At 32.3% G+C, this 106,272-nt stretch overlaps 12 protein-coding genes and 1 long non-coding RNA gene across 20 annotated transcripts in view; 9 read left to right on the plus strand and 4 right to left on the minus strand.

Annotated features, from left to right (window-relative positions):
* BHLH093 (beta HLH protein 93) overlaps positions 1 to 248 on the plus strand; it is a 2,042-nt gene extending 1,794 nt beyond the window's left edge. The window contains exon 4 of the mRNA XM_012224132.4: positions 1 to 248. This exon is cut by the window's left edge and continues 132 nt beyond it. The gene's annotated coding sequence lies outside the window, so the exon portion shown is untranslated.
* Positions 249 to 1,639: 1,391 nt separating this feature from the next.
* LOC105639929 (Homeodomain-like superfamily protein) lies at positions 1,640 to 4,481 on the minus strand. Its single transcript, XM_012224131.4, has 2 exons — positions 3,573 to 4,481; positions 1,640 to 2,575 (listed from the first exon to the last, which is right to left on the minus strand). Exons 1-2 carry the CDS (start codon positions 4,407 to 4,409, stop codon positions 1,832 to 1,834), a joined length of 1,581 nt encoding a protein of 526 aa, XP_012079521.3. The 5' UTR covers positions 4,410 to 4,481; the 3' UTR covers positions 1,640 to 1,831.
* Positions 4,482 to 11,511: 7,030 nt separating this feature from the next.
* Positions 11,512 to 12,181, minus strand: LOC105639927 (hydroxyproline-rich glycoprotein family protein). Its single transcript, XM_012224130.4, has 2 exons — positions 11,838 to 12,181; positions 11,512 to 11,743 (listed from the first exon to the last, which is right to left on the minus strand). The coding sequence occupies exons 1-2, from the start codon at positions 12,069 to 12,071 to the stop codon at positions 11,576 to 11,578; spliced, it is 402 nt and encodes a 133-aa protein (XP_012079520.1). The 5' UTR covers positions 12,072 to 12,181; the 3' UTR covers positions 11,512 to 11,575.
* A 10,001-nt stretch (positions 12,182 to 22,182) lies between these two features.
* Positions 22,183 to 27,165, plus strand: IAA9 (indole-3-acetic acid inducible 9). The gene is made up of 6 exons (XM_012224129.4): positions 22,183 to 22,370; positions 23,268 to 23,976; positions 24,072 to 24,298; positions 24,442 to 24,583; positions 26,188 to 26,249; positions 26,856 to 27,165. The coding sequence occupies exons 2-6, from the start codon at positions 23,303 to 23,305 to the stop codon at positions 26,891 to 26,893; spliced, it is 1,143 nt and encodes a 380-aa protein (XP_012079519.1). The 5' UTR covers positions 22,183 to 22,370; positions 23,268 to 23,302; the 3' UTR covers positions 26,894 to 27,165.
* A 1,303-nt stretch (positions 27,166 to 28,468) lies between these two features.
* Positions 28,469 to 31,537, plus strand: LOC110010126 (uncharacterized). Its single transcript, XR_002285085.3, has 2 exons — positions 28,469 to 28,770; positions 30,622 to 31,537. It is a non-coding gene; the product is annotated as an uncharacterized LOC110010126 (long non-coding RNA).
* Positions 31,538 to 41,310: 9,773 nt separating this feature from the next.
* On the plus strand, positions 41,311 to 44,422 carry EDA40 (Zinc finger (C3HC4-type RING finger) family protein). Its single transcript, XM_089719514.1, has 2 exons — positions 41,311 to 42,087; positions 42,182 to 44,422. Exons 1-2 carry the CDS (start codon positions 41,665 to 41,667, stop codon positions 43,928 to 43,930), a joined length of 2,172 nt encoding a protein of 723 aa, XP_089575640.1. The 5' UTR covers positions 41,311 to 41,664; the 3' UTR covers positions 43,931 to 44,422.
* A 3,131-nt stretch (positions 44,423 to 47,553) lies between these two features.
* LOC149497877 (LisH/CRA/RING-U-box domains-containing protein) lies at positions 47,554 to 52,178 on the minus strand. The gene is made up of 2 exons (XM_089719049.1): positions 51,845 to 52,178; positions 47,554 to 48,991 (listed from the first exon to the last, which is right to left on the minus strand). The coding sequence occupies exon 2, from the start codon at positions 48,931 to 48,933 to the stop codon at positions 47,776 to 47,778; it is 1,158 nt and encodes a 385-aa protein (XP_089575175.1). The 5' UTR covers positions 48,934 to 48,991; positions 51,845 to 52,178; the 3' UTR covers positions 47,554 to 47,775.
* Positions 52,179 to 52,325: 147 nt separating this feature from the next.
* On the plus strand, positions 52,326 to 55,176 carry LOC149497878 (thiamine-phosphate synthase). Of its 3 annotated transcripts, XM_089719050.1 has the most exons (5): positions 52,326 to 52,491; positions 52,567 to 52,633; positions 53,570 to 53,739; positions 53,819 to 54,014; positions 54,699 to 55,111. In XM_089719050.1, exons 4-5 carry the CDS (start codon positions 53,847 to 53,849, stop codon positions 54,894 to 54,896), a joined length of 366 nt encoding a protein of 121 aa, XP_089575176.1. In that variant the 5' UTR covers positions 52,326 to 52,491; positions 52,567 to 52,633; positions 53,570 to 53,739; positions 53,819 to 53,846; the 3' UTR covers positions 54,897 to 55,111. The 3 variants fall into 3 exon arrangements, 2 of the variants coding, with proteins under 2 accessions (XP_089575176.1, XP_089575177.1); XR_016320038.1 differs by lacking the exons at positions 52,326 to 52,491; positions 52,567 to 52,633 and having other exon boundaries at positions 53,175 to 53,739; positions 54,699 to 55,002; positions 55,085 to 55,176; XM_089719051.1 differs by lacking the exons at positions 52,326 to 52,491; positions 52,567 to 52,633 and adding an exon at positions 53,175 to 53,432.
* Positions 55,177 to 70,074: 14,898 nt separating this feature from the next.
* On the plus strand, positions 70,075 to 75,435 carry PCK2 (phosphoenolpyruvate carboxykinase 2). The gene is made up of 13 exons (XM_012224120.4): positions 70,075 to 70,220; positions 70,489 to 70,770; positions 71,640 to 71,824; positions 71,902 to 72,055; positions 72,181 to 72,265; positions 73,028 to 73,128; positions 73,369 to 73,667; positions 73,832 to 74,005; positions 74,151 to 74,216; positions 74,312 to 74,490; positions 74,572 to 74,741; positions 74,848 to 75,016; positions 75,124 to 75,435. The coding sequence occupies exons 2-13, from the start codon at positions 70,496 to 70,498 to the stop codon at positions 75,265 to 75,267; spliced, it is 2,001 nt and encodes a 666-aa protein (XP_012079510.1). The 5' UTR covers positions 70,075 to 70,220; positions 70,489 to 70,495; the 3' UTR covers positions 75,268 to 75,435.
* A 133-nt stretch (positions 75,436 to 75,568) lies between these two features.
* On the minus strand, positions 75,569 to 77,645 carry LOC105639921 (FAD-binding protein). Of its 4 annotated transcripts, none has more exons than XM_089718656.1 (7): positions 77,387 to 77,645; positions 77,244 to 77,311; positions 76,999 to 77,139; positions 76,828 to 76,869; positions 76,308 to 76,444; positions 76,087 to 76,185; positions 75,569 to 75,993 (listed from the first exon to the last, which is right to left on the minus strand). In XM_089718656.1, the coding sequence occupies exons 1-7, from the start codon at positions 77,440 to 77,442 to the stop codon at positions 75,865 to 75,867; spliced, it is 672 nt and encodes a 223-aa protein (XP_089574782.1). In that variant the 5' UTR covers positions 77,443 to 77,645; the 3' UTR covers positions 75,569 to 75,864. The 4 variants fall into 4 exon arrangements, with proteins under 4 accessions (XP_089574782.1, XP_089574784.1, XP_089574781.1 ...); XM_089718658.1 differs by having other exon boundaries at positions 75,569 to 76,013; XM_089718655.1 differs by having other exon boundaries at positions 76,087 to 76,188.
* A 175-nt stretch (positions 77,646 to 77,820) lies between these two features.
* On the plus strand, positions 77,821 to 84,630 carry LOC105639919 (uncharacterized). Its single transcript, XM_020681636.3, has 10 exons — positions 77,821 to 78,041; positions 78,538 to 78,617; positions 78,713 to 78,954; positions 79,679 to 79,793; positions 81,981 to 82,055; positions 82,206 to 82,329; positions 82,423 to 82,868; positions 82,958 to 83,088; positions 83,789 to 83,884; positions 84,284 to 84,630. Exons 2-10 carry the CDS (start codon positions 78,597 to 78,599, stop codon positions 84,393 to 84,395), a joined length of 1,362 nt encoding a protein of 453 aa, XP_020537295.1. The 5' UTR covers positions 77,821 to 78,041; positions 78,538 to 78,596; the 3' UTR covers positions 84,396 to 84,630.
* Positions 84,631 to 85,721: 1,091 nt separating this feature from the next.
* LOC105639918 (UDP-Glycosyltransferase superfamily protein) lies at positions 85,722 to 96,112 on the plus strand. 2 transcript variants are annotated; one of them, XM_089719218.1, is made up of 20 exons: positions 85,722 to 85,884; positions 85,960 to 86,010; positions 86,120 to 86,153; positions 86,277 to 86,325; positions 86,457 to 86,585; positions 87,021 to 87,225; positions 87,631 to 87,765; positions 89,129 to 89,233; positions 89,400 to 89,498; positions 90,016 to 90,145; positions 90,924 to 90,974; positions 91,060 to 91,170; positions 92,423 to 92,532; positions 92,772 to 92,940; positions 94,133 to 94,219; positions 94,451 to 94,519; positions 94,866 to 94,979; positions 95,437 to 95,498; positions 95,597 to 95,693; positions 95,780 to 96,112. In XM_089719218.1, exons 1-20 carry the CDS (start codon positions 85,781 to 85,783, stop codon positions 95,897 to 95,899), a joined length of 2,031 nt encoding a protein of 676 aa, XP_089575344.1. In that variant the 5' UTR covers positions 85,722 to 85,780; the 3' UTR covers positions 95,900 to 96,112. The 2 variants fall into 2 exon arrangements, with proteins under 2 accessions (XP_089575344.1, XP_089575345.1); XM_089719219.1 differs by having other exon boundaries at positions 85,746 to 85,884; positions 86,125 to 86,153.
* Positions 96,113 to 97,587: 1,475 nt separating this feature from the next.
* On the plus strand, positions 97,588 to 104,753 carry LOC149497879 (putative sphingolipid transporter spinster homolog 2). Of its 2 annotated transcripts, none has more exons than XM_089719706.1 (16): positions 97,588 to 97,860; positions 98,008 to 98,139; positions 98,309 to 98,410; positions 99,191 to 99,295; positions 99,393 to 99,468; positions 99,581 to 99,655; positions 99,825 to 99,927; positions 100,034 to 100,099; positions 100,321 to 100,369; positions 101,160 to 101,257; positions 101,429 to 101,505; positions 101,636 to 101,749; positions 102,359 to 102,478; positions 102,833 to 102,961; positions 103,412 to 103,490; positions 104,503 to 104,753. In XM_089719706.1, the coding sequence occupies exons 1-16, from the start codon at positions 97,802 to 97,804 to the stop codon at positions 104,616 to 104,618; spliced, it is 1,500 nt and encodes a 499-aa protein (XP_089575832.1). In that variant the 5' UTR covers positions 97,588 to 97,801; the 3' UTR covers positions 104,619 to 104,753. The 2 variants fall into 2 exon arrangements, with proteins under 2 accessions (XP_089575832.1, XP_089575833.1); XM_089719707.1 differs by having other exon boundaries at positions 100,321 to 100,351.
* Positions 104,754 to 106,272: the final 1,519 nt, after the last annotated feature.

Genomic DNA, 106,272 nt, shown 5'->3' on the forward strand with positions numbered 1-106,272 from the left:
AGAGAGATGGAGCTCTTTTTTTTCCAAGTCTGTCCCTGAAGAAATTTAATTTGCTAGTGACAAGTTGTAATAAATGTTTGTTTAATAAGTATATGTCTATCTATAGATTTATTCTCACTACTTAGTTATTAATTATAGAAGGATTAATCATGTATGGACCATTGTATTCCTTCTCTAACTGAAACCATTAAATGTATGATTTGGAAATAGTTAAGAATATATGTCTTAGCTCTTTGGCAGAGTAGGAATGTTTTTGGAATAAATGTACAGAATTTAGAGATAATTAATCACACTTAATTATTATTATTTTTAAATAAAATTAAAGAATAATAATAGTTGGATATGTGGATGTCTTATTGCTGCATTAGCCATAACCACACCAATAATTGAAATTAAAAATTGTGTAGGATAGTGACCTTTTTTTCCAAAATCTTCAAGAATATGTCTTTTACATCACCAAACATATCAGAATGAAAGGGAAATTGATTGTAAAGACAAAAGACTGAAGCAAATAATAATGTGAAGCACACAGTTGAAATAGTTGAAAGCCAAAATTTTTATTATTATTGTTGAAAACAAATAAGTTTTATGGAATTCATTTTTGTGTTTATCATTATTTGGCATTAAGATTTTATAATCTTCTTTTGTAAACACTTCTAATTCTATAATTCTCACCATTTTTCAAGCATGAACTGATAGGATTTGCAAATGAATTTTCCTTTTCAGTAAATTACGTAATGATTGTACCAGTTAGGCAAATATGGCATAAATCAACTGAGCCGGCTCACAAACTATTAAAATTTGACTCAAGAAAAGTTCAAAAAAGTTTAGCTTAAATCAAGCTTGAGCTTAATGATGTTTAGCTCGAAAGTTCATTGAGCCTCATCGAGATTTTATATATATAATATTTATTTTAGGCTTACTCGAATCTTGAGCTCAAAATTTTTTGAGTTAAACTCGAGGCTAAAATTTTCAAACTCATCGAGTTCCGAAGCAAGCTAAATTCTATTAAGCGGAGCTTGGAGTCTGACAGGTTTGAGTTCGCTTAACTTATTTACACCCCTAATATCAACCATATGTTAGTTGGATTAATAAGCAATCTCAATTTACATAAATGTAAGAATATAAGTTCAACGCGATCTCAATCTACATAAGGACAAGAATATAAATTTGATTTTCGAAAAGTGCAGTTGCTTAGAGGGTAAAAAAATCTTACCGCTCTTTCAATGGAATGAGGGATTAACACCTCATGGTTCCTCCCAATAGAAAAATTATGTAATGCTAATATTGGATACTTGGATAGTACTTGCCCTCTCCTTGCTAATCCCTTTGGCTTCCTCATGCAAATTAATGAAATTCTAAAGTAACATATCTAGCAAACGCAAAAAAGTAGTTTTCAATTTAAATCCCAATGGAATTCATTTCATCTATTCATATCAAAAAAAAAAAAAAAAAAAAAAAAAAATGAAGAAGAATAAAGAAAGAAACAATTCGTTGTTGACTTCATTTGATCCTGAAAATTGTGAATGGTCAAGCTTTGTAAGTAAATCTCTGGTCTTCATATTAGCCTATAAACAGATGTGGAAAGAACGCAATTTAGTTGAGTTGCTCAAAGGAATTGGAAATTTGAGGAGATTACTTTGAAACAAACTAGGCAAAGTCTTATTGATCTTCACTAACCACTACAAAACATTCCAAATCAGTAAATCAAACGAAGATTATTTCTAAGACAGGAGAATTAATGAATTAGCGGTTATCCAGAACAGCTAAAATTAGTAATGCTAGATCATGCTCAATTTAGTTACAACTGATCACTTCTTAACACAGTTCGTTAGAATACATCACATTCATCATCACTATCAACTTCATCATCAGAATCAGAAGAGTTATTGTTGGCAACGGTTTGCAGATGTTTGAGTTTATCAATAGCATCTCTTGCATCAGAAACCAAGGCATTCTTTGCAGCTCGAACCATATCTATTTTTTGTATATTGCTCTGCCTCATATTCTCTTTTCCCGCTCGTACGCATGCTGCCTTTCTCTTGGCTTCCCTGGAATGTAACTGGTCAATATATTTCTCATGCAAAGCCCTGTTCTTCACCTGCTTTAACACAGGTGGACTGACAATATCAGGTCCGCATGAGCTCCGAAATCTAGAAAAGGGTTTTTCCTGGCCAGAATTAGACCTTTCATGGCACTTCCGAAGAAATCCTTGTTTTTCCTGCAAATGGTTTGGGGTCGAAATGACATCATTCAGATGAGAAATTTGTCTAGATGGATTCATATTGGGCTCAAGGATAGAGAATATGTCTGCTTCGTAGTTCTGGTCCATGCGATTATGCTTTTGCAGCAATTGTCTTACAGCTTTGTGTGCTAGATGACTCTTCTGTTTATTACAACCTAACCTCTTACCCTTACTGTCAGAAGAGCCAAGCAATTTGCCCGTAGAGAGGGAAAAACATCCAAGGGGCGATGAATTCAATCTCTTTGCCCTTGATCGAGGCAATGGTTGAGGTGGAGTTATATGATCAGAGTTCACTTTATCAAAGCAATCCTGTGCAGACTTTCCAGGCACCTGCAATTGAGTTTGTTTACAAGGGTGTAAAATAAACTTATGACTGATGTTATTTCAAGATAAGATTGTAGGTAGAAACCGTTTCTGTATATAAAAGGACAAACTAATGCTTTCAAATTTAAAATTAATACAAGATTATATCTTGGTATCAAGTAGTATAATGAGTCAGTCTGTTTATGAACGAAGCTGCTGATATTTCCAACACTGGAAAACATAATGTTCATTCCTCCCAGCATATTTCTTAATTTTTTTTTTAAAAAAAATGTATATCTGATTTCAGTTAGCACAACCTTTTATGGTTTATAATTCATCAGTGGGGTTGGAATTTGAAATAAGAGCTTGAGAATGTTTGTAAGAGCGTTCACTAGCAATTGACATGGTTCATGCAGATGAGACGGTAATAGCACTTGCTAAAAACAATAAATAAACTATGTAAGTAACCCCAGAGAACTAAAGAAAGAAATTTATAGTCTACACTCGTCTATTACTTGCCATTAAGCTTAGCTGATTAATCATATTGGCATTTGAAATAACAGAAAGCCATCTGGCAACTAATAGGCAATTTTCCCCAGTTTAAAAGGCACGCTCAGAATTCTTATTATGAATGTTACTAATTTGAGTCTATTGTAGTGCTATACTGCAAACTAGAAGATACATCTCAAAGCTACAAGTACCTATGCAACCAAACTACAAACGAAGTTCAACTCTTAGCCCTCTCCAATGCTTTAAAGTTTAACATAAAACATTATGCCGTTCATCAATTTCCATAATAAATGCCATCATTTTTCTACCATTGTGTTATGCATGAGTTTGTAGCTTTTTATTACGTTGAATCAAAATTTACTAGGATACATTAAAAGAACAATACTACAGGACCTCACAGTACCAGCATTTCAATTTAACTTCACATAAAGAACCAAAACACCACAGGGAAAAAAAAAACATTTGCAACAGGACGTATACAGAAATTAAAGGAACCAAAGAGTAGCAGAACTACCAGTTTAGAAACCTTCTTCCAGAAATTTGGAGTGGGTTTGGCTACAAAATAAGCTCTCTGCAATGCCATTTCTTGCTCTTTTGTCCATCCTTTAACACTTCCATCAACGCGTTCCTCTTCTCTCTTCCTCTTCCCAGTAACCCTAGTAGCTTTACTTATTTCAAAACCATTTCTCCGTTCAGGCGCTTTAAGTCCTATAACCAGTTCAATATTCACACAACCAAGATTAGTTTCACTTCTCTGTAAAACATCACCACATAAGCGTAGACCCACTTTTCCATTTACTGTATTGAAAGCACCCCTCTTTTTATCTGCAGATTTATTTAAAAGACAACTGACAGGTTTCTTCTTCAATTCTTCAGGGTCACTCTTGTCAATAATTGCAGAATTAGTGTTTCCAAGCAAAGAAAGCCTCGAAGATCGCCTAAGACTCGAAACTATCTCCACCTTATCTGCAGATTTATTAAACAGACGTCCGATAGGTTTCTTCTTGGACTCTTCACGATCGGTCTTCTTGATAGTTGCAGAAATAGTGTTTCCAAGCAAAGAAAGCCTCGAAGATCGCCTAAGACTTGAAACCGAGTCCACCTTATTGCTCAACCTTGGTGTTCTTCTCGACCCCTGAGCGGGAGTTCCACTAATTATGGATTTCCTATCGGATTTTATGCAATTAGTTTTGAGCTTTGGGTTTTCAGTATTCGGATTTGGGGTCTTTCGATTGAGAAGTCTCTGGGAACGACGGAGAGGAGTGGTTAGCTCGTACAATGCCGTAGTGGAGGTGGAGGTGGAGGTGGAGTTGGAGGTAGAGGGTCTTTTGGAATTCCTCCGTTTTCGCATTTTGACGAACACTTGGTGGATGTTGCTTTGTTCCTCTCACAATCAAAGTATTAGGAGGGAAATTGGCTGTTCAAATTTTGGGGAAAGTGATTTGGGCTTTAAGATGATGAATAGTAACAAAAGAAAATTTTGAACTTCTGCGATACAAGTTTTGGGCTACAGCCCAGTTCTAGTACTTTTATTACAAACATAAGGTATATCATCTCCATCTTAATGCAATTAATTTGATTAATTTTTATTTCTTTTTTATTATTACGAGCATTCCTACAACCTTTGATTATTATAATATTCTTGTCTAAGAACTCGTCGTTACCCTTCGCATAAGTGCTTTAAATTTTTCAATTTTTTTGGTACATTATGCATTTTTAAAATCACCAATAGCTTGAAATCAACTTCTCCATCTAGAATTTAAATTTTAAATAGAAATCAAATTAATTATAAAATATTAAAATATTTCATTTCTCTTTTGTCTATTATGGGAGAAATTTTTTTTTTTTTATGATGATAAGACTTACTGTTTTTAACTAGTAGAAAAAAAAAATGATATATTGAAATTAAGATATTTTATTTGAATAAAATGAAATGAGTATGAGACAAGTTTTGCTTGCAAAAACCAAATAAAGGATTTGTTGAAAAGACTGAAGAGAAAGAAATAAGGAATTTGTCTGTAAGTTAGTTCCAATAAAAGAGCAAAACGTTACAAAGACTGATTTGAGCATTAAAAAACCTTTCACGATCGCATCATTTACCTTTTTTTTTTTTTTTTTTTTTTTTTTAACTTTATAGTATATGGTTTTAATTATGTAAACTTCACACTTCTTATCCACCTTCAATTCATTCATTATTGATTTTTTTGACTCTTCACAAATATTAAAAAAAATTATTAAATTATTTTTTATTAACTTTTTATAATGAAAAAACGACAAAGTTTGATGTATATATCCAGACAATAAAAAAATTAAAATAATAAATTAACTTTTTTATATATATTTGGTCACCTATACATAATAGCTATTTATATATATATATATATATATATCAAGCCATTAATAATAATCTTCTATGACTGCATTCTCTCAAATATATTTTTTATCAACCTTTTGATCGAAGAAGTTACACACCAATAAAACTCAATTTATAGACTTGAAATCCAAAAATTATATGTTATCTCAATCTTTTTTTGTACTTCCCTCGTGAAATATAATTTAATATGTTTTTCTTTCTAAATTGAAAATTTTAATATTATTTTTTTAATTTTATTATTTAAAAAAAGATATAAAATAATTTTTTTTTTGTTTGTCAAAAAATCAGCCAATTCTATTAGCAAATGATTGTAAAATTCTACATTTCTTTAAAAAAAAATCTATACCTAATCAATATGAATATTTTTAGTACTGGATATTATTATTAATTGAATTATATTAAAAAAAAATTTCCTCTTAGTATATAAATTTTATAATTATTTTTAATAAATCATAATGTAACGTAAGATAATGTAATTAAATATATTTTTACATTTAATTTAATTTGATTTGAGGTTTCCAGTATAAGCACACCCTTTGCTAATTATAGGTAAAAACCTACACCAAATACTCCCTCCGATCTCCATATGTCTACTCATCGATCACTAAAATTATGTTCTTTTAACTATGATTACTTAATGGAGTTTGTCAAATACTAAAAAAACAATATCTTAAACTTATGAATTGTGGTTCAAACGACAACACAGGCTATGTATATGGATTTGAGCTCATCTCCACTAAACGCACCAATAGAAAATGGCAAAAAGTTTTAACTATAATCAAGTCCTAAATTGGGTTAGACAATCTTTGATAATAGGGTTCAGATGCCGGTGTTTTACGAAAAAAACAATATGTTAAGGAATTCAACAAAATATTAATAATTAAAATAAATATAAATATAGGAAATCCATTTTCAGATTCCAATCCCATATTTGGAACTCCACAATCCCAACTTGCAACATTATGGGATTTTGATACCCAAACAATAATAAAAAAAGCATTGCATGCTTTACATTCTAGTTCTTTTCTTTCCCTAAATGAATACACCACCAAAATATATATATATATATATATATCACTAACTAATATCTCCAATCAGTTAAAATTACAAGATAAATATATTTATTCTTCACTGTATTTATCATGGGATTTGAGTTGTAAAATCATATTATGAATAAAATTATTATATCTTTTTATTTTTTTAAAATAAAAATAACTTAATGAAAATAAGATAAAATAGTGTTGATTTGAATTGATGGAATGTAAAATTTATGAATTTCGTAAAATTCATGAAATGAAATGAATTTAACAAACCCACAGAAAGTAAGCATTCTATGTTCAAATCTATCAATTCAAATTACCTCTAAAATTATGATGGAATTTATTAATTATACGAATTGTAATCTACTTTCTCTCTATTAGATAAAATGTGTTGATAAATTCATGAAATATTTAAATTTCATCGCTCAGATTCTATCAATCCAAATAACTATTAATATAATAAAAATAACTATTAGTTACATCACATAAACAATTAATATTATTATTAATAACATGAACTTCTATCTACCTAATTTAATTATCACTTGTCCAATCCATTACCACATAAATAAATTACAATATCCATACAATACTTGGAAGGCAGCTTGGCAAATTTTAGCTAATCCACAGAATGCCAAAAGTAATAGAAAATACAATATATATAGAAAAGAAGAACATGAGCAAAAAGGATAGAGAGGGGGAAATAGAAATGGACACAACATATATATATATATATATATATATATATACCTAACTTTTTACTAGGATTTCCACTATAACTACTCATCATTGAACTACCCTTATTTGCATAACCCCACCTTATCACATCAGCTTACCCTGTTATAATATAAGCAAACACCTAATCTTTTTATATGTGACTTTTCAAGATGCAGTTTGTCATGTAATTTCTCATTCCTTGCATAATTAAAGGGTACTTGATTCCAAATTAATCTATTGGAGTGTCAATGAAAGCAGATTCCTTAATAATGGCAATTGATTTATTATTAATCTTATTAATTCATAATCAGATTTAATATATTCCAGAACCCATTAGTAATTTGGCTTTTTTTTAAAATGTTCCAAAGATTGATTATTGTTGTTGTGACAATACACACAAAACACCAAACAATCTATATATGTATAATTATTACTATAGGAATTTATTTTATTATTTGCAATTAGATTTCATTATTATAGAAATTTCTATTAATTTATTGATAATTTTGTTAAACGATGAGATCATTTTTTTAATATGAAAAAATATGCATTTACTGTACAAATTATTAATCAACAATTTAATAATTGAATGTTTATTTTGTAATTTAAATAAAATAAGTCTACAATGTATTTTAATTAACTTGGGTATCTTATAGGAAAAGAAACAAAAGAAGTTGTTGAATATGAGGACAAAATTAACATATGATTAAGACAATTTTTTTTTTTTTGTTTTTTCCGTTGTTAAATTAATTTAAATAAGATTAGTCTATAAAATAATGTTTTTTTTTTCTTAAAAAAAAAAAAAAGTTGCAAGTTAAATCAGCATCCATGCACCGTTGGGATAAGACCACTAAGAAGCCACTAACTATTGTCCTTTAAAAGGTCTGCCCCATGTGATCTTTGATTCTTTGTTCATCATAGTGGGTCCCATTAGAAGGATTGCTTATCATCCGTACGTTTTGGAGATCCCTACTTTTCACTTCAAATTACATGGACAAACAGTTTGGCCCATCTTATGAAATTACACATTTTAGGATTTCACTTTTCTAAATACGATCTGACGTAAGATTTTAAAATTATATTCAAATAAATTAAATGCATCTTCTTTTATGTATATATACGAAAGACTGTATCTTCTCCTTAATTTGAATAAGGTTACTATATGTTTTCTATTTGGATCTAATTTGATAAAATTAACCGTTTTAACAGTGATTAGTTGTTGTAATAAATATCAATTATTTTATTAGCGTGTCATTAAATATTAAAAAATTAAAGTTTCACAACGCAATATCTTAATATTTTCACAGATTATGGAACATCTCATCTAACTAGTGATTTAATATAAGAGTAAATATTTTAAATAAATATTAAGATCAAATTTTACTAAAATTAACCTCCTCCTTTAATGTTTAAAATTCTATAGATTTAGGCATTGTTCAGTAACAATTTACCAAGTCAAAACTCAACTCTATTAATCGTACTGTTTGCTAACATAACTTTTATAATAGTTTTTAGAGGTCGATAGCTAGACCTTTTTACGAAACTTAAATACGTCAATATTTAGTGTTTCACAGAGATTAATTAAATTTTATTGACGATCGTATCCATCGTTTTTTCCTCCAAATTCAATTAATTAGTATTCTTTTTATTATTTTAAAGTAAACAACTAATAAATAACTATCAATTAAAAATTAAACAACTAATAAAATAATTATTACTTATTAAAACAATTAATATTTTCGAATTTAATGAGGTGTTCCTATAACGATTCACCCTACCTCAAAATATCTAAACGAGAAAAAAGCAAGCAGCAAAAATATCTAGGAGGCTTGCTTATCTCAGAAACATAAATCACAATAATCTTTTATCCAATTATTAATATTAGATAGAGAAGTTAATTAAGCAAGCAGGAGATGAAGAGAATTCCAAATTGGGAATGAAAGCGCAAAAGAAAACCAAGGCAGTGTTTTGTCTGTATAGAAGGAGAGCCATTGAGCTATAATTACCCACTTGTCTACTTGCTAAAGTATATATACAGTCGATAGTCAAATCAAATCACAATTTATTGAAAGAAAAAAAATTTTAAAAAAGTGAAAGCTAAATTATGAAAAAATAGATTGGAAAGTGATGCTTTACTGGCACCAACATGTTTTTTATTTTTTATTTTTAATTTTTAATTTTTGCTGTTGTTTATTAATGAAAAATCAAGATAAAATAACCGGTTGGTTTAATTTTCAATAGGTTAATTTTTGAATGAGATTTAAAATTTCTAAATAATCACGGAAAGAGTACAAACATGTACTGGGGAAGGTGGGGAAGAGAAAGCACAATTGAAATAGTGAAATTAGGACATGATGAACAAAGCCATTGTCGTTTGTCATTATCGTTTTCACTTTGTCTTTACGCATATTGTGGGGTTTTTGAAAAATGAAAAAAAAAAAAATAATAATATTTGCATATGCAGAATAGAATGCAGTCTTCTTTTGAAATCATTTCTTTATGGTACCACTTCTTCTTGACCTGGCCTGAAATAGATTGGAGATGTACAGTCATTTACAGGTGGAAGCTGTACTGCAAAGGATACAATTGGATAAATTTATAGTTCGCGGAAAATATATTTTAATTCCTGAATTTTGGTAAAAATATTTTGACATTTTAAATTTGAAAGTTTTTTTTTTAAATACAGAGAATTTCACTTTTTTAATAATTTTATATCATGTCATGTTAATAATAATAATTTTTAAAATTTTTGTCTTTGACATATGAATTTTAATTTGATATATAATTAATATAATTCTTTAAATAATAATTAAGCCTTTATATTAAATAATAATTTGATATATAATTCTTTAAATAATAATAATAATAATAGTCCAATTTTTTTGTCTCCATCTAACTATTAAACCTTTAGATTAAATTTTCTGTTAGATGTCTTTGAAGTGTCAATTTTAACCCTAATCTATTTCAAATTTTCGTTTCCATGCCACTCATAAATTCAATCTTTTTCTTTTATCACAGAATTTATCTTCCTATTTTTTGTTCTTTTGTAAACTAGAATTCAATAATAATTGTTAAGATATTACAACTCCAACAGACTAAACTGTGCTAACGAAACAAGTTCACAACATCTTGCATAGTAGTTAATATTGCAACTACCTATGACATCAGAACTCACTACATCACCTCATTCAACTTGCCAACTTCCTAACCACTCTCTCTGCACTTATAAATACAACGAAGTATGACCATAGTTTCTGTTATTTATGGTCATAAACCTAAGTCATGTATGTTTGTCTATAAAACAAAATTGGCTATCTCATGGAATTCTTTGTTTTGATTTTGAAATAGAAACAGCATTGAATATCCAAAAAACCGAACTACATCGGTTTGGCTTTTCGATTTTAACCAAAATTGCTGTTATTGTAGTTGTTATATTCAGAGGTAAGGGAATGGATTTGAAGCCACAGTAATCTCATAATTTTGAAAATCATCCAATATTTGGGAATCAAAATGAGCTAATAAACTTGGAGTGATTGTTTGAAATTGGTGGAGTTAAAATGATTTTCTCTGAGCATTTACCAATTTCAAAATGAGAATAGAACTATCAACTGTAAAGACTGTGCTTGAGCTATTCTACCACTATTAGCAAATGGCAGACCTCATAATTAAAGTGACCAAACTAATAGAACGTCAAAAACTGGGTTGTTGCCCCTTGTTTGTGCTAATTTGTAAGACTAAAACCACCCTGAAGACCTAAAAATGATCATCATGCACATTCTCAAATGTCTGAAAAAGAAGTTTAAAAGCCACTTACCAAATCCTTGACTTTTAAGTTACATTCAGAAACATGGAAAACTGTACCTTGATTTTGGACACTTACCTAATTTTATTTTCCTCTTACATATCAGGAACAGAACAATCTCATTTTTGCTGGCAATTGTACAGTAGAATTTGGATAAATTACGAATCTGGAAATCCACTGGCAGTTGACTGCCCTAAATGGTTAAAGTAAGACAGTAAAAGTAATAAAATTTCACAGTACAATTACCCAAACATATGAAAGTAAAACAGAGGATCTTCAGATTTCATTTCTGCAACTCTGTGTCTGCACAAAAATCACTTTCCAAGTCTCCAAATTCCAAACAAAATTCATATAAATTTAATCTTCTCGAAACGAGAAAATAATTACAGATGGGAGTAAAAATAATTGACCTACACTAATGGGGGTAAGCGTAACAATCAGCTAAACCTAATCGATATATTTTTTTTTTTTTGCGATTTTTTTTTTCTCAAATGGTGAAAATAAGCTAAAAGATTGTAAATTTTGAAGAAAACTGAATTAATTCCCCTTTATATACATCAAATGGTAAGATCTTTTTTCCATTGCTAATACAGAGGCACCGGAAATCGCAGCGGTTTCGGCAGCTTTTGCTCTTTCACCACCACTTTCTCCGCTCGCGGCGGCTCACATGGGCATGGTAATGCTATAAATTTCGGAATCTGATCTCCAGGCATTAGCACCGGCAAGCTCTGGCTTTGATTTTGCTTGAAATCCTTTAAAAATTAAAAGAAAATGGAAGATTAATGCATTTGTTAAATAATAATAATGGCATATTAGTAAATCAATTAAAAAGAAAGAGGAATTTACTGTGTTGTCAGGCTTAGGTTTAGAAAGTGGAGCCTCGATGTCAACCTCAGGATCAGGTTGATCGGAGAAAGATCGACGGAGTGATCTGAGCTTCTCCCAATGGTAACAGCAAGAGAAAATACCGCTCAAGGTGAAGATGATGATCAAGAGTAAGGCAGTACCGAGAGGGAAACCAAGAGACGGACGTGATGCGTCCACGTGGGAAGGTGAAAAATCTGGACTCTCCATTGGCATACACTAGTAGCTTGGCTCCTCTTCTCATGTGGAGAAGAAAGGAATGAAGTGAAGGGAAAGTAAACAAATAAAGAAAAAGAAATAAAGAAGTGTTAAATTCATGAGTAGAAGAGAAAGAAAGGAGAGTAATTTATAAACTGTGAAGATGAGTACGTGTAAAGGTACAGCCCAATGTCCGCGCCAAGGTACGGAAGAAATGTGGGTCCACGAACCAGTCTACTTGATGGTTGATGAGTATGAATGAAAGCTCTACTTCGGCTTTGCTTTGCTTTGCTTTGCTTTACTTTACTTGGATGTGGAATTTTTTTTTTTATTTTCATTTATTTTATATTTAAAAAATATTTCGGTCCTAAAAATTTTTAAAAATATTTTATACTTTGAAAAATTCGTTAAAATGAGGTTTTACCTCTGAACTCTACTTTGTAGTTGGATAATAGTATGTGTTGGTTAGATTTTGATTAAGAAAGTGAAGCTAGGGTTGGGGATTGTTTGGCTAGGGTTTGCTTAAATAAAAAGTAAAAGCAACACATTTGATTTGTAAATGTGAAAGCAAAATGGGGGGTTTAGAAATTTTGGGGGCCATATAAGATGGGAGCTGCAGTGCTTTGCACTTTCCTTGTTGTTGGTTCTCATAGAAAAACTTGACAATCCATTCGTTTTGTATGCTACGCTGTTGTGATTCAAATACGGTATTCGGGTGTTTGCCTGCTCATTGTCCTTCAAAATTTAGCTGTACAAGGCCCTACTCAAGACATGGATTTATTGGTATGTTTCTCATTTCAATTAATTGTATTTAATTATCAAAAACTCCAATTATTCATTATTATTGAAAATATTAAATATATTAATTTATCTTCCATGTTCAAGCAAATTATTATGGCACTGTTGGACAATAAAAGTTTTTCATACAGTTTTGATTAGACTAAATATATAATTTAAGCCCTGATATTTAACAAAAAGACATTAATGCACTCTAAAGTTTTTTTTCAATAATAATCTCACACCTTGTCATGCTAGAAGCAATAAATTTTTAAGGTTTTCTATTTTTATATATAAAATATTGATTTGATATATAGTTAGTATAACTTTTGAAACAACAATTTTTACATTTTTTAATTATCTAATAAGTATTTAATTAATTTAATTTTATAAATTGAGGTATTCAATATGTCGAGTGTTTAATATGAGCAATTTTTAGATTAAAGTGCTTAATAAGTCAAAGTGAAAGCTGAGAGTGTCACAAGAATTTTTGTAAAGAGGACAAATCTGAATTTATGTACTCCGTTGTTTTAATCAAGGTTAAAATGTTATTCTATTATTTATAGTATTTGACAACATAACATTTATAGAGTATTTAAAATTTGAAGAAACGGATAATAAAACATTATTAAAAAACTAAAATAATAAATTTTGTCCAATAACCTTTTATTCAAATATAAAATCCATAGTATAGCCTATATAGATGTATGAATAAAATACATACAAAATGAGGAAAAATCGATTATGCACTCACAAATATTAGTTTTCTTTTTTAAAAAAAAATTATTATTTTCATTGATTTTACGATGGAGATATAAATTCAGTCTAAATAAAAAAATTTTCAATCATAGTTTTCTTTACAGGTGTCTTTTTATATTCTTAAGGCAACTGAAAAGGACTCATCGTAGACTTTTCGTTTGGTGAGTGTAAGTGTTCATTATCAAAGGCCTATATAACATGTATATTTCAACTTAGTCAGTGTTGGTATACGCTCCACTTCAACGGAGACTCTAGAGATGATGGAATTTTGTACAGCTTTTTCTGGTAACTGAGTTGGTGACCAAACAAAAGAATCCCATAGTTGTGGAGAACAAAGTAACACAAAATTGTACCTAAACCACAATGCAATATATATTCATTTCAGGTTAATTCACTTGCCAATATATTTACTCTCTTTTTTGGTATAAAACTATTTTTGTTAGTTATCTCCTGTATAATGTTGTGGGCTATACAATAAGATTAATCTTCTCTTTTGAATAATATTTACTAAATTTAAGACTTTTCACTTTTTATATTTTTTACGAGAGTTAAAAGACCAATCACATCATTTAACTCGTTAGTTAGTTGTCTTTTACCATTTCAAAACTAATTTTTTTTATGAAAAGATTATTAATCCCTATATAATCCAACTATAAATTAGTGATACTCCAACAAGAGTTTTTATAGGGAGTGGAGCACATAATCACAAAAGAGATGTAAGAGAATCTTAATTAATAATAAACCGTATCAGAGGTTTATACTTTTTAATTCTTTGTAAACAGGAAAGGGCATTGCGAGAAGGAAGATTCTGATGGATATTTTTGGCCTTTTGAGGCCCTAAAGGACAATGCACTACCAAAAACAAGAGGAATAGAAGACAACAGAAGTTTCATAAGTCACCTCATCATAACTCAACATGTGTTGCGCTGTTTCTTTATTCTGTGTCTGTGACTGTAAAATGAAGAAACCATTGCCGCTAAAATGAAGGTGAGCTGCAGGGCCAGCAAGATTAAAATTGGATGCAACTGTAATCTAATGCGAACAAAAAAAATATACTTTAAGATGTATAAAAATTATATCATATGGAATGATTCTAGAATATTGAGTAAATAAAAATATTATATTATTTTAATTTATATTTTTTTTACAAATTCATTAAAACACAATAACATTTCTAAAAAAAGTTATTTATAACTAAATACAAAAATTCAACACTCGTACAATTACTTTCCAAATATATTTTGGTAATGAAAGCAATTTTCTACAAATATAAATTATTTTACAAATATAAAAATTCAAATTCATAAATCAACCAGAATTTTATCTATTCATTTCATTTATAAGAATTAGCATGAAAATGTTTTTTACAAATATAAGATAAATAGCATTGCTTATTACATAAAAGTCAACTAAATCGCAGAGACTGATAGCAACATTGTCACTGCGGTCGCTGTAGTAAAAGATTTGCCGTGTGGAACTCAATTTGTGAAACGGTGAGGAAAAAATTCACTTGTCTTTTGACTAAAAACTCTGTGTTCCTTAATTGTGTCAATCTATCATTGGATTTTTCTTCCTTAAATTAAACGTTGGACTACGTTCGTACTGTGATATGTCCTTTCTCTTTTCTCTCTCACTCGTGAATAACAAGTTAAACAAATTTTCCTTTATTTTCTTTTTATATAATATAATTTTAATAACAGCTGTCAAGATTTAAATTTACAACAAATCTATAATATTTAAGCATCATAATCAACGACTGTAGCTCTTCACTAAAGTTCAAATGTGGATGGATGTATCAACAAATAACAACCTACTCCCATCATTCCAAAATTACGATTCTAGTCTCTTTTTGATAGTCCTAAAATAATAGTTTCATCTACATTTTTAGAAAAGTTTTTTTATTTTTGGATTTTCCATAATATATTATATAACAATTTGTGTAAATAATTAATATTAATTGAATTTACTAAATAGTGAAAAAATTTTAAGATAATAATTTTAATATTTTAATATATTAAATATTCATCCTATTTTAAAGTTTTTAAGTTTTAAAAGTGAGCTTACTTGGACTTTGATCACTAATGCTAAAATGTTGGTACTGACCTATTAACTAGCTAGCTTACCACCTTATATGTTTTTGTAGATTTAATATTTAGTTAATATAAGATTCTTAACCCTCCTTGAACATTCCATTCATACTTGACACTTGACATTCTCTCTTTGAAATTGAATCGATTTTTTTTTTTAATACTTAAAATTGAATCACCTTGCTGTGACTAGACATCCAATTTAGAAATAACGGAACACCTGCTATGTATATGTTAAGTACATACCAAAATTTTTGCTATATACATATATTGAAAAAAAAAAATTTTTTTGGTACTTCTTAGAGAGTTCTACATAAGAGGAATAGTTGTATAATATAATCAAATGCAAGTCATTATCATATCTTTATCCACAAAATGAGATTGCTTTGCTTATAAGGACTTGTTAGATGTCTATATTTCAAGTCCTGCTATAATTTGCAGCCTTCTTCGTAGCTTCATATAGACATTTACTATATAAAAATATATACTTGAGCTTATCTTATCTTATCTTTTCCTTTGTATGCTTGTTAAGGAAATTTAATTTCCTTGGGGACCATCAGCCTGTGCCTATAGAAGTAAAACAAATAAACTGGTAAAATTTATTTTTCAATTATTATTATCCAAAAAAAAGATTTTTTTTGTTTTAATTTCCTCCATTGTTAATTAATTAAGATTAACAAGCTAAAATTGGATATAAATATTAAAATTCATGGGTTTTTGTCAATCAGGTCTGGTTGGTATTCTCATTTATACGAGGAGTGAGAGGTCTCGAATTCAAGTCTTTTCAACTATAAGTATGTTCACCAATTTAGTGAATTTTATTTCGCTCGTGAAATGTATAAAAAAAATTATGGGTTTCTTTTACAGTAACCATTGATTTGACTAAAACCATTGGCGAATTGGCTAATTAGGTATACATTGCTGGTATTCAAAAACCACTACTAATGGAGTGGGAGACAGGATTAACGGAATACTGGAATCTAAAAATTATCAGAGCAAATAGAATTAGATATTTTGAAAGATATTCCATTCTGCTACTAAGTTAATCAAATCTATTCTATGAAATTAATAATTAATTAATAAACCAATTATATAAGAATTATTTCAACATATTATTTATGCCTACCACGGAATAAGAAGTGGAAGATAAAATAATGTAGTGACAAGAGTTTTGATGTTGAAATAATGTTTATCACCATTTAATTACATCCTCTAGTTAAATGTAAATACGTTACTAGAAATGTCTAGTCGAGACGGCTAAAGTTGATGTCCTTGAATCTTTTGGTTCCACGTTTAAATCTCAACAACTCATCGTTACTAGTATTTTAAGTTTTTTTAGGTTTAAAATAGATCATTTCATGAGTTGATTTGCGAATCTGTGTGACTAAGAGTAAAAAAATCATTTTGTATGAAATATATAAAACCTCAACAAAATACAATAAATACGCTGTGTTTGTATAACTCGTTTAATCAAATGTGTATGCATGTTATGTTCATATTCAAATATACAATCCATTTAATTAATATATTACATGTGTTGCCTTCATGTAATCCAATTACTTATATGTATTGTGTTCCGGTTCAAATATTTGATATGATTAATGAACATATCGTATTCATATTAATACTATTAACGTGTTAGATCAACTCAACACCAACACGACTCATCAATTCATTTTGATACCCCTATCAATATATTGATATAATTGATTTAAATCTATTTAGATCGTAATATTGTCTAAGATGCTAATATAAAAAGATTTATCTACATTCGGTGTTTAGTAAATCTATACACCAAACTAATTTCAAATAGTGCTTTGATTTAAATAAAGATATTTCTAATTATATATTAAAAAAAAAACATTTAACATTTAGAAAAAATTAATTGACTCTGTTTACGTGATCATCCACGTATTAGGTGTAGACAACATATTTTCTTCCAACGTACCTTCTTCCCTCGGATATGGTACATAATGGCAAAAAAAAAAAAAAAAGGGTATATCTGTTGAAGCCCAAATATCACGAGGTTTATAAGTTGGGTTTTAGCAGTTGGACTAATGAAAGGTGGGGGCCTCGGCCCCATAATTTATGCTTTGGATTTAAAATTTGTTGTTTTCTAATTCACAAATTAACGGCCCAAAAGATGTTTGTGCTAGCGCACGTTTCCCGCACGTAAGCTACAGACACAGCCCTCATTGCTGACTATAAATTGCCTATCCATGTCGGTGACGCGGCACTTGTCCTTATAACTGAATCTAGTTCCAAATACAAAGCGTGTCAGTTTCCTATTGGTTTAAAAGATTCTAATCTAGTGTGGATAGAGACGTATGACAAAAAAAACAAAAAAAAAGGAAAACGCCGGTTGGAGTCACCGGCCAAAGCGGAGGTCTCCCGGCACTGGGGCCATTATAGCGGCACAGGCCAGCAAAAAATCTGTTTTTGCAACTTTGCCGAATTTGAGTTATTAAATAATGAGATATTAACATTTTATTTCGCAGTAATGAAATTAATGCATTCATTTAAAAAAAATAGAGAGACTTTTTCTCTGGTTTGGAATAAATGATTTCCACGTTAATATTATGATATTCATTTATAAAATTAAATTTTAACGTTATAAAAAAATTAATATTTTAATTGTACAAATCCATATTTTGTGTATTTTATTTATGAAAATAAGTCTTTTTCAATTTTACCTTTATATATATTAAACATGTTAATTACTAAAACAATTTTTTAATTATCAATGCTTTACCTACACTTACGCATGAGTCTACAAAGACATCAAACAAATTACAAACGGTTTTTTTGATTTTTAATCATAAATTGGAAAAAAAAAAGAATAAGATTGTAAGATTTTATTTTTTATTGGCTTAACATGTGTGAATATCATACACCTAAGTGTAGGCAAGTTTTATCATTTTTAATTCTCAAAAAAAAGTCTTGTCCTTTTTAAAATCATCTTAGTCAAATTAATAATGTGAAATAAAGAGTAATTCAATCAAATTAATATTGTGAAATAAAGAAAAATTTAATCAAATTAACGAAAACTTTTTTGCTTAACTGATCGTCATCAATAATATTATCATATGTAGAAGCAGACACTATATTATACTTTTTCGGAGATAATGTTAATTTTTTTGTCTAATCATAAAAATTAATCCAAGATTTTTCTTGTTCCTATTTAATTCTCATGTATATGAATACGAATAAATCCTTCTTCGTAACCAATCCTTCATTTACGATCAACATTTTCTCGAGTCATTCTTGAACGAATTGTAATTAATTGTTGATTTAAACTTGTACTAGTTATTATCATATATCAATTAAAAATTTTATCAAACAGACTTATTCAACTATTGTAAATAAATTAATCATCAGTGGTATGAAACAACATTATTTTATTATCTCCGCTTATAAATATTATAATTTAATGTATATTTAATTTAACTGTTGGTGCTAATTGTTGGTTGATAGTTGCTGCCTGATAATTATTGGAAGATGAATATTGGTTATAGCAATTGTTATTAAGGAGTAAAATGACCATTAAAAATATAGTTTTTTTATATATTATAATATAATGTATTATACACATATATAACTTACTTTTTAAAGTGAATAATTATTTTTTTAAAAAAAATTTCAATGTGTTATACAAATAGAATGATATAAATTAAAATAGTCTATAATAATATATTAATCAATTATTTATCATTTAAATAATTATAAATAAAATGATCATATGTAAATATTAATATTTTAAAAAATAATTATAGTAGTAATTATTTTATTTATCATATTAATGATGTTTTTTATAATTTACCATATTTTCCCTTTCTCTTGTTTGCTTTCCATAATTTTAGTTTCTAAATAAACATCTTATCTATCTAACATTTTATTGAAGCAAACATGTTATTTGGATGAATAGTTAGTTAGTTTGATTTTTTATATATATATATATATATTTATTTATTCTCTTACGAAATTAGAAAGAGAATTTTAATCTATGCATACATATATGTATTGCTAAATCAAATGATATACAAGCAGCTAATTAGTTAGGTGTGGGTTACGTAGGATGATGTGGGGCCGAGAGGAGTGATGATGGGTTTCATAGGCATGGATGGACCATGCTCCAGCATGCAAACAACCCACCCTGCAATTAATGATGCTTTCCAGCATCCTTTAATGGATTTTGGCCCTCTTCTTTTCTCACTTGCAAAACTGCTACAGAGCTACTTATTCACCAATTGAGTTGTATCCTAATACTTTTAGGAAAAGAATTCTATTTTCAAATTTGTTTATTTAATCAAAAACGAGATTGGTAAAGTTGATTTGCTCGGAAAATAAAAACTTAAAAGTGGGAAATAATATAAAATTAAAAATATAAATACTATAAAAGCACTAAAAATAGTAGAAGGGTAATTATGGAAAAGGAAAGAAAGAGAGAGAGAGAATGAGAAAGATTGGGAAGTGGGCATCTGGGGGGATGTAGTTAAATGTCGCGGTCAGGAGCCGGCAAACGGACTTCAGATGCCGCTTTCTTGTCTCCCAATCACACACTTCTTCCCTGTCTCCCTCTTTCTTTCATTTAATGCTTGCCTCTCGCGTCATTCCATTTCTCACTCTTCTTTTCCATTTTTACCCTTCTCCTTCCTACTTTCGATTGCTTCCAAGAACACCATTTACAAAATAAATTATTTTCTCCTAATTCTCTACATTGCAACTTCAAATACACTCATGCTGTTTCCGTTCACAAATATAATAATATATTTTAGTATAACTTTTTTATAAGCTGTTTTAAAAATATCATTGAGTAATAAATAATATTTTTATATTAAATATAGTAATTATTTTTATAATTTTGTAAAGCATAAATTAGTCAAATTAATAAACATTTTACTATAATTTAAAATAATTGATTGTCTCTTTAATGACCGCATAACAACCTTAAATGATTTATATTTATGGATATATGAAATATTTATTTTAATATAATTAGGGAGTATAATTCTTTTAAATTGTAGTGTAAGAATTTCTTTTATCTTCCCAGCAAAGTGCATTAGTGTGCTTTTTAGTATCTTTAATTATATTAGTTGCTGTTATTGAATTTGAGATTATATCACGTGGGTAAGTCTTTTCTTGCTATAATAATTGATTTCAATTCTACAAAAAAAAAAAAAATAAATAAAGATGCTCCATTAATTGAAAAAACAAAGTAAGTTATGGATTTCCCATTATAAGCAAGCACAAGTCACATGTAAAGGAAAGATTTTAGGGTGGATTTAGTAACTTAGACAATAAAGCATTGGTTGGTATTATTTGTGATTTGGAAGTGGTTGAATAAAACTTGAATATGATAAATTTGGGTAGACAAAACCCTCATGTTTCTCCCAACTTGTATTCTTATTTCTGTAAGTTGTGCTGCCCTTTCTTTTTCTTCAATGTCCACCGCAACGAACTAAAACTCACGTTTAAGGAAAGTTAGCACAAATTACCATGCCACCACTTTATAAATATTGGATTTGTATCTTCTTTTTGGTGAATAATAATAATTATAATGTTTGTCCTCAACTTTACCAATTCAATACAGATTAGTACAAAATATTGCCGGTAATTGTGTTTGTCAGAATTAGGTGTTGTAGCTATTTAGGACTGAGATGTTTACAATTTTTGAAAAAGAAACAATTTATTAATTTAGGATTCAATTGATAGAATTTGATAAACGATTTGATAAACCATCGCTATTATAAAATTCAGTGAGTAGGAATGAACGAAGTGGAAGCGAGAATGTCGACTAAGTAATGCAAACATTGGTGATAATCCAATGTTCTGAAAATCTAAAGATTCCTTCGCAAGATTGATCCACGAATGGTGATCAATGCTAAGCTCTAACAATGTTTGCATTCCGCTCGAGTATTGCGAGATTTATAGAGAAGGTAAATCTCCTAGTGTGATAATTTTTATCACCAAAGTTTGGATTTGAAACCTCTAATTAACGGGGAGAAAAAGATCTCAATCGGTGTTGGTTTTTAATTGGAATAAAAAGATAGATTTAGTAACATATAAATATTTGCCTTCCAAATTTACCACTTCAGAGTACAACAAAAATTTTTTTTAAAAAAATTCTGTTAGTTTTAACTTTTAATTGAGCACAAGGACACAGTAGTCATTTAAGTGAAAGAAGGGTAAAAACGATATTGGACTTGCAAACCACGCTTGAGCCAAAAAGCAGGAATTTGAAACCAGAAGCCATCTTTTTACTCTTTCAAGTATTTTGTCTGAAGAAAAGGAAGAAAATAAAAAGAAAAAATAAAAGCCGAAAGGACACAAACGACAACGACGGGATAAAATATTCCTCTGTTTCTATAATATCAACGGCTCACATCTATCCATTCTAAACAAATGTCAGCCGCCCGATCTAGTCCCTAAGTACCCATTTCAGGGGAGACTTTTAAGTAAATAGAACAGACTTTTGGGGTTAATTTCCTTTTTGCCCTTTTGGCCTTTTGTTTTCTTTTAGCTTCGAGTTGCCCAGCCAAAGAGCTTTTGTTGCTTTGTGATTGATGGAAGGACCCTGAGCTCTCTCTACCTTTTCTCTGTTGTTCGTTGCCTGCTGCTCCTGCATTTTTAGTGAATATTTACAAAGTTTATCGATCTTCCTCTTCTCCTTTCTCTTGATTTCTTAGCTTTTCAGGTACGTTTTTTTTTAAATTTTTTTTGGACCAGCTTTATTTACATTTTTTTTTTTTATACTTTAATTTGTTTGTTTATTTTTCATTTTTTAAGTTGGTTTTGCTTTCCTGTGTTCTGAGATCTTGCTGGCGCTTTTATTCCTGGTAAATGTATGCTGTAAACAGTGTCTTCTTCTTCTTCTTCTTTTATTTATTTATTTTTTTGGGAATGTAGACTGTGGAGTGCTCTGCTTCTTCTTTTTTTTTTTTTTTTTTTTGCAGTTTTTTGATTTATTTAAATGAAGTTCGCTTGAGTTTGAGATTTTTATATTTTGATCTTTTTGTTCCCCCTTCCTTTGTTTCCTTCTGTTCGATATTTGGTGTTTGGTTTCCGGGAAATTAGAGAAGAAATTTCATGCATAAAAAGGAGAAAAAGAAAAGAAAAATCTAAAATCACTTTTGAAAGAGAAGAAAAAATACATATAACGCGGTTGACTTATATTTTTACAACTAAGGACAAACCCACGAGTATTTATTAGTAACATTTCTCAAGTCCATCCTCTCTCTTTCTATTAACGATTATCCCACCTAACCCGAATGTGAAGGGCAATTAATCGTGGCCCCCTTTAACGACTAACTCAAGTGCTGGGTTAAGCCCCGGTATTTGAACTGGAAAAGCTGCGGGGGATCATTTTTTGCTATGTCCAAAAAGTGGTAAAGAAACTACATGTTAATTGTCTTGTGATGATAATTCGTGATGATTTAGGTCATTTAATGGCGGGTGCTGTTTGTTATACTGACTTCTCTGGCAGAATATGATTGTTGATGAACTTCTTTTTGGGTTTTGCATTTTTGGTTTTATTGCATGCCTGGGGAATTAAGCAATAAGTTTAACTTTGGGTGTGATTTATTTTAAACAGTTAAAATTTAAAGAGATTGATTTGTGAAGTTTGTGATGTCTCCACCTCTGTTGGGTGTGGAGGAGGAAGGGGAGAACAATGTCTCTTTAGTGGCCTCTTCGCCTTCCATTGATTGTATCTCACAAAATGGCTGCGGTTTAACAGAGCGGAACTATTTGGGTTTATCAGATTGTTCTTCAGTTGACAGTTCTGCTGTCCCAAGTTTATCAAAGGAGACTAAGAACAATCTAAATTTAAAGGCTACTGAGTTGAGACTTGGCCTTCCTGGATCCCAATCTCCTGAAAGAGAAACAGATGTTTCGTTGCTAAGTACAGGGAAGCTTGATGAGAAGCCTCTGTTTCCTTTGCTTCCTTTGAAAGATGGAATCTGTTCATCATCACAGAAGCATGTTGTTTCAGGCAACAAAAGAGGATTTTCTGACACCATGGATGGATTCTCTGAGGTAAAGGGTTCTGTGTATTCAGAAAAAAACTGGTTATTTCACTCGGCTGGGACAGATACTGATTCTCTACAATCTTTGGGACAAGGGAAGTTCCCCGGTAATTCTGGGATAAGTGCAATCTTATCATCTAGGCCATCTGTGGCCCAATCAGCCATGATGAAAGAGGTTCCCAAGAAAGTGTTACAGGACCGATCTCGTGCTGCCAATGGAACCAACCTCAACCAGGCTGGTGTTTCTAACAATAGCAGCAGTGTCCCTGCTGCGAAGTAAGTGGAAAAATTAGAAAAAAGGATTGTTAAGCACTTGAAAGGAGGAAATATGAACTAAGTAGTGACGACTACGATTACATTTTCTGTTTCAGGGCACAGGTTGTTGGTTGGCCTCCAATTAAGTCATTTAGGAAGAACACATTAGCTACCTCTTCAAAGAACAATGATGAAGTTGATGGAAAACCAGGTCTTGGTGCTCTTTTTATCAAGGTCAGCATGGATGGTGCTCCTTATTTAAGGAAAGTGGATCTAAGAACTTACTCCACTTATCAAGAACTCTCTTGTGCTCTTGAGAAGATGTTCAGTTGTTTTACCATAGGTAAGCTATTGGTACATGTTCAGTTGTGTGGTAATATCATGGTGGATAATCTGATATATAGAATCTCATTGGTTTTAAGTTGTACGATAAGAAACAATCCATTTTGTTTTGGACATGGTTGCTACAGTTTTTCATTATTTCAGGTCAATGTGGATCTCATGGAGCTCCTGGGAAGGAAAAGCTGAGTGAGATTAAATTAAGGGATCTTCTGAATGGATCAGAGTATGTGCTAACATACGAGGATAAGGATGGCGATTGGATGCTTGTTGGGGATGTGCCATGGGAGTAAGTTTTGACTATATATGGTTCTTCCTTTACCATTTTCCTTATTAGTGAATTTTGAAGCATAGATATATTATAACCTAGACAAAATTATATCTACATTATGTATGACATTTGAAAGATTCAAATGCATATCGTGTGTGTGGTGTGTGTGCAGGGACTGGCTTTCCTTTGTGCCTAGCATTATAAGTTGAAATGATGATTTGAGCTAATTCTACTGTTGTTTTTCAGGTCAAAATGGACTTTTGAATTTAGGGATTTTAGTTTTCATAATATCTTATGTAGTTTTGATGCTAAACAACAATAGTTTGAAATTTCTTATGAAGAATATTTAATTGTACAAAAACTGAAGGCTCTGGTCAAAGAGGTGATTACTTGTAGTGTTGCTATACCTTTTCTAACTAATAATATATAGATTCTAAATTGCGTGTAAAGAACCCACCACAATAAGATATTGTTTCATAGAACAAATAAGGTGATTCAAATCATATTCAGGAAGGTGCAATGCAGTAATTTGGTGTTTCATTTTTAGCATATTTTCAGTTGAATATTTGCCTTTGTTGTGTTTTTCATGAATTTTCCCCTGAATCGTTGGGAAAAGAAAAATAAAAATAGATCACAATCATTATATCTGCTGGGTGCTGTAATTTATTCACCTGTTAGTTTGTTTCCCCATAGAAAATAAGATCAGTCATAAGATGATCAATATATGAGACAATTTATAATTTTGGTCAAGCTCTCTCTTGTCCCAGAAAAATGATTGTGCTTAAGTTTGTCTCTAACTTGCCAAATATCAGATACTTGTAATTATTCTTTTTCCAGAGTGCCAGAAAGCATGCACTTTTTGCATGAAGTCAACATATATGTGCAAAGACTGTACTTATTGTTTTCAGAGAAATACACCACTTTCTGCTATTATTTATTTATAAATGTTTAAACTTTCTGTTGGTTTGATCCATAGTTTTCAATGAGTAACTTAATGCACTGAAGCTCTTTATCAAAATCAAATAATCATGTAGGTTTTTTAATTTTTAACAGATTGTTGAGCTCATGGAATCTTTAGTTTTTTGCCCTTCTAGATCTGGTGTCACCTTTCCAGGCATTTATATATCAGGGGCTTTTTTTTTGGTGGATAGGTGGTGTTTTTATCATGAGTTGAGACATGTTTCTTTTAGCATTTTATTAATATTTCCAGGTTAACCAAGTCACTCCTTTCTCATGTACTGTCGTCAAGTAAATGAATTCCTGATACTGAATAAATTTGTTCACATACTTTATGCATGTATGAATAGTAGTGTGCAGCAGAATATGTTTACATATCTAATCACTTAGAGCTTACTCATCAAGCAAATTATTATGTGAATGTGCCTACACATTCAAGCTATTTTAAACTTGTCTTTCTTGAGAGTTCGATTTATTGCAGTTTTGTCAAAATAAAACTTCGTGGTTCCTTGTCACAGATGTGAATGTGATATTGGGGTTGCTTGATAGTTGTCACATGAAGTAATAGCCTGTCTTCCTGGGATCAATTGGATTTTAGTTTCAAAAGCTTGTAATGTGCTTGATAGACTTGTTCCAGCTCTCACTCTTTGTTTGATTTGCCACAGGATGTTTATTGATACATGCAAGAGGCTAAAGATCATGAAGAGCTCTGATGCGATTGGGTTAGGTGTGTTTTCCTTTTCCAATGAATTAAGTAAACAAATATGAAGTTTGATGGTGATTCTCCCAACTCCCAACACCCCCCCCCCCCCCCCCCCCCCAAAAAAAAAAAAAAAAAAAAGAGTTCTTTTACTGTTGGCTGGGAGAGAAATTTGAATGGTTATGCCATTGGAGTAATTTCAGGAGAGAGTAATTCCATAAGTTCATCTTTATTCTCTCCTGGTATGCTTGTCTATAAAGAGTAATTTGAATGGTGATGCCATAAGAGTTGCTCTTGCCCTCCACTTTGCCGTATGCATTATAGGTAAAAGGTCTTAACCCTGGTGGTCATGCAAAAAAATTAGGACAATGTAATGCAGTTAAGATATAAGAAAAGCTGCATTAGGATGCTCCAACTGATCAAAAAAGCATTATATTGCATGGGAAAACCACCAAACAAATTACTTGTTTACTTCCCACAAGTAACTTCTATAACAAGGATTTGCTACAGATTACATTTCTTTTTCATTTGATTATCGGTAGCATATTTGATTCTATTATTCTTCTTGTTATTGTTATTATTTGAAAGTTGATGTTATGACTGTTTTGAGCTTCATTTTGGTCTGGTCCACAGCTCCTAGAGCAATGGAGAAATCCAAGATAAAAGCCTAGAAAGGCACCCTGGCCATGCACCAAGAGGAATGAATGATTTTTGAAAGTTGGGAAGTGGTGAGGCAGGGTTGAAGAATTATTTGATGGGGGTGACTGATATGGTCTGGATGCAACTCCACATTTATGTTTTGATTGCATAAAAAAGTTTGTGTTAGTTTATGTTTGTTTAAATGCCTGATTGTTTTAAAACTCTTTAATTATGATATCAAGAAAAGTTGTGGACTTAAATATATTTTTAAAGTGTTGTGCATTTGATGACTGTTTGAGCAAAATCTTGACTCGAAATACTGTTCTTCGTTTGCATGTTCAGATACCGCTATTTTTGCTTCTTTGTGCTTTTAGATTTTATAGATTATAGAATCATGGAAACCAATTTGGGCCATGAGTCAAGTTGCTGGAGTGCCAACTTTCTTCTAACTCGTGCTTTTGATTATCTGAATACATACTTGCTTCTCATTTCTCATGGAGAAAAGAAATAGGTCAAGTGTGATTTAGGGGTTGATGCCTGATGAGTAAACTTTTCTTCTTCTAACGGAAGATTTAAACAGCCAAGCCTAGTTCAATATTAAGTTACACTTCAATGTGATCATGTTCCAAATTCAAACTTGACATTTTAAAAAGAACAAAAATATGCTGCACATCTACGAAAATTGATTTTTAATTATTTTATCAAGTGAGTTTCTCAAATTATGAATATTTCCTGTTGCAAGTGATGGGTATCGGGACCGCGGATACCAAATATTAGGAATCGTTTAATCTCGCTTGGTGCTTAGCTATAGTTAAAGTTTATCGCTTTTTTCTGTAAGTGCATTTAATGGGGATCGATCCGGAGAGTTTTTCTTATATGTCCAGCCTGTATTATCGTCTAATCTTGCTTGGCGCTTAGTTATAGTTAAAGTTTATCGCTTTTTTCTGTAAGTGCATTTAGTGGGGATCGATCCGAAGAGTTTTTTTTACATGTACGGTCTGTATTATCAATTGAGTTACAACACATGAATTTTTAATATCAGAAAATAATCAAAAAAAAAAAAAGAAAAAGCAGGAGGCTTTCATTCTAGTCAAATTACCTAAATATGTGAATAAAAAAGGTTGTGTTGAATGTGGATGTAGAAAATTTTCATTGGCGAGCTTTTTCCTTACGGGCAGCGAGAGCAGAAATATTAGTAGGTGTGAGAATTTACAGAAATATTTGACTTGTGTAAGAAAATTATTCGATTTGGTATGAGAATTTTGAAATTTTTTCAAAAAAAAAATTTATTTTAATACTTAATAAAAATATTAATTTTAATTGAATAATGAACCCCATAATTTCTAACGAAATTTCAAGTTAGTAAAAATGTAAAAAATATATAATTAATATATTGTACTATACCATTAAATATTAATGTTTAATGTTTAACGGAATAAATATTAGTTATTTTTTTAAAAAAAATGGAACAAATAACATGATTTGATGACAATGTTTTAAAAAAAAAAAGTTTAGAATTTGATGATATAGTATAAGATGTTAATATTTTTTTTTCTTTTCTTTTTTTCTTTTAATGTAGAATCCACTAGGTGAAATGGACCTCATTATTTAATTAAAATTCATATGAATTATTCACTAAAATAAAAATATTTCTGAGTTCTTTAATTTAAAAAAAAAATCCAAAAAATCTCAAATTCTCATTTCAAAGGAAAATCCAAAAAACCTCCTTTTATTCCTAATTTTGTGAATATTTTATTACACCTTCAGTCGGAAAGTTTAGAAAGCGAGACGACGTCGTAGCCGCCCATCGGATTTCTGCTGCTTCTTCGCTCCGTGCTCGCCTTTTTACTCCCCAGTCTCCACTTTCTCTAGCAGATTTTGTTTCTCAGATCCACTGAATCGCTAACAGGTAACTGGTAAACTGCATTTTCCTTCGTAGCTTCAATAATTTTCTCTTCCATACGCATAATTGATATGTCTTATTTGCTTAATGGATTTCGGTTACCTTGACTTAATACCCACTGATTTCATGTCTTTCAATTTAATTATGATTATAAGTTGAATTATTGTTTTACAATCTGTCTATTTTCCAATCAATGGTGTCATTATATAACATTTGTTCACTTCTTTGACATGATTAATTTGTTTGCCTTTTCAAGCTCTTTATCTCTTTCTGATGTCACAAAATCAGCCAAAGTTTAAAGAAGATGTGCCACTTGTTTTCTTTTTTCATTATTTAAACTTTTAGTTATTGTATCTGTTACAATGGTTTCTAGATTACCTACTGTATGTGTAATACCCACAAAACTTTGGCAGCATTATGAGCCATAATAATCAATGAAGCTTTTAAGCCTTTAACCCAATGAGATGGGTGAGTTACAAGGCAAGGTGGATTTGATTTGGAAGAAATCATAATGTTTTTGAATGTTATCACTGATTTTATTCTATGATAAGATGTATCCAATTGGATGATCTACACGATTGAAGGAGCTGCAGAAATTTTTTTTTTTTTTTTTTTTGGGGGGGGGGGGGGGGTTTAACTTTGTGGGATAAAGCATTTCTTGGTGGTGTGATTGATAGGATGTCATTATTTATTTATTTATTTTGGTTTGCCATGGGCTTACAATAACGATGACTTCCCACTACATATTATTTGAAATGATTAGCTTTTAGCGCTCTAGTCTTTTGGGGCCTTTGTAAAGTAAGAAAACTGTAATTGTTTTTGCTTTTTGGGATGATAGGATTTAGCAGATATTCCATATATGAATCCTTGTACTTAGATAAGTAGATTGCTAAATGTAGATGAACAGTTATACATTTGATTAAATTACATTGAATATAATATAGTATAGCAGATAGTTAGTTGAGACAGAGAAGAAATTATAGAGAATGTTTAGAAGGACGGAGCATAGATTAAAAGGTAGTGACATGATTCACTACCAATGAGCGGAGTAACTGTGTCAGGCTCATTTTGATGACTTCACTGCTGGTTTGGACCCTAACAAAGAAACCAAAATGCCAAGAAGTAGGGAAGAAATCCCTGTTTTTTCTTTCTGGATAGATGTTCAATAAGGAGGAGCTTGAAACCTGAGATTGTGAAAGAGAAGAGAAAAACGTCATTGAGAATATAACTATTGCTATTGCTCGATCTTATATATGTGGATCTATTAATTATAAAGGGTCTACGGGTTATCGACTTACCATTCCAGATAAGCAATGGCAAAAATGGGAATTGCTTCCTCGATTAACCTGTTGCAATATTTATTCATTGTATCATCAATTTTATCTATATGCTATACCCGTAGGGAGTTAATCTTGAATACTAACTTCTATCATTGGTTGATGGAGGTAAGAGTTTCATTCTTTAGCCGAATAATCTTTAAAGAAGAGGAAAAAGGATTGTTTATGATCTCTTCTTAGAGGTTGTCTAGAACGTAAAATATAGCAAAGAACCGGAATCAGATAGACTACTGTTGATTTTCTAGAGAATCAAATAGCAGCATTTGCAGAATATGTGACCCAAAATGCTTCCGAAGCATTCGGAGCTGGATTCCTAACTGGACCATGGCTTTTTAGAGCGTGAAGGACCCTTCAAATTACGAACTCAGTATCAAAATATTGTCATATAGATAGCTCCTTACAACAAACTTTCAGAATCATTATTGAACTTCCCATTTTTATTGTTTAATATGATTCAAGGAAATCTACATCTCTTTTTGTCAAACCTCAACAGTTTAACCTTCAATATCCCTATTGCCAGGGGCAGCATAGGCAGCAAGCTGTGTGTGACTACTCAAAAAGAGGAAATCGGACAGGAAAGGCAAACAAGTGTGAAACAAACTAAGTGGTAACAACTAGCAACTTTGATGTATTAGGCGCATATTACAATATATGATTGTCACTTTTGTTGTTAAACGTGTGCTCAGAATCTGGGATGTACAATAATACATTGTCACACCTCCATGGAATTGAGAATGCTTCTTGATCATTAGGTTGTATGGTCCACTTGATTAACTTAAAATTTTTCTTTTCCACTTTCCTGTCATTCTGTCCCACCAGAAAAAGGATGTTTGCTTACTTCAAGTTTCTATTTCCTACAATTTTGCTTCATTCTTCATCCGTGTCTTCCACAATTGTACCTTAACACATCAAGCCTTTGATAACCACTAGATACAATCTTCTATTGCTCTTTAGATGTATGGACAGTACACGTCTCTTTCAAGTTTTTAAGGAAACTTCATATATTTGCTTTTTCTTGTTTCTATGTTCTCTCTTTAGGGGATGGCCCTAATTTTTACTGGACATGTGTTGCAAAAATTAAATTTTGTTTAAGCGTTGCAATTACGAATTCAAGTAAGTTTCAGAGATACTGCAATTGCTTGAAACTTAAGCATGCCAGCGCCAAAGAAAAACTTTTCAAGAAATATAGCAACATATTGAGAGACCCATGATTGAATTAAAACTTCTAGCACCACCACAGGAATCATAATGAAGTTTAATTTCCAGAACCTAGCAGGTTCTATAGTCTTAGTTAAGTTTTAGATTTATTTTAGTATTACGAGCAGTGTTGGAGGGAGTTCAAAGTCAAATGTTTGTAATTTCAAGTACGCATGTCAATTTGTAAACTATAATCAGCCATTGTTTTAAAATTCAAGAATTGTTGCTATTCTATTAAACTGGTACGACACCCATATTGATATGTCTAAATATTTTACTAAATGTTGGTATTGCGAGTTTAGTTTCTTGATAATGCATTAACTGGTTAATTCAGTAAAATCTTTTCACAAATTTTTAGAACAAATAACTGCAAATGTTTGAGACTTTGAGTTTATTTTTACAGTATTGGAGGGGTTAAAAGTCAAATGTTTGTTATTTCAAGTAGGCATGTCGATTTGTTAAACTATAATCAGCCATTGTTTTATGTCAATTAGTTGCTTAACATTTTGGTGGTTTGAGATCCCTGATTTTAACAAAAAAAATTAAGGGAATGGGAAAAGTCTTGACTTGACTGACTATTTTCAGTCGATAATATTTCTGCGGGGATTTTATATACATTTAGGAAATGTTAACTAGATCATATTCATGTTAATCCTTTGATCAGATGAATTAAAGTGAGTAGATATTTGCAGTAAAGTAATAGATTTTCCATTCAAAATAATTATTTCCTTGCTCCATGTCCCATTTTATTTTTCCAGTTTATGCTAAGAATTGTCCATTTAACAGGATATGCAGTCCTTATTGGAAACTGCAAACATGCATTTAGAATCAAAATGTTGACATTTATTGGAAACTCTTCTTTTCAGGTGATGTAATCAGATTATTTGATTCATGCAAAATGCATTTAGAATCAGGATGTTGACTTTTATTGTATGGCTAGTACACTCTTTTCTTGCTGAATACGTTGTAGATTTCATTTCGAAAGTTGAATTTGAGAAAAGTTTTATCAAATGTGAATATCATGGTTTACCTTTATGATGTGTATTTGGCCATTAGTTGTTATACTATCCCAACACCGAATATTGCTATGCTATCTGAACAATTTCCTTTGCAATTCATTGCAAAATTCTTTTCGATGCGACAATTATCCTAATTTGATTATATTTCCTTTTGACTTTTAAGATATAGTTGTTATTTTTTTAGATGCCAATACTGTTGTCCCTGTGATATTTCCTGTAGACTTTTGCAATCCATTAGCAGTACAGCTAGACTTATTGCTTTCAATTGATGCTTAAATTAGTGGATGCTTAATCATGACTAACGACATTTATATATTTATAAAATCAAAATTTCATGTCATTCTTGTTCTGATTATGTTGATCATAATGTTTCTTTGATTTAAATCATGTAAAGTTGGATGTCATATGATGTTGCTGCTGTCTAAGGAAGCATATCCTCCATCCACGAGTATATTTAATACCTCTCCTCCCTTTTCCCTCCACTTTTAAACTTTCTGCTTGGTTCTTTACCTTTCAGAGTGGAGTAGCAATATTAATGAAAAATCACAATAATAATGGTGGGGAAGTTACAATGTGGAGTCTGTGGGGCCTTGTATGACACTTGCAATGAGCAAGAATCATCCTTTATTTCCCCACAATTGGAGTCATGTTTCAAATAACCATCTTTGTGGATCATTTCAGATTTACAGTATTAGAAAAAAGAGAAACTGTACTTGTTCCCAGAGCAGCACTTCGCTCTCTCGTTTTTGGTCATTCACCGGTGTTGTTGTGCCTGGTTAAATATTAATTCGAGCATATTTGAAATGCTACCGTTTCAGACATATTGTGGCTGTTACATAGGCTTAGTAGAATCCCTTAAAAATAACATCATGATTCAGAACTTTATTGTAGTTTTCTTTTACTAGCCTTGGGTTAAGAAAAGGCGTAGAGCTAGCATGTTTGTGTTCATATTTCCTGCTTTAAAAAGGTTGATGTTTTTTTATTCATATGAGGTTGATAACTTTGATTGAAGATATTAATATTATTTTCTTTGTGAAAGTTGAATTAGTATCAATATTAATTAATAGGAATTTGTGTTATTGGGAAAGTTGTAGTTAGTGAGTTTAGTTGCAATAATTAATTAATTGGTACAGAAAAAAGAAAAAAAAAAAAAAGAAAAAAACTTCAGTGGTTAGTGAATTCTTCTGTCACTACATATGCCACATAAATTTCTTCTTAGGAATATTCTTTGCTCTTTTAAAATTGAACAAGAATTTGATTTGTGAATTTTGTTACTAATTTAGATAAATATTGATTTTCTACTGAATTAGGGGACTGCATCTTCCTGTTAAAATGCATGTACATACACACAATTACTGATAAACACATGCGTGCAATAGATGTGATTGCTATGTGCAGCATTGTGCACTTGAAGTGGACTAGAAAATATTAAAACTCAACACATGTATTGTCTCTGTTGAACAATTAGAAAGAAATTATCATGTAGAAAATACATTCCTCCATGTCTTCATGCATTGAATTACTAGAGATCTATTATTGGACACTCAGAAAGGAAAAAGAACACACAGACTCAAGCACCAATGTAGGATGGCCTTCGCTTTCCTTTTTCTATTTAGAAATGTAGGCTCTTAAACGTATACCTTTCAAAATTGATAGCTGCCATAAAAGTCATTTTCTAGCATATGCTAAGCAACAACTCACACAAGTGCTTGATATGACATTTCAACATTGTATTATTGTGGCCTCAAACTTGTACTTGATTTTTCACTAGAAATTCAGTTCCTTTGTCTCATCTTATAGATGTGACTGTAAATTTTACTTTGTGAATTTTGGGATCCCCCCTTGATTGAGAAGTTGAATTCTGGTGCTGGGTAGAGAAAAAAAGGTCTGGATAAGCATTATCATATATCAACTTTTCATGAAAACTGTTTTTTCGGTGACTTGACGGCCTCTTCTTGTCTGTTTCATTGTTTCTTCTTCTTATGTGCTTGCTTTTGCTGGGGTAAGTGAGATGGTAGTAGGAAGTTGGTTGCTTTCCACGTATTGTATAAAACTAAATATGTTGAAGGGATAATTATATTTTTGGTGTTTGAACTTTTTTTCAATTTTTTTTTTACTCTATTGAATTTATTTTTTGTGCAACTTAAGAGCCGGATCATAATTTTTTAAAAATTAAGTGCATTTGGTTAGATTATGTTGCGAAACCTATTTACCCTTGTAAGCAATCCCATCGCTTGTTCTTTTTTTCCCAAAAATTTCATTGCTTCTCTTCTGAAAGGTTGGTGGAGATGAAGAGAAATTAAATAAGAAAGGGGGTAAAGACATGGAGGAAATGAGAAACTTTGTAAAATGGAGGGAGGTGATCCCTATGTCAAATTATGTGTCTTAAATGCTTACTGGCAAAGATCTAAAATTTCCCTGTTTGGATCAGTTTAGGGCTACATCTGTACCCTAAAATGTGGACAAATATAACTAAATCTTCAACAGTATTTGTACAAAATTTAATTTAGGGATTAGGGTACCCCTCAATTCCGTCAGTCATTGATTCTGAGCAGAAATTGCAATAAATAGCAATTGAGTTTAACATACGTGCCCTATAATGCCACATCTCATTCTGGTTATGATTCAACAACACTAGGACGTGAATGATCCTAGTTTAGTATTTGAACCGTATTGGCTTCAAATTCTTATAACCAAATTGTGCCACATGTTCTTCCACCTAAATCTCCACGTTTTTATTCTTTCTACCACCCCATTGTCCAGAGATTCTTATTATGATGTTGAAATCTGGTCATTGATTCTTCCAACTGCAAAAGGTCCTCTTCATGTCATTTTAGCATTTACTGCAAAAATTGCTTTCTGTTAGATAAACAAGTGTAGGGTTCTTGTGGATTGGAAGATGGTGGACGAAATACTTAGTACCTGATTTGGACGCCATTAATTCCTTTGATTCAAACAGATGTTTGTGCACTCCTTATAGGGTTTGGTTTGAACCGTTTGATTTTCATCACAATTTCGTCAATAATTACTGGAAATTATTTTTCCTCTGGTACATTGACACTAGACGGTATAACAACAATCAAGTCTTAGTCTCAAGCTAATTGATAAATACTAATGCAAAGCAAAGAATAAATGGGAAAAAAAATTTGAATTTTTTTTTTTTTATAAAAAAAAATGGAAGGGGACTTTTAAAATCATTTAATATATTAATAAATAATTTTAAAATATAAAATAGGCAACAACAACTAATTAGAGTTAGCTACATGAATCTTTTGCTAGATTTTTAACGATAACTTCTCCAAGTAGTCCATCTAATTAACGGACCACGCTCAAAACAACAAAACGAAGAAACATAACAATCTTAATAGTCCATCGAGTTATGACCAGACCTACAGAAAATAAATTGAAATGAAATGAAATTCAATTATTGCTTCTAGTAGGACCCAAAATCGTCGCTACAAATTAAACATGAATAATTGTCTACATACAGGATCTGCTGTAGCTACTAACATATCTATGCAAAAACAATATTATATAGATCAACTACCAGTTAGTCCGGTAAAATAAAACACAAAATTCTTTAAACAACATCTAAAGTTGAAACCCTAGCGTCGTAAACGGAGAAAACTGGTTTAATAAAAAAAACAATAATTCGTTCTTTGAACTAGCTCAAACAAAAGAATTTCACCTGCACTGTTCGTTTCCATCTATTTAACAAAAAGGGTATTTTAAAATTAATTTTTTACATATTAATGCATATATGTATACATAGTTAGTGGGGGATTGTTTTGTAGGCAGCTATGAGTTGATGGCATGTGCCCCAATAATGGCAACCACTGAACCACCAACCAAAGGCAAATCTCATCTTATCTAATTAATTTATTTATCTGTACAACTTATTACTCCTGCTTATCCATGTGACATTACCTAATTTTAATGGTAGTTTGGTCGAATCTCCATGGAACTTATGGCTAATCATGCACTAAATTTACAAAAAATTAAGATTAAAGAATTAAGAAACATAAACCCTAATTTATTTATGAACATTAGTAGTTATTGTTTCTGTTTTGAACATGTGAGGTTGAGGCCAAGCAATTTGGTCAGAACCATGATTGGTTTCTGTCGCTATAGGAAGATTCATAGTCTCATACTCTTTGCATTTGGGTTGGTCTTCTTTTAGGAATGTTTTGTTCTATACAAACAAATTAAAGCTTCATGGTATCTTTAGCCTTTGAAGAGTTGGCCAATTGTCAAAGAAGACGAATATGTTTGATAGCAATAAGGAAAACCCTACTTCTATTGTAAAAGAAGCTACCAAATCCTATAATTTAATACAAAAATTGTAATGGTTGGCTATCTTAATTATTAAAGTGAAGTTGCTTTTCACGTTACTAATTAGAGTTTAGTATTTGAAAAATAATTTTTAAATGCGTTCAAATTTGAAAGAACAAATTTAAACCTGATCAACGAGATGATTTGAATATTATTAAATAATTTGGTTTGAATTTATATATTATAGGATTAATCTCCAAGTGGCCTGTATCTCCGGGAAGTTTTGTGATTTGCATAAATATAGTACGAAGCAGAGAATCTGAAGACTATATATTATGTGATGTGCCTAAAGCAATCCAAAGGGACATCACATCATGGTGATTAAAGCCTTTAAAAGGCTTCACTTAGATCTAACCGCAGATTATAAGCCTATGAACTTTTCCCTATTGGAGCTTCAAAAATCAAATTCTGTGGATCCATCCATCATATGGTGTGTGTCCCAATGTCATGTGCAAAGTGATTTTCTTAATTTATATTTAGTTTGACCATTTTTCTCCAATACATGTTATCATAGGGTATTATTGATATAAATCTAAATATAAGCAGAAATTACAAATTATAAATATATAAAATCTTAAATTTAAAATGGGTAGAAATTGAATCTAGGATCTTTAAATTCTGGATACCAGAATTAACCGTTTTGGTTAAGTCTTCATAGCAATTTTTAATATGTTTTACAATTATTTAAAAAGACATTATTATCACCTCAAAATCAAATGTTTTTACAGAGGAGCAAAGGGTAGATTTGTCATTTCCGTGTAATTTATGATTTGTGATAATTTGGCCAAATTGATAGAAGGTAGAAGTCAAAATCATAGTTGGTTGGAATATGCTGAGAGTATTAAAATAACCTTTTAGATTTTGGTTGATTGGTCATTCCACAAACAAATTGCAACTTTCAATTCCCCTAAAGCCAAAAGGAAGATGGAGAAGGTCTTCATAGTCCTAGAAGAAAATGTATTATTTCTAATATTTAAATGGCCAAAAAAAAAAAAAAAAAAAAAATCCAATTTCAATTGTTGGCCATTTGAGTATGGTCAAAGGCAGGATTTCATGTGGATCTTTCAAATATAAATGTGCCCATTTTCAATTTTAATTCTCTACTTTGACTTCATTTATCTACCCCCCAACTTAGCCACTGAGCTGGAACCATGTCATCTTGTTCAAATCCAGTAATTATTTCAAGTCTAATGGATTGTGCTTGCCATATCCATTATGTTATTCTAAAGAAACAAACTTTATTATGATCATTGCTTTTAATTAGGTCATTTAATTGCAAACTTATTGCTCATTATGTTACCTAAAATTTCAACATTGCCTTTCTTACTCCATTACCAATCTTTCTTTTTTTTTAAAAAAAAAAAAAAAAAAAAAAAACGAAAATTATCTATATCATATGCCAAAAGATAGCGTCTCTAATATTATTTATCATTCCAATAGCATGTATTCAAATTATCTATTTATTCATTTATTAAAAAAATGAGAAAATTATGATTCTTGATCTTGAGTTTTGATTTCTACATAATCTATATGGATTTTTCATTCCTTAAACAAAAAAAGAACATTTTTAATTGGAAGAACGATGTTTTAGGTTCATATTAAGAATAAATTTGCTCAATTATTGAATAATTGCAAAATCATGTCACTTTCAGCATAATTTTATTTCTTTTAAAATGGTTCATAATATCAATATACTTTTTTAAATATTAAAATTGGCAAAATAAAATATGTATTACAATATTCTTAAATTAATAAAAAAAGCAATTGATTAAGCTCGACCGGTAGCCGGTAATGCTTGTTAATCAAAAGTGATCATAGAAACGTAGTCAACCGTGAGAAGCAACAAGCAGAGGCAGTTTAAAAAAAATAAAAATAGGAAATAAAAACTTATTTTAAATTAACAAAAATTATTAGCTGCTAATTGGACCTCATCAACTTTTAATAAGTCTAGGAATTGTTTTTACTGTAGCCAGTTTAATGACGGCCGTACACGTGAGTTTCGATAAAAAGAAGGGCAGTTGACTAACGGCGTCCAACTTATACGGTGTTCTCAGATCTCAAGAAGGCGAACAGTGCGGCGGAGCTACGGCGTTAGATGGTGGAGCACGTGAGTCGGTTTATTTTGACAGTGGAGCTGTCAAATTTGTCAACTCGACCGTCTTTGTACTGCTTTTTCGGGAAGGTACTACTTTCTCTAGTTTGCCCTGCAATGTTCCGAATTGTAGCATCAATGTCTTTCTCTTTTTTATTTTTTTATTTTTTTTCAAATGCTTGTAATTTTTTATACTATTATAAAAAAATAAAAAAATAATTAATTTGGCTTACCAAATTAAATGGTTTTCTTCCCCTCAAAAAGAAAAAGAAAATTAAATGGTTTCAATTTAATGTTTTTGCCGCCCATATTCTAAACTATAATCTGCCTTACCAATCCAATATATATATATATTCTCCCCCGTTCAAAAAAATAAAAATAAAAATATATAATTTATTAAGAAAGTATAGTTAATATAATCAAATCAAATTTTAATTATTACTTAATTTTTTAATATACTTCAAGAAGTTAATTGGATTGATTTTTGGCATTGAAATTTATACGTTATGCTCTGTGTAAATAAGTCAGAATTCATAGATTTTATATTTTATTCATGGCATAAATTCTACCATTTCGAAGAGAGAAATCTACGGTGGAATTTTCTTAATTTCATTGTTTTATTAATCATGTAATTTAAACTATTTTAACAAAACTAATATATAAAAATGTTTTAATATATTTAAAAAAAGAAGAGGATGGACTAATATACTGTGGCATTATATAGGGATATAATAGTAATTTTCTCATATTAAAACCTTGGCTCAGCTTCATATCTAATATTATTTTTTCTGGATATTTTTTTTAGTTTTTGAGTTTTTATTACAATCGGATTCATATCATATTCAATATTTTAAAATTATCCCTAGAGATTAATTAAATTGTGATTTTTAGATTTACAAAATTATAATGTAATATTTAATTAGATATCATTTGATTGGTCTCTTATAAAATATGTCGAAAATATGGTGAATATTATTTAAAGAGAAGAGTTAGCCTTGTTACGTAGTGCACAGCTCCACATATTCCCCTGCTTACGGTGTCTTCTATAACTCATTTTAAAAAATTAATGATTTAATAATTGAGGATTCATACCTGGTTTGTGGAAATTTAACAGAAACTCTGCTGTATTTGTTCTTTGATTATGTGTTGGCCACAATTTTGCCTAATCATGCTGATATTTTTTATCTTCAAGTTTTATGTGAGTCAGATATTTCATCATTTTGTTTGACGGTTTAAATTATTTAGCAAAATAGAAACTCGGTTGTTTGGAATGACAGTAAATCATCATCTGCAATCTTGTTAAATTCTGAGTTTTAATGGTTTTACTCTTAGTAGTTAGCTCAATCTCAGTAGAAGTCTCATGATATTAACGGGAGTGTAGGGAACTCAAGAAGTCTCATGCCAGAGGTGCTCTTTTGTGCTCATAATCCGCAGATCGTAGAGGTTTAAATGCAAGGACATTAAAAAGGGTGATCCTTGAAATTGATTCACGGTTCTCTATTTTCAAAATTTTCATCTAATTCAATCTGACTATTTGTTTTGTTTTAAGGTTAGCGAATAGAGTTGTTTACTTATTCGCAATAAATGCCTATTAAAGAATAAGATTTTATCCTTCTTTATTTTATTTAAAATGCTTTGTTGGATGATTTAAGATAATGAAATTTTATAAATTTCTTTTAAAAAAAATTTGTAGTGTAAAAAATTAAAAATTAAAACGATAATAGTTTATTTTTCATCATGGCCAATTTTTTTTTTTTATTTTGTCTTACCAAAATAGAACAAATAAAAGCAATCTGCACCGATGTATCTCAAACAATCCAATTTAAAATGACACTCTACACATGAAATCTCAGTAAACCAAAAATTATTCAAATGTTATGTTTGATAAAACTCATTCAATTCACCTCTGCTGTTAAATGAATCAATCCCATCTTCATATTTGAAGAGAGAGAGAGAGAGAGAGAGAGAGAGCTGACATTATATAATCATAGTAAATCAGATCATTTTCTGAGCTTTCTCATTCCCTAGGGATTGCTGTGCCCAATATAATGTCCCTATTCTGCATCTCCTTCTGGGTCAAAATTGCATACTCATTTTCTCACATTAACTAGCAATTAATACCCTTTTAACCATGTGAGACCAAATCTTCAAGATCTCTCTCATTTACTCCACAATAAAAAAACGGTGCAGAGCAGTGCAGTATTGGGGAGGTGAGAATAGGACATGAAATTTGTTTGTGAAAATAAGGTAAGTTGGCACACTGTGAACCAAAAGAGTGAATCACAACTGCCCTTGTTAAGGTCACCACACTATCCCTTTTATTAAAAAAAAGGAGGTCGGTGAAACATAACATGTTATTATTATTATTAAAAGAAAAAAAGAAAAACAGAGAAATCCCAAAGCCTATCCGTTGACTTGTTACTGTAGGTGAAAACAACCTACACTTGCCGGTTACCATGCAAATCCCAATACGAAACTTTGCTTTAAATATGCAAAATCCTTGTTTTTTTTTTTTATTTTTTTAAGTTTTAAAATTTTCTTGAAAAAAGCCTCACTCAATAATATATGTATTGGATTGGGTATAACATGTCCCATTCTCACATAAAGAGCAACACAGAGAGGGCTTTTAAAATTTTGGCAGCTACAGTGAGACCTTTTCATTTCAGTGATCTTTTGAGAGCTGTCGAAAGAGAAAAGATAGAAAGAAAAGAAACAACACAACAACACAGCAACCCATCAAATAGGAAAAAAAAAAAAAATCCTTCCTCTCTCTCTCCCCCCCTTCACTTCTTTTGTCTCTCCTTAATTACTCTCATTCCTTTCATGCTCAATCCATTTCTTCTCCTTCTTCTTCATTTCATCAGAATCATAGAACTAAAGAAACATACAGTCTTTTGATCTTTTGTTTTTTTCTATTTCAACAATGGTGACTGGCTGGCGAAGAGCTTTTTGCACATCTCTTCCTAAAGATAAAGATACTACAGTATTTACAGACAAGCAACATTGCAATACCACCAACGCCGCAGCATCCACCGTGAATACTGCTACCACCACCACCACCAGTCATAGCCCAAGAATAAGCTCCAGGTTTGGATTTTTCTCCAATCCATCAACACCCCGTTTACAATCTCAACCTATATCAAGCCCAAGTCTCCGGTGCAGAACCACCGCAGCCTCCGCCACAACACCAACATCATCAGTACCTAATAGCCCCAGACTTCAGTGCAAAACCGCAACAACTCCAAAAAAATCAATCAGCCCTAGATTATTTAATTTCTCTGATCCATCCTCCCCTAAGTCTCCTTCTAGCTTCTCGTTACTCAAAGCCAGCCTTCGTCTCTCCAAAGTAAGCAATTACTATGTATATATATTATCAAATTATATTACAAAATCAAATCAAAGTATATAAAATTTGATTTTCTTCTCCTTTAATATTGCAGAGTAGATGCGGAATCTGCTTGCAGGGCGTGAAGAGTGGGCAAGGAACAGCTATTTTTACAGCGGAATGCAGCCATGTGTTTCATTTCCCTTGTGTAGCTGCGCACGTGAAGAAGCAACAGCTGCTTATTTGCCCTGTATGCAACGCCACCTGGAAAGAGCTGCCTTTGCTCTCTCTTCACCATAAACCACCAGAAATCAAGAAAGAAGATGATAAAATCAAAGATTTTTCAAAAACCAAGAACTTGAGAGTCTACAATGATGATGAGCCGCTAATGTCTCCTTCTCCTGGTTCTCTCTTTAATCCTATACCAGAATTAGAAGAATACGACGTCGAAGAAGGCGAAGATGACAACTCAGCTCATGAGTTTCAAGGCTTTTTTGTTAACCCTGCTCCAGTAAAAGTTAACAGTAATCAGGTCATGGTTAATCGTAAAAATGTGGAGGTCAGTTTGTTGCCGGAATCTGCCATTGTGACGGTTGGGAGGAGTTACCAGACGCAAGTTGTGGTGCTTAAGGTGAGAGCGCCACCTTCTCCGGCAGTACGTCGACCATCTGTTGATTTAGTTACTGTCCTTGACGTTAGTGAGAGGATGTGCAGGGTGAAATCGCAAATGATGAAACGCGCGATGCGATTGGTTATATCTTCATTGAATTCCTCGGATCGTTTGTCGATTGTAGCGTTCTCGTCGAGCTCCAAGCGGCTGTTGCCGTTGAAAAGGATGACGGCTGAAGGAAGGAGATCGGCGCGTCGGATTGTTGATGCGCTTGGGACGACTGGTCAGGGTATGAGTGTAAACGACGCGCTGAAAAAGGCCGCGAAAGTGATTGAAGATCGCCGAGTCCAGAATCCCGTTGCCAGCATCATCATTCTATCCAACGGTCAGGATGACCGGTCCTACACTTACTCCGTTGCTCAGAAGCATTCATCTTCGATTGTGTCATCCACGCGCTTTTCTCAATTGGAAATCCCTGCACACTCCATTAGCTTCGGTGACATGAGCGCGTGTAAAAACGCGTCACCTGAAGATTCAATTGCCAAGTACGTGAATGGATTATTAAGCGTTGTGGTTCAAGATCTTAAACTCCAACTCGGATTTGTTTCCGGTTCAGCTCCAGCAGAAATAGCAGCGGTTTATTCGATAACCGGTCGGCCGAGTGTTTTTGCACCCGGTTCGATACGGCTCGGGGATTTCCACGTCGATGAAGAAAGAGAATTACTCGTGGAATTGAAAGTACCCGCTTCTTCCATTGGGTCCCACCATGTGTTATCTGTACGGTCGTCGTTTAAAGACTCATCGACGCAAGAGCCAATCTTATCTAAAGAACAAGCACTGTTAATACCTCGCCCTCAAGCCGTTCGATCATCAGTACCTAATGTCCAACGGCTGAGGGATCTCCACGTAACCGTAAGAGCTGTAGCCGAATCTCGGCGATTAAGGGATCATAACGATTTATCTGGAGCTCATCATTTGTTATCCTCAGCTCGAGCTTTGATAATGCAGTCGAGTGATGGCTCGGCTATTGAGCATCTGCGAAGCTTAGAGGCGGAGCTTGGCGAGCTTCACCGGCGAAGACAGTTGGTACAAAGCCAGAGGCAGAGGAGTAATCAACAAGCGGAGGAGAAGCCGGAGCCGCTTACTCCAACATCGGCTTGGCGAGCCGCTGAGAGATTGGCTAAAGTGGCGATTATGAGGAAGCATATGAACAGGGTTAGCGATTTGCACGGCTTTGAAAACGCCAGATTCTGATTAATAATTAATTATTAATATTTTTAAAAATTAGTGTATTTTGTAATACAAAGAAGTATATAAGTTTATAAAAATAAAATTCTTGTAAAAAAAAAGAAGAGAGAAATGATTGAGTGGACCCAGGCCCATAATAGGGACAAGCAGTACCAGACGCCCAGACCCTTTCTGCAGAGAAAAGAACATAGAGTAAGATGAAAGGCAACCAACCCCACAAAATATTTGATAATGGCAGTGAAGCACATCCTTCTTTGTCTCTATTACCCTAAATTTTATTTTGCATCCAAAAAAAAAAAAAAAAAAAAAAAAAAAATTCAAAGTACAAAATCAATTAGTATATGAGTTGAAGATGTGAATTAATATTAGGTTGAATAAAAATACTTGAAGAGGAATTGGAAGGTCTTTGTTTAGTTGATTAGATAAGGTTGTTGGTACTCTTTTGTAATATGTGGAAATTGTATGAATGCGAATATGAAATAGTGTTTTGAGTTTGTACTTTTTATAGGTCAATTTGGTGATTTTGGTAATAGAGGCCAAAGTTTGGTACGTATGGCTGTGTGTCAACATAATGCCAAATTCAACTAAGCCAATTGCATCGATTTATCATTTATTTTACATTTTACATAAAAAAAAAAAAAAAAAAACTTATGGCATTTTAAATTTTAGAAGACCCTAGATTACAAATTTTGGTAAGATGATTCATTTTTCTGCACTAACCGTACTAGTTTTTTTTAGTGTTTTAGGCTTTTGGACTGATTTCATTTTAAAAGTTTGAAATGTTTAATAAGAAAAATTTTACAAGCTGAAGTATTATTTGTTTTCTCTAAATATTATCATGTTGGAAATTTCTATAAATTGAATTCAATGAAAAAATAGAAGTATTATTCTGATTATATAAATGATTATAATTTTAAATTACGTTAGGGTCTAAATCAAATAATGATGGGCATACATTATTACTTTATGTATTAATTATAATTTAATTTTTCTTTTTCATGTCATCTCATTCTAAGTGACGGAAAAGAAAAATTAAATCAGAATATATACATAATCTAATCAACTATAGTACTATATACAAGGATAAATCACTAATCATATTGGTAAATGACTCTCTATCATATAATTATTGGTTGACATATTTTGCATATAAGCCAAGAAAACATTTGATTAATTAGGGTTTGGTGTTGAAATCGAAATGGTGCGATGTACACTTGAGAATGATTGATTTAGCCCTTCTCTTCTCTCATGTGTAGCGCACTTATGACAAAGATTTTCCCAATTAAATCCAAATCAATTGGTCATTACGCATATTTAATTATATACAAATGTGTGAGTTTAGGATTAATTATTATAATTTGGATCCATCGTGATAGGGATTAACCCACTAGCAAGAAAAAGGCAAAGAGAAGATTCATGCATATATGGGTAGAAATCTCATATGGGTTGTTCAAATTATAAGGTGGGTTGGTTCCCATAGTGCGTGGACATAATCATATTAGCCCTAAAATCCTAAAAAAGGATATCCACCAAAAAGAAACATTTATTAGTTTCTTTAAAAAAATCCATCCATCATAACTTGCATTTGCATAGCTGTCAGATAAGAGTAACAAATTATTACTACTTTAAATGCTTGTTTTCCCATATTTTTTTTATACAAAACAAATCACCTTCTCATTCTATTCTAAAAAAATAATAATCAAGTGATAAGATATTATTTAAATTTAACATATGATTTTTGTAAGTCCGGCGTAAAATATAAAATTTATGAAAAAAAAATATTTATAAAAATTTTAAAAGAAAGTATAGTGTGATTAAAGTAAAGTTGATTAATAGAATAAAAAAAATATTGTTTTTAATGGGAATTATTTTTCCAATGAATTTGCAACTGAAAGGGAGACAAAAAAGAAAAGATAAATAAAAAACCTTTGTAGTATAATATAGGTTAATTAAAAAGGTTAAAAAAGAAGAAAACGGGATCCAATGAAGTAACGTGAACAAATTATTAGTAGCTCGTAAATTCTACACACGGTTAACATAATGAACACAACAGTAAAAGTAAAACAAATTATGACCCCAATTGCTAATTAACCACATGGCTAGAACTAGGACCACCTTATCCTCAAATATAAAACTTTCCAAATTCATAGGACTCTTTTTATTTGGAGTGTAGTATATAATAATATACTTTACATAAAATACTTGTCTATACTGAGTGAGTTTATGACCCGAGTAAGATAAAAGAAAAAAGAAAAAAGAAAAGAAGAGGGTAGAAGAAAGAAGCCTTTTGAAGAGAAGCTTGAATATGCGTGAAGAAGATGGAAAAAGAAGAAAGAAAAGTTGACACTAACTTAAGCTTAAAAAGGAGTATTTGGTGAGGTCTTTAATTGTACTTTTTAAGGGAGTGAATTGATGATTTCCTTAAATTGCGCACACTTTGAAAAGCTTTATAGGGGTATTGATGAGTTGCAAGCAAGCACCTTTTATGTGCTCTTCTTTTTTTAAATGCTGCAAATTGCAAATAGACCAACACACACACACACCAATTGCCATTTGGTAATTATTCTAAGACCAAATTATACCAAATCCCAATAAAGTTGCAGTCTTTCACCTGCAATTTTATGCATGTTTTACCATCAAGTACGACCATGCATCTGCACACAGTCCTCCCCTCCTCAGGAGAATTCAGATTCATTAATTTCTGCCTACATGAATTATCTCATCAAGTCCTCTCTCTCTCTCCTCATGCGTGCTTTCTGCTTCCTCAAAAGTTGAAAACTGTATGTAATGAGTGTAATCTACTGTCACTCTTGAAAGTTTGGACATCATGGAAAATTTCTGCGAAGGATACTTTGGAAAGATTGATTAACCAGATACAAAATGCCAAAATGCTGTTGCTCACCTTTGAAATCAACTGGAAATAGACGTCTAAAAATTAAAAATAAAATTATTTCATGTTTATTTTTTTATGTTATTAAAAACTGTGAAAAAAAGTGTACATAGTTTTAATATAAAGTTTAAACAATTTAAAAATGAAATGATTGAAAAAAATAATTAAAAAACAGACATGAATCCATTCTCAATCCCCAGATTGACTCACACATAAGCTAAACTGAGAAAGAATAAGTCTCTTCAAATCCTTTTAATTTCTTTAGGCTGGCATGAGCTAGCATGGGCCACATGACTTGACAGGACTAAAGAGACCTAGGCCCAATAATCACTAATTGTAATAGGGCCCCAATCTTGCTAACGACTATCCCACACACTATCCCAAGACATTATGCAAGTTCCATTGTCCTGCCAGATTTACAGTAGTGCGAGATTATCAAGTCCCGTCCCACTGCCACGTACACTCAAAAAACTAACTTTCAATGTCTACATGGTGATTCTCCTCTACAAAATTAATTATTTTAATAATATTTAATAACTTTTCACGGCTGTTTTAATAACATTTAATAACTTTTAATAAAACATTAAAAGCTAAATGTTAATTTTTAAAAACTATTTCAAATGTTATATTTTCAAAAACTATAAAAATTAGCATTTAGCTATATTAACAAACATTATAAAAATTAGCCTTTAACATTTAACTGAAAGTTACTTAAAAAGCTGCTGTGAAAGACAACCTATGCTACAACCTGCTTTTCCATTAGCAACATAATGTGAAAGAATGTCTATTTACAACAAATGCATCAAGAAACAGTACACAACAGACCAGCTTTTGCCACTGCCACCTGTGCTCTTTTGGCTACACAACAAACCACCACCAGTTTCTACACATTTTCATAATACATTTAAAGGGAGAGAGAGAGAGAGTTTGGTACAACTCAACATACATGTGAGAGTACACATCAGAAGTGTAATTGCTTACACTGTGTTGCATCTATATCAGATGGACAGTAGGGGCACTTAAAGGTTTTGGAGCTGTTCTTTGACATCTTATTGATGGACTGCTTGCACAGCACATGGCCGCAGGACATCAACATTGGCGGGTTGTCGTCTGTCGATTGCTCCTTGGACACTGGGCATACAAAGATAGAGTGGAACTGAAATTCTCTATCCAGCTCTACAGGCACTGGCAACTGCTTCATTGTCTGCCACTCCTGTTTCTTCCCTGCCATTACGGTCATAAACTTTAACAGAGGCGGTAAACCTTGAAACCCAGCTGCTATTGTCACACTCAATGGACTTTCATAAGACTGCCCCAGAAGATTGCAGAATTGCCTGGCTAGCTCATCGGCCACTAGGTTCCAATTCGTGGGAGAAAGTAATTCGGCATATGGGGAGCGATCGAGCTTTCCAGCCCACAGTAGACAACCCATGAGTTTCTGGATTTCACCCAAATGGTTGGAAGCAAACAGAGCAAAGTGAGTTCTAGCATATGTAAGAGCTTCACTTCTGCTTCCGTTTTGCAGTATTTCCACAAACTGTAAGCGATGTAGTTTCAGCTGAAGGTCTGAACCACTTTCATTAAGCTTATCGGAGTGGGCAGCAACCCATTGTAATGCAGGCTCTAGGTTTCGTTGCTTCATAGCTTCTACTATCAAATACATTTCTAAGAACAAGGATCTCATAGCAACAGTAGATTCCTGTTCCTTGGCCTCACTTATGAAGCAGTCACCGATGTCAAACAGGCCAAGTCGGTAGAAATGGCCTGCAATTATCTGGTTGACAGTATGGGTATCAAATTCAATATTTCTGTAAGCCTTAGATATATCTGTGTTGAAGGATTTCTCAAGTTGCTTTGGGTACTTGCTCAAGGCTATATTGAGTTCCTTCTGTGTGCCTTCAAGCTGACTGAGAGGAGAAATTTCTCGCAGCTTTTTATTAAGTTCACCAAGAACAGATTTGTAGTCAAATTCAGCACCAGAGTGTTCAGACTGTATTGTTTCAACAGCCTTTTCAATTTCTTGCATGATCTGGTCAATCACTTCTTGAGCTTTAGAACTGGACAACTTTTGCTTCTTAGCAACTCGGTCAAACGCATCCTTAATGGGATTCAGATCCATTTTGCTTTTCTATTCACTCAATTAGTGGTTTGAGACGAGAAATCAATATGCAAAACACCTGCATGGAATTACATTAAGAAGAAAATTCCATTAACTTTTGCTTCTTTAGCAACACAATCAAATGCATCCTTAATGGAAAATCCTCCATCAGCACCATGTGAGAGATACAAGATCAACATCTGTAATTAGTAAATATCAATTAAGAGTTTTAACTCATGCAACAAGGTCAAAGTTTTGGTAGTCTTATGTTTGATGTAGCTGGTAACAAAAGTAATAAAGAAAAAAGAGACCACAAACAAGTGAAACAATCCCCAGCATGATATCAAGAAATGATTGATCACAACTGAAATCTGATATCATGAGCATAAACACCAAGAAGTGAGTTTGATCAAAACGTTTGATAATCCTTTCTTGATCAACATTTTAACTCATGCAACAAGGTCAATGTTTTGATCAATCATCCTTTCTTGAGCATAAATCACAACTCATGAAAAATCTGCATTTGATCAACGTTTTTAATAATTTGTCACAAAATAGTCCGAATCAACTAATTATCCTTTCTTGGAAACTGAATTTCAATGTTTGATTTGGAAAATCAAATGCAACTCTCTTGTTTTAATCTGATGTTTGTTATAATTGGTTGATGCACTTCGTTTTTATTATTTGATGCCTAAAATTATGATGCATTACTTCTCTTTTCTGAAAGGTTTTTGCTTTAAAAAATAATTAGTGAATAATTTTGATCTAAGTGTCTTGATGGCTAACTTCAATAATTTTAGATTGTTCTTGAGGTTTGCAAGTTCAATGAATACATAATTCATTGTGTTTAGTTCTGTATGTGACTTGTGCTTTTGAAATGCCAGCAATTTCAGATGATAAATTAGTTGGGCGGCTTTATGTTTTTGTATAAGCTGGCAATTGATTTCTACTTGGTGCTTGAACTGTGGAAATGATGTTTTGATCATTGTATATTAGTTTGAACTTTGTTTAGTGACCTTTTGAGTATATAGCATTGTTGGTTAATTTACTGGATTGAAGTACTGCAGTGATTGGTTTTGCAAGCAGAATTTTTTTTTTTTAAAAGAAAAATCATGGTTGAGAATGAACTTAGCAGTCAATTGTATGGAAGAATGCTTTCTGAAATTTTTTTAAGTTTGGTTGGGGTAAATGCATTGGATTTGCTCTTACAGAAAACTGCCTGTTCTTGAGGCACTCATTATGTTTCTGGGTGGTGAAGCAAGTGTTGGAAATTGGTTACTTTCACTATTTATCTGTATATTGGTGCATACTTCTTAGATGTTCTCTTTTTGAAAGGATCACAATTGGCTGATTTCTTAGAATCTGATCAATTTTTGAATTTCATTTTAGGCTTCTTTGCACTGAGGCTCAGATTTTTACCGAGCACATGTCTAAAATTATGGGGCTAGAGTTCTGCATATGCAATTTTGAGAAAGAATATCTAAAATATATGAAAGCTAGGTGAAAGCTTGAAAGGCCAATTAAAAGTTAATTTTGATAGCATTTTTAATATCAAAATTTATTATCAAAATAAGGAAATCAAATATGCTATGGTAGTGAGTTACTTTCTAGCTGTCATTTTTTTTGCTCCTTGATAAAGCTATAAAATTGTGGAAACAAGGGAGTTTATGGAGAAGAAAGAAAATAATGCAAGTGAATCCTAATGTATATATGCTTGTACCAACAATATGCTTTACAATAAATATATGCATGCAATAGCACATGGTCTTATTTAGGATTCCAGAAAGCATGGTACATGTAAAATTTTATTTGAGTTGAAGGATGATAAGAGAAATATATATTTAAATTGAAGGGACATGGTGGACTAATTATTCGAGTACCTGGAATAAAACAAATGAAAAAAATGAAACTTCTTCAAACATTTTCAAGTTTCTGCTGTCTGACTTTGTTTCACTATTATTACCTATTGAAAGTAATGTATACACTGTGGTTTTGTGCTTTCATGGTGGCTTAGTTGTGTTAGAATTTTCATTTTACTTGTTAATATGCAATTTTACAAGGGCACTGGAAGAAAATTCAATCATTTCTATGTTTCCTAGGAAATGCACTCGAGTACTTGGAGTAAACAAATGAAAAAATGAAGCTTCTTCAAATATTTTCAAGTTTCTGCTGTCTAACTTTGTTTCATTTTAATTTCCTATTGAAACTAATGTGTACAATGTAGTTTTATGCTTTCATGGTGGCCTAGTTGTGTTAGAATTTTCATTAATGTTTATTTCAATTAGACTGATTTTCATTTTACTTGTCAATATGCAATTTTACAAGGGCACTCGGAGTAAATTCAAATCATTTTTATGTTTCCTAGAAATGCACTCTCAAGACTTGGAATAAAACAAATAAAAAATGAAGCTTCTTCAAACAATTGCAAGTTTCTGCTGTCTAACTTTGTTTCATTATAATTACCTATTGAAACTAATGTATATACACTGTAGTTTGATGTTTTCATGGGGGCGTAGTTGTGTTAGAATTTTCATTAATATTCAGTTCAATTAGACTGATTTTCATTTGTCAATATGTAATTTTACAAGGGCACTGTAAGTAAACTCAAATTATTTTTATGTTTCCTAGGAAATGCATTTTCGCTTTTTGTTTTTTTGCCGTCTGTGATTTAGTTTCTGTAGATGTTTCCTAGGAAAACGAAGAATGATCATCTCAAACCCCGTAGGAAGATCGTCAATATTTTCTGAAGTTTTCCGGTATAGGTTACTAATGTTAAAACACGATCCCTAATTCTATTTAAAAGGAAAAACCAATACTTTTGATAAATCCAGATGCCAAAAAACGTAATCAACGATCATAAAGGGGATCAAATGAATTTTGAGAAATCCTAAAAGCAAAATTGACAAATCAAATAAGAAAGGACATAAATTACCTCGAAAATTTTCCAGAATCGATGAAATTGAGTGGAAACTGAGCGAAATCCGTAGCGAAACCCGACGCAGAGCTCGAAGCGAATCCAAACACGAAGAAAAAGCGAAGCAATCTCTCAGATCTAGAAGGCAAAATAAGACGGCGACCAAGGGAAGGTTTGTGGGTGTAGGTTTTCGGGGATAAAGAAGTGTAGACGGAAGGACCCAGAGACAAAGGGGACGCTCGCTAACTTACGCCGAGTTGTGTACTGCGCACCTCCAACTTCATTTTCGTTTTCGCGTTTTAAATTGTTTTAAAATTTCCATTTTCGCCTTTTTCGGTTTTTATCCCGAAAACCCCCTTCCCTTCTAGAGACGATTTTTTGCTATTTATACAGCTTGCGCAAAAGCTTTTAACCTTAACTTCTTTTTATTATTATTTGAAATTAAAACGGGCCCGTTAAAAGCCAAAAACGACATAGCAACAGAGAGCCGAATACAGCACTGTTTCCAAGTGCGTATATCAAATGTTTGATAAAATGCCTAGCTGAGATTCGTGTGTGCATTCCTCTATCAATTGCCTCATGTATGTCTTTCTCCATCACATTATCAAATGGAAAGCCAATTAAAGGGGACGATTTTTCCAGATTTTCAAAGAATTTTTAACGAGGTAATTATACTAACTGAAAATTGTTATAACCGAAAAACAGAAGTTTTTCCTTTACTGGCTAGTCTGCCATTTCAGGGTTGGAAAGCTTGAGGAACTCGGTTCTGTTGGAAGTAGATTACAGTTGGGTTTCAACAAAGGCTTGGTAAATGCTTCCTCGTACTATGTTTCATGTTTTATTTTTTTCAGTTCACTTTTGCCTCTTTTATCGACAAGGAATTCAACAACAGAAAGTAAACGAATGTGTCGTTCGCGGAAAAAACGACAATTGCTTTTGACTTTTTGGGAAAACGTTAATTAGACACATTTGTTCATTTTGCCACCAAATTGTTTGGTCAACGAGCGTGCCCATTACTGCCAAAGAGAAGTGCGTAAGGTATCATCTTTTATCTCTCCCCACCACCTCCATCTCATCTTTCTTTCACAGCCATGGCGGCGGGCACCCTTTGTTTATGAAAGTACAATCCTGGCCGTTAAGCCTTGTAAATGTCCCAATATTTCGTTGGTTGTATCAAGAAGGAACCGAACGACAGAAGGTAAAAGAATGTGTCGTTCGCTGAAAACGACAATTGATTTTAACTTTTTGGGAAAACGTTAATTAGACGCATTTGTTCGTTTTGCCACCAAAGTGTTTGGTCAACAACGAGCGTGCCATTACTGCCAAGGAGAAGTGCGTGAGGTATCATCTTTTATCTCTCCCCACCACCTCGATCTCATCTTCTCCTTTTCCCTTTTATCTTCTTCGTCTCCATGCACTGCACCTCTCTCTTTCGATCCCATCGTCTTCATTTCATCGGAAGCATGTAACCAAATCGAGCTTCGAGCCCACATTCGTTGAACTCAAAAATCATCGGTTTCATTATCATTGATCCGGAAATGAACTCAAAAGCCGTCGGTTTCATTACAATTTGGTGGGCGAAATAAACAATTTTGCCTAATTTAAGGTGGAATTTGTCAAAAAAAAAAAAAAAACTCATATGTTTGGGCTTTGATATTAGATTCAAGTTCAAGGGGGTAAAATGAGCCTTTTTTTTTTTCTAATTTTTTTATTTCCTTTTTATTTTATTCTATTTTATTTTAGGCTTTTCTCTCTCCACTTTAACCCACCGCCCCTTCCCCGTCCCCAACCATCGGCTGCACTCACACCAACGCAAGTTCACGTGAGCTTTAAAGTTATATTCCGTAACAGAATATAAATATTACCGACTGTCTGAGTCAGCTCCGGCGGCAATTCCCGTTTGCTTTGATAAGGTAATCTTGTCCCTTTTTTTCCTTGAATTTATCTATTTACAGCACCGTTGGTTTCAATTTCCTCGTGAAAATGTTACAGGAGCGAAAATCCAAGAGAAATAAAAAAAATGTTTAGGACAGCGATAAGGTATTTTTCGACAAAGCCAAAGCCAAAAATGAAACCAATAGAGCTCAAAACGCCACCAGAGCAGACGCAGACTATAACAAGGGCAATTTTTGACATTGTAAAGGAACATGGTCCTCTTACTGTTTCTGAAACTTGGGAAAGAGTCCAGGTATTCCGTATCTGTTTTTAATTTTATATGTTTCCTCTAATTTATTTATTTTTCATTAGTTTCATCTCTAAATTAGCCTCTGTTTGATACTGGATTAAGTTATCTCCCTTGGTTGTAGAAAGTTAGTATCTTTACTAAATTCATCCAATATAATTGCAGTGAAAAAGAGAAAATAATCAAAATGTGATTTCAAATTGATGAAATGGCATCCAAGAAAAGCAAATGATTATTAAATTTAAGTTTTATAAATTCTTTTACTGGTACTGTATAATGGGTAGGCTTAAATTGTTTCCAAGAGTTGGGAAGCTTTTCTCTGTATTTTCTAGAATCAGAAAATGAGTGCTGTTTGTTTTACTGTGTTTGTTAGAGCAAATGTAGAAACAGATTTCATTATTTAGCTTGTTGATGCTTGAATTGATTTTAAATTGCCAATGTTGGTCGTTTTGGATCTTTTGGTATTCAAGGTGCTATAAACTCTTCCACCAAACTTAGACTCTTCAACTAGTCTCTAAATAATAGAGAGACCAGCCAAATCAATATTCCCAATTGGTAATAAACGACAATCCCCAAGTATTGCATTGGTCTTTTCTTGTTTAAATTGGAAGTAATCAATAACTGTTTTTCAGTTTTAACAATTTATGCAATGGATTTGAACTTTATTGATTTCTGCTTAACATAATTCAGGAAGTTGGCTTGAGAGGATTGAAAGGTAAAACCCATATGAAAATAGTATTGAGATGGATGAGAGAGAGACAGAAGCTTAGGTTAATTTGCAATCACATAGGGCCTCACAAGCAATTTCTTTATACAACTTGGTTCACGAAATCTTCCATCAAGTCAGCAAAAGTAATGAATAAACAATCATCTCCAAAGTTGCCTTGACATTACACTGCATCGAGGAGCTTGTACAAAGTATTGTCTTCATTCTCTTCTTGGCAGTCAGTTAGCATTTATGCAGAACAACCTTCTGAATTGCTTATTAAATGAAGTGAGTTTTAGTTGCTTCTGTTTTGGTTGTTCTTTTGTTTGTTGGCTAATTTTTTGTATGATTAATTCTGAGAAAATTTCAGGTGGATAATATACTGCCTTTTGGAAAATATTGAAGAAATTTACTGTAGTAAAATAATAATATACGGTCACTGTTTATATTTTCATCAACAAATGTTTGCTGCAACTTTTCACTGCTTATTATACCAAGATTACCCCAAAACTTTGTTAAATTGAATGTGAAAAATGAGATTCTTAAACTAACTACATTGTGATAGAATCCATGAGATGATTTAATTTGTCTGGATTAAACCTTTGTTTGATAGCCTGATTTATATTCAACTTTGAAGTGCCCTTTGAGTTTGAAATGCTTTGTGGTTGGCAATTGGCACTGTGATTTCATATCCTTTTGTTTTCTTCCTTTTTTGTTGTGATTGCTTTCTAGTTCTTGTTATACGTTAATACATACACATGTAAGGTTTTTGCCTAATGCCTCTTATGCTAGCTGTTTAATCAATTGAATATGTCAGTTAAATTGTTGTTTCGAATTATATAATTTTTAGATTGCCAATTCATGTAATTAAAATAACAATTTTATTGCTCTTATATTCATCAAATATTTAAAATTTTGAAAATAATATGCTTGTCTTTTCAGAAAATTTATTATCCAGTTGAGGATTAATATTTTCTATATATAAATGAATTAGTAATTTATATTTCACATTTATGACTGAGCCGAACTAATATTCGGTATAAATCATGTTACTAAAAGAATTTAAGGGGATCATTCAAGATGGGCTGAGTTTCACTGGGCCCATCTCAATTAGTTACTGGGCTAGTAGGTCATGTTAAGTTGATTAATAAATGTAATGTTGCTTTATTTTTCTTTTTTATTTTTTCAATGCAAATAATTGAAATGCATGTATGAAACTAGAGGTAAAATTTTAATTTCCATCAAGAAAATTTAGATTTATTCCTTAAGAATAATATATATATATATACACTCTAATTTGATGTATAGTCTATCTGCCAAAAATGCAAGTTGCTAAAGCTACCAAGAATTTCCGATGGACCCGCCTGTTTACGTCTTCAAAGCAAAGAATCTAAATCAGGAAGGATAAGAAAATATTGTTCTTTTAATTGCATTAAGCCTAAAAGTTTACAATTCTGCAGAATAATTCCACTTGTAAGGTAGAATTAGGACATCTTCAATTTTTTTTTTTTTTTTTTTAATTTTCTAATTTTTTTTAGAATACTATGATTTTAGAAAATTTTTAATATTGCAAAACTTAAATATCAGCCAAGTATCCTAAAAGTTTAATATTATAAATACACAACTTTAAATATCAGCCGACTATCCCTAAAAAAGTAAAAAATTTAGAGATTCGAGTATAAAAGCATTTATGGATAAAATTAACCACCAATCCCAAAACTCTCATATTCAAAATAATAATAATAATAATAATAATAATAAGTAAATACTCTTAAAAAAAGTATATATAAAAAATTAAATATGATATGAAACAAGAGAAAATAAAGAGGAAAAATAAATACCAGTATAGTTTTTCATTATTTTCCACTGGTCTTTGAAGGTAAAGAAAATGGCATGAGAAATTTGCGTTGTAGATGATTAAATTCATGATTAAACATATAATTAATCCCGTAAATGCCCTGGCTATCCATTGGGATTGTGTAAGTGAAGTTGACACGTTTTCTCATAGTAAGTAGACAGGTAGTTGTAATTGATCCCTTTTTTTCCGCTCTGATTATTTTCTTTGTGGAGTTGAATTTTGGCAATCACATTTATACATAGAAAGTTTTGTTTATCCTGTCACTGCCACTAGTAGATATTTTAATGCCAGTTTGAATTAGTTGGAGGTAATAACTTATCACATCAAAGAAGAATTAAAAAATAATTATACTTAAAAAAATTGATAATTAAAATTTTTATTTCAAACGATTAATTATAGACAAATAAAAAACTATTCTGCAAATATTAAACGCTAGGAAATTGAACAGTTTTATTATAATAATTTGAATTATTTAATTTTATAAAATTCATTTGAAAATTTCATTTATTTTGATAAAATTTGATATAGTTCATTGAATTTGTATAGTTCAAATCTCTATTTATTTTTTATTATGAATATAAAATAAGCTATGTTACCCAATTCAAAGTGACAATTGAAAATGCAATAGCTAGATTATACACCTCTCTCCCAATCAATGATAGAAAAAGGGACATCTCAACCATAAATTACAAATACCTGGAAAATAAAAACAAGACTTTCATGCCTTTTTTCTTGTTTATGATTATTATGCTTTTAATGTTTAGAAGTCGCCCACGCTAACGACTGAAAATAATGGTAAAACTAAACTCAAAAGCATAAATGAGAAGACCGACTAATGCGTCTTAAATGTGTATATATTTCTATATTATTATATTTTAATAAAATTAAATATTAAATATAATTATCATCTATTTATTAGAATTATTAAAATTAAAATTTTTTTACTTTTCAATAAAATGAAGTATAAATGCCTGTTAAATGAAAAATATTCAATAATATTATGAAAATTTTATTTCAATACGATCAATCAAAAAAAAAATATATATATATATATATTTTTTTATAAGGAGGAGGGATAAAACCCAACAAGCAATTACACTATGTTTCTACCAAAATAATTTTAATTAATTAAAGATATTTTAGTACATTTAACTATTCTATTTTCATTCCCAAGTTTATATATATTATATATAGGTAGAGGTAATTGTGTTTTGCCATCCAAAAAATTTTATAAATTTTATTTTGCGTCCAAACTTTACCTTTGAATAGACAGACAAATTATAGATGATAGATTATTAATATTTCTTTCTTAATTAGTTGCAAAATATGCCTTTTCTTCTTACACAAATATTTTCATTTCAATGTAATAGTAAACGGTCAAAAACCTGTTCAAATAATTTTTTTTTTTTTTTGTTGAAATGTTTCTTTTAATTTATTTTATCAACATTTTGGGCTTTAATGCTTCAACTTAGCTAAAGATACAAATTAAAGATTCAAAATTAATATTCCTGTTGGAAATATTTTATTTAAATACTATTTTCGAACCAAGCATGAAAATAATATGCTAAAGCAAAACATAAAACAGAAATACCCACCTTTTCTCGTGTGTATGTCATCATATTTTATCTCAATCTATAATTTAAATGAAAATTGCAAAAAAGTTCATCCCATCCTATCCAAAAATAAGCTAAGTCTATCATCATCTTGTCCAGGGAGGATCATATCCAATCCAGTATTGTTTATTTCTACATTTCTCTCCTCTTGGTTTGGAACTCTCTTTAAAGAATTTATTTTTCCAAGAAACCAAACAGAGCAATTAGATAGACCAACCTTCCCCTAAAACAGACAAATTCTGGGTAATGCCTTTACCTGCACCAGAGCAGACCAGACCATGCCAATCAACGTCACAAAATTAAAATTTAATTAAGCTTGACCACACGTCCCTTCCCTGGTTAGGTACTCAGCTATTTCTCTTTTACAACGTCATTTCCCACTTTAATTAACTTTGAATCTTTGATTTACTCCACTCTTTCTCGTCAAGTTTTATGTTCTCACGTGGAGGATATGTTGTGTTTTGTGTAACTTGTAAGTTTTACCTTTGCTTTTGGTATATAATAAATTTATATGTCATTTGCTCAATTTATGTTTATTCAATATGGGAATTACCCATATATTTCAAAAGGACTTTATCTTTTTTAATCACTTAAATAATAGTTCAAAAGAAAATCCATCAATTCACTAATTTTCTGAGTTGATCCAACGAATCGGGATGAATTTAATAAATATATTTTAAACTCATTTTCTAAACACCGTCAAGTCTTTAGCTCCGTGACTGAAATTAAAATTCTAACAACTCAAAGATGTATTTTTATCTTAATATACTTACTTTCTACTTTAGCTTAATTTAAAAAAAAAAAAAAAAAAAAAAGTCTACGTTAATTTTGTTGTCCAATTCCTCTACCACTAATAATATCATGAATTGAAATGATGGTGCATATCTTGAAGAATTTGCCGCCATAACTTTTTTTTTTCTTTTTTTTTTTTTAATATTATTTTATTATTTTATCGTCAAAATCAATTATTTATTACTATAAAAATTTATATTTATTGTAAAAATTATTTTCTAGCGAAAAAATCTAATATTGTCCTTTTTAATTTTAATTTTATTATTTGAAAAATATAGATATCTTTTTAATTTGTTAAAGGATAAGAGAATTTAATTATATGAATTTATGTAGAATTAATTGTTTTGATAATTAAGTAAAATAAGTTGTTTTGACAGCGGTTACCATCTAAATAAAAAATTTTTGTGGCAACAACCTATGTCTGATATAATTAAACATTTATAATATTTAATATTATTATTAATGAATTAACAAGTAAAATGGATTGTGACATGAATACACGTGGCCATACTTTTTGTTTGAAAATTGAACACTAACAAATCCACGGAAATTTAATAGCTTTTTGAGAGAAAAATGTGGATTTTTTATTTCAATTAGTTGAAAATTATAATCAACTTCGACTTACTTAAACTCTATCAATTTACAAATATATACAAATACCGACACGATTCAGCTATAAATTTATTTTTTGGAGGAAAGATCGTCTTAATTAAATCAGTCTTACCTTTATTACTTTTCTGTTATATACCGGTATTTAAAGCTCCTTCAATGGACATAAAAAAAAATTGAATCAATTTAGAGAAGGTTTTTACGGATAATGAAAGGTCAGTGAACTGGGTAGCTCAGAACACTATTTGTAGGAGCAAAAAGCTTAGAGGATATGGTGTTCCAAATTTCAAACAAAAAATGAGAAAAGTTTTCGGTTAAAACCTATCTTGTTTGATGGAAGAATATGAATTGGAAGAGGAAAGTGTTCCCTATAATCTTAAACAATTTTGGTCTCCTCTTATTCTGCATAAAGTATCATTTTTTCTTTGGAGAGCCATGATTAACAGAATTTCTTGTAGAAGCAATCTGTTTAGCTGTAAGATACTATCAAATCCACAAGACTGTCTCCACAAGTCCTGTGAGTCTGCTATTGAATCTTCAAATTTGGTTCTTTTTCTTTGTTTCTTTGCAAGAAATGTATGGGCGGGTGTTTTAAGATGGTGGAGGTGCAAGTTGGATTTTGCCTAGTTCATTGATTGATTTGAGTTGGCAATGACAAAGTATTATTAAGCTTAAAGGATGTTCCGCAATTTGGAATTCTTTAGCGGTGTAACTTTGCCGTATTTACGGTTGGCTAGAAATGAAGTATTTTTTAATAGTAAAAGTAAGAGCCCGGAAGATGTTGTGGATGTGATCGAAGCTAGAAGTTTCGAGTTATTAAAAACTAAAAATCAGATTGGATTTTTTAACTTTAGCAATTGATATGTTTTCCAATCGAAGTGTGTGTAAAGCAGGTGCTATTGTTGGCAAGAAGGTGTCATGTTCTAGGTTAATCCAGTTGCAGGATTATTGAAGTTCAACACTGATGGTTCTTTTCTAGATAAACCAGGTTTAGCTGATGTTAGAGGTGTATTAACAGACAGCAATAGCTTGGTTAAATGTTTTTATTCCGTTTTGTTTGGATCCTAGATTCCAATGAAAGAGAACTCATATTTTCAGCTATAGAGATTTTTTTGGCTCGTGTGTTAAGAATTATCTTTTGATTACGGAATCTGATTCAAAAAATTCTGTATTAGATTTTTTAAAAGTTTAAGCGGATTTAGAAATATTCGAAGAAATTTAACAAGTTCGGTCATATTCCGTCTCAATTTAATTAGATTCAATTTGTCTATGTTTTTAGAAATAGCAACAATTATGTAGATAGTTCAGCGAATAAAGAGGTTGATGATGTCTGTCCTTTCATGGTTTGGATTTAACTTCGTTCTTCTCTTCCCAATTTCTCTTTGGTGGGGGTTTGTTGGATTGCTTTTATTTATTTATTTTTCTGTTCTAATTTTCTTCTCTTGCCTTAAGAGGGGTTTTCTAGAATTGTGTATGTTTTTGATTTGGATACTTCTTGTCAATTTGAGGTAGGTTATGGATGTATTAGGTGAGCCTGTTGGCTATGATATAATATTTAACTTATTATCATTTTTTTTTTTTGTTTTCATTATTACTAAATAATAATAAAATTAAGGTTGCTGATAAAAAAAATTTACAAAAAACTAAAAATGATTTTAATTATTTTGAGACAAAATGATTCTTATGTATCCCATACCATTTTTTAAGTGCCCATAAGACAGATATATATAATTTACAATGGATTTAAATGTTAAGGAGATGTAAAATATTTCACCAACTAAGAAAAATTAAAAATAAAATGTGTATGTGTATGGTTGAAAAAGAAAAATCAAATGTTGAATGATTGAATAGAAAATTACAGGAGAAAATGAAAATTGAAAATTTGAAACGGTCCAATCACATTCACTGCAAAGAATGTGATCTCATTCTCATGGTCCCATCCCATTGCAACTTTTTGTTCAGTGGGGTACCATCCCAATTCGCAAATTTGGTGTCGGTTCATAGTAAGGTAATTTTATTCTTACCTAGCAAGGTAATTTTCGTATTTATCATTATAAGTTACTGTTACCACTCACCACAAGTCATTATGAGTTTTTGTAAATTTATTTTCTTCAATTTAACTTTCATAAAAATTTATATATAATTTAATTTCAAAAAATCCAACTTCCTTTAATATTTAATGAGATATTAATTAATAAATTCACTTATTAATCAAGTTAATTCTTAAAGTTTAATAAATAATTGATTCATTAGTTTGGCGCCATTAATATAAAAGCCAATTATAAATATATTGTGATTATAAATATTTGTTAACCAATATATATATATATATATATATATATATATATATATATATATATATATATATATATATATATATATATATATTTGTTGAAGTAAAAAATCTTTTAAAAATGCAAGTCTTGTGACCAATTATTATATAGTTGATTTCAAATTTAAAAAAGATATATTTTGTACGCTAAGACATAATCTAATGGTAGGTGTACATACGATTTGATAATAAACTCAAATTCGAATATCTTTGCTAACACTAAAAAAAATTCTCCTAAGCAAACTTGGGTTCATAAGTATATTAAGCTTATCAAGCAAAGCAAATTTTTTTCTAAAGTAAATCTCAAATAGTTTATAAATAATTTGACTCATTTACTATTTTAATAGCATCCATTCTAAAGTCGATGTAGTAAAAGTAATATAATCTATAATTACTTTGGTATTTATTTATTTAATACATTTAATTTCTATAAATAATATGAGTTGAAGTCATTGTGATTTCAAAAAATAAAAATAAATAAAATTTTATTTATCTTGATATGTTCATTATTAATTTATGTTTACTCAAACCGAAAAAAATATTTAAAATTAAAAAAGAAATACTGGATATAGGAATTGGGTCGTGATTTATTTATTCGCTTTAAAGAAAAAGAAAAAGGAGTTACTTGGTTCCAAAATTTGACCAGTTAGTAATTGGTGGCGGTATATCTGGTCTTTCCAATCTTGCCACGGTAGTTTTGGTGGGGACGCTTAAACCTCGTATAGTTTCAGGACAGGGACGGATGACGTGGCGCTTCACTTGGCAGCTGCAATTGAATCGGAGATCGAACGATAAGCGGCTGACATGGACGTGATTGATGTGAAAGCTGCAGGGGATTCTACCGTTCTTACTGTAGAGATTCGGGTATTCTTGTCTTTCTAAGGAATATGTCCACCTCAGAATCTGATTCTCTTTCATTGAATCGACGGTTCCAATCAAAGAATCAAAAGCTCTTCTGTAGTCACCAATTATGCCTTGCCAATAGATTTGTCCAAATGCTACTTTTTATTTCTAAAAGAAAAAAAAAAAATTCTCTTAAATTGTAGTTGAACTAATACATGACTATCTTTATTTTTAAAAATTAATTGTGAGATCTTTAATTGTATAATTCTGCTAATATTTTAATCTTTTCATTCAAAAGGGAAAATATCGAAATGTCAATAAAACGATAAATTAATGACTTCGTAATTAGTTTAACTATAATTTAAGAATCGGTTTCTTAGTAAATTTAATAGTAAAAAGAGATTATATCGACAAAATGACTAAATTGTTAAGAAAAACATAGATTATATACTTTATAATTAATTTTTAGAAATATAAATTAACATGTGTTAATTTGACTATAACATAACAATTAATTTTAATTTTACATTTTCTATAATTAATTTTTTTTCAACTCAAACAATTAAATAAAAAATCTTGCTGAATTAAGATATAAATTTATATTTAGATAGCACAATTTATTCTTTATATGATTTCAGTCATTTTCCATAATATTTAGTAAGCCATAAATATTACACTAAAAATATGTTTTAATGCATATCATTAGAGCTTACCAAATATAACTTTTAGAAAAGAAAAATCACTCTTTTGCATTTGAAATTTATTTAAAACAAAGATGTAGAACAAGATAAAAAGAGTAAAAAGTCTGTTTCAGGCTTTCAGCTTACAAAATATAAAAGCAGTCACTCTTTTATATCTGCTTGTTTGCTAGATTTTTTGATGGACAACAAGTAAAGGAGAGAGCTGTACATATTTCAACCATTTTGTGCAATTAATTTTTCCGCTTAATGTTGTATTTAAAAATAAATAAAAAGGATGAGCGGTCTGTAATTTAACCACTACAGACAGCAAAGCGGTTTGGGTTGCGGCGATCCGAAGCCGAATATTAGGTCTCACGTCCTTCCATGCGTAAATATCACACAGAATTTCACTGGTTTTTACCTTTTACAGAAACACAAAGCTAAAATCGCGAGGATAGTCACAATGAAACCGGAACTGAAACGCTGATTTAAATTTGGTTAAAACACTGTTTTAGATTCCAGACTTTGCGTGTGGGGGCTACGTCAAAAATTGCCGTTCTCAAATTTTGCGCGTACGCGAGTTCTTTTACCAAGAGGTATCAATTTTCTGATCGAAATCAAACATTTGCTCGAATTAAAAAATAGAATCAATTAAACATCTGATTGCAAGCTTATGTTATAATAAAATCAATTTGCAAACTCAATTTTCAGTAAAAATGGTGTAATTTAGAGGGTAAATTGAGCACAAATTAAGTAGAATCTCAACTAAAATATACACTAATTCCTTTAAATTTGACCCAATTTTTTATTCGTCTATGATACTTTTTGGCTTAGTTCGTCAATAGTTTTTTTAAGTAACATTTAATATTTTGATTGAGGTCAAAATAATACTTCTATCATTTGTACTATTTGATGAAATAACATTTATACTAATGTTCTGAGTTTAAATGGGCAGATTATAAAACATTATTCTTTTTAATATTTGGCAAAACGTCAGTTAAACATTTAACGGCTAATAACTATTAAAATATTTTGTTCTATAATACTTGTCACATTTGAAATTTCACGTCTACAAAGAAAACTATCAAATTTGTCCAAGTTACAATAAATTATTGAGTAAATTGACTATATTGTCCTTAATTAATACTAATTCTCTAAGAAAAATATTCAATTTAAGTAATAATTATTAGTCATATATAAAGAGTAAATATGAAAAAAAAATTGTTGCTCCTTAAAAACCACAAATATGATAATTATTTTGGAATAAACTATTTTCTTAGATGTGAAAAAACTATTTCTCAAATGTGAAAAATATTATGGAACAAAGGTAGTAACTAATTTTGCTGAACATAACTGAAACACCCTGAATTTTTATTTTCAAAACTTTTAAATTTTTATTAAATCAAAAATCGCAAATTTTGGCCGCGTGGGTTGCAATTGTAACATAGTCCCAATTCGAGCCCAAATTTTCGAATTGGGCCTAAGCCCAAAACAATTCATTCGGGAATTTTCGATTTGAGGACAGTTAAAAAATTTTCGAGAATAACGTGAAACACCAGGATTAATCTATTATATATATATATATATATATGAATTAATTATTCTAAATTAAAAATCATTACTATTAATACTTGTATTATTAAGTAAGTGGAGGAAAGGTTGCAAAACATAATAAAAATAATTAAAATAAATCAAACCGGACCTGGAAATTTAATCGATTTATCGAAAACCACACGAATAATAGGAAAAACACGAAAACCGAACAAATGAGATCAGATCACTAATCGGACCGAACCGGTTCGAATCGAACCGGAATGGCCCAGCCCACTTTCCTTCCTTCCTTTTCTTTTTCCTTTCTTTTCTCTCCTTCTTTTTCCCTTCTTCTTCCTCGCGCGCGCGACAGTATCTCCTCTCCCTCTCCTTCGCGTTTCCGGCCACCGCTCAACAAGATGAAGGCGGCGATCGGTTCTTCTGGCGATGCTGGTCACGTTTCCAACTTCCCCTCGCTCCGATTGGACCTCCAGCGGCGCGAATCGAGACCATCTCCTCCGACAGTCATACTCTTCGATCTCCGGCGACTTCTCGCCATTTCCGACGGGCTCAAGGTGAACTGAAGGTCTCGATTGACTCCTCTCCTCCACGTGAACAATTCCCCTCCATTGGTACGTGATTTTGCTTGAGTTTTGATGAACCACCATGGATGGCGGCTTGAAGGTGGCTGTGGAGGTCGATCCGGCCAAACGAGCCACTGCCTCATCAAACCGATGGTAGATTTGGACTCCTCGCGAAAATTGGAGTCAGGTGGTGGTGACCTTGCAATTTTCTGGGCGGTTTAGCTTTTCCGGCCACCGTGCACGGCGGCCGGCCGGCGGCGGTCCGGTGACCGGCCGACGGCACTCCGGCGAGGCCCCGAGAGACAGAATCCTCTTCCCTTCGCGCTGATCATGGAATCGTCGCCCGATTCCCAATGGGTACGTTCTAAAACTCAGTTCTCAATTTTTATATATAAAGAATTAATTGAATTATTTAATAGACTAAATTGAATAACAAGAGATTAACTTATTGGATTAACTTGAAAATATATGAACATTTATAGTCTTTTGTAAATAAATTCTCAACCTTTTCTAGTATATTTCATGAATTTTGTGATTTAGTGGGTGATTTGGTGTTATTGAGGTAATTTTTATTTATAGGCTAAGAATTGGATAGATGGCAACAACTTGTGATTAGAGAAATTGTAGTTTTCGGTTTAATTAAGTTCATATATATGAATTTTTAATTACTGTTGAGGCAGCAGCTAGTTTAGTTATTTTGGTTAAATTTTGCTTAATGAGTAGCAAAGGCTATAGTGTATTGAGTTACAAATTCAATTCGTGCTAAGACTTGATTAGCTAGAGTATACCTATTTAGTTATGCTTAATAGATAATTTAAATAGGACGTTTCCTATAATCTTGCTTGGTGAGGATAGTGATTCACGGATTATTAAGTTGTTACATAAGATTCTAGTTAATGTTGGTCAAAGAAATATGAATCATAACTTGTATGATTATTGAAGGTATATATGATTGGATAGTTTAAAGAAGTAGAATGTGGAGATTAAACAAATAACCATTTTCATTTAATTGCGTATCTATTTACTTATTTGTTTAATCTTAGTAAAGCTATGAATATTTTTGTATTAGTAGTAAACTAATTTGTATCGATGTTGAAACCATGGATTAAGTAAAGCTAAGGTTTTGTATAGATGGTTAAATAATTATTTGTTACTTAGTTGGAGGAAGGGAGAATAAATTGATTGATTGCCCGACGGATGGGCTGTGTGCTTTAATTGATAAAGATATAATGATATTGTGATATGTGAGCAGGTAAATAGTCCTATTTTTAGGGGAGATGCTGCCGAAATTTCGATAGAACTTAGACTAGTTTTAAGTAATGACACAATTAATAAGTCTATTTAGATTAATTCTATAACTTAATAAATATTAAATAGAATGCTCTAACTATTTAATTATTTTCATTATTATTCATCGAATTATTCAATTATTTATTTATTTCCATTATTATAATTTATTTAATTGTTTGTTTATTCTTAATATTATTTATTTATTTATTATCTTTATTATTCATTTAATTATTTAAGTATTTAATTATTTTCATTGTTATTGTTTATTATTATCATTTATTTTATTGTTGTTATTTATTGTTAATGGTATTTATTTAATTATTTAATTGCATTTGAGAATGGATGTCTAATTGTGCATTGCATTACGGTGTTCAACTGATCAATATGTCTGCATTTGATTGCAATGTTTGATTAATTGTGTTGTGAAAATGCTATGCTTTGTTTGTGTGGAATTGGGATGAAGTGGACCACCATGGGTTTGTGAGGACGGTCTGTGATATGGATCCGGTTATGATATGATACTTGACCGTCGGCCGGGAAAATGGGAGATCGGCGCCCCCTTGTGCACCTGATGATATAGATTATATGGGAATTCACAGGATGGCTTCTTGTTGTTGCGCACCTGATAATCTAGATTTGATTGTAGCCCGCAGGGTGGCCTCCTGTTGTGAGCACTTGATGATCTAGATTGGATGGAGACCACCGGGTTGCCTCCTGTTGGTATGGAAAAGAAAAGAGAGAATGGAAAAACAATGAGAGGACTGGTAAGTGAGGATTAGACCAGTTGGCCGTATGGGGGATCGGCTCCCTGGTGCACATGTATGAGAGGGCGAGCCATGTGTGAGGACGGCTCGTTGGGGTTTCAGGTGGTGCCACTGACTAATTTCCACGTGATGTGATTATATGAAGATGTTTATGATTGTGAGTGCTAATGATATGTCATTTGTGTGACTGGCTGCGTGAGCATATAACTAGTCGGATGACTAGATTGATATGTTTACATATTTGTGTGACTGCGTGTGTTGTGCAATAATTATTACTCCTTAGAAAACTCACATGTCTTGTTTAAATTTTTCAGGAAGTAAGTTTCTCTTTAATTCGGTTAAGCTATGTTCCTTCGTCGCAGAGCTATAAAGAAAATTTTCCTAGACCAATAAATATTTTGCTATGTGTCTAGATGTATAAAAATCTATGTATATCTATTAGTTAGTGACTCCGCAGTTGTAAAATTTGTATATAATTAATCGTGTATTAACATAGACAATATATTTATGTAAGCTCATATTAAATGTGGTGTATTGTTAATTGGGCCCAAACTATGGAATGTTGTAGCTAATAAATTGGGCCGAGATTTAATAAAATCTTGAGATTTATTTCCTACAAACATGGGCTGAATGTTTAATATTATATTGAGATAATAAATTTTTTGGTGTTTCAGGCTTACTACGGGCCTCGGGGGCCTTAAGCTTACCTGGGCCCTAGTGCCGGTCCGGCCCATGGAATTGGGTCGTGACAATAACCTTTAAAAAGTTAAAAAGTAGTACTCATTTTATCCTAAAATACAAGTCATTTTAGGGTAATATAGTTTCCCCTAAAATATAAATCATTTTAAGTATTTTAAAGAGTAATAAATATTTTTTTAAAAATTTTTTTACCTTTATTTATATTGAATACGATATAATGATGTGAGATAGAAATAATGACATAAGATGAAGAATGATTTTATTATAATTTAGAGGAATTATTTTTTTCTTAATTCTCGTGCAAAAATATTAATTAACTGATTTTATATTTTAAGACGGAAAGAGTATTAATTATTTAATTATTTCAACTTTACTTTTATCTCTTTGTAAGCAGTATAATTATCCAATCTTTTAGTATTTTTACTGAATAATATTAATTATTTAAAAATTAATAAAAGATTAATTTAATCAATTACTTTTTTTTTAGAAAAATAAAACTAAAATTTCATGAATTGAAAATTGTATGCATATACGGGATACAAATCAATATGTTTTTATATTTTTATATATGAAGCCCAATAATAAACTACTTATACAAAGAATAAAAAAACACAATCTTGATTTGAAATATCTGATTGAGTTGACAGAGTATAATATTTGTGTCATAGGCGATCGCTTGCTCCACTTGGTGGCTTTTCGTCCTCACTGTTCGACTCTATGGTTTTTCTATAAGTCCGATCTAATTATCTTCAAATTTCTTTCTTCTATTGGAGATGAGATCTGTACTTCTTTCTGTATAACTATTCAAATAATAAAAGACGCTAGACAAAATCATCATAATAGTGATAACAATAATTCAGAACTAGATCTGAGGATAAAATTCTAATATATGGACAACAATAAATTCTAGTATATGAACGATAATAACTCAAATCTGTAAACAGATCTGAGAATTATTTTTAATGTTCAAAAGTATTAAATTTCTGAGAATAATTTATTTAGATATGGTTTATAAATCTACCTATAAATTAAATTAATAAAAAATTATTATTTTTCAAAACGAGATTATTTCTACTCCTTTAAACAATAAAGGGAAAATAATTTTAAAATGCACTGTTTTGATTGGTTTGCTCTATGGGTGGATATATTAGCATCTCTAATACTAATGTGGATTACTCTTATTTAATTGCCTTATTATCAGAAAAAAAGGAAAATGTTTTTTAAAATGCTCTCCAATAATGTCTATTTAATATATCAAACTGATGCGTCAACATCATAAATATATCTTATCTACAACATTATCTATTTCTAGAGAGTCTTTTAGATGATATGAGCATTTATTACTTTATATGATTGATTACATATTGAATTTTAGACGAAAAAGAAAAGAAAAAGAGAATAGGAGAAGATTTAAAATTAAGGCATTGGAAAAAAAATTTTTGAAATCCTACATCTGTAAAAAAATATTTAGTTATACCACCATTCACACGTTGCACATAAGGGAGAGTCCATGTTAGAATTGCAAGTTTCATCCCAGATTCACAGGGGAAGTAACAAAATTGGGAACGGAGACCAATCTAACGGGGCACAAGCTGCAAAGGCCGTGGGGACCACCAGATTTCGTTTTAGTCTTCGTCTTGACCCTACTGTTTCTCTGTTTTAAATGAAGTTATGGAATTCTACCCATGCAAGGGATAAATTCTAACCATGGTTACCTTGATCCCCGGTTTAACTCTAGTTAACTTCCCCACCTAAACCCTTTATAAGCGACTCATTAGGCACTCCATCTCATCACTCGTAATATCTGTCCTTGCTCTCTTAAACAAACTCTGCCCTTTCATGATCGTATTCTCCATTTTATCTCTTTAGCTTCTCTTTCACTTTCTCTTTTAGCCTCGCTTTTGCTCAGCTGGTTCGTTTTCTCTGTTTCCTTTTACCTTCCATTTACCAATCAAAATTGGGAAACTAGCGTCGTTTTACTCTAAATATACAAAAAAAAAGCTAAATAAACGTAAACGTGTAAAATCATTTTTTTAAAAATAAATTTTACTGAATCTTTTTTCGCTTTAAAAAACTAGCGTTTTTTACTCTTGTAGGTTGTAACGGCGGAAATCGCTAGATGAACGTGTGAAATTTTTTTTTTTAATAATTATATTTTTAAATATTCTTATTTGAAGCAGTGGAGAGATGGCGGCCAATGGTAACGGAGAGGTGGTGTTGAATGGGAAAGGTGCGGCGGCGCCTACGAGGTCAGGGCTGAGAAAAATCACGACGAGTGACAAACACGATGGGATATGTCAAGATATGAGCGCGCCTACCGTGAAGGCTCAGACAATCGACGAGCTTCACTCTCTTCAGAAGAAGAAATCTGCACCTACGACACCCATTAAAGGATTTCAAGGTGCGGCTTTCGCGGCTATATCTGAAGAAGAACGCCAAAAACAGCAGCTCCAGTCCATCAGGTATATTTTATACCCGCGACACATATTATAATAATAAAAATATCTTTTTATTTTTCTGAAAAAAAAAATGATACAAATATTTATTGTTTACTGCGAAAAAAATTACTACTACAAATAAGTAGTAAATACTAATTTATGATGAATTCTCCATTCGCTTGGTACGTAATCATATCTACACGGGGGTGTATGGTAAAATAAGGTGGAACACCGCTGACTGGAGGGATCTGGGGCCCAGGTAGAAGGTGGACCCGTTTTGATATATTGAACGACGAGTGCTGATCTGATGCGGTTTTTGTGGGGCCAAGGGAACGGCGGGTTTTGGCCCACTCAAGAACGACACGTTTGGATACTTGTGCTTGGTACCTACCGAGAACCCAACGAAATAGCTAATTAAAATTTCAAATTACCAAAATGCGCTTTGACGAAAGTGGCAAATCTTACATCATTCTACTTTTGCAGGATTTACGTAAAAATATGGAAGTGTGAAGGAGACGGTTTTTGATTGTGATTTTTTAAAACTGCTTTGTTTTGTTTTTTTTTTTTTTAATGCCTTTTAAATTTATTATTTTTTATAATATTATTTAACAGACTTCATTTATTTTTCTGTAGTGATTTATCAATTAGTTTACTTTGTAGTAAAAATAAATTTAGTTTAATGATATTTTCTTTATTTTATTTATTTAAGAGGCTCAGTATATTAAAATGATGAAAATTACTATTGTGGAAATGACTCCAACTTATACACTCAATAGTGAGAAGATCACCAAACCACATAATAATTTTTTTATTATTTTATATATTTCATAAAATAAAAAATAAAAAGTAAAAACAACGGGCTTTAAAGAGAGTGGTTTTTCTTTTTGGAACAGTGCATCTTTGGCATCCTTGACAAGGGAAACTGGACCAAAGGTGGTAAAAGGTGACCCAGCTAATAAGATCCAGCCCATTACAAAAGATCACCACCACCACCATCGCCACGTCACTGCACCCACCATAAGCGTCAGTGACAGTTCCCTGAAGTTTACTCATGTTCTCTACAACCTCTCTCCTGCAGGTAATTAATTATATCAATATTAAGTAAATCAGTAAATTCACTATTTTTGTACACGCTAAACTATGGATTTGGTTCAGAGCTTTATGAGCAAGCTGTAAAGTACGAGAAGGGGTCGTTTATAACATCCTCTGGTGCATTAGCCACCCTTTCTGGTGCTAAGACAGGCCGGGCTCCGAGAGATAAACGAGTTGTCAAGGATGATGACACAAGCGAAGAGCTTTGGTGGGGAAAGTGAGTGTTATCTTTTATTATAGTGAAGTTTAGTTTTATTTTTTCTATTTTTTTTTTTTGAAAATTAATTTTTTTTTTCTAAATTAGTTTGCTTTAATTAAAATTTTCTTTTTTAAATTTTATAGGGGCTCACCTAACATTGAAATGGACGAGCACACCTTCATGGTTAACAGGGAAAGAGCTGTTGATTACTTGAACTCTTTGGACAAGGTAATTTTGAACTTTTGTTTTTCCATTGCCTACTCTTTTGGGTTATTTTTTTTGAACTGAAGCTCAATTTGTTCTCTAAAGTTGACATCAATATGATATGTATAAAATTAATTTTTCATATAATTATCAGTTCAATACTAAAATAATTTTTATTGATAAAAATTATTTTAAAAGTTTAAAGATTAAGAAAAAACAATAATTTAAAATATAAAGAATAAATAATATTTGATTTAAAAAAATATGACTTACCATTTAATTATATTTTAATTAAATTAAGTAATTTTTTTTTTTTGCTAACAATTGAGTCTTTTTTTCAGCCATTGTAAAAAATTGTTTTTGAAGGGAATTCTACATAGTTATTAAATTTAAGGGGTAAATTAAATCTTATTATTATTTATTTTTTCCCCAAAAGATAATTTAGATGATAATGATGTGTGGGTATCGTTCTTTTCTTTTTCTTCTAGCTCTAGTTGTCCATACTGATGTTAATCCCTCGGGAGTAGCCACCTTGTCGTTTTATGAGTAATCTATGTTTTATATGTATATCCTTATTGGGTAGTTATCCAGCTTACAGAAGCTTGCCTTCATTATCAATAAGTGTTGTTTTGGTTTATTAAGCTGACGGTTGTGAAGCAATGGAGATTTGAATGCTTTAAAAATGAAAGTAATTAAAAAAGAATTCTTAATTTTTTTGAAAGTTAAAAAATTGTTATGCTTTTGGGTGACTGGTAATTAAAGTGGGTGTGAATTTTGAAATTTCAGGTGTTCGTAAATGATCAATTCTTGAACTGGGACCCTGAGAACAGAATCAAAGTTCGGATTGTTTCTGCTAGAGCTTACCATTCATTGTTCATGCACAACATGTAAGTAAAACCATTAGAATTACTCCTAACATTTAGCAGCAAATATTTATCTGTTTTGTCTCTTCCACAAAGCCCAAGCCTTCCAGATAAGTCTCCTTATCGTTTAAAGTAATAATGTTAAATTATGATAATAGTATGTTGGATACTAACTATCCCGCCCTATAATGGAGGAAAGTGGTAAGAAAATGTGTATGGTGTAAGAGCTAAGTATGTGCAATTGGATTACTGGGTGGGTGACAGGTGCATCCGACCCACTCCTGAAGAGCTGGAGGATTTTGGTACTCCGGACTTCACTATATACAATGCTGGCCAGTTCCCATGTAATCGTTACACACACTACATGACATCTTCTACTAGCATAGATTTGAATCTAGCTAGAAGGGAAATGGTCATCCTCGGCACACAGTACGCCGGGGAAATGAAGAAGGGTCTGTTCGGTGTTATGCATTATCTCATGCCTAAGCGTCGAATCCTCTCCTTACATTCTGGCTGCAATATGGGAAAAGATGGAGATGTTGCTCTCTTCTTTGGATTGTCAGGTATAGTATCACCATGTCATGGTCGCGATGTGGTGCTAAGCCTAGCCATACGATATGTGCCTTTTAACCCCTTTTTTCTATTAGATGTTTGAAATTATTTTTGTGATTGAATGATCATCCTTTCTGTTTTCTTCATTGTTGATGAGTTTCTTTCAAATTTATAGGTACTGGAAAGACAACTCTGTCTACTGATCCAAATAGGTATCTGATTGGAGATGATGAACATTGCTGGACTGAGACTGGAGTATCAAATATTGAAGGTGGGTGCTATGCTAAGTGCATTGATCTTTCTCAAGAAAAGGAGCCTGATATCTGGAATGCTATCAAGTTTGGAACTGGTACGAATCTAAATCATTAGTCTTTAGATTATACTATAAAAGTTACAGGGAACTGAAAATGATGAAGAGGCCCGATTTCTTGAATCATACTGGTTCGGCATGTTTTCAATGAATGAAAATTGAGTCAATTGATTGTGGTTGGCAGTGTTAGAAAATGTGGTGTTTGATGAGCACACTCGGGAGGTGGACTATGCTGACAGATCAGTTACAGGTAACTTGAACAGCTTCAGTATTTCAATTTGATCTTTGATAATTTATTTTGAAGTTAAGACTTTAAACTTGGGTGCGATTTTATTGCTGTTGCAGAGAATACTCGAGCATCCTATCCAATTGAATACATTCCAAATGCAAAAATACCCTGTGTTGGTCCACACCCCAAGAATGTTATCCTTTTGGCTTGTGACGCATTTGGCGTTCTCCCACCTGTGAGCAAGCTGAACCTGGCACAGACCATGTACCATTTCATAAGTGGTTACACTGCTCTGGTAATACTATAAATCTAATTGATTAATGGGAAGAAATGTAAAGTGCATTTTGACAACTAAATCATTGATGATCAAATGTAGGTGGCGGGCACAGAAGACGGTGTGAAAGAACCACGGGCGACATTCTCAGCTTGCTTCGGTGCAGCCTTTATAATGTTTCATCCTACCAAGTATGCAGCTATGCTAGCTGAGAAGATGCAGAAACATGGTGCAACAGGATGGCTTGTCAACACTGGTTGGTCAGGTGGAAGGTATGTCGATAAATACTTTATAGCAATAGAAAGATCACACAAAATCAGAATTGGATCCAACCATTTTCTTGAAAAAGCTAATTGAAATATGGTTGGTATGTTACAGCTATGGATCCGGTAGCCGAATCAAGTTAGCATACACAAGGAAAATTATTGATGCCATACATTCTGGCAGCCTCTTGAAAGCAAAATACAGAAAAACTGAAATATTTGGGCTTGAGATCCCCACTGAGGTTGAAGGAGTGCCTTCTGAAATACTGGATCCTGTGAACACAGTCAGTAGTCTATTTCTTAACATTCTTTTTGTTCATATTTCTATTTCTTGGATATAATTTGGCCTTTCTTTTATGCTATTGTAATCTGTTTGAGTTTTGAGTTGCAGTGGTCAGACAAGAAAGCTTACAAGGATACACTGCTGAAACTGGCTGGTCTCTTCAAGAATAACTTCGTAACATTCACAGATCACAAGATTGGAAAGGACAACAAGCTCACTGAGGAGATTCTGGCAGCTGGTCCAATTTTCTGAATCTCACTGAATGGAAAATGGGGGAGAAACCATATCTGAAGGAATTAGGATAGACATCTTATAGAATAAAAATTAGGTGGAAGATTTGAGTCATTTATGTCATGATATATGTATAACTGTTACCATGCTGTATTCATAATCATGAAATAAAATTTTTTTACATCAGAACTATTAAGGCCAGAATTAGACTTATGAGCAATAATAGCTCGTAGCTGCACAAACCGTATACTTAATAAGAGAGTCTATACATAGTCTTGCTGTTTTGAGAGAATAAGTACTGCTAGCAATTCAATGGCAACAATTCTTTGTTCAAGAAATCAAAAAGAAAAATACATATATCTTCTTACTCAATTTGTCAATGGAAATAAAGGATAAACTGTTCTAAAATAAGTTTGCGACATCCAGAACCGCATGGTAGTTTTCGAGCTATGGAATATAATGTTTCCGTTGTTTGCTATTTCTGAATTTGAGGCTTTGAAACAGTTAGGATCTATGCCATCAAAGTATGACTACATACATTAAAAAGCTTATAACATGCACAAAAATGCCTTGACTATTAGACAAGTTTACATAGAAAGAAAAATAAAAATTCAATGGCTAATGAATAAGCTTCCATGCCTGATGCATGATATCGTCATTGACAAAAGGACGCAAAGACCACATAAGGAAGTAGCTCTCCAATTCTCCAGATAAAGATTTGAGATTTAGAGATGTAACAATCCTTTCCTGCAGCAATTTAAAATTAACTATTCACGTCAAATACCAATTGTTTCTTATCTTCACAACGAAAATAAGAAACAAAAAAAGAAAGTTCATTACCTGCATCACATAGTCTTGCTTTACCATACTGTAAATGCTAGCCATAAGTGCAGCATAATCTGTCATTTCAAATTCTTGAAGGTCCAGTGAAGAAGTTTCCTGCTAATACAATGACGTACAAGTAATTTGCCATTGATTACAATTAGAAATGTTGTCTTTAACAAACCATCTATCAACAGTGTCTTAATTTTCATAAAAATGGGAATTTTAATTTTCACAACCTGGTTAGTAGTTGCTTGCTGATCGAATTTTTCACCTAAAACTTCATTCCTCAAAATTGATGAACTTCCACCGGCAGTTTTAATTGCAGTTGCGAAATCCTCCAGAAGAGTTTCAAGTTCATTTAGTATATTTTTTGCTGCAATGTTCATTAACATACCTTAATACCACTTTCAGTATCATAAATATAGCTAAAGGAATTCGCAAAAAAAGAAAAAAATGGCCTTCCACAAACAAAAAAATTGAAGAATATTGCTACTTTTGCAAAACGAAGAAAAAGTAGAATCATAAACAGATCCGTAAAAAAACTTTATAGAACTCCAACAGAAACAGCTATTGGTGTGCTTCTAAAAGCTGCAACAGTACCATATGTGAAATATCAAGCAGCAAATAGAGAAGCACAGAAAGAAAGCAAAAGAAGGAAGAAAAAGGAAGAAGAAGAGAAAGACAAGCATAAATATTACAGGATTAAACTCTATTACTCAGATTTCAATTGTCAAAACGATGAGCATAGGAAGTTACCTTTAGTTAAATGGTCACGGAGTCCAACCAAACATGTATTTACTTCTGCGCCAAAAGTTCGTAAGAATGAAATTGAAGAAAAAAACAAATAAGAAAACAATAAAATTGCAAAAGCTCAAAACTTCAAGAAAGAAAATTTGCTATCTTGATTGTTGATACAATTGCACTTACACTTGTTTAAATTTTGTATTCTGTCATGATTGTTGATACAACCAGCTGCCAAATAGGATTTAACCCGCTCTGTTTCATTAGTTCTAATGATATTTTCTACTAACTCAGATTTCCTGTTAATTGGAGGCCGTCGAAGAAATTCTATAGGGAGAATTAAAACAAACAAACAACAATATCATTAACAAAAGAGGCAAAAGTGAACTGAAAAAAATAAAACATGAAACATAGTACGAGGAAGCATTTACCAAGCCCTTGTTGAAACCCAACAAGTAATCTACTTCCAACAGAACCGAGTTCCTCAAGCTTTGCAACCCTGAAATGGCAGACTAGCCAGTAAAGGAAAAATTTCTGTTTTTCGGTTATAATAATTTTCAGTTAGTATAATTACCTCGTTAAAAATTCTTTGAAAATCTGGAAGATCGTCTCCTTTAATTGGCTTTCCATTTGATAATGTGATGAGGAAAGACATATATGGGGCAATTGATAGAGGAATGCGCACACGAATCTCAGCTAGTCATTTTATCAAACACTTGATATACGCACTTGGAAACTGTGCTGTATTCGACGGCTCCCTGTTGCTGTGTCGTTTTTTGGCTTTTAACGGGGCCGTTTTTATTTCAAATAACAATAAAAAGAAGTTTAAGGTTAAAAGCTTTTGCGCGAGCTGTATAAATTGCAAAAAATCGTCTCTAGAAGGGAAGGGAGGGTTTTCGGGATAAAAACCGAAAAAGGCAAAAATGGAAATTTAAAAAAATTTAAAACGCGAAAACGAAAATGAAGTGGGGGTGCGCAGTACACAACTCGGCGTACGTTAGCGAGTGTCCCCTTTGTCTCTGGGTCCTTCCGTCTACACTTCTTTATCCCCGAAAGCCTACACCCACAACCCTTCCTTCCCTTGGTCGCCGTCTTATTTTGCCTTCTAGATCTGAGAGATTGCTTCGCTTTTTCTTCGTGTTTGGGTGCGCTTCGAGCTCTGCGTCGGGTTTCGCCACGGATTTCGCTCAGTTTCCACTCAATTTCATCGCTTCTGGAAAATTTTCGAGGTAATTTATGTCCTTTCTTATTTGATTTGTCAATTTTGCTTTTAGAATTCCTCAAAATTCATTTGATCCCCTTTTTTTATCGTTGATTACGTTTTGTTGGCTTCTGGATTTATCAAAAGTATTGGTTTTTCCTTGTAAATAGAATTAGGGATCGTGTTTTAACATTCGTAACCTATACCGGAAAACTCCAGAAAATGTTGTCGATCTTACTTTCCTACGGGGTTTCAGATGATCATTCATTCTAATAAAAGCCAATTTTTTCTTTTAAACAAAAGAAGAAACAAAAAAAATTGAAGAGGAAAGGGGATTTCTATTGATTTTTTTTCTATTCGTTTTTGTTTTTGCTTGCGAGTTGCATAACGTCTTTCAATTTTTATTTTTTGAAATTTAGTCATCGGATTGAATTTGCTCTTGATTTAATTTCGTGATGGTGTCTTTTTCGAAGTTTCTTATTTTTTTTTTCGCTTTTTAATTAATTTGTGTTATCATATTTCAGGGTCCAGTAGCTGTAAATAACATCTGGGAAATTGATTGAAGTGGAGATAATAAGCCGCAATGCGGGGATATGACAGAGATGTATACAATTTTTGGTTCATTTTCAAATTCAATATGTTGAAATGCTAATTTTTGTTTACCTTTTCAATGATTTTGTCTTCTAATAATATCTGCAGGAGGTTGAGGATTATGATGAATATGAGGAGGAAGGATATGAAGGATATGATCAGGAGGAAGCAGGCGAGGAGGATGAATATGAGGAGGAAGAGGAAGAACAGCGAAAGCCAAGTGCAGAGGAACTCGAGTATCTTGCATTAAGGGCACGGATTAAAGAACAAATTAGGAAGAAGATGCAGAGGGAAAATGGTCCTGCTGCTTCCAGATCCCAGGAGACAAAGAAGAAACTTCCTTTGGATAAGTGAGTACAATATGTATTTCTCAATGCTATTTTTATTTTTGTCAATATGAATACCAACTTTGTACTTTCGCTTGTGAAAATTGTTTGCTTTTTGCATGAGTAGATAATCAGTGGTAGGATAATGTCTAGGGGACATAGAAATTCAGATGCACACTTGCAGATAAAATTTTTGAAATGCTTAAATAGTCCATTTCCCTCTGAGGAGACTGTAGTTGGGTGTATAAGTGCTGATTGAGAATGCACATTACACTTCAAGTCATTATTAGAGACAACTCATGCATGCATCCTAGAATTTATGCTTGTTTTGTGGTTATGCATATATTTTTTGGCTTGAGTACTGAATATAAGATTGATTTTCCAGGTGAGTGCTGTCACCAAGGTTTCTATTCTGCTGCAGTTTTATCTAGATAGCTATATTGGGCCCTAAAGTCTGCTAGACATGTGTTTAATTTTTGTGAATATTTATAGGTTGACAGTATGGTACATTTACACTATTTAGGTATTTCAGATTGTGGATGGATGATCTACAATGTACAATGTAGTGTATCACATGTGTCTGAGCCTAACACCACTTGTTTGAGGTTTGTCATTTGAGTTGATGCCATAAAATTAACTTGAAATCATGTCTGTGTTGTGATTTTTTAAATTGCAAGTATTTTTAATATGGTCATGTATATAATGATTATATTCTTCCTGCATACTTCTAATTGTCATTTTTCTGCAGTTATGGCTCATTTTTTGGCCCTTCTCAGCCAGTTATTGCTCAAAGAGTAATTCAAGAAAGCAAGTCATTACTAGAAAACCCGCATTTGGCATTCAGAAGTTCGAATTCCCATCAAGTATGTATCATATACTACTGATTTAATACAATCTCTTGTTCTCACTGGCATGCTTGTGAAGCATTTGAATCTATGAATTGGAGAAATGATAACTGCGTGATTGCATATTTTTATTGAGACCTGTGCTGCTTTGCTTTTGTAATTTGTGAATAGAGCTGTCCACAATTTACTAGCCTGCTGAAGTGATGCAGGAGCATCCAAGACTGGTTCAGAAATGTTCTTATAGTTTCCTTCTTTATTTAGAATTCTTAATTAAATTAAACAATGTTAATTAAATTAGGAATAATTTTTCAGTTTTACTTAGGATTTAGCTAAATAGGAATACTATTCAGCCTAGGACTCTTGACTAATTAGGAATATTTTTCAGTATACAATTAGGATTTGTCCTAACTAATATAAATAGGACAGCAGCAATTAGCTTTAGGAATTGTTTTTTATCTATGAATTCAGAAGTTTAATTGGTTTCTTTGAGACCGATATGTTATTTTGTTCCAACCAAAATCATCCTGTTCTAGCCCTAATTGTTGAGAGTTAATTACCTTAAATTCTTCCCCTGCGTTAAAGTGTAAAAAGATCCTGAATTGCTGCGAGATTTTTTTTTCTTTTGTTGTTCTAAACCATGTTTGGTAGAGGGAGAGATCGAAGTAGAGGTAATCAGTCCCAACAAACAGAGATGGCTGAGATATTGCTAATGATTGAGGATTTGACCTGGGCTGTACAAGCCTTGCAGCATCAGGAACCCGTGGAAGCCCGAATGGAGATTTCGGAAGGCAACCACAAACAACTCAAGGTTCAAGAGGATCTTGAGATTGATAAGTCAAGGACGTAAACCCTTTTCATGAAGCTGGACCTGCAAATCGAGCGGCACGAAGTGGATTGGAAGTGTTGTCACTAAACGCCCTTGATTTGAATGATGAAGTGATGAAGATTGAAGTAGCTGATCTTCATGGAGAGTTACATGCAGCAGATTATTTAGATTGGATAGAGTGAAAAGGAGAAAGAAGTTTCATATTTTGACAATCAAAACAGTGAAGGCAGCAACAAGGACCGTATGGAACTAATCTATGATGAGTATGATGATGAAGAAGAGCAAGAAATTGATCTAGTTTCTACCCAAGGAGAAAATATTGCCATTCAGCAGGTTCTTATTACCCTTAAAATAGAAGAACAAAAAGATTGGAATATTGAAGGTGGGAAAACAAAGGAAGACTGTTATTATTCACAAAAGTATTTGCTTGTGGATGTTGGCAGCATAAAACTGCCAAAAGTAGATTGTTTGAAGCAAGTACCCCATGGAATTGAAATACATCTTCAAGCAAGAAGGCTAGTGCAAACACAGAAGAGTCTTTTTGTTGAACCAACTCTGCTTCCTCAGAAAGAGGATGGATTATTTGAATGGCTTGTGATGTTGGTTGCTCTTGCAAAAGCTTTAAGCACGTGGTATTCTAAAGAGAAGTTTACACGAATTGATCCTATTCTCATGGCTGAAATCTCTAAACTTTTCTCGTCGAAGTCTAGTTCCTTTCAAACCTGAGGAGAAAGATGCAGGAGCATCCAAGACTAGTTCAGAAATTTTCTTTTAGTTTCCTTCTTTATTTAGAATTCTTAATTAAATTGAAGAATGTTAATTAATTAGGAATAATTTTTCAGTTTTACTTAGGATTTAGCTAAATAGGAATACTATTCAGCCTAGGAGTCTAAACTAATTAGGAATATTTTTCAGTATGGAATTAGGATTTGTCCCAACTAATATAAATAGGACAGCAGCAATTAGTCTTAGGATTGTTTTTTTATCTATGAATTCAGAATTTTAATTCTAAGGGTTTCTTTGAAACCGATGTGTTATTTTGTTCCAACCAAAATCATCCTGTTCTAGCCTAATTGTTGAGAGTTAATTGCCCTATATTCTTCCCCTGCGTTATGAAGGGAGCTGTCTGCAAATCTTCACAGAGAGTAGGTGGAAGATCCTATAATTAAACAATGCTTTGGTGGAAACTGTGTTCATTTTAACCTTGTAAAAAATGAATCTAGACTTGTCCTGTTTGCAACGAGAGATGATAGAGAGAGAAGGCAAAGAAATAAAGGAATAAATTCTTCTCCCCATATATTTCTAAAAGGTGCTCTGAAGAGCTCCAAATATATTTTAGATTAGATTTTATTGTGATGACTTTTCTGCTTCTGGTGCAGGACAAAAAGACATCTTCAACTGGCTCAGTTCCAAAGAATGGAGTTCATCGGCCCATATCCAAAGCTAGAAATGAGGTATCCCTGCAACTCCTTGTTTATTAGCTCCTCCCTGCTTGCCCCTTCCCTCTTCGCCCTCTTTCTCTCTCTGTTCTGTAGGGGGGTTAATTCTCTAGAAAGACCTTTGAAATATAACGAAAGGATTATCTGTTCCTTTGATGTGTACAGATAAAGACAAAAGTCCAAAAACTTAAGGATACGAGAGATTACTCCTTCCTGTTATCTGATGAAGCAGAACTCCCAGCCCCTTCCAAACAGCCTGTACCTCAAAATGTCACTGCTCCAAAATCTGGTAAAACGCTGCTTTGGTACATATACTTTGTTGCGGTTTAATGCAAGCTATTTTATTAAGAAAACTTATACAGGTTTTTTGCTGATGTTCAAGAGGCTCGATCTGTGCATGTGCCGCACAAGAGCAAGCAGCCATCAGGTAATAATGTCAGAGATATTCGTGGTGGTCGTGAGGAAAGAAAATCAATTCCTGTAAATGGACAAATGCATTCTAAATCAGGGCCCTACAAGCCAACTTCTGCCAGCAAACCTACTTCTACATCTATGGATTCGAGAAGGCACCTTGGTAGCAACAATGCAACTGGACCTGGCCGACCTACCGGGGCAAAAGGCTTGCCTCCGAAGGTGCCTCTTACCAATGTGGAGAAGAAGGTCTTGGCTCCAGGTGCAAAAACTACCCTTCCTGCTGGACGTAAACCTCCCCCTCTGAAGATGCAGTCGTCCATCCCAAAGCAACAAATCGAACAGAAAAGGGCTATTCAAGAACCAAAGAAGAATATGATGATGCGAAATCAGCCAGTAGCCTCTTCAAAACCTCAGGTTTGGGCCAATGCTCAATTTTTCATGGTTGTGACAATGTAAACCTTTATTGAATATTTTCTTATCTTTTACTTGCTGAAAATTGACAGTTAAATAAGCCAACCAGCCAAATTTCATCCCATGGGTCATTGCAAGGTAATCGCCCCAAGAAAAAGCCTGCCAGACGCTCTGAAGACGATGAGGACGAGATGGCCCTTGCCATGATCAGGAACATGTTCAGGTAAAAATTTAGTTAGGATTTATAGGAAGGTAACGTTAACCTTTGAGTTTGACAACCAGTTGGTTAACCATCTTGTTAGTTAGGATGCATATTTTTTCCCGCGTTAATAATCACACCCACTTGTCAAGGTTTTTTATTTTAATTAACTGTGGTTTTAGGCTATTCAATTTTGCTTTCAATAAACTTTTTTTATTTGAATTGTCCTAATCTATGATCCAATTAATTCATTTTTGTTCTGATAACTTCTGGAGATGTTTGCATGAATGTTTTGAGTTTTTTATCCCTCCAGATGCAGCAAATCATTTTTTATTCTAATGACATGGTTAAATTACACAATTATTCCTTGAGGATCAACTTGTTCATTTTATAAAACTCAAGGGCCATACAAATGTTTGATGTTCAATGTTCAATGAGGTATGATTGTTCGAACCTTGAGGTTTACCTATTTGCTTTGGTGTAAATGTGCCTGCATCATATCTGTTAAAATTTAAAGATAGAAAGCTGGTTGTTTTGACAATTAGGAATTTAGTACAGAAACAATAACTACAAATGCCTCCACACTTTGACTGTCGTGGTGAAGTAGGGCTGATTTGGCTCCATCCAGAGATCAAACAAGTTTTTTTTTAACTGATTTCTGGAATCTAATTTAAAACAGTACAAGTTAGTTCTTGTGCAATAAGAGACTGCTATTCTTTTGCAGGACGGATCGGTATGCTAATAACTATGATGACGATGACGATGATGATAGTAACATGGAGGCAAACTTTGATGATATAATGGAAGAAGAGAGAAGAAGGTTGGTGCTCCTCACTAAATTTACTAGTTTATCTATGTCAAAAATTGTTATCCATTTTTTTTAGCTCAGATGATTTTGCTTTTTGATCAAAGAAAGGGAGAGAATTGATCCATGTTTTATTCCATATTTCTTCCCTTTCCCTCAAGCATCCAAAATGGCAATGGCACATGGGGACTTGTAGACAGAATATTGATGTGGCGCACAATGGGCAGATACCACTTTTTTCTCTTTTCTTTTTTGCCATGTGTGACTTATGTACATGCCAAAAAATTATATCAGAAGGGAAAATAAACTTCGTTGCTGTTAATTTGTTATGGACCTGTATTGTCATATTTTTGCAAGTTTACTTGATGAGGTTCCATTTTATGTTTTAAGTTCTAATTGGGTCCTGTGATACAGTGCAAAAATTGCAAAGAAGGAGGATGAGGAGCAGCTCCGTCTTATTGAGGAAGAGGAGCGGCGAGAGCGGGCGAGAAGGTTGGCAAAGAAGCGTAAGCTAGGGGCCCACTAGTGAACATACTTTTTTTTTTTTTTTTTTTTTTAGCCTTTTCTTTTCTTGGGGGGTCGCATAAAGTCCCATGCAATCCTGCATCACTCTCCATGATGTAGTTTGTGTTCTTACTGTGCCTTGTGCTCTTCAAAGTATGGGACTTTAAATTATATTCTTCAATTGTAGGAATGTATTGCCAGTTTTAGATGCAATTTCTTTATAGATATCTGACAAGATGAAGAGGGATTTTTTGGCATTTGCATTTCTTAGAGTTGTTAGGAATAATGTTGCAGTGTATTGATTCATGGGCAATTCATTTATTATATAGTACTGACCAAAGAAAGTAAACAGGAATGATCGAACTCAAAGATTTATCAAAGTATCGAAAATCCAATTTTAAGTTGATTTTAGTGTAGCCATATTGCCCAAGTGGGAAATGTTTGACAAAATTGCTCACTCAATTGAATTAATTTATATATTTGGTAGTTTATTTGCATTTAACAGCTAGGATAAAATGTTTGGTAAAAATTTTGATTAGCAGTTAGTAGGTTGATAAAAATCTCAATCAAATGCTGATTCTATTAGCTGTGTTTTAGGCCTGTTAACCTTTTAAAAAGAATTTTTTTTTATTTGAATTGATATTTTTATTTTATGATCTTTTAATTATTGAAAAATAATAAGTAACTATTACATATTATAAAATATTTAATTAATATGACGAGTAATATATTTACCTTAAAAAAAAATAAAAAATATGGAGTTGTATCATCATATGATATATGTTAATTATTAAAATACTAGTGAAATTAATACCAGCTATGTGCAATTGCTAACAGTTACTATGAATAGCTGAACTATCCAAAATTCTTCTAAAGAAAAAAAAAGGTCAATAAATGGTATTATCCAAAATAGTTGAAAAGGTCAATATATAGTATTATCCAAAATATCATAATATTATGCTACGGATAAATATAAATAACTGTGGTATAAGATCATAATAGAATAAAATGGCTTAGCTATTAAAGTAGCTAGAAATGAGGCGCTCATGATTTCAAATATTTCACTCTACTCAAGTTCTAGTTGTGCTTGAGAATAGGTAAATGATAAGATCATAAAAAAATTAAAATTTATTTTATAATTGATAAAATTAAAAAGTAAATACTAAAAAGGTCAAAATGGTCAAAATTCTTTTTCGATTCCATTTAGTCCAATTATAGTTCCAAACCGGACCGGATACCACTCACTTTTATTTTGGCAGTTACCAAATAACTGTGATTGTGAAAGGGATAGCCACGTCATCATTATTATATATATATATATATATATATATATATATAATTATCTCGCATTACTTTTCACTTCTCTGTCGCTCTCTCTGCTTGTGGAGTGGCTCGAAATTCTCAACAATGGAGATTTCGATAAACGCCACGATTCTTTCACCTATCCGTTTCCTCAAAGCCAACGTAGCTAACTGCTTATCCGTTAAAGCTCCTCCGCTTTGCTGCTTGATGTAAATCAAAATTTTTAACGTTATACAGCTGTTTATTGAAAAGTTGGCTGTTTAAGTAATTGTTTTTCTTTGCAGGAAAAATGGAGAGGCAGCCAATGGATTATTTGAAGCTCACTCAAAATTGGAGTGAGTGGTTTCATGCCTGATGTTTCTTTGTTATTCAATTATGTTACATTTCATATGCACAAACCTCCTGTGAACAAATTTGTTTGTTAATCAATCAAATGTTATTTAGGGTAGAAGGTCATGACAGTATGGAGATGTCTCAGGTACATACTAGCTTTCTTTAGCCATTTAATTTGCTAACTATCATGTTTCTTGGAGAGAGTTTTTAGATTAGATCATTTTTTTTTTTCTTAAAGGAAAAGTTTCGATCATCTTATTTTGTGTAGGAACCAAAACATAATCACATATGGCAGCTCTTCAAAGAAGCTCAGCAAAGTATGGCCTTACTTGATGTTCTTTTTCATGTTTTATTTTGCATGATTTCTGGTTTGGATCTTGAATTTTTTGGAATTTTTGTTATCTGTTCAAGTTAATCAAGTGACTGTGCTTTTTGTGTTGTTGTTTAGATATTCTGTACTTAAACAATCAACGTCTTTTGGCTGTTGAGGAACTCAACAGAGTAAATGAAGAGAAACAGTTGTTGCTTGATAGAATAGAGCAATTGGAAGCGGAAAAACAAGCTGGTTTCGGAAAAGGTGATTGTTATTACCTAGAAATTTTGCATTTAGTAGCATAAAAAAATGAAAATGAAATGATATCTTCTTCTTCCTTTTATTTGCGTTCTCAAGCATGCCACCTCTGCATTTCATCTTACCAATGATGTACCTGTTGGCATTGGATTAAAATTTTTTGTGGTTTTGCATCCTTGAAACAAGATTGCATGTAAGTCACTGAGAAGTGTAAAAATTTTTGTCATCTGGCCTTCTAAGTTATGATGAGTGTTAATTAGTTGTGAAGTCTTGCAGATGTAGCATTACTTATCACTTTTCACTTGAGAATTTCTAGGGCAGTCTTGTGTGCCCAAGCTGTGTGGATTTTAGTACATAAATTGGGATTTGTGCAAGTTGTTTGTGGACTAATCAGCCGCTGATATCAAGTAATATGTTTGATTGATGTCCTACCTATACCAGATAACCAATCTTTGTGCTGCGAATTGCTGCTTCGGATAGACTCAATGGTCCTCACTGGCATGATTAACACTGCAGAGGCGTCTAATTTGAGAAAGACAGTCATGGATTGCAAAATTAGCGTAGCTGATCTGTTCTTTGAAAAGGTGCAGAAAAGTGACGCTGAGCTTCTTGTGGAACTGCGCCACTTCTCATATGGAAGCAAAAAGTAAAATGAATCTGAAGCAATTACTGTTTTTTGTTTCCTTTGCACTAAGAATAACAAACTAGCCTATATTATAGAAACAGCTCAACAAAACTGAAACCTAACTGTATGTAAACTATCATCAGTAGATATATGTGTGTGTGTGTGTGTGTGTGTGTGTATATATATATATATATATATATATATATATGATTGCAGTTATTATGCATGATTTGCAACTGATATTTTTTCCTTTCCCTTCGAAAAGTAAGGATAATATACTGAATCTGTGTGAGTTGTAGAGTCTAATGTCTGGACATCCCGAGAATCATGTACTAGATTTTATTATAATTCATTGCTTTTTTACCTTCTTCCCCCTTTATAACACTGGTTCCTCTCTATTGACAAATCTTTTCAACTATTGTTCAGGAGTGGTTTTCACATTGTCCATATTTGTGCTGAAATGGCACCAGTGATGGAAGTTGGATCATTGGCATCATATGTGACAGGATTATCATGTGCCTTACAGAAAAAGGGCCACTTGGTAGAGGTTATTTTGCCAAAGTAATTAATGCACCTCGTCTTTTGTACTTTAAATTTAGTTAGATTCCTTATGAAGGGAATTTATTTTGAACTGTTATATATATGAATCTGTCTATGAAAGTGTAACATGCATCTTCCAAATTCACTTACAATAACTTCATCCAATTTTCTCCTCTCTTTTTAATTCTGTGAAATAAGGCCAAAAGTATATTAAGGGAGGACTTATAGGTATTGACACAAAATATTTGACAGCATTATTCTTGTTTTCGGGTTCAGAAAATGAAAATTTTATCATATATTTCATCTTATATTAATTCTTTGAGAAGTTTTCATGTCCAAAAATATTGCAAAAGTGTCTGTGCTCAAGCAAGATGCTAGATGGATCAATTTCATTTTCGCATAGGCCAAGCAAGCTGATGTTGATTTTATGTTAAAAACAAAATTCTCTTATAGTGCATGAGGTTACAGATGAAATATAGACACATGATTATCATTTTCCTTTCAAATTGTGTCTCTGATTTGCAATTTTAGTTCTGTCAACAGCTTTTAGAAACTGTTGATCTGCTTCAATGGTTTGGCATTTTACTAAAGCGTATAATGGAGATGCATGGCCATAAGGGTATATGATACATTTTCCAGGTTTATAGTATCATTCCATTTCATCAATGTACTCGAGTTTGCACTAATAGCAAATTTGTTCTTTTTTGCACTGTGAGTTAGGAAGGAGCTTTTCTTTGGTTTTTGGTGGAGGGGGTTGGGAGGGTGAGATTGCACAATGGTAATCTCAATGAAATTTTATACTATTGGTTAGGGGTGGAAAATCTGCCAAAACTGATAAGATAGAGGTATTTTCTCTCTCTCTTCCCCATCACTGAACATTTGAATCAAATAATCAATTCATTGTAGATTGTAAGATGTGTCCCAAATGTTTTCTGCTTGATGTGTTATTTTATCATAAGTTAGATCGTGAACCTGAAATTCATAATTTATTATCCTGAACTAAACTATTTTATCATAAGTTAGATTGTGGACCTGAAATATAATTCCATTTGTTTTTCACCAGTGGACCTGGTTTAGCACTAATAATGAAACCATTCTCTAGGCATTTAGATTGGGAGAGGTGAGGTGGGGGGATTACACAATTGTGGTCTCAGTGAAATATGGTTAGTATCTGCCAGAACTGACATATAGAGTTTCTTTTCGTCTCTCTCTTCCCCTCATTGAATTTGTGAACCAAATTGTTGGATATTGCATCTTCAAAGTTTCTTCTTCAATTTTCTTTTTTTTTTTTTTTTCTCTGTTTGATGTGCCACTTTATCATACATTAGATTCCAAACCTGAAATTCACAATTCATTTTCCTGAAGGAGTCTACTTTATAAACAGGTACACGTCATTGAACCTCAATGAAATTCAAGGGCTGCGAGAAATTGAGGCAGAGTCTTATTCTTATTTTGATGGTCAATTGCATGGAAACAAAATTTGGACAGGGTGAGTTTTCATTGTTTTCTTATGTATAAGTTTAAGTTAGGTTCTTGTCCATGATTGAGTTCCATTGTAGTTTGTAATCACCATGATGAGAAATTATTCAACAGGTGAGTGATTGCATGCACTACTGAAGCTTTTCTACTGATACATTGTTATGGTCATTATCCAGAGTTGTCAATGGCATAGGAGTGACTTTTATTCAACCTTTGTACTACTCATCTTTTTTTAACCGCAAGAACGTATATGGCTACTCCGATGACTTTGAACGGTAAGTTCTTTAATTTTTTTTCCCAAATGTTTTGTTTTATAGTTCATTGTTGAATTTTTTACGCTTGGTTAATGAGTGAATCCCAAGGTCGAGCCAGAAAACTTTATGTCCTGCATAACAAAATTTTAGCAAGTGTTAAAAATATTATTGAATTTTAAACAAAGAAGTAAAATGCAATCCAATACAGATTTTTATTTTGAAATCCAGCATCACCCTTCAAATTATTGATGGAAAAGGAAAAAAAAAAAAGAAAATTCAACTTCTATAGCTTTGGTTCTCAAAATCCAGTTTTACGTTTCCAGCTTAATGGGTAATTAGGTATACAGACAGAAAGGATTCTATGCTCGTTAATATTGCTCAGTTCTAGACTCGAGAGAAGCTATTTTTCTTTTCTTTCATTTTCCCTCTATTCATTATAAAGATGTATAGCACCGTTTAATTAATTTCTAGGAATGGTGGTAGGTGCATCAACTGTGGGTATATTAATTTGTTCGTGGTTATCATTGGATATTTTCAGGTTTACCTACTTTTCTCGTGCTTCATTGGATTATATAACAAAATCTGGAAAGAAGCCTGATGTGTTGCACATACACAACTGGGAGACCGCTATTGTTGGACCACTTTTCTGGGATATTTTTGTCAGACAGGTGCAAGATGAACACCCCCCCCCCCCCCCTTCTCTTTTTCTTTTCGTCTTCACAAATCATATATTTTTAGAGCCGTTTTCCGTATGACACACTCTTTCTCCACTCCCTCTCATGTATATTGTGTGGGCAATTAGTTGTGAGGTACGTTGGCATTTTAAATTTCAGTATGGTCTCTCCATGTAAGAATGGAAGTAGAGGGTGAGCATTGTGAGGTTTCATCCGGATACTTGAATACACTCACTGAACGAAAATGTTTTCTATCTTTAAGTTTTTTCCCCATCATTTTGTAAGTTTTGAACTAGTTTGCAAGCCTGGACAATTCTATGCACAATGTTGGCCACCCTTGCTCTGATGAAAATGATACATCCTGTAGCCTGGAGTTTGAGCGTGAAAATTTTAGCTGTGAGAATGGCCAGAGAAAAATGCTGCTTGTTTTACTGCGCAGGACTATCTTTTAATTAAGAGGATTCTAGGGGATTCATGGTTGAACCACTGGAAAAACCATTCTAGCCTTTTGTTTAGTAAATATGATGTTCGATATGTAAAGCTTAGATTTCTGGAACACTTAAAAATTTATTCCTGTGACACAATTTCCTTTGGTTTAGGGTGAGAAAGGGCTGACTTGGTTAGAAGTATCGTTTAACATCAGATAATGAATGCACCGTACTACATGTTCTCATTTTACAATTAACTTTCTTTTTAAATTTTCTAATACTTCTGGCAGATGATCAGAAGGAAAAGAAATATGATTATGATAAATACGTTTTTGTATGTACAGGGGCTTGAAGGTACAAGAATATTTTTGACTTGTCATGAGTTGTATTCACAGGTATTTTTCCATCTCTCCTTTCTGGCTTCAATTTTCAATTGTCTTTTCATTGTGGCACTGTATAATATGCACTATGATGTTTTAGTGTCTTGAGCAACCTGATAAGCTAGAACTGTGTGGACTTGATCCTGGTAAACTTCACCGTCCTGATCGCTTGCAAGATAATACTAAGACACATCTTGTCAATATCCTAAAGGTAATATTGTTGATAATTTTTATCGCTTTCTGCTTTCTGTCCCTTCTTAATAAAAGGTCATTATCCTAATACTTAGCCAACACTTTCATTCTATATGGTAGGTGTTATCTTTCACTTCTTTTACTCCATATGATTAAAGCATTGTTGTTTTTACTCCCAGTTTGTGTCAAAGAACTGTTGAACTATGCGACCCAACTAAATCATGACTGACCATCTCAAAAGGATGTCTTTTGAGCCCCTTTTTTGGCTCATCTCTTGTATTGGAGAAGTCAGTAAATTGTGTTTTATTTGCTACATGTCAATCATCAAACGAGCATGCATATTGAGAACATTGGATGCTACCATTGTTGAATGGTCAGAGTAGTATCCTTATCTACAATCATGCCTTACTAGTTATAAATGGCCTTTCATATGGTCTTACACAGTTTTTAAGGCATTGTTGCAATTGCAACTTTTAGGTTGGCTACTCTAAAATGGTATAGAAAACTTTCGCCATTATTCATAAACTATCATACTTAAATTTTGTTGTTGGGTTGTCACCCTGCATGTGTGCCTGTTTATCAGCAGCATGTGGGCTTGTCTTTATTTGGGAATTGAAATACAGATGCAGTTCAAAAAGGTCTAAAACATATTTGAGGTTCAATTTAAAAAAATGAACATTTCTTAATTTGCAATTATGTCCTACTCCTATACTTTGGATATAACAAAATTTGGACCATAATTCTAGGTGGTGCAATTACAGCCAGTGAATTAACTTCAAATTGGCCATTATATAAGGATATGTCAATAAACAGATGGATTTATTGGTGAGGGTTGCATTTGTGCTAATTTTTCTCTTATAAGTTATTTTACTTCTAATTAAATAAGTTCTTAATAACTAAAACATAGGCTAAAATTAATTATTCCATAGGTACGGTCCAGTGAAATTAATTTGCAATTTAAATTTATCTCTAAATTTAGGATAAATTTGCAAAGAACTTAACAATGGGTCGCCTGATCATTTTATATAAATATTCTCTTTCTCATTTCAATTAATTTTTATTGAAATTCTTATTTTCTCACATTTGAATTTTGCCCCCCTTACAAATCATCCTTGAAGTTGATACTCAAGTTGGCTGGCTTATATCTGCATTATTATAATTTTGGTTCATCCATTAACTGATGGACGCATTAAAGCATTATAATTTATTCAGCTCTTATTCCTTTGCCATCTGGTATCACTTGAATACTTTATGTGCTACAATATTTGCAGGGTGGGGTTGTATACTCTAACAAAGTTGCGATAGTGTCATCTGTACATTCAAAAGGCAGAATCATTCGTAGTTTGGGTCACGGGTTAGAACCTACATTATCCATTCACAGGTAAGTTGTGCAGCTGTCCTTTTTGATTCCATTTTGTGTTTTTCCTCACTATGCAAACTGAATGTAGCAGAAATTTTTAACCACAAATAGTCAATGGATTAATATTGTTGCTTTTTGTTCTTTTGTAAATTAACAGATGCTTTTCTGGAAACGTTTGCTTTGCATATATCTTCTAGTTTTTTATCCTTTGCTCTTCTTTTTTTAGTTTAATAAATTCTTCCACTGACTTTTGGTTATAGAGACAAGTTGCTTGTTACTCCTTGTGGATTTGACAACTCCAGATGGGATCCTTCTACGGATAAATTTCTGCCACAAAATTATAGTGAAGATGACATGAAAGGGAAAGCTGTTTGCAAAGTTGCATTGCAGCAACGCCTGGGATTATCCCAAAACTCTTCTACTGTTATTGTAAGTGTCTTATAAAGGGTCTTGAATTTTTTGAATGTTTGATGTAGTATGAAATTGAAAGTAATATAAATCATTGACTCCAAAATGTGGCTTGGAAAGGATGCTGTCAAAAAAATGTACTCATTGTCTGGGAAAATGGCATCTTAAGTTCATACGACATGCGTTCAATGGTTACATAGGTGCATGACTCCAGAGTGAATGATAGTGGCCAAGAATCCTGAGTATGATTTTTGGAAGTTGCCATTTTAGGAATATATTTGAAATCCTGACCTAATATGTAATCAAGTTCATTGGTGATTGGTCCTGTTGTTCCTTATTACTGTCCTAGGCTACTATTTGTATTATGGAAGTTGCATGCTCTGTGGAGTTTCTGGGTTGAGCACATTAATCATGGGATAGTTGTCTTAGCTTAGGTCAGTGCATCAGATCAGTCAACTGCTATGCCCATATTATATTTAGTGGTTTTCAGTTGAGTGTCCATGAAATGTACAAACAACGCTTTATCTATGCTTATGAGATTTTAAGGTCTCCTACAGCGCAAAACTTGACAAGCCCTTGGTTCCACTTGCCAATGTGACACAATGTTGTACCAGCCAGCATTCAGAATGGAGCTCCTGATGTGACAAATCATGTCTTTTAAAGGCCTTTGATTTCTCACACAATGTGCCATGTAATCAAACAAAGCATTCTTGTACATTCACTGACTCTGAATGGGTTCCTTGGCCATTAGTTTATATCTGATGCATGAAATATGTTGCAACTGGAACTTTTCTTGGCATCTAGGTGAGGAAAATGGCAAAGATATTATTACTGTCAGCTTGGTAGATACCGTAATGAGACCTACATTCTGGTGTCAATTTAATGCTTCAGTAGCTTGTTTTTCCTTGTTCTCTTATTCTGCCAGGGGCATAGGAATTTCATGAAATGCATCTATTGTTTTATTCTTTTGAAGTTGATATTTTACTTTACTTAGAGTTCAGCACTATATTGGTGTCCTTAACTTCAGCATCTACAATGTTGCCAAACAACTATTATCCTCGAACTAAATGTATTTCATTTAAGAAAAAGAAGAAGCCATTTTAAAGAATGTTGAATGTGATAAAATTCTTTCATTGTATCAAATGTGTAGCATATTTATCTTTTTCTTTCCCTGGCTGAACGTTACCTGAAAAGCAAAATCGATATTGGTCAGGTAGGATGTATCTTCTTAGAATTATCAGATCTTTATCTGGATAGCTTGAAGGAAGTTGTTTGGAATGCTGCCAGCAACACGGTCCAGGTATTTCCATTTCAGAAAATGAAACTCCGCTCTAAATATTACACAAACTCTATACTGGCTGATATCCTGAGAGTACTTCAGATGATTTGAAGAATAATTCTCAATTTTTGTTGGTAGACATAGCAATCAGTTTAGGCTTTCTGTGAATTTGGTGTTTTCATTTTTCATTTTTAATTTTTCAGTCTTGCAGTAGCTTTGCATGAATTTGATATGTTTGGTGATTGTCTTCAGTTTATCTTCATGGGAAGCAAAATACCAAGTGCAAACAGGGCAATGGAATCTGTACAGAAAGAGCTGCAGGTACAGGGTGGCATCATACATTTCTTTTTTATTATTTTGCCAAAGAAATGAAATTTATTAAGAATATAGACAAGTCATGACATTTATTAAGAATATAGACAAGTCAGCCTCTTCCATGATACATGGAAAAATTTTAATTATACATTCAGCATCATGGGGATATGCTTGTTTCTTTAAAATTTTGTTAGTGAAGTCCCCACCTCATTTATCCCAAATGCAAGATGTAGTCACAAGTTCTTTAGTTGTAGAGTACAAGATGTGCTATTTTTTCTCTCTCATGTTCAGTGCTAATTAGTTTTTGGCCGAGTACTTATGCTTTCTTCCTGGTTTTCTCCTTTGTCCACAGGGTGAATCTATGCGATTCATAAATAAATATGATGAAGTTCTATCACATCTGATCTTTGCAGGATCCGACATAATATTGTGCCAATCTTTCCATGATCCTTTGCTCCAAGTACCAGTAAGTTTAGCATATTATTTTTGTCAAATTGAAATATCCACCTAATACACCAAGCAGTACTTCACTTTTATCTCAAAGTTTCTCTAACCCTTCCAATTGGATGGTCAAACAAAATGCAAGTAAGTGAAAGCCAAAGACCCACTCAGTGCTGCCACATAGAGACATGTGCCCAAAAATAAATGGACAAATTTTCATGACCGCATGTGTGCCTGGATTTTTTGGATTTTCTATTTGAATGAATGCTTGGACATTTTTGCAATCAAGTGCTTCTGCACTTTCTAACTGCATGTACCAGGATGGATTAAAACAATAGAAAATTTTTTTTCATAGTGGTATATCACAGACATACTTTAATTTTTTTTTTTTTAAAAGTACAAGGTTATGTGTCACTCATATGATAAATCTACATTCTTTGGTACTTTCTTGCTTGTAATTTATTTGGGTATCTAAAATGAAGCTTAAAGCTTTGAAGTATGGAGCAGCTCCAGTTATAGTGACCTCTGATGAGAACATAGTCAGGTAAGATACCTTGCAACTCTTAAGCAGTAACAAGCATTTTCTTCTTTTCTTTCCCTTCTCATTACACACAAATAAAAAATAACGTATTTTTGGAACAGACATTTTGTAGATCATGATCAAGAGTCCACTGAATTCTCAAAGTTCATTAGCTCTACATATGGAAATATGTCTCTGAGCGAGGCTCTCGAAGAAATTGTAAGTATTCTTCATGGTGATGGAAAAATAGTTCCCTTCCCTTTGTTTCAATTCTAAATGATTTCTGTTGGGACACTTTCTTGTAGAAGAACAACCCATCAAAATGGAAGCAAAATATAGTAAATGCCATGGCGATAGACTTCTCCTGGGGCGCAGAATGCTACGAAGTTCATGTTTCTGGGTACTCGGCCATAAAAAGTTTGTGAAGTAGATGCAACTGTACATGTCGTCACATTCATATGTATATATTAGATGCCTATGTAGGTAAGCTTGTGGAGGTTTCTAGCTAATTTCTTCATATGCTATGCAAGAGGATAGCAAGTTACAAATTCTGTTATGAAACTATGCAATGGTTCGAATCTGTAGTCAATCCTGTTTCCGATAAGAGCAGTTGACAATTGAATCCAATTTTCCCATTATTTTCGTATTCGTAATAGTACGAAAGGAAGGCCGGACTCTAAGTTGTTCAAGAATAGTGGCGTTCTCTTTCTCGATGGGGCAAGGGGATATAACTCAGCAGTAGAGTGTCACCTTGATGTGATGAAAGTTATTAGTTCGAGCCTGATTATACCCAATTTGAGTTTTTTTTATTTTGGCTTGTTTCCTGCCGTCGTGATCGAATGGGAGTAGATAAGAGGCCCGTGGGATGGACCAGAGGGGTAGGGGGGCTATATTTGTTGGAGCGAACTCTAAGCGAATACGAAGCGCATAGACACAAGTTATGCCTTGAAATGAGAGACAATCCCGCTTTATCTACGAACAAGCAAGCTAAAAGTAATTCGTATCCATCCATCAAGGCAATAAGGTAACTTACTTGAGCAGAGATGAAATGCAGTTAAATTAAGCAATAAGGGGCTTAAATCCTCAGATGTAAAGCTTTGTTCTGTTTAGGCTAGGTGAGGTTCGTGCTTCGCCTGTCGTGTCCATTCATATTGTAGTTTTAATCTTTTTTTTTTTTTGTAAGATATACTTTTTGATAGTCAATAATTAAGTCTGCAAGAGCTTTTGGCCCTGACAAGGAGTTGATGAAAAAAAATTATGGCAAAAGATGGATGAATAGAGAGCATGAAAGATGTTTTTGCGGGATAAGGTCATGGAGATTAATCATTAGAAGGGAAAGTAATGAAGAGAAACTAGTATGTAAATTAAATAAAGGCTTTTGTATATATGTTCTTAATTATATAAGGACGTTCTTATAACAGCGGTTCCCTTAGGAGTATTTAGTTTTCTCCAATTTCCGTGGAAGATTAGATATTTTAAGTATGAAGTGGAATTATTGGTGCATATTTATTTTGACAGAAGGGCCTGGAAACAATTACTGAGTTTATTTATAAATGAATTTTTATATATGAAAATTAAAGGTATTTTAAGAAAGAAAAGCAAATAAATTTTTATCAAAAATAAAATTTACTTAGAGTTTATTTATAAATGAAATTTACCAAGTGAAGTAAATGTTTAAAATTTTATCAAAGTTTGCAAAAGCTATTTTATTAAAGTAAAAAAGAAGTAAAGTGATTTGAACATACAAAATTGAGATTTAATGAGAAAAATATTAAAGTTATAATTATTATGAACAATAAAATTAAATGATTTATATTAGGAGAATAACTAAATAATAAACTTTTTAAAAATACGTCCTAATTTATAATTTTAATTTTTATTAGAAATTACGATTAAACTATGGATTTAGAATTGTATCGATTTTAGATCATTCAAGAAACACTTCATAAAAAAAATGGAGGGGTGTTCGAAGTTTGACCGAAAATGGGCAGTAAAAGTTATATAAAAGAAATTTCAGGGATTTATTAGTTATTATTTCAAACTGTAAGTATTAAATGGTAATTTTAATTAAATTTCATTGATTTTACAGTTATTTCTTATCCGTAATTGACAAACAGCACTGTGCTAATAGAGGGGAATATCCCTGCGGGAGGGAAACAGTTGAACTTTCGATTCTTTAGCAGAGAAAATGATTGCTTAGAAATCAGACAAAGCGGAGACCTTTTAATGCAACCAAACACCCAACACAAACTAACAATACTTCAAAGCCTCACCCAACAATCAAAATACCATAACGGAGCTACCAATTCAACTCGATCTCCTCCTCAATGGCTCGGCCGTCAATAAACGATCCATCTTCCTCTCCTTCATGGTTCACTCCCCAGAGGTACAATTTCTACGGTTTGACTTCAATTATCGAACCATTTGCTATAGTTTATTTACTTGTTCTTCCAATTTAATATTGCTGTGATCTTAAGCTTGTGAAGTAAATGGAACTGTACATGTTTTGATGGATTCTATTTTCTTTTCCCAGGTTGCTCATGATGTTTTGTGTGATTAATATGATAAATTATGTGGATCGCGGTGCAATAGCAAGCAATGGAGTTAATGGGAGTATTAGGACTTGCGATGATAAAGGAATTTGCAATTCCGGCAGTGGAATTCAGTAAGATTTATTGTTTTCTTTTCTTTGTATTCTGGGGGTTTTCCCCCTTTTTGTAGTAGTTTGCGGTTTATCAGCAAAGTTTTGGTTCTGACTTTTAGTTAGTTGTTAAAGCGTGATGTGTGTATGTATGCTTTTGGGTTTAATTACTTGCTATTTATTTTGCTTTCAGGGGAGATTTTAACTTGAACAATTTCCAAGATGGTGTCCTATCATCTGCATTTATGGTTGGACTTCTTGTGGCTTCTCCGATATTTGCTTCTTTGGCCAAGAGGTAAGCAGCTGTGTGGTACATTAGGTGCTTTAGTTACACTTTTGTGCATGAATTCAATATCATGGAAATATTCTTTTATGTTTTTGAGAAAGATAGGTGGTCTTTCTTTGGCTTAGTTGTTGCTAATAGCTAATGGCTGACAGTTGTTGGTTGTTAACCATCTTAAAACCATTCTTAGTGGTTTCTTTTGATATTTTGAATAATTAAGGTTTTTTTTTTCCTCTATATATTGCGTTCTATCTTGTCATTTTCTTTTTCTAATAAGTTATAAAAAAAGGTTGGATGTATCAAATTTGTAGTTATTTTTCCTTGTATTTTCATGAGGAATAACATTTTTGCAACTCTAAATATCATGAGTATTTCAGTCATTGTGCTTGATGTTTGATAATTTATTTTCCTACTACAGTCAAATTATAAATTTGATTTCGTATTATGTTATAATATTATAGAGAAAAGAGTAAGTAATATATCATTAGTAAATTTCAAGAAAGAAACAGTACTTTGAAAAAGTTTTAATAGCTAACAAGCTCTTTCTTGAAGCTTGTTTGGATTAGCAATGTATAGATGCATAGTAATAAGTGAACAGCATGTTACTTCACACAGTTTGTGCGAGTTCATCTTGAAATCTGGTATTTGACCATAATTTACTGGAAGGATACTATTGAAGAAATGTATAAATAGACACTGTTTTTGTATTCTATGTATTATGCATTGTTGTGTATTCTGCTGTTGCATTACCTAATTTGCTCCACAATTTTTTGATTATTGTTACCCTTGCAGTAATAATCCTTTTAGGCTTATTGGAGTTGGATTATCTGTTTGGACATTTGCAACAGCTGGGTGTGGTAGTTCAATTGATTTTTGGTCTATTGCAATATGCCGCATGTAAGTGGAAAATGCTAGTGGTTCAAAAGATTTTGCTCAATTCATTCATATCAGTATTTCTTATAAATGGTTTACAGTGTAAATCTTACTCTTTTAGGCTGGTTGGCGTTGGTGAGGCTTCTTTCATAAGTCTTGCAGCTCCTTTTATTGATGATAATGCTCCTGTTGCTCAGGTTTGTTTTCTTATGTTTCTTTTCTCCTTATAAAAAGTCGAGAAAAACTGAATTTGGTACTTCTTTGGTAAATATGTAAATCATATTAGTTTCTTCTTTCTTTTGGTTCCAGAAAACGGCCTGGCTTGCTACATTTTACATGTGCATACCAACTGGAGTTGCTTTGGGTTATGTTTATGGTGGATTTGTAAGTTTACATACTGGACCAATTTTTTTCTTATTAGGTCAATTATAGTCTCTTTTCTTGATTAAGAGTTGCAGCCTTTATTGTCTTTATTTTGTCAAAGTGCCTTTGTAGTCTAGGTTATCAATTGTTCTAGTGAAATTTGTGATTGCATCACCTTCTGCATTTTTAGGTTGGAAACCATTTTAACTGGCGTTATGCATTTTGGGGTGAGTCACTTCTGATGCTTCCATTTGCTGTTCTGGGATTTGTCATGAAACCTCTGCAGCTGAAAGGTGCTGTGTTTTTTATTCATCATTTCATCTGTATTTGAAAATCTGATTGAATCTGTTTTGGAGTCTTTTAACTTTGTATTCATAGCGAATGACATTCTAACGACAGGTTTTGCTCCTATTGACTCAAAGAAGGCATTGGCATCATGCGAAACAGTTGCTTCTACAGTTGCAGGTGCTACATGTTCCTCGTTATTTTGTTGATATTATTCATTACTTCAATTGCTGGTATGGTCTTATGAGAAGCTCACTTGGCAGTAGAGCCATGATTTTTCTATACATACTGAATTCAAACAGCCAACAAGGTGTACATACTGACAAATGAAATTGAAGATAATTACTGCTTGCAAGAACTATCTTTTTTCCTGGATGCTAATTATTATTTTCTTATTGCAGAGAATGATAATGAAGATATCGACAGTCAAGGGTATGTTAAAGCTTCAAAGTGAGTGGATCTTATTTTCTGCTGAATGTATTGTCACTTTGTGCATAATGAGTGAATTTTTTATTTAAAAAGTTTTTGAAGCAAGAAGAGAGAGAGGGGGGGGGGGGACTAAAGGAACCAGGGAACACAAATGGAGAATGAGACTTTCCAAATTCAAATAAAATGTAAAGCTGCATGGTAAATCATGGAAATTTTTATGCCAAAGCAATCATCAGTTGTTTTTATTTTTTGCATTACTGTGGATAACATGTTTTGTTGAGAAACTTTTGAGTTCAAATTACTAAAGAGATGTTTCACTTGAGAATCCTGCCCCAAGCCAGCTACCCTGGGTCCTGGCAAACAAATGAATTTGCTGATCCTAGGATCTAAATATTTCTAACTAGTTAGTGCTTTGACATGTATAGTGTCCCAAAAAAAATGGAAAAAGAAATCTTGAAGTTCTAATATACTTATTCTATAAATCAAAACAGAATGGCACGCAGCAGAAAGGACAGAAAAAATTTAAGTACTGTGCATGACGAAGTTTGTGTGAATTATCTTAGTTTTTATTAATAAACCCAAAGATTTTTCTCCTTAACAAGTCAAACTCATGTACAGAGTCTGCAAATTCTTAAGGGAGTAGCGAGTTTCTTAGGATTTTGGTTTTTCTAGTAATTTTATTGAATGTTGATGACCTCTGAACTATATTTTACATACCTGCAGTTCACAATATAAAATGCAAGAATATGTAATTAACCAATATTTGATTATTCGACTGATATAGCTTGGTTGTTACTCTTGTGCATGGCAGGTTGGAGGTCACTCCTGCAATTTTACATCGGTTATCACAATTTTCAAGGGATATGAAAGTGCTTTTGCTTGACAAAGTTTATGTTGTAAATGTTCTAGGTGCCTTTTCTTTTCCTTATTCTTTGTTTGTGCTTTATAAGTAAATATTTATTCAACGTATTGCTTCATTATACTTGTGTTTTTTTTTCGTTATATTTTTACCAGATGCTCACTAGAGCATGAATTTATTATTTATGGAGATTAGGTTCTTACCTGTTAATTAATTGTCAGGTTATGTATCATACAACTTTGTAATTGGAGCATACTCGTACTGGGGACCAAAAGCTGGTTATAATATATATCATATGGTATTTTTAACTGCTAATTCTTCTTTTTAACTATTTTCATTTGATGGTATTTTTCTGATTGCAAGTCCTTATATAATTTATTTGTTGCTATATGATGTGATGAACTTGTTATGTCTGACGTTTTTGATAGAGTAATGCGGATTTGATGTTTGGAGGAATTACAATTGTTTGTGGAATCCTGGGAACCTTAGCTGGAGGCATCATACTTGATCGCATGAATGCTACAATCTCCAATGCTTTTAAGGTCAGTTATACAGGATATATTACAGGACATCTTTGTGTAGACCGAATTTCTATGACGTGTAAATTGCTGTATTTCAAAATCTGAAATATTGAAGGTTGAATTTGAGGGGAAATTTGGAATCAAGGATTTAAATCCTACCTTTTACTTAAAATTTCAAAATTATTTATGAAGAGAGAGAACATTATCAAAGCTAATTGTAAAGTGTATATTATACTATCCATTTATAGGTATTTTCAAATTCATTTTTGGATAAGTTTTCATTCCCTTTATGAATTTAATGGACAAATGAATACTATGTATAGGCTTCATTCAAGTAATAAGCTAAAGCCAGATCCAAATTACTCATTTCAATCCCTGTTGAATGCAACCGAAACTTATTTGTTTCCCTTGGGCTCATTTAGTTCATAGCATTCATCTAGGAACTCTTTTCTTTAACGAGTTTAAAAAGCCTTCACAGATACGACTCTTTTACCTGGGCCTGCACAGATTTTCACTTATTGTTTGTTTTTAATTGCAAAATGCTTTAGCAAATAGATTAATTTGTGAATTTGCATGACTGCATGTTTTTGATGTCTTCTACTATTTGGTCCTTGTTGGCTTGTGACGCAGCTTCTCTCTGGAGCAACATTTCTGGGTGCAATCTTTTGCTTCTCTGCCTTCTGTCTAAAGAGCTTGTACGGTTTTATTGTCCTGTTTTCTGTGGGTGAACTACTTGTATTTGCCACGCAGGTAATATTCTAATCCAGCTATTTTATTTGAAACTTCCAGAAATGCCAACTTGTGCACACTAATACTTGCTTTTTTGGATAGGACCTAAACACATTGACATTGCTAGTGCTAATGAAGGATTGTGTCTACATTCTTCATCTGTTCCATTATTTAAGATCATTGACTTCAATATACTTTTTATCTTTGAGGAATGAGTTCTTTCTTGCAGTAACTAATTTCTTTGTTGTATCTGCTGGATTTTATGTTTGTGCAAATATTTAATTTTGCTGATGTGGGAAAGTCATTTGTGTGCCACCCAGTTTGTTTGTTTACCTAGGCATATGTGTTATCAACGATATGGGATTCCTTTTGCAGGCTCCAGTGAATTATGTGTGTCTTCATTGTGTCAAACCTGGTTTGAGACCACTATCTATGGCTATCTCAACTGTATCAATTCACATACTTGGCGATGTGCCTTCTTCACCACTTGTTGGGGTTCTCCAGGTGTGCTTCAGAATCCCTTTCAACTATATTTTTGAGCAAGTCAATAGTACTTTGTGATGTGTATTCACATCATCAATAATGACACAAATTGTTACTTGTTGCTCTCTGATATCAAATAATATGATTTACAGATCTTCCTTTTGCCATTTTTTATTTTTTCGAAAAAAGAGTTCCTTTTGCTACCATTCCTTTCGCCAAGATAATCTACATTCAATTTTTGGCAAGGAACTCATGCTTTTTGTAATTCATCCTGAGGAATCTTTGCCTTAGGTTGGTTGCTTACCAAGATATTCTCTGTTGTTTTTGTTTACCAAAATAGCCTTTGTAGGTTATCCTTTTTCTTTTACAGCTTCTTTTCTTTTTCATGCGAGGTCTTCTTTTTTTAATTTCTGGCTTTAGGCATAAATTTTTATCAGCATATTTTTGATATTTGCCAAATTTCATACACAGGATCACATCAACAATTGGAGGTCAACAGCACTTATTCTGACAGCTGTTCTGTTTCTTGCTGCTGGAATATGGTTTATAGGTAAGTGGTTGACAATTAATATTGCATTCTTGATTAGTTTCTTTGATTGACTTTTTTTTGTTTCTTCCATTTCAATTTCTGGAGGCCTTCCATATTCTTGCAAGGCCATTGACTTTGTTAGAAATCCGGCTCTCTTCTCTCTTTCCATAGTAGAAATAGATAAGAAAACTCCATGGAATTCATTGCTTGAACGATTGTGGTTTTTCTACTGTGTTTATTTGTTTTATGCTTCTCACATTCTGTATGATATTCAGAATTTCAAAGCCAAATCAAATTTTGTAAAATGCATTGAGATAGCAAAATACAAATGAGAATACAAAGTGTGGATATTGGCTTCTAGAAATGAAATTGAAATGCCATGAAATGTATTTACACAGTGATCCTTGTTCTGCTAGATCTTACTTACCCTGGATGTAGATCTCTACCTACCCAACAAGAGGATGGAAAGTTACAAATTTGTCTCAACAGGACATGCATCTATTTTATTTCCTGAATGAGGAAATCAATAGACAAATAGATGAGCAGTGGATTATGGTTTATCCCCTTCCTATGACTACTCTTCTTGTGTGCATTGTCTAAGAGGCTTACCTGATCCATATTGTATAATTGAGCCACCACGGATGCGCTCAAATTTGCAGAATATAATGAAATGTCCAATCTCTAAATTTCATGTGTTAATTCTCCAATCCTTTTTGAACACCCATAGAAGTTGGTAGCTAAACTTCAACAATTCTGAAATCTGGGGGAACAAGGAATTGTTCTCTGTTCTCTGATTTGATCTGAAAAATTTTTATATTTAAAGATAGATATTGAGCCTAGACATTTCCAGTCAGCATAGCATGGGCGTGATAATCATCTTGCATCAACCCCAGTTTGAAACTTTTCCTACTTCTGTACGTCGACTAACACCACTAGTAGAAGTGCACATTTAGTTAGTTATGAGAACCGTTTGTCATGCTGTTTGAATAGCCTTTTTCTGTTGTTCAGTTTAGTGACTTGTATTCTTGGACAGGGGTTTTTATAAAGAGTGTGGACTTGTCTAATGAGGATAGAGAAATTGAAGGCTCCATATATGCAAAAGCCAGCTTGGAGCCATTGCTTAAAGAGAACGGGGGCTCAGATGTATGACAAATTTTCACAATCCTTTAGTTTCATCCTCACATGTATTGTAAAGACTGTAATTTATTTTTTGTATATAGCCTTTAACGATTACATGTAAATGTTATAAGAAATAGTACTAAATAAATCTTGATTCTTAATTAAGTTACATGTTTCCTGCTTCTACTTTTTAAGACAAACTATTGGCATCTATTTTTACTAAGAAACATGAAAAGCAGAAGAAAAGAGGAAGGAAGAGATGGGTTCTTGGCTGTGTTTGGATTAATCCATGGATTTAGTTAAAATCCCTTGTTTGGCACGATTAAAATAAGAAAAGATCTATGAGACGAGTTCTATTATTTTTAAAAAGTAATTCTTAATTTCGTGAACTGTAACATTATTTCATCTAAAAAGCGCAATTTTTGCCGGTTAAATATCAAATGAAATATCAAAATACTCTTCTTTTTAAGTTTGTAAAAGATGACCTGAAATGATATTTTAATCCTTTCACTTAGAACTTAATGAAAAAAAATTTTACTTCTTGAACAGAAGAGTCTGATATTGAGACGAAAATCAAAAATTAAAGATGACAGTAATTTTTAAAAATAAAGAGACTCATGTATTAATTGGACATAATCAAGAACTTCGTACATTGTACATTGTCAAGTTGGAAGGGCCCGACCAGATGCCAATTTTGTCATATGTGTAGTGGAGAATGTGGCCTATTTACTTCCTTCACGTGAGTTTTCTCATCTATCTGTGTCCCATTGGATTGTTTACAGTCTACTCATTTTACGTACTATGGTGTGCTGTTCCCTAACTCTTTATAAAGGATATTATAAATATAAATATCAAAATTCATATAAATGTAAATTTCAAATATTATAAATCATTGCAGGAACACTAACACCCAATTTCTGTAAATTAAACATTAAAACTTACTGTTTTTAGTTAAATAATAATAATCAGTAAAATTTGCTGATTTTTTAATAAATGAAAAAAATTGTTTAAAAGAGAGAATGCACCACTAAATAGTCAACGACTACGTGTCTTCAGAAAATCATAAAATTTTCATTTATGTCCTCCAACTACCTTGCTACTATTTCTTTTTTTATTTATTTATTTTTTACATGAAGATTAGTGATTGACCTAGAAAGACCCCACTCTCTCTACATTCACATTCTCCATTCCTCCATGTTCATAGGTACATATTTGTACATGAATATTTCTAGATAGGATTTGCAGTTTTATGGTCTCTGATCCAAAGACAATCAATGTGGCTGTCACTTGTCAGAAACTCACAAATATTTTAGTATATATTGTCACTGAATTTTTAAAATATATAATTTAGTCCTTATCTTTTGTCTCTCTTGCAAAATTACATTTTTCTATCAATTTTTTTGTGTTTTTTTTTCTATTAAATACACAGACAGGTTAGTTAATTTTGATAAAATACAGTAATAAAATAGTCAATAAATACAAAATATAAGGATAACATAGTAATTCATCTATAAAGAAAGATATAACAATATAATAAAGACAAAAGATAGGAATAAAATTATATGATTTTTAAAATGCTGATGTAGTGTTATATATTATGGTAAAAGACAGGAATGCAATTATAATTTTCCCTATTATGTATTTTCTGATTTGATTTTGCCATATTTATTTATTTATTCTTGTT

The sequence above is a fragment of the Jatropha curcas genome, chromosome 3 (genome assembly GCF_041381405.1).
Source record: "Jatropha curcas cultivar XTBG-Jc1 chromosome 3, XTBG_Jcur_1.0, whole genome shotgun sequence".
Lineage (NCBI taxonomy): Eukaryota > Viridiplantae > Streptophyta > Magnoliopsida > Malpighiales > Euphorbiaceae > Jatropha > Jatropha curcas.

Coding starts and splice junctions, on each gene's coding strand:
- LOC105639927 (XM_012224130.4), bottom strand. CDS start 12,071: ATGCCAATGGAGAGTCCAGATTTTTCACCTTCCCACGTGGACGCATCA. Junction 11,744..11,837: donor AACCTAAGCCTGACAACACA/GTAAATTCCTCT, acceptor TAATTTTTAAAG/GATTTCAAGCAAAATCAAAG.
- LOC149497877 (XM_089719049.1), bottom strand. CDS start 48,933: ATGGATCTGAATCCCATTAAGGATGCGTTTGACCGAGTTGCTAAGAAG.
- LOC105639929 (XM_012224131.4), bottom strand. CDS start 4,409: ATGCGAAAACGGAGGAATTCCAAAAGACCCTCTACCTCCAACTCCACC. Junction 2,576..3,572: donor GGAAGAAGGTTTCTAAACTG/GTAGTTCTGCTA, acceptor ACTCAATTGCAG/GTGCCTGGAAAGTCTGCACA.
- IAA9 (XM_012224129.4), top strand. CDS start 23,303: ATGTCTCCACCTCTGTTGGGTGTGGAGGAGGAAGGGGAGAACAATGTC. Junction 24,584..26,187: donor GTTGGGGATGTGCCATGGGA/GTAAGTTTTGAC, acceptor GATTTGCCACAG/GATGTTTATTGATACATGCA. Junction 26,250..26,855: donor CTCTGATGCGATTGGGTTAG/GTGTGTTTTCCT, acceptor TCTGGTCCACAG/CTCCTAGAGCAATGGAGAAA.
- LOC105639919 (XM_020681636.3), top strand. CDS start 78,597: ATGCGGGGATATGACAGAGAT. Junction 78,955..79,678: donor AAGAAACTTCCTTTGGATAA/GTGAGTACAATA, acceptor ATTTTTCTGCAG/TTATGGCTCATTTTTTGGCC. Junction 82,869..82,957: donor TAGCCTCTTCAAAACCTCAG/GTTTGGGCCAAT, acceptor GAAAATTGACAG/TTAAATAAGCCAACCAGCCA.
- LOC105639918 (XM_089719218.1), top strand. CDS start 85,781: ATGGAGATTTCGATAAACGCCACGATTCTTTCACCTATCCGTTTCCTC. Junction 87,766..89,128: donor GTAGAGGTTATTTTGCCAAA/GTAATTAATGCA, acceptor CTTTATAAACAG/GTACACGTCATTGAACCTCA. Junction 90,975..91,059: donor GTCATGAGTTGTATTCACAG/GTATTTTTCCAT, acceptor ATGATGTTTTAG/TGTCTTGAGCAACCTGATAA.
- LOC149497878 (XM_089719050.1), top strand. CDS start 53,847: ATGTTTAGGACAGCGATAAGGTATTTTTCGACAAAGCCAAAGCCAAAA. Junction 54,015..54,698: donor AAACTTGGGAAAGAGTCCAG/GTATTCCGTATC, acceptor AACATAATTCAG/GAAGTTGGCTTGAGAGGATT.
- LOC149497879 (XM_089719706.1), top strand. CDS start 97,802: ATGGCTCGGCCGTCAATAAACGATCCATCTTCCTCTCCTTCATGGTTC. Junction 100,100..100,320: donor AGTTGCTTCTACAGTTGCAG/GTGCTACATGTT, acceptor TTCTTATTGCAG/AGAATGATAATGAAGATATC. Junction 101,506..101,635: donor GTTATAATATATATCATATG/GTATTTTTAACT, acceptor CGTTTTTGATAG/AGTAATGCGGATTTGATGTT.
- LOC105639921 (XM_089718655.1), bottom strand. CDS start 77,442: ATGGAAAGCCAATTAAAGGAGACGATCTTCCAGATTTTCAAAGAATTT. Junction 76,189..76,307: donor AGCAAGCAACTACTAACCAG/GTTGTGAAAATT, acceptor TCATTGTATTAG/CAGGAAACTTCTTCACTGGA. Junction 75,994..76,086: donor AGCAAGACTATGTGATGCAG/GTAATGAACTTT, acceptor AAATTGCTGCAG/GAAAGGATTGTTACATCTCT.
- EDA40 (XM_089719514.1), top strand. CDS start 41,665: ATGGTGACTGGCTGGCGAAGAGCTTTTTGCACATCTCTTCCTAAAGAT. Junction 42,088..42,181: donor CCAGCCTTCGTCTCTCCAAA/GTAAGCAATTAC, acceptor TTAATATTGCAG/AGTAGATGCGGAATCTGCTT.
- PCK2 (XM_012224120.4), top strand. CDS start 70,496: ATGGCGGCCAATGGTAACGGAGAGGTGGTGTTGAATGGGAAAGGTGCG. Junction 73,129..73,368: donor TCATTGTTCATGCACAACAT/GTAAGTAAAACC, acceptor GGTGGGTGACAG/GTGCATCCGACCCACTCCTG. Junction 74,217..74,311: donor TGCTGACAGATCAGTTACAG/GTAACTTGAACA, acceptor TTGCTGTTGCAG/AGAATACTCGAGCATCCTAT.